We start from the raw sequence: 144179 nt of genomic DNA, 5'->3' as shown, positions 1-144179 counted from the left end.
ACCTCCTACCTTCCAAGGAAATTCCTCAAAGTCCTGCTATAAGTGTCCTTTTTCTTTAAAATTGCAACCGCGACTTTTCCTATTGAATTGCACATAGTCCGCGGCTGTGTAATCACAGTGCACCTGTTCTCTGTGGGGTCCCTAACTACTTACCTTGGGTGGTTCTTTGGGGTCCTAGCAATTCTACATCTCTCAGACTAGGTCTGAGTCGGAGTTGGGGTTCTTTTACCATTTTCTTACTATATGGTTTGGTCTCCCCCTGAAGCCCACTGTGTATTGTGCTAGTTACGTTTGATTCTTTGCATCTGTATTATTTGAATTGTGTTCAATTGTGTTCTATCTCGTGTTGAGGGTACTAGAGAGTGTTATTAATAAATACATATTTTTATAACGACTGTGTGTTTCCCTTTTCAGTCCAGCAACACTATAAGATTGTCTCTGGTAAAACAAGCTGCTTTACATTCCTTCAAGACTTAGCCTGAAGGCTGTTCTCCACAGCTACGACTAGGATAGCTTTCAATAAAGGTTGTCTTTAACCTATCATCAATAAGGGTTGTTTGGACTGATGCAAGGGGCCTACTTTAATTAGTGGACAGCATATACCAGGCCAACTTCTCACAATGCTCCACTCTCCCCACCTTCACTACACCATACCTTAGTTACCTCAAGCCTTACATTGGTCATCTACACTACTGCTCGTCCTCTACAAGGGAGATTAAATTCCTCTATTTATTGTTATTATGGACTCTTGTCTACTCCTCATGTAACCTTTGTTTTCGCTCCTGGTTTAATTCTGTCTAGCGATTTACATATATATACCTTACTTATCTCCAAGGAGTGTCATCATGTCTACTGTGCACGCCCTTTATGTATTGTCACTATGCATCTTTATCTACACCTAATACTGCTCACGTCATGGATTCTATGCCAATTCTATGAAGCCCTCTAATGCCTTCTGCTCAAGTCAGGATGTGACCTTACAGCTAGAGCAGTCGACCTCGAAGCTGGTGAACCAGCTTCGAGTCTCTGCAACAACGCTCAACATCCTATGATTCTGGGCAAATCACTTAATCTCCCTGTGCCTAAAACAAATAAATGAGTCCATCTCAACTGGTGCTCATGTAAAGCGCGATGACACCTGATATCTCCCTGTCGAGTTCGAGCTATATTAAAAAAAAAGCATTAAAAAAAACTCTACCATTTTTTTTTAAAGTTGACGCAAACACTCCACGGAACTAAGGTGAGAAAAAGTATTTTTCGATCGACAATTATTTTTTCCAGGACTCCATTGGTTTTTGCATTGCCATCTCGTGGCAAACACTCTTCACACGACCCACCTGGTCATTTCTACTGATGTACGAGGAGAATTCTATTGGCACGACAAAAATCCATTTTGCAGGCCTGCATTCCCGCCCAGGAACCGTCACCCGCCCAACCCCCTGTTCTCTGCAGTTCATCAGAAAGCCACATGGCCCTCACCCCAAGTGGATGATTAATTTCTCCTCTCCTGCTCCCAGCCTGATAAAACACCCTTGACACCATGATTAGGTTATCAGGACAATGGTCTGACTGCTGAACTTCCATCCAGACAATCGGAGAATGGCTCGTAAAGCCGAGGCTTTGATCAGGGCAACTGGACAAAGAAACCTGAGGAAACTAAGCCCCGATCAAAGCTGAACTAACATTTGACTTTGTACCCTGCCTTGACCAAGTCGCTAACTATAAACACCACCTGGATCCAGCTAATCAACAACAACCACTGCCCTGATTGAACAATGGACTCACAGCCAAATGAATGTAGGATGAAAATGTATAAAAGGCTTGTAAGCTACAGAGTGAAGTAGCAGCCTCCTATGCATTGTCCTTTGACTCGCTTGGGACTCTGTTCCATATCATCACACCAATTTGTGAATTTTCATCTCACAAGTTTGCCCTGCCCAATGCATTTTGGGCCGCATGGCCCTTCGTCAGGGGCGGTACTTGGGCAATGGTGAAAATGATGGTGCAAAATGTGGGAGGAAGGCCAAAAATGAAATGTTCCGGTGTAAGGAGCGTGACGAGTCAATATGATGTCAGTATAAACAATAACGAGGTAGAATGGTCCGTACGGTCCTAATATGATGGAAGGGAACCTGGAGTGCTGAAACCAATGCGTGTGAAGTTGCCTGAAAACTGCTTGATCTTTAAACAACGCGGTGGATTTCACCCGACTTTTCTCGCACCGAGTATAACCATATGCTACCCGACACCCTTAGCTCATGGGTAACGGAAATAAAGTAATCCAGGTCCCACTTTCGGTAAGAATCGCCCGATAGCTCTGCCGGTTCGAACCAAATCACAGATCAGACCAAGCAGATCGGACAATACAAAGCTACAGAAAATGGTTGAAGGAGGGAAAAACCCAAATGACCAGAAAAAGCAAAAAAAAGATACTATGGAGTCCCCGGCAAAGCCCAAAACAGAGACTGCAACACTAGAAACAGTGCTGAAAAGAATAAACGAGGTTAAAGATGTTGCAAAGGAAACCAAAAAGACAATAGATACCATGCAACTAGAACTGGCTGCAATCCGGGCTGACCAACACAGCACAAACACCAGACTGGAGACGGTGGAAGGTAGGATGAGGGAAGTTGAAGACGCAACAAGTAAGAACATCAAGACCACAGAAGAGCACGCAAAGATTGCCAAGACAATACAGAAACAGCTGGCGGAGCAGGACGACAGAGCAAGAAGGGGCAACATCAGAATCCAGGGGGTCCCGGAAGGCCTGGAGGAAAAGGAGAAATCATGCGCAGCAATGCTGGAAGACATGCTGCCCAAACTCACTGGCCTGAACTTCGAGAGGCAGTTTGAAGTTAACAAAGCATACAGAGTACCAGCGAAGAAACCAGCCACAGGGAAGCCCCCAAGAGCAATAATCTGCTCCCCACTAACAGCAGATCACACCGAGGCAATCTTTGCCTTTGTCAGGAAAAACCAAAGCCTTACATGGGCGAGCAGCAAGATCGTGCTCACACAAGACTACTCGAAAACCACGGTAGAGGCCAGGAAGGGCTTCCTAGCCATGAGAGAAGCTCTGCAGAAGAGGAACCTGAACTACTCATTCACTGGACCTGCCCGTTTTAAGATCACGGACAACTGGAGGTCAATGGTCTTTGAGGACCCAGAGGAACTGAGACGATATTTGAGAGGACCACCGACCGAGGATATGGAAGCGAAGGGCCAAAGCGCCCCAAAAAGAAGCGCCTCACCAAGCGATGAAAGGAAGCTGGAATGAAACACTATAATTGAAAATAGTCACTAAAAGAATCTACCTCTAAACAAGGAACTCGGATACACGACAAGAGTCCCGGCATAAACCCCGGGAGACCAAGAGAAACAACACTATACGGACATCTACCTCATAACCCGAACAAGCAACCGGGAAAGACAAGGCGAGAAAAACAAATTTTAGCTACTGTGAGAGAAAGGACGCTAACCCAAAGAGCGCGCACAAGACTCAGAGACTTGGGAACAGACAATTCGAGGATCGATGAGAGATTACGGAATCAGCAACCAACCTACCTCAGGGGATGCGGTGCAAAGGAACTTTGTTGTCGCACACCCACTATGCAAGTAAGGGGGGGTAGGGGGAGGGAAGGGAGGGGGGAAGGGGGTGCGGGGGACATACACATGGGTCGATACTATTTTCTTCTCTTTTCCTATCTTTCTACACCACTTTTCTATCCCTAGTGAGAGCAGACAAGGAACCAACACACAGAACTAAGACAAGTAGGCAAGGGAGCCAAACAGGAAGCCAGCTCAGTAAGAATGGAAAATGACACACAACACGCATCACAGTCTCACAACGGACATCAAGGTAGTGTCAATGAACGTTAAGGGTCTCAACCACCCAGTTAAAAGGAGAAAAATTCTAGAACACCTGGCCAAGCTAAAAGTTGATATCTATGTCCTGCAGGAAACAAGGCTAGGGGTTGATGACATAGACCGCTTAAAGGCCAGCTGGATAGGGCACGTCATAGGATCACCAGCAAAGAGCAAAAAGAACGGGGTCATCACAATACTTAGTAAAAAGTCAAAACTCACACCAGCCAAGTCAAATACAGACAAAGAAGGCAGATTTCTAATCACCAGCCTACTAAGAGGGGAGGAACCCATACATGTGGCAAACATCTACGGCCCCAACACCGAAGACAAGGCATTTTGGGAACAGATAGGCAAGGATCTGAAGGCACTACCTCTGGGGGAGCTCCAAATAGTAGCTGGAGACATGAACCAAGTACTGGACCCAGCCATAGACAGGCACCCACAAAGACAGAGCCAGAATACACAGAGGGGCAACCCGCTACGGAACCTCTGCACAAAACTAAGACTAGTTGACCCATGGAGACTACAAAACCCAGACGGAAGAGAGTATACCTTCTACTCAAACCCACATAACTCCTACAGCAGGATTGACTATACACTAATATCAGACACACACACACACCTCATAGAACACACAGAGATTGGACCAAGAACGATCTCAGACCACTCACACATCTGCCTAACACTAACGGGCAAACACAACGAACGCCCGACACGTAGATGGAGGTTTGATGATGATTTACTCAAAAACACAAACAGCGATGCTGAAATTGAGCTAGCCATAAAAGACTATCTCAACAATAACGACAGCCCAGACATTGGAAGAGAGACACTATGGGATGCACTGAAAGCCACGGTACGAGGAACCATAATCAGTATCAAGGGAAGACAGAACAGAGAGAGAAGCAAAAAGATAACTGTCGTAGAGAGCGAAATCAAAATACTGGAATCAGGACACATAGTCAACCTAGAAGACAGAAACACCCTCACGACCCTTACAAAGAAAAAATACGAATTGAACAAGATCTTTAGCGAAAGGGCGGGGACCTGGATTAACAAATACAAAGCAATTAACCTATGCACAGCCAACAGGGCAGGTTAAGCACTCGCATCGTACCTTAAAGGCAAACAGAGACAGCACACAATAGCAGCCGTCAGGGATAGCACAAACAAATCACATACGACAAACAAGGGAATACTCGACACCTTCAGAGACTTTTACGCGCAACTCTACAGAAAAGACGAGACACTAAGTGCAGACGGGGGAAAAGAACTCCTGAAAAACATCACTACACCAGAGCTGACGAACGATCAGCGGGAAAGGCTAGACTCAGACATTACCTGCGAAGAAATAGAAAGAGCCTTCAAAAGCCTGAAAGATAAACAAGCATTGGAAATGCAATAGGTCTCGCATTAGGAAAGTTTGAGCAATTGGTATTGTAAATGACACTTTTTTTTATTTATGTGTTGGTTTTGAAAATAGCAAAAGTAATAGCTTTGTCAGTTACAATGTCAATAGTTTGAACTTTCGCAAATGTGACACCTATAGCATTTGTAATGCAATGTGTGTTGTCTTTACGTGACTTAGATGTATTGATATTGCAAATAACAATGGCTTTTAATTTTGTAAATAATTAATACTTAAATAAAATTTATTGTAATTTATAATGGCAATAGCTTAAACGTTTGTAAATTAATTTTGTGAAGATTATGTTCAGTGTATTTTATTGTGACGAAAATCCAAGAACATTGCATTTGCACCTGGTGGTGGATGTGGTGGTGGTGGGTGTGGTGGATGTGGTGGTGGATGTGGTGGTGGATGCGGTGGTGGTGCATGTGGTGGATGTGGTGGTGGTGGATGTGGTGGTGGATGTGGCGGTGGATGTCATGGTGGATGTGGAGGTGATGGTGGATGTGGTGGTGATGGTGGATGTGGTGGTGTTTACGGTGGTGGTGGATGCGGTGGTGGTGGTGGATGGGGTGGTGGTGGTGGTGGATGTGGTGGTGGATGTAGTGGTGGTGGTGGATGTAGTGGTGGTGGATGTGGTGGTGGTGGATGCAGTGGTGGTCGTGGTGGTGGTGGAAGTGGTGGTGGTGGATGCGGTGGTGGTGGAAGCGGTGGTGGATGTGGTGGTGGATGTGGCGGTGGTCAATGTGATGGTGCAGCGGACTCCGCGCAGGCTAAGTACAGCGGACTCCCAGCAGGCTGCGAGCACGGACCGCTCTAGGGGCAGGAGGAAGGAGCGCAGAGGGCAGTACGAGGCACACCCCGCCAAGAGGTAGGACTCGGAGAGGGGGCGCGCAGTCTGTTCTTCCTGACACATTGCTGTTTACAAAGTGCCCCGTGGGTTTGAGGTTGCTGCACCCTCCCAATCAGTCGAAAACACATTGACTTTAGCTGTCAGCGTTCCAACTTAGCGAAAGTGCCTGTTTATTTGTATTCACGAGGATAGGGGGGCACGTAGTCACTTCCACCCTGACATCCCAGGAGGAGGGGTGACAATCTCGCATCTGGCACGGCGCAGTTACTCAAGAGGACATACGGAATCTCTGTACCCGCATGGTGGGTACAGCGAGATGCCATGTGCTTGCCACTACAGAGTTTGAGAGGAGCAGTGTCGCTGTTCTCGCAGCTGTCGTCTTCGGCTGTGTTTGAACCCGCAGCAGCCAGCGGCCCGTGTTTACATGCCATGTGTCCAGGGGGCGGGACGTGGCTGCAGACCGTGGGCTGGGAGTCGCAGTGTGTAGCGCTGTCATGGTTGCCGCAGAGAGTTTGTGTGTCTGTGGTGTGTAGCTCCTCCGAGACACGACGCAGCTCTTTGTTGATGGCGAGCAAGGGCAGAAGTTAGTTGCTTGGTAATATCGTGCAATTTCTTACTTGGTCTACTTCCTGTATTCGCATATTTCTCCTCTATATAAGAAACAGCGATTACTTGTTTTTATTCAATTTGGCACCTTAAAATATTATTTATTTGAAAGTTTATATGCTGTGACGCTGCAACAGGGATGGTGTTCCGTTATTTGAGCTAATTTAAAGCGATTCACTGCGTGAAGGTGTGCGGAAGTAACTGTTGTCAAGTTTAACATTTGCCTTGAAATGGATCATCCAGGTTGGATGGTGGGGGCGGGAGGGTTTAAGTTGTTTGCATTACGGTCAACTTCCACCGTCCATGCCACAAGTGAAGTTTAGCCAGTCGTGTGTTTTTTCCATTAATCCTAGCGTCAAGCATGCTGGGACTTGAAGTTTTATGTCCCAAACGCAGCTTAATTGCCTATTTAACCCATCGGGCCTGTCAGGGATGTAGAACTGGCAGGCAATTACATGAGTAAGGTAACTTGACCGTGCTGCAGGTCGAAGAAATCGATAATGATTCTGTGGCTCAGGAACTCGTGACTGCCACTTGAAGAAATATGCTCCAGCTGCGAGGAGAAATAGATAAGATTATGTGGCCTAAGAACTCGTGACTGCCTTTGAAGAAATCTGAAAAACAGAGCTCCCGCTGTGTGCAGAACACCGCTCTGCACGGGTAAAAACTCAGTCCCCGAAGGAAGACAGCGGGTAGAACGTTCGCTGAGGCACAACAGCTGAGCGCACACTAGGCGGGAGGCTGCCGAACGCTCTGGCAAGAGAGTTCCCGCTGAGAGGAATCACTGTGTGGAGATGTGAGCTGCCGAACGTTCGTTGAGAGAATAAGCTGAGCTCTAGCCGTCGGGAGGCCACCCTAGCTCAGGCACTTAGGTTCCTGCTGTGAGGTAATCACTGTGTGGAATTCACGCCATAAACTGACAGATGAGCATAAAACGGGGATAGCAGGCAGAGGGCTACCGGGGAAAAAGTACCTACACTAGATTAACTCCTAACAAGGAGCTGGAGGATTTTCCCCCTTAACTGAGGAAATTCCAATTATAGCAGTAGACAAAAAACAATTAGGCAGCCATCTGTTCAAAACCACTGGCTACAACTGACGGAAGCGGCACAAGGCCAAGAGAGTTCAGATAACACCGCAACTCCAGGGGGAGAATGTCGCTTCAATTGCAATCACTAGGCAAGGTGAGTTCAGATAACATCACAACTCCAGGGTGAGAGCGTCGCTACAAATAGTAATCGCTGGGCAGACGAGGCAATTCAATACCAGGGCGCTCACGAAACACTCCGACAGAACAGTTGAGGGAAACGCGCTGTAGATACAGCACTGCGTGAAAGGTAGCGATAAACAATGCCTTGTACAAACGTGGATTCACTTCCTCAACAGAACAAGTAAAAAAACAAGGGAGGAGAGAAGGAAAGGTGACAGAACTGCTGGAGGAGCAAAGAGGAGAAAAGAAATGCGACACGGCGGGCAGGGGATGGGGCGGAGCGGGTAAAAAAAAAAAAAAAGACGGAGGGAAGGCAGATAAGGGGAGGGGGAGGAGAAATGCTACACGGCGGGCAGGGGAGGGGGCGGAGCGGGGAGAGGGTGTGAAAGCAGCAGGGGCCTGGAGTGCGGCTGAGGGAACTGATGTGCACGCGCTTTTAATGCGCATTGAGCTTAAAAGTCACGGGCACTGCAAGGAATCGCCACGATTCCTTGCAAGTTAGTTAAAGAGTGGTTAAGCCCCCATAGTCTCGCAAGCTCGATGCGCATGCGCATCGACAGGCGAGACCTAAAAAGCACCAGGACCAGACGGCTTCACAGCCAAGGTCTACAAACATTACATCACCACACTTCAGTCAACGATGACGTCAGTGTTCACAAGCTGTGTACACAACGGTCGTATGACACATTCGATGGCTGAAGCCAACATTATAGTGATCCCAAAGGAAGGCAAAGATACACAACACCCGAAAAACTACAGACCAATCTCACTCATTAATGTAGATTGCAAAATCTATGCCAAGATCCTAGCCACCAGGCTCAACACGTACTTACCCTCCCTCATACACTGCGTACAAGTGGGATACCTGAAGAACAGGATGTCCCACGAAAACACAAGAACCATGCCACGTAATCAACCACGCAACCAAAAGCAACAATGCGGCGGTCATGATCGCCCTTGATGCAGAAAAAGCATTTGATAGAGTGTCATGGCCATACCTAGACCAATGTATGCAAAAATTCGGATTAGGTGCCAAATACAGGAAAATGGTTATGGCCCTATACAATGAACCTAAAGCACGGGTGGTAGTGAACGGTGGCACGTCAGATCTGCTAGACCTAAAACGAGGAACGAGACAGGGCTGCCCGCTATCTCCGGCCCTCTTCCTACTGGCAATAGAACCCTTACTCAACATGATACGAGCAAATCCCAACATTAGGGGTATACCAGTAGAGGGAGAATCTTTCAAATTAGCAGCATACGCGGACGATGTCCTCGTTGTAACAGAAGACCCAGAAAGGTCGATAAACGCCCTGATGGACACTATAGATCAATATGCCCATGTGTCAGGGTGCAAACTCAACAGCGAGAAATCGGAGTGTAAGCCACTGAATATCCACACCAACAAGACGGCACTGGGGTCCTCGGGGCTGACCTGGCAGAGGAAAGCCATTAAATACCTAGGCCTCCTTTTCGAAAGAGACCTGCGTACCACACTAGACCAGAACGAACAAGCAATCTTAAACAAAATCAAGGAGAAACTCGAGGGATGGTCTCCCAAATTCACTACGTGGTGGGGGAGGATAGAAACTATAAAGATGATGGTCACCCCCATGGTTAACTACATGCTCAACATGCTACCACTAACTAACACATCTGACTTCCGCAAAAAATTGGATAAATTACCGAACACATTCCTAAGGGAGAGGGAAGAAACCCAGAATCAGCCTTCAAAAACGTAGACTCCCCAAAGCACTAGGAGGTCTTAACATTACAAATTTCAAAACCTTTCAAACAGCCTGCATTGCAAAACAAGGCCTGTACTGGCTAAGCCCACAGAGTGACTACACCCCGGCATGGCTCTCTTTAGAGCGGAGCCTGCTAGGGGGGATGGAGCCCGTTGCACTACTCATGGCGACGAAACACCCCGCAATAAAACAAAACGCAATACTAAGGAACACAAGAATGGCCCTACTAAGAATAGATAAACTTCTAGACACAAGCGTCGGACTAACCCAGCTAGAGTCCCTCTGGTTCAATCCTAGAATAAAGTATAGGAACAACACGTTAAACATGCAGACATGGTACCGACACGGCATAACAACGGTGGGCCAATTACAGAACAAAGGAAATCAAACAACCTTCGACACACTCAAAGAGCAATACAAGTTTGACAGCGTAGAGCTCTATAACTTCCTCAAAATAAGGGTGGCAATCGCCAAAGCAGACATAAACAATCACACCCCATCAATAATACAATACGCCACCTGCCTGAACACAATAGGACACCAAGTTGCGCACATATACAGAGCCCTGTGCCCCCAAACCACTAAACTAAATAACAAAATGATAACCCACTGGGAAGAGGCGGCGGGGAGAGAACTCAACGAGAAGGAAAGGGCTGACCTCTGGTCTTTCACATCGAGAAGGAAGGTGACAACAACACTAGATCAGACAAAATTCTGGCTACTACACAGGGCCTACTGGACCCCGGCACGCCTAGCCACCATGGGTATCAGAGAGGATGACTCCTGCTGGAACTGCAATAAGCAGAAGGGGGACCTGGCACACCTCCTCTTCCACTGCACAAAGATCAGGAGATTCTGGGACTCAATAAATAATCTAATTAATGACGTTACAGGAGCCACACTAACACTGGACTTTCACCATCTAGCACTTGGGTACACCGACACCTCCATAACAACAGATAATGACAGGGACCTGATTGACCTCCTGCTCACAGCGGCGGTCAAGACGGTGTTGAACAATTGGAAAGACACAGCAAAGGCCACCTTTACAGCATGGTTCAACTGGGTCATATTCCTAAGAGGAGCTGACACCATAACAACCAACAGCCTACCGAACTCAGGGAAAAAAAGCGAGATGTGGCTGTCGCTAGACAACTACCTGTCCTCCCATAAGCCACCCTGAACGGTCAAACAAGGTAACACGGCATAAACCACACGCATCACCTACTATGCGACACAACTCGCCTCCTCTCTCTCTTTACTCTTCATATGTCTACACCTCTCTTTTCTTTTCACGCCACCAGGGGTGCAAAAGACAATCAGACAGTTTGTAAGGGGTCAGGGGGGAAGCCTGGAACACTGGTGAGAAGAAGAGGAAGCATGAGGACATGGACAACAGAACAGGCACAGCAACAGGACAATGCTTGCCCCCCGCGCCTTTTTTCTTCCCTGTCTTTTCCTATCCCCCCCATGTGTTTTCACTCTGCACCATGTATATATGCTTTTTTTTTCAATAAAAATTACTGAAATATTAAAAAAAAAAAAAAAAAAAAAAAAGAAATTACATGTTATTTATTTTGTTAGTGCTTCTTCTGGGTAAAGGTCGCGCTATAGATAATTGCATAAAAAAATAAAAAAATAAAGTTCCAGTGTTGACAGAGTTGTCATTCTGGGCAGCATTGCTGATGTAAAATTGTAATCCTTCTTCTATTATTGCAAAAGGTCCCGGTCTTTGGTTCTCAAGATCTGGTCACCCACCCACATGCCTTTCCTGGTGGGGGGCACCAGTCCTCGAGTTGGCACAGTCCAAGTGCTGATGCATCGCTGCCCACGCGGGGGGAGGGGGGCATGGAATCTCCTTTCATACCTCCCGATCCCAGCACCTTCTCCATCCATTGCCCTCCATCTCCCCCCTCCCTCCCATCTGTAGAAGAGGTACACCCCTTCCATCCCTCCCCCCTACCCCCTCTTCCCCTCGTTACTCACCCCGTCCTCTCCTCAATCCCACCGCATCTCTCTCCTCCCTCCTACTCCGCCAGTAATGCTGCACTACTCCCCTTCCCCGCCCGGTAACCCCTTCCACTTCCCTCCCTCGGGCCCAGCAGAACCACTTCCTCTCTTCAACTCCCCTTTCTCCCAACACCCCTCACTCTGCCTGATGCCCGTTCCCTCACAGCCACCTCTCCTAGCTGACAGGTCCTCCACAACCACCGCACCTCTTTTCCTCCCAAACCTCCTACATTCTCATGACGCCACACAGGCCTCCCCTCTCATTCTACCCAACCGCTGTGTTCCGCACACCTCTCCCCCTAAATTTGTCCTTAATTCCTCTCCCTCTTGCAACACCAACATAGACAACTAACCCTTAACCTCCGTTTCACTAACTCCCGCTCTCACCCACCACCCTTCCCCAATTATGAACCCCACACCCAAAATTACCTCCTTTCCTGCTACCTCTCCCTGCCTGCCACCACCCACTCCACCCCGCTTGTTTCAATAGAGCCACCCAACCTTCCGTGCTCTGCCCCATTCTCACTGGAAAACACACTAGGCTCTCTTATCACCTCCATCTCCCAGCTTACAGCTGCCATTTCACTTTTATGCTCTAAGATTGTCACCCCTTCTTGCACCGCTACTCCTTCCCAACTTCCCACGAGATGCACCTCGCCCCCTCACCCCAGTACAGCCAAGCTTAACCTATCGTCGGGAAACTCTGTTAACTCACTCAAGCCCTTGAACGCCACCCTTCTTCAACCGACATACCCTAGCAACCCCACTATCTACGCCATTCCGATCATCACCTCTGTCAGAACAAAGCATCCACCTAAACCCCCCCGAGCACCCCCTCATAAGTACACTATCCCGATCACCCTTCAGAGCCCTAGTGCCCCCGTCACCAAAACAGTCTTGACAGAGCTGCGCTGCATGCTTCACAACTGCAGATCTGCAGTAAAACACAAACTTGAAATCTCCGATACCATCACCCTTCATAATATTGACATGCTCTTCCTCACAGAGACCTGGTTCAAAGATACATCTCACTCTATATTTGATCTCCTATTACCCACAGGCTACTCTTTACTTAGGAATGACAGAACTGTCAACACGGGGGGAGGTGTTGCAGTCATCTTTAGAAACACCCTCCAACTCAAGGCCTCTCCTAACAGCTCCTCCAAAACCTTTGAATGCCTTTCTCTTGAGCTTCAATTGCAACACCGTTCACCCCTCAGATTGCATGTCATTTACCGCCCGCCTCGTAGTGGCCCTTCGTTTATGGATGAACTCACCGACTTCATCAGCGACCAATACTCGCGAAGTGACAATCAGACCTTCGTGGGTGACTTCAATCTCCACTGGGGAGTACCGCAAGACTCCTCTGCGAACTCACTGGCCACCTTCCTCTCTACTAACGATCTTATCCAACACTGCACTGAATCAACTCATTCTAAGGGCGCAATCCTGGACCTTGTTATTTCTAAAGCAGGCATGCTTTCTACCACTACCCCAATTCATGTAGATTGGTCTGACCACCTCCTCATCCCATTCTCCCTTCAACTTTCACACTCTATAACTCTTGGCCAACCCAAGAGGGCCATCTCATGGTTCCGGGATGCTAAAAATATTGATGTCGGTCCCCTCTGTGAATCAGCTTTGTTATCTCTTCCAAAGCTCGACCCGAACCTAGATGTTGACGAACTCACCTCTCAAAGCCTCATAGTTCTTGCAGCTGAAATTAATAAAGTCGCTCCACTCAAAAGCAAAAGGTTAAGGCCCACTCCCTCAGCACCTTGGTTCAACAAATCCCTTTATGAGGAAAGGAAGCAGCTAAGATCCCTGGAGAAACAATGGAGGCAAGTGCCCTCCTCCGACAATTTGGCCAAGCTTCGCTCAGCAAGATCCAAGTACCACAAGCACATCTTCCTTGGGAAAGCGACACACTTCAAAACCCTCCTTGACTCCGCCAAAAATAGACCCAAAAAACTATTCGATCTCATCAAAATGCCTAACTGCTCTCCCCCAACCTCCAAGGTGGATGATTCTACAAAGAGAGCAGCGGATTTTGCTATTTTCTTCAATGAAAAAGTGAAATCACTTGTGGATCAGGTCGCTCATCCTACCCCTCCAGAGGAGCGCAAATCCTTAGCCATTTGGCAGAGCTTTGACCCCATATCTGAAGATGCCCTTCTCAAGTGCATACAAGAAACGAAGCCATCCAACCATTCTCTTGACCCTATCCCCAGTGCCATTGCCATTGACTTCTATACCCATTCACTTTCCTATTGGACCACTCTGATCAACCTCTCCCTCTGGCAAGGCTCCCTTCCTGCCTCCTTCAAAACTGGGCAGGTCACCCCTCTTCTGAAAAAACCCACTGCTGATGCGAATGACCTCAACAATGTAAATGTAAATGTAAATGTAAATGTAAACTTCCGCCCCATCACTAACCTTCCCTTTCTGGCGAAGATCACAGAAAGATGTGTAGCAAAACAACTCTCTCGCCATATCAAGGACAATGATCTTCTTGAAAACTGTCAGTCCGGCTTCATCCAAAACTGCAGCACTGAAACAGCCCTACTGCAAGTGGTTGATGACGCGTTGAGGATACTCGATTCAGGGGGGTGAGGAAATATAATTTATGATCAAGTAGTGTTCCCCAACGCGTACCCCACCTTCTCCATGTACTAGCTTGAAGTGCATGTAATTTCCCTCCTGTGCCAGCTATGAAGACGCAAATACATTTGCGTCCATCTTTAACATGTCCTCTTTCAGATCCGCCATGAACGGATTGAATATTCAGTTCCTAAATATGCCATGCCACCGTCTTTTTGTGGTATACTTTACACGTTTTTCAGCTCTGGCGAAGTAGGCCCTGATTCTGCCATCGAGCCTCTTTTTCCTGCCTTCTGACTCTGAGGGCCTCAGCCCAGGCTGCCTCTGTACCAGTGACCCCTACCTTACTCCTTGCGCTCACGGCGCATAGCCCAGCCTTCTGCCTGCCAAGACTGTATTCAACCTTCAAATTATCTGCTCCACTCCTCGAAAATACATTCCTGTCTCGTAGCGCAAGTAAACATCCTCCCAGCTGCAGGAGCAATGGGCCCGGTCTTTCTGTCTCCGTGCAAGTAATTCATAGACTTCGTTGCCATGGTAGGCCCATGCCCCCTCACCTCACATGCAGACACGTAGACACGTAGACACTTATACACGTACCCACAACCAGTATAGAGTAGCCTCCGTCCGAGAGACCTTTTCCCTTCCAGATACTTCAGTTCCTTAAACATAAGATATCAGATACGATTTGGGATTAGGTTGACCTGACATCCCAGACTTATGTCTACACTTGTAGGGCTAAATGTCGAGTCCCCTTCACCCTCCAGTTACACGTCAGTTATACGTCATGCTGCTGCGCGCGCATCCTTGCCATATATTTCTGCTGACATTGCAGGATTCTCTTATGGATCCACCTACTTGTGACCTCATGATAAATGACGTTTCTAGTACACGCCTTTATGCACGCCTATTGCAACGCCTTTTCTGTTACGTAGGAATATGTTATCTCTCTTTTCAGCTGTTACGCCTACTGCATATTCCTTTACTGTAATGCATTGACTATATATATGAATAACTGTCAATAAAATGTTGTCTGTCAGTCCCTTCCCGAACCTATGTGGTGACGGAATGGTATGCCACCTTGGCTCGAGCCAAATACCCAATTCCTTTTTAAGGAATAAAACCCTTTTGAGTAAACCTCAATATCACGGATTTTGCCTCTTATTTATCTGAGTTATTCTTATTGATTTACCGTATAAATTAAGCATGGGTAATTAATTTTACCACAGAACTGGCGCCCGAACAGGGACCCCTCCCCCATCTCACGCGCCGGCGGTGCGTTGCAGGCCTGGCCCCCTGCCACAGCCGGACGGACAACTACGCGTACCCGCAGGATTTCCTGTATCTCCCTCAGGCCAACGGAGGTGACTGAGGCTGCGATCGACACCCAGACGAGGCGGTGAGGAGTGCGGAGGATCCCGACCAGAGCCTAGCTGAGAGAGCAAGATCCGAGGTATACGGAGGCCCACCAGGTTCCGAAGTTCCGAAGTATCTGCGTCACGAGTCGAGTCCGAATCCAGTCCGAGTCCAGCCCAGTCCAGGGTTTCCGAGGCCTTCTGTTTCCGTGCTTCCTGGTGAGTACCGTTGCTAGGGACGCATCTAGACGCGCACATTAGTTTGTGCCGGTCAAGACGGGTTTGGGTACACAAGCCTGGTCTGCACTGTTTAGCAGTGTATCTGTACTGTTTAGCAGTATATCTAGTTTGCACTGTTTACAATGTATCTGTACTGTTTAGCGGTACATCCAGTTTCACGCAGTTAGTAGATTTTCATTATAATTAATGTGGTTCGTTTTTGAAATGTTTTAATGTGTCATTCAGATGTCGTGGTATGAGTGAATGTTCGATCTTCTTTATTGTGATTATTGTGTTCATGTTCAGTGTGTTCATATCTGAGTAAGAACCAAGAACCAGATTTCAGAATGCCGTTATTCTCCAAATTAAGACAAATAAAAACCAGAAAAGGGGTACTAGAAGAAGCCGTTCCCATTCCACCTAGGGACACTCCAGGGTACTTTATCTACCATAAACATGGCCTAGATGCCGTTTTATTTCTCGACTTATGGGTGGACTACACTAAAGAACTATCAGAGAATCAGAGATGGCCCGCTGCTGGGACATGGGATGCAGATTGCATCATGAGAGTAGAAGAAGCACTATGGAAAAAGAAAGCTAGACAGTCACAGAAAGATGCCATTGAGCTATGGCGTAAAGAATCGCATAGGCGTACAGAAAAAGCACACAGACTAGAAGAGAAGAGTAAGGAGGAGTCTGAAAAGACCCGAGAAAACGTATTAGTTGAGGAAGGTGTCCGAGTAAAATTAGAACAAGTAGACAGACAGCGAAACACACTCATGAATGGCATGTACCCCCTCTTGACTGAGGGTTTGCCTAAGGCCACTCCGGAAGTACCGAATAATCTACCACCCCCACTGCTCCCGACCAAAAAGCACCAGAAAACAGCAAAGGACATTTTCCTTTCTACCTATCTAGACGATGTAGCTCCCGCATATGTTAATACTGCACCGCCACGCACACCTTCGCCTGACGGCCAAGATGATCAGCCCCTACCTCCCCGACAAGCTACTCCTCCTCAGGTTCCCCCTGGTCTTCCAGTCCTCCTTCCACCTCTTCCCCCTGATATGCTCCTAACAAACCCCTTCGGAGCCGGCGCCTCAGGTGGCGCGTCCGGAGGAGCGGTAGGTTTCCAGACCCCGCCACCCACCCATCGGATGACCTTTAGAGAACAAGCACAACAGCGTACACCTAGAGTAGATATTACAATCTATGGAGATCGTCTTGCAGACTGTAGGTATGACCCAGTACCCGGAAAAAAGAATGACGAAAGAATGTTACTCGCATCAGTACGATTGCGGCGAGTCACGAACTTCTTATTAACACTACCTGGAATGATAGATCACCTTGATCGAATATATAGGTTTGTCCAGACAGGAGTAGGGCCTGAAAGTATCAAGGAGGCCATGGCCTATCAGAAAGTGGATACTAAAGCTAAGATATTACGGTTTCTTATAAACTGTTTAATAAGAGAAGTAGATAGGCCGGGTATGAACCCGGACGACGTGAAAGCACTCCACAGGTGGGGTCAGAATATAGCAGATGGGCACCACGATAAAGAGGCCTGTGTAGATAATATGTACCGAAGAATCAGAACTGCAATAAATAAGATGCATGAGAAAAGGCAGCCCCCACCGGATGTTGATTCAGACAAACATGAGTCCTCGGAGGAGGAGGAGAACGAACAAGCAGAAACATCGGAGCACACACAGTCACAAGCTAGAGAAATGATAGCTTATGTAGGTAAAGGAAGACCATATAATAATTCGATGCGCCCAGTACGCCCAGAAAGTAAAAGGCTTTTTCAAGAAGCCATGTGTAATCCGAGAACGCCCGAACACCTATTCCAGGCCACTGATAGAATACTACAAGAACGAATGGGGTACCATGTGCTCGATTCTATGGACGAACAAGAATTAGCCAGGTCAGCCGTGCAATGGGCTGACAATTCTGAGAAATATAGTGATGATGCGTTAGCACATACGTTTTTGAATCTGACACCGAGTGAACAGCGTTTAGCTGGTACTTACATGATACAACACCTGCTCTTATTGTATAAAAGCCAACATTCCGATCCAGGTCCTCTTCCTGATATATTAATAGAACTGCTCATGAACAGATGGAGAGGTCTAGGTACCGATCTAATTAAAGTCATTCTAGAACATCGCCACAAGTATAGTTCTTTCTTATGTCCACAGATCGATTCAGCACCTGTTATGGAAAGAAAAATGTATTACATGGATAGACAGAATCCGTTGCGAGAAGTGCACCCAGTACAGAACGCAGACAATACGCTTAGACGCGTGTTTGTGTATACACCCATAACCAAAATAGAATTATTGGAAATGAAAAAATTGGTACCTAGTCATGACAAAGATCCCGCAGGTTTTCATCGTGAAATAAAGGATATGTTATTGATGGGCGATTACACTTTTCCCGACCTTATGAAAATATTGAAAGTATTACTGCCTCCAGGTATATACGAGAAACTCAAAGAAAAGGAGTGGGAGGTGGGAGATGCAAAGATTGATTGGGCTGGATTACAAAATGAAGAAGATACTCGAGTCCCAGGCCTAGGGCTTGGAGACAAAGTTAAGGCGTTACCAGGATTGCTAGTACAAGTATTGCCACGTTTATTAAGTACGAAAAAGGAAGATTGGGGTGCAATCTCAGCATGCAAACAGAAACCCGATGAAGACACTAGTGATTTCTATACACGATTTGAGAAATGTTTTGGTATTAATAGCGGTCTGAAAGCTAGTAGCGAGTCATATCCACATCTTTTTGTAACGAAATTAGTAGAGAATTCCCTGCCCCAGGTTAAAAATAGAGTGCTGAAAGTAGAAAGCACTTGGCAAGCTAATACTCCTTCACAAATGTTACAAATGTTACAGTACCACCAGAATAGACTTAGAGAAGAACAAGAACACGAACAAAGGCGTATGAAAGATACAAAAATGAAAATGTTAGTTGCTCAGTCGGTTCCTGCCGACGGTCAGAAAAAGGGTGCGACCCAACCCAGTAATTCGACAGTTCCTGTTAAGGGAATATGTAATTATTGTAAACAGCCAGGTCATTATATAAACGATTGTGCAGTTCTGAAACATAATATCGCCACGGGTAAGACCAAGGAGAGACCGCGTCCTCCCAGACAAGATCAGAGTCAACAACAAGTACCCCAGAATATACAACATATTCCGCCTATGCCAGCCTCATCGCAGACCGTAGCGATACCCCAACAACAGCCCATCACTGCAACACAAAACACAACACAGCAGATGTACCAGTATGCACAAAATGATTATCCCGATTATCAACGATACACATGAAACAGCCTAGAGAGGGAGTTTCGCTTGCCTCTTATTGAGGTTCCTGTAGATCAAGAGGGTCCTTATGTACACAGTCAAGTATTAGGAAAAGACAGAAAGTTTCTCATTGATACAGGGGCAAGCAGAACCACGATAAGCCACAACGAAGTACCAGGGGCACCCCTCTCAGGCTCACAGAACGTGTCCCTTGGATTTTCAGGAAAACCCATTATTAATGAAGTGTCACAACCCCTCCCTCTTGCAGTTGGTCCTTTGACACGGACTACAGATTTGTTACTCACGAAATCATGCCCAGAAAACCTGTTAGGCATAAAGACATTGAAAGCTCTAGGAGCTATTATATGCTGTTCTCCGGAAGGAGTACGATTGTTTTTGCGAGATTTCAAAGGCCATTACGTATTGAGAGACATGGATCACCGGTTACAGAATGTCCCTGCACACTTGTGGGCGCAAGGCCCCACTGATGTAGGTTGTATGCACATTACACCATATCGAGTCACACTCAAGGCAGGAGTGGTATTACCACGGATTCGACAATACAAGTTACCCCCAGATGCTGTAGTGGCTTTACTGAGAATCATTGACGAGCTCATTGCACAAGGAGTGGTTGTGGAAACTGACTCCAATGTATGTAATTCTCCTATTATTCCAGTTCTTAAACGTACTGACCCAAATGCACCACCTGTTTATCGACTAGTTATTGATCTGCGCGAATTGAATAAATGCATCGTGCCACAGTATCCTGTGGTTCCAGATATCTCCTCATTACTGACAGCTATTGATTCAGAAGCGTCGTTCTTCACTGTAATTGACCTCAAGAACGCCTTTTTTAGTGTCCCAATCGATCCGGAAAGCCAATATTTGTTCGGATTCAGTTTAAATGGACGATCTTTCAAATTTGCACGCGCACCTCAAGGATTCACAGAAAGCCCCAGCATTTATAGTCAAGCATTGAAGAAACAACTCGACAGTATCCACATGCCAGTTAACACTGCCCTGCTTCAGTATGTCGATGATCTGCTGATCACCGCTCGAAGCGAACCCGAATGTGAAAATGCCTCACTGACTGTTTTAAACTTCCTGGCTGACAAGGGGCACAAGGTGTCCCCTTCGAAGCTACAATTCTGTGTTCAGCAAGTTGTGTACCTGGGTCACTTGCTGTCCAAAGTGGGGAGACAGCTCACTCCTGATCGCATTCAGTTAATTGTAAACATGGCACCACCCAGAACACAAAAGGAGATGCGGGCTTTCATAGGCCTCACTTCATACTGCAGACAATGGATTCCTCAATATGCATTTCTAGCGAAACCACTCATACAGTTGACAACACAGGAGGCAGCGACTTCGACTGTCCTCCCTTGGACTCAGGAACATACACAAGCTTTTGAAGACTTGAAGAAAGCCTTATGTCAAGCACCTGTCTTAGCAACACCATGTTACAGTAAACCTTTTACACTTTTTGTCACAGAACGTGAAGGTACTGCCTTGTCAGTCCTCACTCAGGAACAAGCAGGTTCACACAAATCATGTGCTTACTTTTCTAGCACATTAGATCCAGTAGCCCAGGCCCTTCCGGCGTGTTTGAAATCAGTTGCAGCAACAGCTTTAGCAATCAGACAGAGTGATTCCATTGTGTTAGGACATCCCTTGACAGTACAGGTTCCACATTCCGTGGAAGTCCTTTTAAATCGAACTCAGACCCAACACCTGACCATAGCAAGATTGACAGGTTACGAACTGACATTGTTTCAACCACACATAGAAATCAGACACTGCAGCACATTAAATCCTGCCACGTTATTACCACTAAATGGAGTAGATCCATTGGCACATGATTGTATTGAAGTCATTACTATTACAACAAAACCCAGACAAGACTTGACAGATGTTCCGTTACCAGACCCAGACCTGACACTTTATGTGGACAGTTCATGTGTTGTATGAGAACAAAGACAGGTGAATTAGTGGCAGCCTACGCTGTCACGACAGACACCGATGTTATTGAAACCAATTGTATTGACACCTTGTCAGCCCAAGCAGCTGAGCTTATCGCTCTGACACAAGCATGTATTCAAGCCAAAAATAAGAGAGTCAACATATACACTGATTCACGATATGCATTCGGAGTCGTTCACGACTTTGGAGTCCTTTGGCGAGAGAGAGGTTACTTAACTTCTCACGGTGCCAACATCCAACACGGTCCCCTCATTCAAGCTCTGTTAGATGCAATACATCTACCTACTGCAATCTCTATCATGAAATGTAAGGCACATACAAAGGTTACCGATACCATCTCCCAGGGTAACGACCTGGCAGACCGAACAGCAAAGCAGACTGCTCAAAACCGAACTCATGTAACTGACCAGACACAAATAGTTGTACCGATACACTGCATGACAGTCAGGGATCCCGCTCATGATGTAATTGATATACAGACACATGCTACACCAGACGAAATTAAGGAATGGACTAAACTAGGAGGGATCCAAACAGACCAGGGATGGATGACGAAGGGAAAATCTACATGGTTTCTCCCTGACTCTATGGTTCAAGTTATCATTAACACGATACATAGTCCCGCACACCTAGGAGAGAAAGCAATGCTAGACAGTATTCAGCACATATGGTCCAATAAAAACTTACGAGCAGCAGCCAAACAGAAAGTGCGTACTTGCATGATTTGTGGTCAGTTTAATCCAGGTAAAAGCATCCCCGTAGAACAAGGTGGATTTCAGCCTCCCGAACATCCTTTTGAAATCCTCCAGATGGATTATATCCAGATGGAACGTTGTCGAGGATTCAAGTATGTCCTCGTAGTCGTATGTGCTCTTTCCCGATGGACAGAAGCATACCCAGTTCCCGATTACACTGCTCCGACCACTGCCAAGCAGCTGGTTCGTGAATTCTTCCCACGGTATGGTTTGCCCCGTATCGTGTACTCAGATAATGGCCAGCCATTCTCATCCGAGCTTGTGAAACACATTACACTCCTGTTAGGCTATCAGTGGAAATTCCACTGTGTCCGGCATCCCGAGGCAGCAGGTCTTGTGGAGCGCCATAATCAGACTCTAAAAATCCGACTTTCCAAGATCTGTAGAGAGAAGGGTGTTGACTGGATAGTTGCTTTGCCGGTCGCCCTCTTCTATATGAGGATGGTGGCCCATTCTCGAACTGGGCTATCCCCGTATGAAGTGGTCTTTGGGAGACCACCGAATATGTGGGGGACGCCTATTCCACGTAAAATAACAGATGTTGATTGTCTTATGCTGACAGATTACCTTGCCTCCTTGATGTCTGCACTACAATCTTGTCGTTCACAGGTAGCTGCAGCCTTTCCCGACAACACCGAGGTGAAACCCCACGAGGTGGTCCCGGGGGACTTTGTCTTCGTGCGCAACTTTGATCGGAGAAGTCCATTGGAGCCCCGCTGGCAAGCCCCGAAATTGGTTCTTCTAACGACGAGGACAGCGGTGAAAATAGAGGGCAGGAAGGGGTGGCTGCATTCCAGCCACGTAAAAAAATACCACGGACTTCCTTCGGACTTGGACTCTAAGCCCTGCCCTCCTACACAAACTGATTCAAAACTCCCTTTGGTTGAGAAAACCGCTTCTGAAAATTATAGACTGAAATTACGATCTAGCAAGTCAGACAGTTTAATTGTTTAAGTTCTCCCCTAGGTGAATCGGTTAAATTAGTTTCTGACATGTATCCCCTAGATCGAGATAGAGAGAGAGACAGACAAAGACAACTTAAGAAAAGTGCATATTGTAAATCACTTCGTAGTCACTGTATAGTGACGCTACTGATTATGTTTTTATTAAGTCTTCTGATTATCACTGCTAGTATTGTATTGCACATATATTACCCTATATTCAAGCGTGCACAATCTGCTTATAACGTCACTGCTGAACATTCCTTTAGTGAATTACCCCCTCACGAGTTGTCCTACAGACTTGCGCTGCGCAATAACACTTTCATTAGTATGTTACATCACTCCCATCAGACAACCAATGCTACAAATTGTTGGATATGTGGCCGACTCCCTCCCTACCAAGAAAACAAGGGAGTTCTGCCCCTTTTTCCGTACCCGTTCACTCACAATGGTACCTGTGGTGCATGGTTTAAATTGCTTAATTCCCTAGTTTCTGATACTGCTGTATATGAAGGTAACTGGGTTTGGGGAAACCTGAACTTAGTGTTGCTTAAAGTCTGCTACCCTGACCAGGAGGGACTTCCCGTAGAGACAGGAACTGATCTAGAAAACGAAGTATATGGATTAGGTAATTACACAGTTACTTTCATGATTCTAACTGTCGAATCCGAAGCTGCACCTGTTTTACCCGCTATGGCAGTATTGCCAGTTACAGGTGAATTATGTGTTCGAAAAAATGGTTCCGTACACTTAGGTCATAGTAAATGTACTACTGTGGTCGATTTCAGTGATCATGGTAAATCCACATTTAGGGCTTTACGTCATTCCTATTTTGTTTGCGGCCATACTGCATATGTCCGCTTACCCCTAGATTGGGATGGTACCTGTTACATTGCATTCCTCCTGCCACCTGTTTTCCTAGCCCCTCCTGACTACCATAGGAATACTAATCTAGTAAACCATGGACTCCGAAGAGATCTCCCGCTTGTCGATTATACTGAAACGGCATGGGAGCAATATACCGATTTTAATAAAGGTTTCTTCCCCTACCTAGGTACTGTTTCTAATAGTAAACTGATCCGCAGATTAACCAGAACTCTCGAAGCAGTAGTGCTTGAGACTACTTCAGCTCTAGGTAACTTAACGGAGGAGCAGTCCGCCATGCGGGTTGTTGTTCTTCAAAATCGTCTCGTTATTGACGTCATCTTGGCAGATAGGGGTGGAGCTTGTAAGGTCATCGGGTCAAGTTGCTGTGTTTTCATTCCAAATAACGCGCCAACTGTGTACAAAGCTATCACACGTCTTCATAAAATTGCAAGTTTAATACACCAGACTCCAGGCACCTGGACTTGGTCCGGTTGGTTCTGGACAACGTTAACTGCTTGGGGGTGGAAGATCCTGTCCCTCCTAGGTATTGGCCTTCTCATAGTATTCAGTTGTTGCCTGTGTCTACAATGTGGACCGGCGATTTGCGGCCTGTGTGCCACATCATGCATTCCGCATTCAAATTCCCATTCAAAACGCGAAAAGAAGAAGGAAGAGCAAATGATGTTACGTGAACAGATTGATCAATTAATGAGAATCGATGTATCATGAAGGGTCCGTGAGGAACAAGGAGGGAATGAGGAAATATAATTTATGATCAAGTAGTGTTCCCCAACGCGTACCCCACCGTCTCCATGTACTAGCTTGAAGTGCATGTAATTTCCCTCCTGTGCCAGCTATGAAGACGCAAATACATTTGCGTCCATCTTTAACATGTCCTCTTTCAGATCCGCCATGAACGGATTGAATATTCAGTTCCTAAATATGCCATGCCACCGTCTTTTTGTGGTATACTTTACACGTTTTTCAGCTCTGGCGAAGTAGGCCCTGATTCTGCCATCGAGCCTCTTTTTCCTGCCTTCTGACTCTGAGGGCCTCAGCCCAGGCTGCCTCTGTACCAGTGACCCCTACCTTACTCCTTGCGCTCACGGCGCATAGCCCAGCCTTCTGCCTGCCAAGACTGTATTCAACCTTCGAATTATCTGCTCCACTCCTCGAAAATACATTCCTGTCTCGTAGCGCAAGTAAACATCCTCCCAGCTGCAGGAGCAATGGGCCCGGTCTTTCTGTCTCCGTGCAAGTAATTCATAGACTTCGTTGCCATGGTAGGCCCATGCCCCCTCACCTCACATGCAGACACGTAGACACGTAGACACTTATACACGTACCCACAACCAGTATAGAGTAGCCTCCGTCCGAGAGACCTTTTCCCTTCCAGATACTTCAGTTCCTTAAACATAAGATATCAGATACGATTTGGGATTAGGTTGACCTGACATCCCAGACTTATGTCTACACTTGTAGGGCTAAATGTCGAGTCCCCTTCACCCTCCAGTTACACGTCAGTTATACGTCATGCTGCTGCGCGCGCATCCTTGCCATATATTTCTGCTGACATTGCAGGATTCTCTTATGGATCCACCTACTTGTGACCTCATGATAAATGACGTTTCTAGTACACGCCTTTATGCACGCCTATTGCAACGCCTTTTCTGTTACGTAGGAATATGTTATCTCTCTTTTCAGCTGTTACGCCTACTGCATATTCCTTTACTGTAATGCATTGACTATATATATGAATAACTGTCAATAAAATGTTGTCTGTCAGTCCCTTCCCGAACCTATGTGGTGACGGAATGGTATGCCACCTTGGCTCGAGCCAAATACCCAATTCCTTTTTAAGGAATAAAACCCTTTTGAGTAAACCTCAATATCACGGATTTTGCCTCTTATTTATCTGAGTTATTCTTATTGATTTTACCGTATAAATTAAGCATGGGTAATTAATTTTACCACAGGGGTCCTGTCTTCTAATTCTCCTTGACCTTTCCGCAGCCTTTGACAGTGTCAATCACAACACCCTCCTCAATATTCTTCAGCAGAGAATGGGCATGGAGGGCACTGTGCTTAAATGGTTTGCATCCTTCCTTTCTGGCAGATTCCAAATGATCAAAATAGCGAACAGTCTTTCACCTCCTGTGGCGGTAGGTCAAGGTGTTCCCCAAGGCTCGATACTTGCTCCCACACTGTTCAATCTCTATTTAGAACCACTGGGAAATCTCCTAAGTAAATCCGGGATTCACTATCATCTTTATGCTGACGACACTCAACTCTACCTGAAGATTGCCTCTACTCACGATCTCTCCATCCTAAGCTCCACTCTCGACTCCATTCAAAACTGGATGTCAACTCATCAACTGATTCTGAATCCCTCCAAAACTGAATTCCTCCTCTTCTCCTCCTCACTCTCTCCTCCCCCGGTTCAATCATGGATGGATCAGATGAATCTACTAAACAATAAACCCATCATTGTTGACAGCGCCAAATCCCTTGGTGTCATACTAGACAAAAAACTCAATCTAATTCCCCACATCAATTCCATTGCGAAATCAGCTCGATACCAACTGCGCCTTCTTTGGGGAATCCGTCGCTTCTTCGCGGAGCGGGACCTTATAACCCTGGTGCAAGCACTGGTCCTCTCCAGACTCGACTACTGCAATTCTCTTCTTACTGGCCTCCCCAAATCCCACTTGTCCCCACTTAAGTCTGTTTTCCACTCAGCAACTCGTTTCATTTATGGGGCCAAAAGAAGCGATCACATCACACCGATGTTATCTACACTCCGCTAGCTTCCCTTTGAGGCTAGAGCTATCTACAAGACCGCTTGTATCACCCACAAAGCCCTGCACTCCTCTTCTCCTCGCTACCTGGCGAATAAACTGAAACTCTCTGGAGGTTCTAGACGTTCACGTAATGCGGAGAATCTACTGCTTGAACCTCCCACTTTCAAGAAGGAAAGAACGATGGCCCAATCCTTTTCAGGCAACGCAGTGAGAATCTGGAACTCATTCCCGCCTCAGCTCCGGACCACCGCCTCCTCCCAGGCCTTCAAAAGGGACCTCAAAGCTCTCCTCCTCCAGAGACACCTCCAAAAGTAACTCACGTCCTCTCTCTTATCTGAAGGAAGACCTCCCACTACTGAAAATTTCTACTTCTCATGTCCATGGAAGTGCCTTCCCAGTGTGTTCTTGCGGTTAGAGTGTTTGCCTTTTATTGCAGTATTATTCATGTACTTGTGTTTGGTACCCTCTTGCAACTTGCACTCACCACTTTGCCCCTGTAACACACGGTTTGCTTCCTCTCACATGTTTTTTACCTTTGATACTTGCACAGGTGCCACTTTTGCCTTCGTAATCGTTTGTTCTTGTGCTTGAGTGTCTAACATATATTGCAATATTATACCGCAAATTATAATCTATTTTCTCTTGTAGCCTGCACACTTGTCACTTTTTCCTCCTGTGCACTTTTTACTACCTCATGTATTTTTGGTAGCCCACATTTTTACTACCTCATGTATTTTGTTTGCTCACAAGTGTCACAATTACCTTGTCTACCTCATGTATTCTTGTTTGCTCACAATTATCACTTTACCGTATGTAACGTAACGTATGCCTCTGCAATCTGTTGCTCGTGTAATGTTCTCAGTTTGTATCATTTCTGTTCCTATTGTGAAGCGCTCTGACGCCTCCGGGTAAAGTCCGCGCTATATAAAAATGCAGAAATAAATAAAATACATCCGCCTCCCTTATGGGAGGGTCGCCGAACCAAGGGGCATAACAGACAGTCATCAACATACGTCGGGTGGGGGTGACTGGAGGGTGTTTTGGGACTGCCCCCCTCCCCCCCCCCTCTGATCCCTCCCCCCTGGATGACGCACTTCTGACGTCACTGGCAATGGCGGAGCGACCACAAAAGTCCTGAATGCCAGACTCCGGCAGGCGAGTTATTTTCACCCCCCAGAGGCGCCGTGTGATCCGCTGCAGGTGAGTTGTGTGAAGTGAGCGCCGTGTGAGGTGAGCGCGCCGCCGTGTGATCTGCGGCAGGTGAGTTGTGGGGGGGGGCAGACACTGACACTCGAGCTATTTTCACCCGGAGGGGCTGTGCTTGTACTTCCTGCAGTTTTCAGATGCGTGTTCCAGCCGAAGTGTGATGCTTTAAGTGATAGCTGTGGGCCCGGGGTTACCACGGCTCCCCCCCCCCCCTCCTGTTCCTCTCTCAGGCGCGCCAGGGTCGTGGGCTCAGTCCACTCTTCGGACTCTCTCTTGCATTCACTCTGCCCGCGTGACCTCTGCTCACAGCTGATGCCCCTGCGCCACATCTGTGGATTCTGCCCTCCATACGTCCTGGTGTCAGAGGGCTCCCTGTCCTTCCAGTGAGCGGCATCACGTCCTATTCACGCCCCCCCCCCCTCTCATTGGTCTGGCATGAGAGCACAAGGGACGTGTGCATCCATGGGCACTGAGTGGATAAAGTATTCCAGCTGTGTGCCCCGAGCCTGGCAGTGCCACCCCTTCTGTCACTCTTCCACCCCCCTCATGCAGTACTGGCATTTCAACGTAGGAGGGGCTCTTTCACAATTAGAGAGTGCCCCCACTAACACACAGGGAGTGTGAGGGGCGCTCACAGAGTGCCCCCACTAACACACCAGGAGTGTGAGGGGCGCTCACAGAGTGCCCCCACTAACACACAAGGAGTGTGAGGGGCGCTGGGGCGCTCACAGAGTGCCCCCACTAACACACAAGGAGTGTGAGGGGCGCTCACAGAGTGCCCCCACTAACACACAAGGAGTGTGAGGGGTGCTCAGAGTGCCCCCACTAACACACCAGGATTGTGAGGGGCGCTCACAGAGTGCCCCCACAAACACACAGGGAGTGTGAGGGGCGCTCACAGAGTGCCCCCACTAACACACAAGGAGTGTGAGGGGCGCTCACACTTAGAGTGCCCCCACTAACACACCAGGAGTGTGAGGGGCGCTCACACTTAGTGCCCCCACTAACACACAAGGAGTGTGAGGGCGCTCACACTTAGAGTGCCCCCACTAGCACACAAGGAGTGTGAGGGGCGCTCCCAGCAGGCTTTACAAACCAGGGTCAATGCAGATTTCGTGCTTCGAGTCTGATCGCTGTGCTGAGTACGGGACGGCTTTAGTTGATTGTTAATCACTGTGGGAACTTGTTCCAAGTCTTGCATGCTCGCACACACACATTATTTGTTGCTCTTGTGTCTTTGGCATAATTGTGTTCCATTTGTTAATGTTGTGTCTTATTTCCAAGTCAAGTTTCAATACTTTATTCGACAGCATTGTCATAAAAGCATTTTATCCCTATTCTAAACATATATAAATACTATGCAAAATTTAAGATCAGGTTAAGATACACATTAAATACAATTAGATACAGAAATGCTGGCGAAATCTTTCAACTTAAAAGAATTTAAAATTTTTTTCAAAAATCAGAGTCACAGTGCCTAGTTCATAAGAAAGGAGGTTAGTCTTAAAACTAAATATTTTTCGTCATGCATGATCAATCGCAGTTAAAGTGCGGATAATCCAGGCCCAGCCCAGATATTTGGCTAGGGCGATTGCAAGATTGGGGGCACAATTTGATCTTAGGATTCTTAGTGCTTCTAGATATTTTCTTACACCCAAATTCTTGCAAGCTGGTTTTAGCCATCTACTTCTTGGGGCAGCATACAAGGGGCAAGCGAACAAAAAATGTGGGATGTCCTCAACGTGTATCTTACAGTAACAACATGTATTAACATTGCTTGGAGACCATTTGAAAGTAAAAGCATTTAGAGGTAAGGACCAACTCTGAACTGGAAATACAGCTTTCTGTCCAAGGGTTTTGTGATCAGATCCCAGTACTGTTCACATTTTGGGGTTAATTTAGACTCCAAGTACTGGGATGTCAACATAGAGGGTTGATTGGAAATTAAAACAGATTGATATACCATGTCCCAATACAATTTTATCAGCAACGCCTTAGATGGAAAGGCGGAGGGGTCAGTAGTAGTCCATAAGTGGTCTAAATGCAGTTTTTGAAGCAAGTTCCTAATTTCCTTGAGCCAGGTTATTTTATGGAACCGGTCAGAGCTAATGATGTCCATGACAGCAGATGCATAATGACCCAGTTCAGGAGTAGTCTTTATGCGCCTCCAATATAAGAGTGGGCGCAATTGAGCCATATCCTCGATCTTTTTTTTCTCCCAAGGTCATATAGGAGCGGGATTGATGGAGTACTCTGCGGGACTCCAACCAACCGGCGAAGGAATTTGTTCTCTGCAATAGCCAAGACACTCAGATTGGTGAAGCCCCATAGCTCTGATCCATAAAGACAGGCGCCCAGCACTTTCATACTATAAATCTCCATTATAGGCTGAATGGGTTTTGTTCATGAGGATTTATATTTTTGTGCTATGGCCCCAGCCAACTGATGGAACTTTAAAACCACAGAATCAATATGAGATTTCCAATTCATACTACCCTGCAAGGAGATGCCAAGGTAAGTGAAAGCGTTCACTTCTTCCAAAAGAGACCCATTTAAATGTATTTTTCCCTTGAATTGCTTGGCGGGATTCAAATTCATGAACTTGGTCTTTGTAGTATTTAACTCCAGGCCCCGAATCCGACAGAAATCTCCAAATGCATCAATTGTCTTTTGTAATCCGCTAGGGGTCCGCGAGACCAGTAAAGTGTCATCAGCAAACATTAATACTGGGACCTGCTCCCCATCTAGCGTAGGGGCATCAGTTGGCGATTTCTTTAGAAAGTCTACTGCGCCATTAATGTAAAGGGAGAATAAGGCGGGGGCCAGGACGCATCCCTGTCTTACCCCGCGCTCCACAGGGAAAGAATCTGTGACATCCACCTGTGCACCCCACCTAATCCTTGCGTAGTTGTTTTCGTGCATACGCACAAGCAAAGTCAATCCGGGGCTAATTCCAAGGTCGCTAAGAACAATCCAAAGTTTTTGACGTGGTACTAGGTCAAATGCTGACTTTAAGTCAACAAAAACAGCTTATAATGGGCCATTTATCAAGGTCACGTTTTTCCAATAAAGAGTTAAAAAATGGAATACCTGGTCGACGGAGCTAGTTAGGGGTCGGAAACCAGCTTGGTACGGGGAGAGGATATCCTTATCATCTATCCAGGCTTGTATTTTGTTTTGTATCATTCTACCCATCAGTTTTTGTGCAGAGTCGATAAGGCTGATGGGCCTATAATTACTTGGTAAAGCCTTGTCCCCTTTTTTGAAAACTGGAATGATCTCCGCACCCTTCCATGAGGGTGGTATCATGGCTCCTTGTGCGATGGAATTTGCAAGCCATACGAAATATTGGCACCAGTTAGCCTGGTCAGATAGAAATACATCTGCCGGTATTCCATCAATTCCTGGAGCCCTACCTCTGGTCACCCCATCCAATGCTACATTTACATCTCTCAGTGTGAATATTTCATGACTATAAAATACCATTTTGGGGCACGGGTGGAATGTCGGAGTCAAATTATCAGCATATTGCGGTTTAAAAAAATCCACCCATGCTTCCTTTGCCACATGATTTTTTGGACACTCTGCAATACCCCCCCCCCCCTGCCCCATTTTAAGATAGCCCAAAACTCTTTCTGCTGTTTAGCTGCACAGGCTTTTTTGAGATCTAGCCATTGATTTTCACCCCACAGCCTTTTTGCCCTAGCTTGAGCTTTTCTATAATCGTCCCTGGCCTTCAGCACTCCTTCTTTAGTCCTCAACGCTATGCTGAGGTTCTGCCGTGCCTTTCTACAAGAATGATCATACTATCCTCGATTTCTCTGGGGGCAAGCACCCTTTCCCTGGTGAGCTTTTTTTTAGGAAAAACCCCTGTAAATTAACAAAAAACTTAGGATGTGACTCTTCCATTAATTTATTAAAATTGGATTCATTACAATGAACCTGCAATCTCCTAACCTCTTTTGCGACAACCTCCAGTAAGTCCTGCATATCCCCTTTCTTGTCCATCAGAGTTGCCCATTTGATGTGGCGAAGGTTGTTCGTTGAAATGATATCTAGTGGCATAACGCCCCTTTCCTGGTTAGGCGAAATAACTCCATGGTCCAGCTTGAGGATCAAGCACAACGGATTGTGGTCGCTCTCCAATCTAGATGACACTTTCATGTCTATTATCTTGTGCCAGTCTCTGACATCTACAAGGATGTAGTCTATCCGACTACTTGACCTTGTATTGTCAAAGGTGTGAGCACCCTGAAGGTCTGAGGGGGTGCGGCCATTTGCTGCCCTCAACCCCCTAGCCAAGCACAAACTCTTCACTTGTATTGCCACCTCAGTCCATTTCTTTACGGCTGGTAAATCCAATTGAGGGGCTCCCCATTTAGCATCTTCCTCTAGGGACATTTCATTATCCTCTTGGCCTAGTGGTTCGAATGTGGTGTTCATATCTCCCCCCACTAGGATGGTAATATGTGATGGAAGATTCTCTAGATCATTATCTAATACTACTACCACCTCAGCGGCTTTACCCCCTTGTGTTCCCCTGGCATAGATGTTGTAGAGGGCCATCTCTTGACCGTCGGCCCATGTTATCACAATTGGGAGTAAGTCACAGTTGTTAACGGGCCTCGCTCTAATAGTACGTTGTAGTGATTGGCGTACCCATGTGATTAATCCCCCTGAGGGCCGCCCTTTTGGGTTCTTTTTCGCAGGGACAAAAAAATTTAAGAAACCCTGGCGATGAACAGGAATTACTGCCCAGGTTTCCTGGAACATAATTACATCGTGGCTATCAACAAATTCGCACCATTCAGGGGACTCTAGTTTGTGGAGAATTCCCACCAGATTCCAAGAAAGGAGTTTAAGACCTATCTTCGGCTGACTGGCCCTCCCATACTATGGTGTTACTAGCAGGGGTTGGATCGGAGTAGGTGGGGGGCTGGTTGCCCTGCTGAATGCAATGATGTGGGGAGTGGGAGCCAAGTGCCCCGCAGTACAAGAAAGAACCCCACTAGAGCAGGGTATCCTACCATTACTAAGGTTAGTGTCAGTAAGCTTCGTAGCAATGCCTGTTCGCCTCTCTTGAGTCCCTACTGTGTTACCCATGACTATATTCGTCCGCCCATTCAGTCAGTCGCACTCGCTAAGGCCAGAAAGGGCAGAGAATCTATTCTCCATCGGTATGCCCCAATTACTTCTTGTACCAAGGGGTTTGCCTTTTCTTAACACAGGGTTCCACTTTGTTCTAAGTACTGTGGGATTTAGAATATTCCCTTTCTTTGCATAGAAGAAATCTAGCGTTAGCGGGACTATCTCTGTGGATCTGCGCTGGGGTGGATATATATTTGCTAAGATGTTTGGCAGCACTTCAGGGTCAGAGAAGTGTAACACCACACAATCCCCTCTAAATTTTTTGTTACCATCCCCAATCCATTCTACTCTTCTAGCTTTCACAACTTCTTGTGCCAGCTGGTCCATACCTCCCGGGAAAAAGGCCATGTTCCTTGATAACCAATGGAGTGATTTATTTATTAGGGAAGATGTGTTCTCTGCATGCCCAGATTCTAGGAGGGGAACATTTGCCAGGACCAGTACCAGGGGGGATGCCTCAACAATTAATTCTACAGGTCCCTACTCTATGTTAGAATCTACCAGTCTGTCCCTTTGACTTGGCCCTTCAGAATCACCGATGTTGATACCTAATCCCTGGGAACCCCCCCCCTGTATCGTTAGACAGCATCGGAATAAGGGGAGTATTTTCCAAGTATTCTGGCCTAGGGGCTGTCTGTGTATTTTTTGATTCGACTCCAAGTGTCTCCTGCTTAGCAATGTTTGCTGCTCCCTCTAATGATTTTTGCAGAAGACCCCCCAGCCTATTCACCTCTTCAGTGAGGTGGTCTATTTTTTTTGTTAAATTTATACTTTATTACACCTTCGATGTAAGCACACAGCACTCATCGCCTACAACCCGGAGGTCGGCGGCAACAATAGATAGCACCTGGGTCAATGGACAGTAGTCGCATACACAGCCGTAATGCCAGCATCCTGGGGGCCTGGCGGCGTACACATACGAAAGAATGAAAAAGAAGACCGTTCTGTGGAAATAGCTTATGACTGACATCAAAAATAAAGTAGTTAATACTGGTGCCGACACCCATGACCATAGTTCGGTGTGCAAAAAATAATGCAGTTAATTCGTGTGTGCTAAACAAAGTCTCGGAATCATAGTAACAAAATATCCTGAGAGAGGGAGGAAAAAGGGTGCAATAAACCCACATCTAAACAAACCCCCACCCTTCAAACAAGCCAGCCTACCCGTACCCGTGTCCACCCACCCACCTGCACTAACTACTGATGCTATAGATGAACTTAGCACCCATGACGAAGGACCCGAGGGCCCAATGGTGTGAAGCAGAATTCAAAAGGGACCACTAAGGCCACCCTCCCAGCATAACCGTCCCGGGGGCTCACGCTCTCAACTTCTCAACTGATACCCGGATGGAACCAGACAACCGCCTCCGAGAAGGGGACAGTCAACCATGCATCATGCCAGCCTCCGCCGCCTCCACCCCGCCCTCCTGCAGCTCATCCAACTCCTCCCCTTCGGCATCTGATTCACCACCCCCCTTAGCGCACTGATATTCCCCATATAACCCCCAGAAATTCCTAGGGCGGCTCTTTGGGGGAAGCAGTTCATTATACACCTCAGATTGCGTACAGCAATACAGCAAATCCGTCTCCCAGCTCCTTTTAGTAGGAACTGGCCCCCTCATCCAGCACAACGCAACCAGGCGCTTGGCCGTCAGCAAGGCCATATCAGCCAAGCGCCGCACCGCCACTGGCAACGGTTTGGAAAAACCCAGCAGCGCCAGAGCCGGGCATGGCAGAACCTCCGTACCCAGCATAGAACTAAGTTCCGAGAATACCTCCCGCCAAAACTTATGGATACTAGGGCAAGTCCAGGACATATGCAAGAAATCAGCTGTGGGAAAATGGCATCGCTCACACTCCGCCGACTCCCGCAAACCGTATCTATGTAATCTGTCCGGTGTGTAGTAGACCCGCTGTAAATATTTAAAATGTATCGGACGATGTCTACTATTAAGTGAAATCTTCCTAGTGTTCGTACAGCAGTATTGCCACATCTCATCCGAGATCGTCAACTGAAGATCACACTGCCAGGCCAATCTGGCCTTGGAAAGAGGGTACTGCCGGTGCCGGTCCCCCCAGTTTCTTAAGATTAGTTACCAATTTACGGGACGAGGGGTTTTGAATAACGTACGTGAGCTCCGGCACTTCCTGCGGCTCTGCCAATTCCGGCCCCAGCAACCCCTGCAGCGCCCTACGGACCCGGTGGTATTGGAAGCTGTGTAACAGCGTCGTTCCAGAGTGGGATTGGAGGACTTGTTGCGACGTCTTCACTGTGCCGTTCAAAAAGATGTCCCCCATCTTTTCTATGCCCAAGTCCCGTAACGCCTTCAGGACACCCTTCTCTGTCAGCGGGGCCAACCACTCCGCCCATTCCACTCTCAGAAGGGGAGAGTACAACCGCTCGCTCTCACGGGAGCGGACTAGCTCATGCCAAGCGTGGTTTGTGGCGGCAATTGAGTCCAAATTACCAACCCTGCGATCGACAGGACAGCATATTGTGGCCGGAAGCGGGGTGGGGTCCGCAAAGAGGCGCTCCAGTTTCACATGCGGGATGCCAGGGTCCCCATGGATCCAGGTGTGGAGGTGAGCCCCTTGTGCTATCCTGTAGTACCTTTCTAGGTCAGGAGCTCCTAAACCCCCGCGTTCATAGGGAAGCATTAGAGTTTGCCATCGAACCCTCGGCTGTCTGCCCCCCCACGCAAGTCTGATAAGCGTCTGCGTAAGCTGACGAAAAAAGGCCTTTGAGAGAACGACCGGTATGTTAGCAAAGAGGAACCTGGGGAGAACCACCATCTTCATAATTGCTATCCTGCCCATTAGGGACAGCGGGAGCCTGCACCACACCTCTACGTCATCCACTAGCTTAGAGTACGCAACCCCATAGTTCTCGCGTATCAGGATCTCGGGATCAGTGTGAATACGGATCCCTAAATAACGTATAGAGTCCGTGGTCCATTGCAACGGGTATTCAGAGTCAAATGGGAGGGTCACTGGAGTCAGAGGCAACGCCACAGACTTGTTCCAATTGACCCGAAGGCCCGAAAGGGCTCCGAACCTCACCACTTCCCGCAAGACAGCCGACAGATTCACCTCCGGCTCTCGGACATACAACAGAGTGTCGTCAGCATATGTCGAAATGCCAATCTGATAAGAAGGGAAGTTGATCCCCTCGAACCCGTGGTATTCCCTAATAGCGCAGGCCAGGGGTTCCGCCACCAGATCATACAGAAGTGGGGAGAGGGGGCAGCCCTGCCGAGTGCCCCTACTGATCTCAATCGGGCCATGACCGAGTTCCCTATCTTTAGCCACGCAGTCGGCTTGTAGTACAGGGCCCCTAGCATCTGAAGGAAGGGTTCGCCGAGCCCATACTTACGCAGAACCCTGAGCATAAACGGCCACTCCACTGAGTCAAAGGCCTTTTCCATATCCAGGAAAATAGCCACAGCCTTGTTCTCTTGCCGGACATGCTGAATGGTGCCTAGCACCGTACGAATATTATAAGTCAAGTTCCGGGCGGGGACAAACCCTGCCTGTTCCGGGGCAACCAATTCTGGGACAAGTAGAGCCAACGTGCCGCCAGAACCTTTGCATATAATTTGGCGTCTACGTTAATCAGTGAGAGCGGCCTATATGAGCCACACTCGTTGGGGGGCTTTCCCGGCTTCGAGATGGTGATGAGAAGCGCCTCCCTCATAGACTTCGACATGCTACCCTGTTGACAAATGTCGTCAAAAAGGAGCATCAAGTAGGGTACCAATTTGTCTTGAAAAGCCTTATAGAAGGCCACCGTAAGCCCGTCCGACCCTGGAGCGCTGCCTGACCTCATCCCCTCCAGCGCCCCCGTGATCTCCTCTTTCTGGAATGGCGCCATCAGAAATTCTCGTTGCCAATCAGCTAAAAAGGGCATCTGGATGTAACTCAGATAGTCGTCTATTTCCTCCTCTAGGTGGCCTGATCTCGACGTATACAATGCGGTATAATAAGCATGGAATTCCGCCAGTATATCCTGTTCCCCAGTCACCACATCACCACTAGCTGTTAATAACTCCTCGATCACCAGGGGCGGCCTGCTATTTCGCATCAGTTTAGCAAGCAGGGAGCCAGGGCGGTCCCGTTCCCCATACATGCGTGCTGTGGCGTACTTTCCCATATGTCGTATCTCCCTATCCGCCTCCTCATGGAATACCGATAGCAGGGGCTTAAGCCTTTCAGTTATGTTCGCATCTCCTGCACCCCCCGCTTGACGTTCCAGATCAGACAACTGAGTTTCCAGATATTTCAACCGCTGCCTGATAGCCTTAAGCACCCCTGAGTGTTTGGCCATCGGCATCCCCCGTATGTACACTTTGAATGCATCCCAGAGCACCTGGACACTATCCACCGACCCTACATTAGTCGAAAAGTACGTATCTATATCCTCCGCCAATTCCCCTCTGAAGGCCTCATCCAGAAGTGAATACGGGGGGAACCTCCAGGTGAACAGGGGTATCCTTCTAGCCGGGGCCTCCAGTAGCAAAAGCAGTGGCGAGTGGTCAGACAACGTGCGGGGCAACACAGCACACCCCTTCACGGAGTTAAGGAGGGAGCGGGAGACAAACCAATAATCAAACCTCGTGTGTACATTATGATAGGCTGAGTAGTGAGTGAATCCACCCTTCCCCGGGTGCCTATGACGCCACACATCCAGCAGATCGAGTTTCACTAGCTCCGCTTGCATAAGCAATGCCCAGGCCGCCGGGGTCCTGGGAGCGCCAGCCGACCTATCCAACTCCGGGTTCAACACAAAATTGAAGTCTCCCCCCCATAGCAACCTGGAGCCCTCAGACTGTCTACAGAGGTCCGCCAGCGAGGTGTAAAAAGCGGGTGTGTCGTAATTGGGGCCATACACATTCACAACCAACAAATCGTGGCCTTTCCCCACACAGCGGGCAACAGCATACCGACCCTTCGGGTCCACAACAAACTTCTGCAGTGTCAACTGAGATTTGGGATTAGCCCACGTGAGCACACCTCTTGCATGTGTAGTGAACCCTGCAGCAACACAAGCACTCCCAAGACCCCTGGTCTGTAACATAGGACTAGTCAGAGGCAGGTGGGTTTCTTGGAGCAAGGCGAGATCAACCCGGTGCCGCTGCAAATAAGCTATTACCTTCCTAAGTTTACGGAAATCATTCAGCCCCCTCACATTCCAAGACAGCAGTCTGAGAGAGTTGGGGCCACTCTCCGGCCCTAGAGACTCAACGTCCACCATTGTAGGACAGGGAACAAATCAGGGTAGCACAGGTGGCACAGTAGACACAATCCAGTAGCAGGCCTCACTAAACCCTCCCCCCAACAGACCCCGAAAGACCTACATAACATGGTCAACAAGAGAAGAATAGAGCAACCACCCACCCACCCACAGCCGACCAACCCCAACCCGGTCAGACAGGTCCCACCACCACCCACCATCCTCCCACCCCAATGAAAAACACTACATACCCAAGGGCCCTCAGGAGAGCCAAAGGCCGAAAGCGCAGGGGCAGAAGTTCCCAGCTGGACAACAGTACAATTAGGTCAAGGACCTCAGACCTTGGTGGCTCCACCACCCCGCCCCCCAGTACCATTCAGCACCCTCACCAGCCAAAAAACACACAGTCAAAGAACAAGTCTCCCACGCGCGGGAGAGCTTTCCCCAAAGCTAACAGTAAAACGTGTTGACGCTACAACCCTATTGCAGTCCACTAATAGCAAGAGTACACCCCACATTGTCTATTAAATAGGTTCACAGCACCTGTAGCAGAGATAAACACTCGGAAGGGGCCCAGTCGACCCAGAGAAGAATCCACAAATTAGATTACCCCTGACCGTCCATGGAAGCGGCCTCCTCCGCGTCCTCACGTTGGCCCCTCGGGCTGTTGCGTTGTTCCTTGGCCCACTCCTTCAGATATTTTTTCAGGTCCGCCGGGTCAGTGAAAAAGTGCGAGTGTCCCTGTTTGTTGATTCGGAGTCTCGCCGGGTACAACATGGCGTAGTCCAGCCCTAGGTCTCTCATCTGTTTCTTATACGGGGCGAAGCGCTTCCTCTCCTCCTGCACTCTCGCCGTGAAGTCCGGATAGAGGGAGATGTTCATGCCCTCGAATTGCAGATTTCCTTTCTCCCTCGCCAGTCGGAGCGCCAAGTCTCGGTCCCTATAGTTCAAAAGTTTCGCAATGATCGGCCGCGGCGGGAGTCCAAGCTGCGGTTTCGGCCCCAGAGTACGATGAGCCCTCTCGACAATGAACATAGGGGAGAAGACCTCCTCCCCCAGCAGTGTCTGGAGCAGTTTCTCCACGAACAACTCCATTTTGCCAGTGTTGGTAGATTCCGCCACCCCAGTAATGCGGACGTTGGAGCACCGTGAGCGTGCCTCCAAGTCCTCCGTCTTGTCCTGAATGACTTGGAGTAGGCGTCCGAACTGCTTGCGGTCTTTATCCCATTCCGTTTGGGCTTCCTCTGCTTCCGTTAGCCGCCGTTCCGCCATATCCAGCCGCTCAGCATGTTTATCCACCCTCTCAGACATTCGGTCCATCCTGAAGGACAGAGCGTCAATTTTCGTGCCAATCGCCGCCATGCTGTCCCGTAAGCCCTTTTCCATGGCGCCCAGCATTTCACGAATGTCCGCACACAGTGAACTGTCGGTTGCTGTAGGCCGCGGTGAGGCATCTGGGGCTGGCCCCTCAGCACCTTTTGCTTTCCGCTGATCAAACAACAGTTTGGGTTGATTCTTATCGCCTTTCCCCATAGCGTTCCTAGTAGACATTCAGCAAGGCGCTCAACCGCCAGCAAAATATCGCCAGCGAATGTTAGTGGGGTGAAGAGGGGACACTGAGGGAGCAAGCTCCGAAGGGCGAGGTGTTGCGCAGCAAGAAATGCAGCCAAGATGGCGGCCACACGCCCCGCAGCACGAGTAGGCCTAGCAGCCAGAGAGGCACGCCACCAAGCACTCTCTCAAAACCAGGCCACACCAATGTCAAGCAGTTGGGCCCCCACACTCCAGCACACTTCCAATGAGCAGCTCCGCAGTGGTCCTCAAGACGCGCAAGGCGCAGGCAACGGCCGATGAAACTCTCCCCAAGGACACGGCAGCCCGCCGGTGGCTTCCTGCAGCGTCCAATTGTACCTCAAAGCATCAGCACTCTTTCACCCAGCAAGTGCACAAACGAGGGCCAGTCCACCACTGCCGCTCCCGGGAACACGGCGTGATAACACACAGCAGGAACAGTTGTGCAGACACCAAATAGGCAGACCGACACCACTCTAGCTCCACTGGCCGCACGTAGCGTGACGCAGCTCGGGCGGCTCCTCAGGATAGACCGCGGACTACGGCCTGGTCCGCCACTGCGCCCTCCTCCAAACAGCGAAGCGAAACCACATCGGATTTCGACCGGGGAAAGGCCCCCCACCAGGCCAGGGCGTAGATGGAGAGTCCACCGCAGTGTTCAAGGCTGGCAAGGTGCCGAAAGGATAGTTTTGTCGAATATTAAAGGGGCTCAGGCGAGGAGCTCAGCGCTCACACGTCTTTCATGGACGCCGGCAAGCTCTGCCCCCCCTGAGGTGGGCTATTTTACATAGGAGAGGTTTGGTTATGGTCTTAATTTTACTATCTAGGGCATTTAACAATTTCTTAAATTGGTCTTCGTCCAAGAGTAGCTTCCCTCCAGAGATTCCCTTTGTATCTACTCCATTGCTTTTTGATGGGGATACATCTGGGCGTTTTTTACTTGAGCGGAGTCCCCCCCGTTTTGACAGACTCTTCTCCCCCCCCCTTAACAGCTCTTGGAGCTGGTATCGGTGCTGGAGGCTCCTCTTCTAGCAGGACTATTTCTTCATCAGGTATACTCTCAGAGGCTGAGTCTACTATAGCTACTAATAACTGAGTTAATGGGTTATTCTCAGGTGTCTGAAATACCTCATTGCTAATGTCAAAAGCAGCTGTACCCAGAGGCGTGTTATCAGGTGGCAATACAGGGGAAAGGCTCAACCCCAGTGAGGATCTCCTGTCATTGTTTATTTTTGCGACCACCTGGACCATATAATTGTCAATGGTATTGATAGCTAGAGTCGATTTTTGCCTTCGACATATTAAAAAGACTGCGTAGATGACCCCCAAGTAATGGACTACAATACTAGTGCACAGGATGGCTTTCTTGCAAATGCAGCGTCAATGATGGTATAAGTAACTTACAAAAGGTATTCTGGGCAGAGTTCCGGGCCCTGTCCCTGTCTCTTCCTGCCGATGAGGTCCGTAGAGGGCCCGCCCTTTGCCCGGGCTTCGCCCGGCGTCCCGCGAGACGGCTCCTCACCTGATTTTATAGGTGGGAGGGCGGCTGTGGGTGGGGCTCGCAGGGGGCGCTGACCGGATGTTGGTTGGTCACGCAGGGACTCCTGGAAGAGTGAGTCCCTGCCGCGCAACTCGCCTGCAGCCTCTCAGCGCCTCGGTTGACCTGGTACACTGGAAAACAGCGTCGCTGGGCAGACCTCACACGCAGCGGCAGCGGCAAGAGGTAACGTCTCAACAGGTGCAGTTGGAGGAGAGGCGTCCACAAAGTCCTCGCAGGGTCACAGCGTCCCAGGGAGATTAGGAGGGTCACGCAGGTGGGCTTGTCCGGGATCCTTTTCACCTGTTTTGCCGGCTGGGGCGGGGACCGGATGTTGGTTGGTCATGCAGGGACTCCTGGAAGAGTGAGTCCCTGCCGCGCAACTCCCCTGCAGCCTCTCAGCGCCTCGGTGGACCTGGTGTACGGGAAAACAGCGTCGCTGGGCAGACCTCACACGCAGCGGCTCCCGCAAAGCGGGAGCGGCAAGAGGTAACGTCTCAACAGGTGCAGTTGGAGGAGAGGCGTCCACAATGTCCTCGCGGGGTCACTGCGTCCCAGGCAGATTAGGAGGGTCACGCAGGTGGGCTTGTCCGGGATCCTTTTCACCTGTTTTGCCGGCTGGGGCGGGGCTCGCAGGGGGCGCTGACCGGATGTTGGTTGGTCACGCAGGGACTCCTGGAAGAGTGAGTCCCTGCCGCGCAACTCCCCTGCAGCCTCTCAGCGCCTCGGTGGACCTGGTGCATGGGAAAACAGCGTCGCTGGGCAGACTTCACACGCAGCGGCTCCCGCAAAGCGGGAGCGGCAAGAGGTAACGTCTCAACAGGTGCAGTTGGAGGAGAGGCGTCCACAATGTCCTCGCAGGGTCACAGCGTCCCAGGGAGATTAGGAGGGTCACCCTTTTTCTTATTTCCATGCTCTCTTGCCTCCATTCTCTTTCCACCTCTGGGGCTCCCCTTGGCACTTTGTCCCTCACCTTTGTTCCTGTGTGTGGGCATTCGTTCAATCCTTGTGTTTCTCACTTAGTAACACGTTTCTAGAGTGAACCGCCACATTTGGGGGTATATCTGCGGCTGCCCACTTCCTGCATTGCAATCCTTCCTGGCACTGCCAGTGCCACACACTTTGTCTTTTTGTTTCAGTCTCATTCTCAGGGCTCAATTCTTAACCTTGTGACCTCTGTGGACCCCCACTGAAAACCGGGGGCCCCAACCGAAGCAATTTCTATGCTTTGAACCTCAAAACGATGCGCAAAATACAGAAAGAAATATACAAAAAAAAACAATGCAAAATTATGAAATGTTTGACTTGATAAACACACCAAAAATATATAGAAAACACATTTTATTGGGAAGGTTGGAACTTTTCAAAATCTGTTTTTATTTCTAAAAGGCAAAGCTGTATGCTAGACTATCATACCACTTTGTTTTCTTGCTCATAATGCATGTTGTCCTTAAGTTGACACTACCAATGCTTCAGTTGAGACCACCCATAGGAGCAAGATTTTGCTTGCTGTCCTTGTGCTGCTCCCACTCATCAGGCTAAGGAGACCAACTTCCATTTTACTCTCCCATTTCATGTTCCCTCCCATTTGTACAGAGTTGTATGTTTTTCAGTTTTACAATGTTTCTAATATTATTTCATTTCTCAACTGTCAAGGATCCCATGCATTGGTGTTTAAGGCCCCAGATTAAGAACCATAGCTCTATGCCTTTGTGTTAAAGGAAAAGGCTTTGCGTCTGTGTTTATATCACATCGCATGGGTTGATTTGCTGTCTTGTTTTTCAGCCTGCATCGTCAGCACTGTGTCTTTGTTTGCGGATCCTTGCACTGTTGTTGCGGTCTATTCCATGTCTATGGTGCTGATACAGAGTGTCTGTCTTAATGTTGCTAGTTTAGCTGTATCGCTGCCCTTGTAGTTGTATGTCTATGTTGCACCGACCCATTTCTGTGCCTCTGTTGCCTTTGGTGTTGTCCGTGTCCCTGACCCTCTGGTGTAGGCTTTGGCATTCTGAACATGTTTTCAAAAGTCGACCGTGGTATGCTTCCCACTTCTCAATGCAGTTATTATGCTATGAGTAACCCCTAAGCTCTTCACTTTATCAGGTGTCGTTTGACAGCGCAGCTGTCACTAAATCTTGTGTGATCAACAGAAAACAAGCTTCAGAGTACTCTTGAGAGATAGACTTCGGCTCCAACTGCTTTTCGATAACGAATTACTGCATCGAGTAGGGCAACTGTGTGGTTTCACTGAAAAAGAGCACTTGTGTTGCACTTTCTTGGACATGTAGTGAGTCTCAGTCACAATTGTGTACTGCTAACTCCTCGTCTCTGTTGTGGCCATATGGGAATTTTGTAATGAGTTCAATAATGTAATGGAATTCAAGGAGTTGCAGTTGTTTCTCATGATTCCCCTCCTCTCAATCAATTCTAATCTTTATTTTGGTGCATAAAGTGCCATAAAAGATACATAAAATACATTATAATTACTTTACAATTGTACAATATACATTGAATAAATTACAAGGTCACAAACGTGAAATATTATGGTTTGTAAGCAGTTCAATTTGATCCTGGACAATACTTCCGGATAGCAGAAAACAACACTTTAAAATATTTAAATAATTAAAAAAGCTAAAAAGGCATGAATATAAAATCATGATTAAAATCTGTATTCCTGGGGGCGTGGCTTACGCGCCGCTGAGTGCAGACAGCTCTCCCGTGAGCTCCGTTGAGCTGCGGGCTTCTTATTACAATTTCCAACTCCATACCTCCGACGGATTCCTGATTTTACAAGGTTTCTACAGCGGAATATGCCTGGCCTCACCTGAACTCGGCGATTTCTATGCCGTTTTTCTTCCACAACGCACTTCGATGTTCCTTTCCTTCGTCGGGATGCGGGCGGCCGCCATTTTGAGCCGCTGAGCCCGCGTCCTTAATCCTGCTCCTCAGCTTTCTCCTGCTGTCATCGAAGCCTCCCTCAAAGTGCCTGGAATGTGTTTTTTTGCTTTCTACTTTCCGATACAAGGTATGACTCACAGCATATTCTCCAAGCAGCGTTTTCAGTGTTTTTTTTCTCCTCAGAACTTTTACCTTCCAAGCAATGGCGGCCATTTTAAGTGCTGGATTTGCAAATCATTATTTTCTGCGCAATTCATGGTTATGACTGTTCTTACTTTCCTATCTGCTGCCCACCTGTTTTCAATTCTTTAATTTTTTTACCATACAAAGTGATGCTTTTGCTGATTTTGAGCATTTTGCCATTCATGAGTTATTTATAAACCTTAATTTGGACTCTGGGCTTTTATTTCGACGTGAGTTACGCCTGCCATCCCGATACTACTTTTATGAGGAGGTGACCTTCTACTCTATGATTTTGTGATTTTCTATCTGAGTTTTTGAGGCTTTTTACCTTATTTGTTTTTTCTGCGTCACATTATTCTTACGGCGCCAATCAGTCGTCGTGATGTCTCATGATTTAAGCAATATTAAAGCAAACCACACCGGCACAAAACCTAAGAGGCTCAAAAATGACCCCCACCCTCCCCTATTCATACGTCTCCTAACCCAATTTTGGATTCCATTCTGGAGGAATTAAGGGGTCTACAACCTTTTATGTCTGCTACAAATGAAAAGCTTAAGCAAATAGAGGAGAGATGGGTCGTTATGGAGGGTAAAGTCCTGAACCTAGAACAGCGCGTCAGTGATGTGCAGGATGCTTCTTCTAAAATTCCCCAACTGGAAAAAGAGATCCAGATGCTCAAACTCCACACCGAGGACCTTGAAAATCGCAATCGAAGGAATAACCTGCGCTTATATGGTGTCCCGGAAAATGTTGAGGGATCTGACATGGTGTCGTTTGTTCGAAAGTTCTTGCATGATCTTCTGGACCTCCATCCAGCGTCCCTTCCTCTTAATATACAGCGAGCTCACCGCCTGGGTCGCCTCAATTCCAATGCGTCCAAGCCTCGTAGTATTATTGTTCTGTTTCTCGAGTTTACTGAACTAATGACTATACTCAAATCTGCCAGACTTAAACGTCGTCTTATATGGTCGGGTCACAATATTTTTATTTCACAAGACCTTTCCAATGCAACCAATGCCCGTCGAAAACAATTTTTGAATCTTCGTCCTCAAATGCGTCAGCTGAATATCCAGTATGGTATTCTGCATCCTTGTCTATGCAAGATCGTGCATAATGGACGTACTCACTCCTTCGTTGATCCTCAGAAGCTCCATGCTTATCTGCAGACTGTTTCCTCCTCTACCATGGACACTAATGTTTAATAATAACTAATGTTTGATTTATCTTTGTAGGCCTATCTTTGTTGTGGCTACCTGGTTGCGCTGTTGCCGCCTTAACTCCTTGCATATCTCATCCTCTTTCTTGAGGTTTTGTGGTTTCTACCTTTTTTATGCCCGTTCTTGCTCTTCTGCTGCTCCTCGGGATCCGTGTCCTCAGTGGCGTTTTCCTTGTCCCCGATGTCTTGGTTATTTCTTTCTTCTCAGATCTGGCTTTTCTGCCTTGATCTGTCTTCTTGTCTTTTTCTTGTTCTTTTCTTTCTTCTTTCCTTTCTTTCTTACTGTCTCCTTTCCTACGCTTTCCCTTCGACCTGGGCATTCCCCCTCTTCTCTTTCCGTGGAGAGTCTCTGTTTTTTGCGTTATGGCTTCTTTGGTTCTTGTTGTCACACACAGTGCTCTTGGTCTTCCTGTATCTTCATTCTATACATATATTGGGTATTTTATTCCGATGTAACGTGTTTTTTATTATGTTCTCTCCTGTAGATGTTTTTCCTGCAGTGTATCCACCCCTCGTGTACTGCCCCATCCTTACCTTACATCCTGTGTAATTTTGTGACGTGGAATGTTCGAGGTCTTGGTCACCCTGTCAAGCGTCAGAAGGTATTGTCTCATTTGTCTAAAATTAATTCTCAAGTAGTTTTCCTGCAAGAGACTCATTGTACAGATGTTGAATCTTCTAAGTTAAAACGTCATTGGGTGGGTCAAGTGGTATTTTCTCCTGCGGTTAACAAGAAAGGGGGGGTTGCGATTTTGCTCCATAAAGGGTTGTCGGCCCAAATTTTATCTTCTCAAAATGATGACGAAGGACGCTGCAAATTCTGCAAATTCAATCTCACGGCACACTAATGGTTCTGCCCTAGATATAAAGTCATCCAGTGAGCCAGTTACCCCCGACCTCATAGCCATCTCAGCCTTAGTTAGGGCTCTATAGATTAATCCAAATGAGGAATGTTTGTAATATCCCCCTTTGTCTTGTGGGTGCTATATTGCCTACACACTGTGTTAAGTTAGCATTAGCTTTTACAAAGTTTAAACGCTATTTTTAGGTTTCGCCTGGCGATCCGCTGCGCAGCAGCGTTCGCGCAGGCAAAATCTTATGTTACAACAGTACTGGCTTTGTCCCTCCTCTCTCTTCCATTGGCTAGCTCCATAAATGGAGGCTAGCCATTGGAAGAGAGATCTGTCCGTCATTTCACGGAGCAGATTCGTGGGCGTTCCGGCGATTTTTTTCGCTCTCCGCCCCTTTGCGATCGCCATTGCGGCGGTGGGCGGTGTTTTTTTTTTTTCTTTTTAAAGGTTTGTTTTGGGCATTTCTTTGAAGATGGCGCCCAGTGGAGAGTGATTTCAGCCCCTGCTCTGTATCCCGCAGGAGAGTGAGCTCTGCCCTTAATGCTTGTTTTTATGGCTTCTGTTAGCCCGTTTCCTGCCGCAGCCAAACCCAGTCAAGGACAAATCCCAGAGGCAGATGCCTTCCACTGGTAGGCATGCTCCTAAAAGAGCCTGATTTCTAATTTAGAGTTCCACATTGCTGATTAATCCGTTGTATAAGTCTCCTCAGTGGTGCGTTGTTTTAAATATGAAGTTTTTTTTTTTTTTAAAGGCAAGAACTATTCTCTTCCTCTAATGAGAAAAAGAAGGTTCCAGTAAAATCTGGTGGCCAGATTAATGAAGAATATAAGAGACGCTTGTGTATTAAGCATGAGAATGTGCCATGTTATAGCAACGTGTGCATAGTATTGCCTGAATGGAAACGTCCATGCCGTCCTGCGCAAGCTCACACAGACATTGCAAGCTGCTGCACAGTTTTGCCTATCCTTTGCCTATCTCATTCGTGTGTGAGCCAAACTAAAGGTCACACGAAAGGCTGAAAACAATGATAATGTCGCATTTGAAAAATGCACAAAGGAATGCACACAACTGTACTGGCTACAAGCTTCAGTCATTAACATTGTGAAATCAACGTTTAATTTTCCACGATTCTAAGCTATGATGGATGACTTATAAATCATCATAATCTACCGACGGAACCCGAGATCGAACCATGGACTCTTAGATCTTCAATTGAGCGCCCTCCTAACTGAGCTATTATGGCCACTTTGCGCTGCCAAATCGCAGTGAACACAAACCTCACTGAAGACCTTACAGACGTTCAATACTTGCAAAAGGAGAGACAGAAATCATTTAAGGGCAAGGGCATATTTCAGGTGCGGCATGAGTAAGAACTTTCAAAAGCCCAGCATAATAACCCTCTGCGTGCGCTCTTAAGGCAGCGGCTGCTGGCAAAGAAACCACCCATGTTTTCCCTGACCGTGGGAACACCGTGCCTGCCATGCAAGCGACCGACACCGCAGCGGCTGTTCGCGACCTGTAACGGGGGGTGGCGGGGATTGGTGGCAGCAGCCCAACCAATGCTGGAAACCCGAAGTACCAGCCACAATGCCACGCTACGCTTCTCTTTCCCCCTAGCGTGTTAGCGACCCGGGTGGGGGCCCGAGCACAGATAAGGATGTGGGGTGCTCACCCTTGGTTTACTGTCGAGTAACTTGAATTGTTGCTCGGGGTGCAGGAGCGTCCTTATTGGCTCACTCGACCGCCCTCGTGGCTCGGCATGAGCTGACACCTTGGGACCCTAATATATGCCACCTACTCGGCAACAGGCACACGTTCCCTACCCCGCAATTAAAATGTGCCCCGGGTGTTCGTATTGCTCCCCGGTCCAGAGGGCGGCATGGTAGCTGTAAGGGGTGACCGGGGCCTAATACTTGGCTCCCCGTGACTCACGGGCGGTGAGATCACATCCAGGCGGTGCTGGCGAAGAGGGTGGGAGGCGGCACTGTTCCTCTGCCTGCAGTTCGTCTTGCAAGCCTTCAACGCCACCCTCAATGCAGGGAACCCCATCCGCACCATATGCTGGCCCCAGGCGACCGGAGCCGACCCTCTGAGAGATAGCCATTGTGCCGGCCCCAAGCGTGCAAGCCCGTGACACAGAGGGGCATGGGGGCAGCGGCAACTCTCACGGCCTGCCCGCGGGCAGGGGCCCCATGAGGCTGGAACAGTAAAGGGTGGGGGGGGGTGCTGACTCATCCATAGCGCGCTAGCCACCTCCCTCACTGGCTACCCTGGGGGCAGCCCCGGGCCGTCTCCTATGGGGGGGATAAACAGGAGGCATGAGCCCCCGGTCCTAGTGCCAAATTAACTTCCTCGGCAACAGAGATGCGATGGTCACCACTCCCCCATGCACGTAAAACAGGCCAAAAGTCCACACCGTACAAACGGGGGCCCCGCAGCAAACCACAAGCTAAGGTCATCTGCGGGGGGAGGGTGACTGCTTCAAATGGAGATGAAGCTTCCCGGAGCCATGCCTATAGAACCCCCCCCCCCCCCCCCCCCCGAGCTACGATCATCCGGGCCAGGTCTCCCCCACCCGCTAAAAACATGGGGAGCGTGCAGAAGGAATCCGACTGGAACCCCCCGCCCAGCCCATGGCCCCCGCGCTCCCAGTGCCCATTACCGCTAAGTCCTGAATTGTCCCCGAGGGGAAAGCCCGAACTTTAGTAATAGTGCCCCAAAAAGTGCTTCGCATGAGCTCGCACCCCCCCATGGCAGCCCTTGCCATGGTCCCTGTGCAACCTGGAACTGCACCAGGGACTGGGGGGTGGCTACCATGCACTCACCATGACTAATGTTTCCTGGGCACGCATGAGGTCCGGCGGGACGAGGGGATGGGACGACGATCTCTCAAGATGGCATGTAGGGCAGCAAAGAGGCCCAACAACAATGGCGGGGTAGGGCTAAATACGCCTCCCCATCTCGGGCGCGCCGGACATGATGTGTCCAGCGCGCCCTGTAAGGGGACTCCTCTCGTAGTCCCGGGACTTGGATGGGGAGGCGCCTAAAAGGAACTAATGGTGGCCGCCCTCTGAGGTGGGCCCCTGCGGGAGCCGTGGGCAGCCTCTTATTGCTCTCTCTTACCCCCTGCCACTTCGTATTCCTCCTCCTTTTTAGGTCTCGACCTAGCGTACACTTAGCAGCAGTGTTGGCACAGGCCGAGATTTTATGTTAGCACAGTATTGGGGACTTGAACCCGCCCCTTCTTCCATTGGCTAGCTCCATAAATGGAGGCTAGCCATTGGAAGAGATGGTTGTCAATCACTCTTTCCCCCGTCATGACGCAATTCGTGGGTGTTTCTGGGTCTTTTTTTAAGCCCCGCCCCTTTTCTCTCCATCATTCGGAGGTAGGCGTTTACTCATTTCCCCCGACCGCCGCCCGCCGCAAGAAATCGTCCAGAAATCATCCTCGGGTGAGTGCTTGTTGATATTTTAAATGGCTCGCAGTCCGCCTGAATAAAATGCGGAGCAGCGAGTAATTCCTGCAGTGGCACAGAAGAGGCACGCCAAACTGGCAGCGTATTCTTTGATAGCGGCCTGTTTCTTTGAGTCTTCAGGCGGTGTTTATTGTTTTCACACTGGACGTCCGTGGTAAGTGTTGAACGAGACGAGAGGGGCAGAGAGCCGGCGGCCAGGTGTATGGAAGGGGCGGAGGAGGGGGAGTGGCTATAGGATAGACTAGCTCTTTAACATGCTACATTCCTAGTACACAGATACACACCTATCCCTGGGTAGCTGGAGCCCGTTACGACATTGAGTGGCGACTGCAGGAGAAGGAGCGCCATGCCGCAATACACAGGTATCCTTTGCAACAGCTCCACAGCTGAGACTGCCACTACCCCCTTCTCCTGGTACTACACCCCATCCAGTGCACCGTTACTGTTCTGCGTTTGCTGCCCAGCTACTGCACAGTCACTGTGCTACTCGCTGCTTCCAACCGCTATATCGGAGAAACAACGCATACACTTGCTCGACAGTCACTTCTTGAGCCACTCGCTGCCAGAGCGGAGACTGTCACATATTCCCGCAAGTCCACAGAACTCTTCCCCTGTAACTTCTGCAGTCGCTGTATCCCAAGCCAGTGCATTCATTGACCCCGCCCCCCAACACACCAGTCTGTGGTGCCACTCCTCCCCTCCAACAGGCTGTATACAAGCCCATATGGCTGTGCATTGACATGTCCCTACTACATTACGGCCCGTTATGCCCAAGGCTGCGATGTAACTTGCCCCACATACTGCGCTACAACAATTTAGATATTTATCCTTGCAGTTGTTGGCAGCCACTTGCCCTCCTTCCTCAGTAACGAAGCAGCATATAGTATTCTCTGTGCTCATTCCCTTAATGTCGGAGCTAATGTCTGGAATGCAGTGTGAAATACTTATTAGAATGTTTGTATGTGGTCTGAAATGAGTGAAGGGTCGGCTTTTGGTATGGGGGAGCAGTGCTTATATGCACAGGGCTCCAGTCATCAATGTGGCGCATAGCGCGATCTACAATAAGATCATGAAAACAGCTGCTTCTTGCCTACAGTGATACAGTTCAAAATGCTTTCAAACATTATTTAACATGGTGCAGGCGTTGTTTTTAGTAAGCCCCCTTCCATGCCTACACATCTCCCTTACCCCCCCAAGCCATCACATAACAGCCTCCATCCCCCCCAAAAACGAATTGGCACCAGCATAATGGAACTCAGCAGTGAGTGATTTGGGCAAGTTGGAGAGCTATTTGTTTTTAGAAGCCATAGACCACAAACAGGGTTTCTTGCTGCCTCATTTCCATTTACCAGCAGCAAGTTAGACGGAAATTATTTTCCTGCCCAGGGCACTGTCTGAGCAAAGGTCTGGCATTGAGTGGGAGCTAAGAGACTGTTGCATTTGGAGGGATAATGGAGCCCTGATAGAACCTACCTGGTGTGGCTTGCACCTAAGGGCCTGCCTTCTTCAAGTGACATGTACATTCTCTCACCGCTAATACAGTATTCCAACAGAGAATCTTCAATTGCTAAGCAATACATTCAAGTAAGAACACAACAGGGCTTTACGTGAAATAAAGAACGTACACCTACCTAAGTAATTCCAGACTCTTGTATGAAAACCTTTCCATTTGACTTCAACACTGCCTCTGCTGAGACTAAGCAGTCACTTGACCCACCCCCTACTACTTAACCCACCCCTGCGATAGAGCAGCTGATTAACTCGTCGCTCAGCAGCTGAGTAGCCTCTTCCTTTTATGATTCCCCCATTGCTGGCTCCAACATTTGTATAGATACAGTACCAAACCGATTTAGTCAATACACCGAACCCCAATGCACGGCCTCAGTTATTAATTCAAATGCTGCAAGGAGTGCATACAAATTAATATCCTATTGTGGTTGGTTTGCGCAGTCACCCTTTTGCTGCCGCCTGCCGTCCCACTGTTGCTGTTACTCTTGTAATTCTGGTGTTGCACGCCCCCCACCTACCTGATATACATCATCCTCTTATCCCCCAATGCATATTCTTGCTCTGATTCTGCATATTCTTGCAGCTCATTGAAAACATTTGTATTAAGTATAATTTAATCTTTCTTTATGTTGCTATGCTTCTGTGCTGCACCCTCCTCTTGGTTGATTGTGTTTAGCATTTGTATAGCGCTTCATATCACTGGCGTCTTTGCAGTACAGTTAGAGTATGCAGCGTGTTGTGCATGGATAGTAAGGGATATGTTTTTAGTGTGAGCTATATGGGAAATGTTAGGCATCGTACCTCTGGCCTGCTCCATTTGAGTTTCTGTGGATTTGTCACTGTGCTTGCACAGAGTGATGCAAATCTGTTTAAGCTAGAAAGAGCAGTACAGAACTGCGTCATACCTATGTTCTATTAACCTTTGGTTTCCTTAGTTAAATTGTTCTGAATTTCTTTATGGGGGAGGGGCTGTGTTGTTGGGTGATTCTTATTGAGTAATAAAGTTTGGAAACCTTTAAGTTTCCACTTCCTTTTGGAAGTTTAATAGTGTGGGCAGGTTTTATTATTTTATATGGGTGTGAGTTCTACAGTTTGCCTGCACAGCAATGGAGGTTACAGCAATAGGAGATTTTCTGAACCTGGAATTGGTTAAAACTAGGCTCATTCTAGTCCTTTTGTCCCTTATTGGGTGGCATTTGCAAAGTTTGTATTGTTTAAAGATTGGCCGCTGCCGTGCAAGGCGTTGTGCAATGCATAGTGGTACATCATGCACCTGGATTGCAATAAGACAGGTGTTCTTAGGTTAGGTCGGTTGGTGTAATCAAGGGGGGGCTCTGTGTGTGTGTGGGGCTCTGTGTGTGTGTGGGGCTCTGTGTGTGTGTGGGGCTCTGTGTGTGTGTGGGGCTCTGTGTGTGTGTGGGGCTCTGTGTGTGGGGCTCTGTGTGTGGGGCTCTGTGTGTGGGGCTCTGTGTGTGGGGCTCTGTGTGTGGGGCTCTGTGTGTGGGGCTCTGTGTGTGTGTGTGGGGCTCTGTGTGTGTGTGTGGGGCTCTGTGTGTGTGTGTGGGGCTGTGTGTGTGTGGGGCTGTGTGTGTGGGGCTCTGTGTGTGTGTGTATGTGTGTGTGTGGGGCTCTGTGTGTGTGTGTGTGTGCGGGGCTCTGTGTGTGTGTGTGTTGGGCTCTGTGTGTGTGTGTGGGAGGGCTCTGTGTGTGTGTGGGGGGCTCTGTGTGTGTGGCTCTGTGTGTGTGTGGGGGGCTCTGTGTGTTTGGGCTCTGTGTGTATGTGTGTGTGGGGCTCTGTGTGTGTGAGTGTGTGGCATTTGCGAGAGATTAAGCTATTGGCATTGTAAATGACAATTCCATTTATTTATCTGTTTTCAAAACCAACACATAAATAAAAATGCTCTAACTTTTGCAAAGGCGAGACCGTTGCATTGTAAATGCTTCTTCCTTTTCTGCTGCCTCTGCACACGGCACATTTTGTTATTTGAACTTTACGCCTAGAAGAATATTTTGTTTTGCTTGATAATCTTGATAATCTAGGTCTGTAGAGTGGGTGCTGAGGCCTTCAAGGTTTTTTAACACAGGGGGACAATGCTGCTGCAATTTACCTGCTGGAGGGCTGAATCTGCCGCTTACAGGGAACATCAGTCTGGGGCCCTGACGCTGTTGGTCTTCCCTGCCGCCACCGTAAGCACCATCGCGGGGCCGCTGTGGGGGAAGACTACAGCTCCCAGACTCCTCGGCAGACACACCCACTTCCTGCAATCGACCGCGCACAGAGCCGCATAAAGACGGACAGCTCCCACGGAGGAGCGGGGGACACCGCTGCTGCAATTTACCTGCTGGAGGGCTGAATCTGCCGCTTACAGGGAACATCGGTCTGGGGCCCTGACGCTGTTGGTCTTCCCTGCCGCCACCGCAAGCACCATCGCGGGGCCGCTGTGGGGGAAGACTACAGCTCCCAGACTCCTCGGCAGACACTCCCACTTCCTGCAATCGACTGCGCACGGAGGCGCATAAAGACGGACAGCTCCCACGGAGGAGCGGGGGACAACGCTGCTGCAATTTACCTGCTGGAGGGCTGAATCTGCCGCTTACAGGGAACATCAGTCTGGGGCCCTGACGCTGTTGGTCTTCCCTGCCGCCACCGTAAGCACCATCGCGGGGCCGCTGTGGGGGGAGACTACAGCTCCCAGACTCCTCGGCAGACACACCCACTTCCTGCAATCGACCGCGCACAGAGCCGCATAAAGACGGACAGCTCCCACGGAGGAGCGGGGGACACCGCTGCTGCAATTTACCTGCTGGAGGGCTGAATCTGCCGCTTACAGGGAACATCGGTCTGGGGCCCTGACGCTGTTGGTCTTCCCTGCCGCCACCGCAAGCACCATCGCGGGGCCGCTGTGGGGGAAGACTACAGCTCCCAGACTCCTCGGCAGACACTCCCACTTCCTGCAATCGACTGCGCACGGAGGCGCATAAAGACGGACAGCTCCCACGGAGGAGCGGGGGACAACGCTGCTGCAATTTACCTGCTGGAGGGCTGAATCTGCCGCTTACTGGGAACATCGGTCTGGGGCCCTGACGCTGTTGGTCTTCCCTGCCGCCACGCAAGCACCATCGCGGGGCCGCTGTGGGGGAAGACTACAGCTCCCAGACTCCTCGGCGGACACACCCACTTTCTGCAATCGACCGCGCACGGAGGCGCATAAAGACGGACAGCTCCCTCCGCGTCGCGGACGTCGCCGAGCGAAGCCCGGGCAAAGGGCGGGCAGTGTAAGGCAGTCATTGGCAGAAGGAGGCAGGGCTGGGCCAGGCCCTTAACACCTTGGCTGCTCTTGAGGATCCTCTTCTGTGCTGGGCCATAATGTTAATGGGTGTGGTCATGACGAGCTGAGCTCGTCATGAGCATCGAAGGGGTTAACAACGTGACATGGGTAAGTGAAAGAACATAAGTAATGGTGATGAGAATAGTACGAAAGCTAAGATGCCAAGACACTCAGTCTATTATAACTTTTCTCTCCACGGCTGTGGGGGCTATTAATAAGGAAATTACTAACGCTAAACTCGAACTGGGTCTGGGACAAGCTGCACCCCCACTCAATACACTTCGCTCCCCAACACCAGTGGATCTTGCTGATCCAGCAGCCTGTGGTGATGTTCTTACTACCCCCGCTATCCCGCTGGAACCTTTGGTAATAGTCACACAGCCAGCAGCCGCACCTACCACCATAGCGGGTAGTCCATCGGGCCCCCTGCAGTCATCACAACTTACTGCCACTCCACAGCCTGGTGACCCTTCAAAGAGGAAAAAAAGGGGGAAAGCTAAACACTTGCCAGGGCCCACAAGAACTTCTACTAATACTCTGGAGGATCAGATGGAGGCGCTCTTTGTTGCCCGGATTGAACCGCTCCTTGTGGCCATCGCTAAGGACATTGTGGATACTCTAAATACTTGTCTGGGGGGACTTCTTAAGAAATGTGTTATTATTGATAAAATGGTTACTGGTCACAATTTGCTCCTGGATAGACACAATGAGGCCCTTGCTGGGTCAGGGCCGGGAAGCTTAATAAGGGAGCCCAAGGTGACGAACCACCTGCCGATCCCATTGTAGCCACACTACCCCCCATCCATTTGAAAAACCCTAAGGAGCCACAAAGGCTGCCCACTGAAAGAAGTATCACGGGCAGTAACATTCATCGTGAACTTCTACCAGAAGCAGCTCCACTAGTGGCAATTTTTGTGGGTACTCCACCTTTGAACATAGGAGTGCGCTAGTGACCTCATAGCTAAAGCACGTACCTGGTGTACTGCCTCATGTAGTGGGAGCAGTATCTCCAACAGGATCTTCTCTGCCAATAGGGTGGGGTGGATTGGGAGGGTACCAAAAATGGTTCAGGGGGATTGTGTGATAGTTAATATCGACAGGGCCGATGTGGCTGAAAGGTTATTTTGGGACGGATTTAGAGTCTCGAGCAACGACCATCTAAGACCGCTGCCTTTAGGCTTCTTTTACCCGCCCATAGTAAACCCATACGGCCCGCATTGTGCTCCTAGAGGGGGTAGGAGTGGGCCGTATCCAGTAAGGGTGGTGAGGCCAGGATTGCTAAACCCCCGCTATCAAGCACCAATAGGAGCGGGCCGAATGATCCACACTGGTTTAAACCCCCTGAGCCATGGCAGCACGCACCCCCTGGCCACTATATACCTGGTACCACAGATGGGGGTGGGTTGGCTCTCAGCAACCGCTTTTCATCACTCTCAGGGCTAGAGGACACAGACTGACTACCTGCACCACCATTAGCACTTCCAGTAGAAGAACCCAGTCGCATTTCTGACGCAATGAAAACATGCAGACTACTGAGTTGGAATGTGGCGGGTGTTAGAACAAAAAGGGCAGATGAGGCTTGGCTTGCTTTTATCTCTTTGTATGATATTGTAGCCCTCCAGGAATCTTGGGACACATCACCTAGTTTCAGTCTAGATGGGTTCACGAGTTTTGCGGTGCCTGCTGCCCCTAGTGCCGCCGGCAGAGCCAAAGGGGGTCTCATTTTGCTTTTCTCATTAAAAGTCAAGGGGGCACTTAAAGTAATTAACCAACCTTTGCCACACCTTCTGCTAGTGGAAAGGGTGATCTCCTCAAGCCAGAAAACTATTTTTATACATTTTTACAACGCAGGAACCCAGGATAATAGTAACGATAACCTTGCTATCCTGGATCAATTGTTGGTAGAGGTCAGTCAAGACACATATTAATATCGAATTCGTTCTTATGGGCAATTTTAACATTCATCCATGCACTTTGTCATGTGGTACATTTGATTATTTGGGACTAAATGGCCCAGACATTACGCATTTCGAGCATTCTAAAGGGGGAGAGGTATTAGAGGAGTTACTGGCTAATTCCAATTTGATGGAACATGCCTGTAGCTCAGGCGTACCGAGGCTCAACACTTTTAAAGGGTCGGATCCAGGTTCCATTATTGATTATATATTTGTGTCACCGGCTATTTTACATAGTGTCGCTTCATATAGAACCCTAATATCCCCTTTTTGTGATCATAATCCTGTCCTATTGGAAGTTTACTGGGGTGATTTCATGGGCTCTATGCCGCCCCCAGTCAATCCAAGGGCAGGAACCCTAAAAGTGGTGGACCAGGGTAGACGGCTCAAGTGGGCCAATGTGGTGCCCGTTGACATCTACGAAACATTGTTTCCTAAAATAGAAAGTGCTGTGGCAATTTGCCAAAATTTGAGTGCAGAAAAATGCAAATCCTGGGGGCCTATGAGGAAATCTGCTTACAAATCTCAAACCAGCTGACAGTAAGATTGGGGAAGAGTGGTAATAAATAATATCGCTGGTTTGATTCCAAATGTTCTAAAACACACGGAGCTCTCCTAGCAGCCTTAAACCGTAACCCTAGAAACAGGGAGGTTGTATCTACCTTAAGGAGGGAATATAAGCAGGCCATCAGAGAGCGCAAGGAAGCCATAAAGCAAGAGGCCTGGGAGAAGCTACTCTCAGCCGATGTTATGCAGGATAGTAGCCAATTCTGGAAAGTGATAAACCAGCCCCTGTTTTCTGGCCATGATAACATGCCTATGGATTGTGTTCTCCCCAACGACAGGTGGCTTGCCCATTTTAAAACAGTGTATGGAGACTCATTGCCTGGGATACAGGGCCCCCAAGTTATAACCTTAGAGTATGCCCCGCTAGTTTTTACTCCAGACGAGGTCGAGATAGCTATTTTGGAAACCTCGAAAAACAAAGCCCCAGGCCCTGATGGGGTCCCCGCAGATTTTTACCGGCACTCCCCGAAGTTTTGGGCAGGAGTGCTATCTAAAGTTTTCACAGCCGCCAATGGTAATGTCATCCCTATGTCCTGGGCCACCTCAGTTATAGTACCAATTTTTAAAAAAGGACAGAGGGAGGACCCAGGGTGTTACAGACCCATATCCCTCCTGGATTCTGGTGTGTTAGCTGCGTACGAGCTAACACACCCTTCGTGAAGCGGCTCACGGGCACGCTAATTAACTTCACTGGTAAGCGGCTTAAACTATTCTTCCCCACGTTCTATATTCCTTTACCTTGCAATTTACGGGCACTTTAAGAATCTTAACGCTACGTTTTCTTGCACATCGGTTTTGCTGTAATTTCGAGCATGTTTGGTGGAGGTTAATTGATTACTCTCTTCTACGTTTGACAATCTTCCCGGATGGACACTTTGGAGCGTTATTTTACTTATGCACGACTCACTCATTTCTCGTTTTCACAGGAGTATTTCTGGTGGAAGCTTTTCCATTTCTTTCTTCCTTCATATCCTACCAGCTTATATACGCTACCTGTTTGACTCTGATTTTGACTACACCTGGCTTGCACTATGTTAAGTTGGGAAGTACTGTTGTATTATGACCTAGGTCCCTGATATGTCCCCATATCTGTTTGTTTATAGATCCCAGTCCCTGATGAAGGCTAGTCCCTAGCCGAAATGCATTGGACATGGACATTATAATTTAGAAATTCACAAGGCTGGATTGTTGAATATGAATGTGATGATACAACTTTCATGAAAGAGAAAAAATAAATACTCAGATTTCTTCAAAGAATACGAACATTTTTTTGATTAATGACTTAACCTGTATAGCCCAAGGAATGGGTTTCATGCTGTGACCAGGGGACGTTGCTCATGCTAAGGGCCACGCTATCAGTTTGTTTAAAGAGTATCCTGAAGGAGGATACACCCTGGGGCACGCTACAACATTCGAAATCATAATAAGATATGGTGTGCGAGCGAGAATAAATTTTTCTTGTAAATTTTTCTTGTCAAATTTTTCTTGTTATATAAAAGACGACACCATCCAGAAGGTGGAAAATAGGTTTTTACGATCGCTGCTGTCGGTCCCTCAGTCTACCCCAACCTTTTCGACACATGTGGTGCTGGGGTTGGACTTTGTCTCCGATAGGTTAAGGCTAGCCCCAATAATCTTCTGGCTAAGGACCTGGTTGAACAGCGAATTATCCCTGAACCACTCTATTATGGCTGACGTCATGTCCTTAGATCATTCCAATAGGGTGCCCTGGCTGGAATATATAAAAAGATCCCTAGTGGAGATGGGTCGCCCAGAACTTTTTTATTCACCCTCTTGTATTAGGAGGGAGGACATTGGCATGATTAAAAAACATTACATGGAGGGGGCCAGATTGGCACAGGAGGAAAGGGAATTGAAGAAGCCAACTGTTAGATCTCATTATTTGCATTTACATTCCCCCTCAATAGAACCATATCTAGCCATTGTCACCAAACCATTTCATAGGTTCCTATTGACCAAGTTCCGTTTTAATTTAATTCACTACCAGTTGGGTAGTTACCTTAAATGGGCGAAACCGGAGGCAGCCCCATTTTGTAAATGTGATAATAGATCTGTACAAAACACAATGCACTTTACTATGTTCTGCAGGTTTTTCACTGTGGAAAGGGCTACATTTTTGCTACCTATTTTAAGAAAGGAAGGCTTTACTGAGGTAAGGCCAGCTGTAATTTATCTTCAGCTCCTAGGCAGTACTTATGTTATATTTAGCGTTGCTAATTTCTTGGTAGCCGCAATAAGAACGAAATCTCGCATATCAAGAATATGAATATATTAATATTTGAATTGTTTACATTTCCTGAATAGAAATTTTTATAATCAATTGTATATTTTATAATCTTTGCTGCTAAATTGTTTTATTATGTGTCATCCTGTATTTGGAATGTATGTACATTTTAACTTTTATACCTTTTTATGATTTTAACAATCGAATAAAGTGTACTTGACTGACAGTGCTTGCTATTCGAGTTGATCAGCGCACGATCTAGACGTAACACATAGGCAGCTGGGAACCGATTTGACTTTGAATGGGTTTAATAATGCACCGCAGAGGGCGGGAAGTACACTTGATGGAGATTCGTATGCTGAGTGTTGGTGCAGGAGCTGATGTGATCTCTTCCCGCTAAAGCCAAGAGGTATGGGTCTGCCCTTCTAAAGCAATGGCCTGCTCTTGAACAGCTCAACGGCTAGACAGAATGAAAAAAGTTTTTGTTCATGGGGAAGAGAGAATATCTAACTTCTACCCCCAGTGTTACACTGTGTTGTAATTGTTAATCTGGCAGTGATGCCCAGGTATGTGTGTGTGTATCAGTGTCCGAGGGGTGAGCCGAGACCACACCAGCACACCTACGCGATACCGACCGATTGGCGGTTCAAAGCGTCCCAGTACACAGACAGGGACCGATACTCGTGACGCAATCTTCCACGGGGGCCGGGTAGGCTCATCACAACAGGCCACCTGGTACAATAAGGGAAGATTCTGAAAGGTGCATGCTAAACGCTGACCCACCATCAAAACCCTGAAGAAATCACTGAAAATATAGTGATGAAACATGTCGGTTGACTTTTAATCAGAGCGAGCTAACAGCACAGAATAAAGACATGAGTTGCCAGTTAGTTACGCTCTTTTTATGGTGATATTTTGTTTTTTCACTGATTTGGGCACAGAAATATCACATTGGGTTCTCAGCACTCACAGACTCATGGTTGTTGGTCTTGTATGCACTGTCTTTATGTTTGTTTTCTCCCTTTTATTTTTAAGGTTGACAGTAGCCGATGATGAGAAGTGAGGAATCAGGCGAGTACCAGTCTGATATAGTCCTCCCCTTGGTGTTGCTTCCGTGAGGCACTGTCAACCTCCCCTCCCCTTTTTTTCACGTATGGAAGGGAGGATGCATATGTAGTGGCGGTGGACACTGATACACACACACATACCTGGGCATCACTGCCAGATTAACAATTACAACGCAGTGTAACACTGGGGGTAGAAGTTAGATATTCTCTCTTCCCCATGAACAAAAACTTTTTTCATTCTGTCTAGCCGTTGAGCTGTTCAAGAGCAGGCCATTGCTGTAAGAGAGATTTTTGAGTGGGGGGCGGCCTGTCTCTGTTTCCCCCTAGGCTCCTGTTTTTGTGAGAGTCTGCCCTTCTAAACCCAAAAGAGACCTTCTTTAGATATAATAAAATATACTGGCATGGAAGGGTTACTTAGATTCTAGATAGAATTGTAACGTTTACATTATAACATGCTTTCTCCATTTGTATTTTATGGAATAGTAACTATGCTGATAACCTTGTTTCTGATAATATGTTTGCTTGTATTATCTAAGATACTGCTTTTGAGAACACGGCGTTAGAAATAAACATTTCAAAACTGCACGTGTCCTCATTTACTCCGAGTTCTGGATTGCGCAGTTTGGTATGACGAAAGAGTGTTCATGTATTCCACTTTACCTGAGGTGTTCGGAGTTCATGTTTTGGGTTGTCTAATCATTGGGGATGAGAAAGATCCAACGAGACACTGATTGCTAGCCTGGTAGGGGATTTTGGATACTGAGGTGAGTTTTTGGGACACCCTAATTCACTGAGGTTCTGAGTCTCTATCCACAGTTCTGTGTAGGTACAGAATCCCTGCTACATGGCGTCCAGCGTGGGGCCTTAATTTCATGACATCGAGTAGTACTTCTGTCGATCCAGGGCACCTTCGCTGTTGTTTCCGGAAAACGGCAGCGTTGGATTAACCTACCTATAGTTGAATAGGTCTATTCAAGCTTGAATCTTTCTGAAACGGTTTCCTTGTATTACTACCCAGTTGTGCTACAAAGTATATTGTTGTACCTTATTCTTTCTTTGTCGATATGGCGGCAGTGGACATTGCGCAACATAGTCGCATTGCAGCACGCAATCATGTGCAACAATATAATGTCCCTATTGATGGCATGTCTGTAATTATGGTGGTCAGTGCAGAGGTGGCTTACCCGTATGAAATCTTTTATTCATGGGCGACCTTCCCGGCTGTGAACGCAAACACTAATGTGTACGACACTTACACTCCCACCGCCGTGCCTGCGGATTATGCTCCATATCGGACTCAGGAGGTTCCGATCAATGCTTGGCACCATCGAGTTTGGTTTAATGGCGCCCTCCCCCACACTCTGACAAATGCGAGGTTAGGTCCTTTGTCAATCCCGGGTGCAACTTGGCCTGTTTTGGCGGGAATTACGCCTCATCCTAATCATGGGGCATGTGCCCATGCTGATATAAGACGACTTCATGTAGTCTCAATTTCTGTACTTGGGTCGTTAGTGCAATACATCACTCGCAATTTCCTGAGTGGGGCCCCAGGTGTTGCGGCGGCTCCAGGTGGAGAGGGCAGTTTTAAGCTCAGTCCGGTTATGGTTAATGCGATCATGGTCCAGGGACGAGTTTCCTTTCTGGCTTGCCGATAAATTTGACCAACTGGAGGCAGTATTTCCTAACACGACTCTTGGTGAGAAACACAGGATTCTGACCATTAGCTTACCTAAGGACTTGACCCCTGATATCGGTGACTGTGGGTCTTGGGGGAAGATTTTTGCTGCAGTGTATTCGCGGTGCTACGGCACCGCGTCTATGACTGTTCTTCCCGTGGTCATTAAGCGTGTTCAGGATGAACACGGACCGGAGGCTGCGGTTGAGTTGGGTATGCGCCTCTTTTGACATAGTTTCCGATCTCATACTTGCAAATGTCAAGGGAGATGCGGTAAGCTTTCAAGTCGCTAATGCGTTGCAGGCGGTGCCCGATGCAGACAAACCGCGAGAGTTACCTAAGATTATTGTGGCGGCATATAAGACCGTGGGTCGCAATAGTTTGGGGAATAAGCCTTACTCCGTTAAGGACAAAAAGCAACCACAAGGGCAGAAGTCGGAGACTGACGATCAGCCCAAGGCTAAAAAGCAGAATTGGCCTAAGAAACAAAAACAGGGACAACAAAAGCAAAAGAAACAGGAGTCTCGTCCTGCATCTCCAGTGCTTGTTACCACAGAACGTGTTTATGACTTGCGCGACGATAAAATCACCTGAAAGTTTTCAGGCTTCTGAACAACGCTCTCCTCGTTCTTTTCAGGAATCATCGGCCTCATCGTCCGGTGGTGGAGGAGGAGGCAAAGGTCGGGGTGGCCAGCAAGGACGCGACCATCCCCGCCCGAAAGACGGTAAAGGCAAGCAGGAAGAATCGACACCAAAAAGACCCCAGTTTCAGAAGCAAAAAGTTGCGGCCTTAATGGCGCACAGATATGCCACAGATAGTGAGAACGCTGCTCCTGAATCGGACCTGGGCTCTGACCATGCTGGACAGCGCGGCGGAGATTATCATATTACGAGAGAGCCTGCGTCCACTACTGAAGGCGACAGCGACTGACAGATGTATAGTTGTGGAGACAGCTGATACTAGAGTAGCTTCCCCTGATAATCTTTTTGAACTAGTCCTTTTTATTGAAGGTGACATACAACGCAAAATTTATGGGGTGTTTTGGGCGAATCTTACGACTGATTATGACATTCTGTTAGCGGAGGCTGACTGGCCCCCACCTTTTGTGCTCGCGGCACCGAGAGGGGAGGAGGTGATCCTCCCTAGTTTCGCGCACACTGTCTCTACTGAGCATGCGCAGCATTTTGCAGAAGAGTGGGCTAACGCGTTAGCACTGGCTTTGTATCGTACACAGCGTGGATGGGATGAGTTCTCACCGAAACACGAAATTCCTTTGCGGTCAATGCCTCAGCCTCAACCTCAATATCCCATCCGACGTGAGGCTAAGGCCTCCGTCGGAGAAATCCTTGAACAATTGGAATATCAAGGTGTGATTGAAACATGTGTGTCACCGATGAATAACCCTCTTTTTACGGCTCGTACCGTTTGGTTTTGGATTACCGGCATTTGAACTCGCATTGCTGAACCTGTGCAGTACAGAATACGCATGGCTCTGCGCTTGTGGATAGTCTGGTGCGTAAAAGTTTTAAAACTATGCTTGATATATCCAACATTTTTTTTGCCCATAATTTGGATCCACTGAGTTCCCAGTGGACAAGTTTTACCCGCGGCGGCAAACAGCGGCAATTTAGGCGTTTAGCTATGCGCTATAAGAATAGTTCTGGTGTGTTTGCTGCCCGCATTGTCTCTTTATTGGAGACATTAGACACGGATGCGTGTTCGTATGTGGATGACATTTATCTCACGGACGACGAGCTTTGGACGCATCTGTGTCGAGTTCATCACATCATTTTTGGCTTTGCTGAAGTTGGTTACAAGTTCAATTTTGCGAAGTCACACATTGCTGAGTACACAGTGTTGTTCTTGGGCTATTAGCTCAATAATGAGGGGAGTAGTTTAGCTCCTCACTTCCTGGAGAAATGTGCTCGGCTGAGCGCTCCAACGACACTGAAGAAATTGCAATCTCTTCTGGGTTTTCTGAATTTCGGGCGTACTTATATTCCCGAATATGCCCAGCGTATCAAGCCTCAGTATGCATTGATACAATCTACTTTTAACAAATCTTGCTGGCTGCCGGAACATACAGCAGTCTTGCTTTCTTTGCAAGCTGATCTCTTAGAATCAAATTTCTTACTGAATCGTGACAACAAAACCAACCTGGTGATAAGAATTATCCCTGGGGCGGTTGGTTTCACATACCTTACTTTTAATGAAGGAGATACAGTTCCTATTGCTTACAAGTAACACTTGTACACTTCGGCTGAAATGCGGTTTTCAACTGTGGAGAAAGTCTTGACAGCAGTGCAAATGGCGATTCTGAAAGAACGCACACTGTCACAGGGAAAACGCATGTTGGTGGTCACCCCGTATCCTGCTTTGGAAGCAGTTACGAAAGCCAGTGTACCTAATTCTAAAGCCTTGCACCCACGGTGGATACAATGGGCAGCATTATTGACAGCTTCGGATGTCACTTTTATCTTTGATGCCTCCTTACAGTCGCAAGAGATCTTGCAGTATGAATTTGTACACCCTGCTACTCTGGAGGATTTCCATTGCATCATATACACTGATGGGTCTGCGCAGGTTGCGCATGGGTCGAAAAACGCGTATGTTTCCGCTTGCGCTATTGTGGTTGGTGACATGGTGAACGATGAGTTCAAGTCCCGGGTCGTACACATGCAGACTCTAGGGGACTGTACTGCCCAATTGGCTGAGCTTCGAGCTCTGGTGCTTGCGTTGGAGTACACTGACCCTAGTGTGTCTACTCTAATTGTGAGTGATTCTTTTTACTGTGTAGAAAGAAAAGGTTTTTAGCTCAGTTCTGGATGGGTGCACTGCCTGTTTATACGCATGCAATTTTATTTATTGTAAATATCTTAGGTGCTACTCGGCGAGTGGACCAACCTAAACCACTCCCTAGAGTAGAAACAACTACTGCTAAATACGTTACAGTTTGCCGGAGCACTCTCATGTGAGTATACAGATTGTTCGGTAACAATTTACATAGATATCAACACCAAATATGACAGAAGTACAAGAAATCCAAAAGATGAGTGAATCTTGGAGTCTTTAATGGAGATTACAGCCAGCCGACACGTGTTTCGTCGCCTTCGCGATTCATCAGGGCTGAAACATATAAATAAGTAGCGTCTAGCATGTTCTTAGAACAGATGGAATTACATACAGGACCACAGTGTATGGTCACAATAAACATGCAGTACAGCTTCCTCCTGCAATGGACAACTGGTGATTGTTTCTTTTCATTGAATTCATCTCACACGTGCAACCACAACACTTCCGTGTCGGAGTTATGGTGGATATTATCAATTCTTATAAAGGCGTGAAGTTGTGTGAAAGTGATTGTGTAGAATACGTGTAGGAATGAGATAACCGTAGTGTATCTCTGAGGCAGGCAATGACACATGCTCTATATCTTGACGAGAGTGTTCTAAAGGTGCGCGGCTCTTTCATCATACATGCTAGTCATTCCGTGCAAAATCGTGAGAAACAAGTGTCATTGTGTGAGCATACCTAGAAGGCCGTATCGACGTCACAAAAGGTCTGTATATTTTAGAAAAAAGAGGAGACAAAACGGAAAGAACTCATCACTAACTATTATTTAGTGATGTCCGGGCAAGATGTTACCACATGAGACTGTTCGCCCCTGGTAGTACATTCGCTTACCGCTCAGCTGGTGATAATTCCGACCCAGCCGGGCCCGTGACCTATGAGAGCTGGTTCGAGTGCGTCCAGCAACAGTCTATATCTTGTTTCTGTGTAAAGAGTATAAAGAGTTTTACTATGTGCTATTCTGAGTAAAACACGAAAAATAAAAAAGTGCTGTTCGCTGTATCCTAATGTCACAGGAATATTGTCCTAGATACTCTATATTCCAGAGCACCAAAAATTAATTGCATGTCTGTGGGGATTCCATACCTAATTTCCACATCAATACACATTAACATTGTGATTCTACTTATCTCCACTCTTTGTCCTATTATTCAGTCCCACAAAGGTTCTGTTTGTCCAACTTACATGAGTATTAAATCTGCGCGTATTGTAATGTACTCGGATGTGACCCCATACAGTTGTTTATGTATGTAAATGCTTCATCAGACAAATACTGTTTAGGGAAAGAGACAGCTACGTTATCAAAACGTCCTTGATATACGATATATAATACAATAGTAGAATAATGTAAAGGTACTACCTCTCTTCCTTGGCGGTAATAGTTTCAATGGTTAATGTCCTGGTTTTACCTCTCTTTCTAGTGTTATGGCGGTATAAGGGACGATTTCCGATTCTATATTGCACGAGGCTGGAGGAAAACGAGTAACACTATTGTTACACTCTGTTGGTTATACAGTTATGAAGCATTTACATACATAAACAACTGTATGGGGTCACCTCCGAGTACATTACAATACGCGCAGATTTAATACTCATGTAAGTTGGACAAACAGAACCTTTGTGGGACTGAATAATAGGACAAAGAGTGGAGATAAGTAGAATCACAATGTTAATGTGTATTGATGTGGAAATTAGGTATGGAATCCCCACAGACATGCAATTAATTTTTGGTGCTCTGGAATATAGAGTATCTAGGACAATATTCCTGTGACATTAGGATACAGCGAACAGCACTTTTTTATTTTTCGTGTTTTACTCAGAATAGCACATAGTAAAACTCTTTATACTCTTTACACAGAAACAAGATATAGACTGTTGCTGGACGCACTCGAACCAGCTCTCATAGGTCACGGGCCCGGCTGGGTCGGAATTATCACCAGCTGAGCGGTAAGCGAATGTACTACCAGGGGCGAACAGTCTCATGTGGTAACATCTTGCCCGGACATCACTAAATAATAGTTAGTGATGAGTTCTTTCCGTTTTGTCTCCTCTTTTTTCTAAAATATACAGACCTTTTGTGACGTCGATACGGCCTTCTAGGTATGCTCACACAATGACACTTGTTTCTCACGATTTTGCACGGAATGACTAGCATGTATGATGAAAGAGCCGCGCACCTTTAGAACACTCTCGTCAAGATATAGAGCATGTGTCATTGCCTGCCTCAGAGATACACTACGGTTATCTCATTCCTACACGTATTCTACACAATCACTTTCACACAACTTCACGCCTTTATAAGAATTGATAATATCCACCATAACTCCGACACGGATGTGTTGTGGTTGCACGTGTGAGATGAATTCAATGAAAAGAAACAATCACCAGTTGTCCACTGCAGGAGGAAGCTGTACTGCATGTTTATTGTGACCATACACTGTGGTCCTGTATGTAATTCCATCTGTTCTAAGAACATGCTAGACGCTACTTATTTATATGTTTCAGCCCTGATGAATCGCGAAGGCGACGAAACACGTGTCGGCTGGCTGTAATCTCCATTAAAGACTCCAAGATTCACTCATCTTTTGGATTTCTTGTACTTCTGTCATATTTGGTGTTGATATCTATGTAAATTGTTACCGAACAATCTGTATACTCACATGAGAGTGCTCCGGCAAACTGTAAAATCTTTTTACTGTGACCAGTCTTACTTGTTCTTTTGGATTCAGAATGATTTTCGTGATTCCAAAGGTAGCACAATAAAACCTAAAACGATCTGGGTGCGAGTGACTGAACTTAAAGAACAGTTGCCGCTCGTGTTTGTAATTCATACTCTTGGTCATCAGCGCGTAGGGGTTCACGCTGTTGGTAATTCGCAGGCTGATGAGGCCGCGAGATCTGCGGTATCGTCTTACTTGGTTGCAGCAATTACACGTTCCAGAACTAAGATTGATGATGAGATCTTGGCAGCTATTGCTGCTACTGAGAAGGGAGGTGATTATCCAAAGGGATTCCCTTCGAAGTATACTTACCACTTAAGTCCTGATAAAGTTCCTTTTGTGAAAATACCTGACGTTGGTGAGAGGTTAATTCCCAACGCGGACCGCAGGCCCACACTGATTACTGCAGCCCATGAAGGGGTTGCGTCCGCGCATGTGGGCGTTACTGCTACGGTAGCTCAGTTGCAACAACGTTTCTGGTGGCGGGGACAGTACACACAGGCGCGTGACTATGTCCTTCAATATGACATTTGTCAGCAGATTAAACCTTCTACTGCTAAGCGTCCGCCACAGACACAGTTGCACGTTTCTAATAAACCATTTGGTTGGGTTTATTTAGATCACTGCGGTCCTTTTTCTTCTGCTACTGCATATAAGTACATCTTAGTAGCAGTTGATTCATGCACACGCTTTGTGTGGGTGTGGACACACCGCAGCGCTGATTCACGGACTGTCATAAGAGACTTGCGTGTCTTTGTAGGGATTTTTGCCTGTGGTACCTTCCATTCGGACCAGGGTCTGGCTTTCGCCTCTAAGGCGTATATGGATGCCATGGTTTCGATGGGGGTCCAAGTCAAGTTTTCGTCTCCATACAGACCTGAGGGTAATAGTGTAGTGGAGCGGATGAACCAAGATTTAAAGCAGTCTTTGACGGCCCGAGTTATAGGCACTGGTAGGAACTGGCTAGCCCACTTGCATGGCATGCAGCGTGCACTTAATATTCTCCCTAGAAGGTCTCTGGGTGGGCGGACCCCATACGAAATGCACTTTGGTATCAAGATGTATGTCCCGGACCTTGACGGTCTAGACTGCGTGGCCCAAGCCACAGCCTTTGACGTAGATGAACATTGCAATGTTTTACAGGATCTACAAAAGACCAGAAACAGACTTGGAAAGGAACATTTGCCCTCCACTTCGGCTGATGCGTTGCAGATCCCAGTAGTTGGCTGGCTACCCCAAGTTGGAGAACTGGTGCGAGAGAAGATCGATAACAAGAAAGAATTTGGTCCCTCTTACAGAGCTCCGGTTCCAGTCTCACCACCTTTACCTGGTCATAAGGAAAACCGGTATATCTCCATTGACAATGTCAAGATACACAGAGTGGCCAATTCTTCTTAGTATGACACCGGTGGTGTCTTGTCCTTCAATTTTGAGACATTCTGTTTTGAACACTGTTTTGAATCCTGATCTTGAGGTTGCCCTGGAGTTGTCTGCAGTTTCGAGTCCTTTATTGAGTACTCTTCCACTTACGGAACAAGATGAAAATAAATATACTTATCCATCGGATTTATCAATGCCTGATTTGCAAATTCGCTTGGTCACTGAATCCAGATTTTCTTTTGACACTGTCTCACAAACATCAAAGAAACCCTCCAGAATTAAACTTTTGGCGAAACCTTTTAGAAACATTTTTTAATTCCCCCTTGGACATACATTTGGATTGTACTTTTTCTGGTTTACCTTTTTATGTCTTTAGGTTCTGTGTTATATTTTTGCCGTTTGGTAAATGGACACTATGTTGAAGAAAGAACAGACATTTGTCATATCAATGGAACATTGGCTCCCCATTCATCTTCGCACAGCAGGCTGAGAAGAGACTTGTCCTTTGTTAACATCACTGCATGGCCCGTGCTCGATGGAATAGTATGGGATGCGGTTAAGTTTCAGATACATGGACCCAAGGAGGTCATAAAGGGCCCTAATGTACTTAAAGTTTCTATGGGGGATGTGGTTCAACAAAACATACGTTCTGATGATTGGGATCTTCAGGCCGTAGAATCATTATTTACTGATTTAAAATATTATGCTGCTTTTGATGATGAAGATTTGTATTTTCAGACAGCTAATTATGGTGACTTATATTGTTTTCAGGATTATGGCAATCATTTTCTCCACAAAGTTAGCTATAGGTGGCTACGAGTCTTGGAAGGATACTATTGAGGTTAAATCAGTCTGGGGTTCTAAAAGTTGGCAAGTGAAAGGCACTGAGGCTTTGCATTGTGCATGCTTCATACCCAACCACATGTTGTTCCTGAATTCTACTATAATGCAGACAACATGTTTTGGATTGGCTACATCTAAAAGATTAAATGCCCCCTCTTTTCCTGATCAAGAGGAATACCCCGGGTGAGGTAATTTTACTTTGTTTTCCTTAAAAGAGTTACAATCATCTTTATTGAATTCCTCCTTTAACATATCCAGTTTGGATACCAAAGGCTGGTTGCTCTGGCACAGGAGTGCAGATGCATGTCAACGTCGTTTTCTGGGTTTAGCGGATGACTTTACACAGGTCAGGGTGGATCAATGGTTTGATAGCGACCATACTGTGACAACCTATTCAGTAGGTAAATTATGTCAGAGTTGGCTTAAACATTCTACCTTGCCGTCAGTTAAATTGCATTTATCTAAACTGCCTGATGAGGTTGATCTGAATGATTTTGTAAAGGGACCGGCACAAGGTTGATCTAAAAGATGGATATATGCTATGTACAGCGAGTTCTGGAAAACTTCACAGATTGAGGCGGCTACCCGTCTTAGGGCTATAGATCAAGCTAATTTAGAGAAAGTGCTGGCAGTTGTAGACAATAGCATTAATACACTTTCTTCCCGCATTTACACTTTAGATAATATTGTATCATCTGTTGTAGATATTGTGCAAGATGAAGTTTCTGTTTTATATCATGGCCAGAATCAATAACGCTCCATTATGCAATTTGCATGGACACTTCAAACCCTGAAGGCAAACAAGGTCCCATGGCATTACATGAATATTTCTTCTTTGTTTGCCCTGTTTAATTTAACTGAAAGACAGCGTTTGCTGTCAATGAAAGATTTCTCTTTTTCTATGTTGCACATTGAAAAATTAGAACCTTTGCCATTTTCGGTGGCTGAAACAAATTCTGCAACGTGGTTTATCCATGGAATAATCACATTACCGTTCCCATTGTTTGCTTTTAAAAATTGTATGAAATACTTTGACATAGGTAGATACGAGCCTCTAGGAAGTTCCTATCTCCATGAAGCATGGTCACTTCCGTTTACGTATAGATGTTTGCGGGAGGATAAAGAAGTTTATTTAAATTATGAAGACTGTACTGAAACACCGAATCATTCCTTACTGTGTAGACATATCCAATTGCATGGCTCTTGTAACCAGAATGAGCCAAATTTAGCCTGTATTTTGAAAGGTACCCCCGTTCCTGCGATAGTTCCCACATTTACATTACTGGCGAATGGGAGTTATTTGCTTTTAAATAATGAGGATTGTTTTGGGCTGGTGAAAGGCATAGCTTATATTGTAACGGTTAGTGAGCGTGTAGTTTGTGGCAAAAATGTGATGTATCCACCCCCGCATGGGAAGCTGGATGTTTCCATCTGGCCTAAGATTCCGACCTTGAAAGCAGAGTTCAATAAGATGAGTCTCATAAGAGCGCTATTGTCCCAGAAATGGGTTGCCTTCACGTGGCTAACACTCGCACAGAGGTACATGCCTTATTAAATACTGACTTGCCCCTGCATTTCGGTGAATTAATTCACACTATCTTCAATGCATCCTCCACATCGGGGCTGGCCCATTTTTTTAAAGTTGTCAGCAGTGGTCTGGTCTCCTCCTTTCAAACGATATTCGGAGTTATTCCGGCTTTCTTTCATTCTATTTTTTCCAGCCTCTTTGGTGGATTTCCTTGGGTACTGGCTATAGGAGCTGGTATACTTTTGTTATTTTGCCTGTTTCAAAATGGATGCACTTTGTGTGTTACAAGAAGAGCAGTCCCGGCTGTGGTTTATTCGCGCCCGAATGTTTGAATACTACGGGGCATTACCGCTTGCCACCTTGAATACAGCTTATGGATTATCATTCAGATTTTCCTTCTTCACATGCGTCCAGCCTGTTTTTCATTGCCTGAGTTGTAACTTCGAATGGGCCCTGGATTTGTGTCTCTGCTCTACGGTGTCTCCTGACGCAGATTATGATCGACTGATGAGCCCCTTAGTTGCTCATGAGTTCTTTTGTTCTGACGGAAGGATTATGGCCTTGGCAGCGATGCATGCAATTCTGGGTCGTTGGGATGTGTTCACAGCGGTGCAGACTTTCTTGGCTGGCAGTTTTCTTGAAAACCCACTGAGTTGTCCTCTGATGTTGCTAGAGGCTCTGGTGCCGAATGAACATGAATGTTCCTTCACATTGCTAGATTGGATGGCTGAACAGTTTTTGGACGAGAACAATGACTTCCTGCTGGAGGCTGTTGCTGCATATTTCTCGTATTCACTAGTTGGATGAGTATTCATCGATGCTTTTGAGAATTATTTTTTCTGACCTAGACCTACTGACTTTGTCCGTTATGCTATTTTTTTTTAACAGTTCCATTTTTTAATATTCTGTTTCTACATTGAATTATTAGTTATATCTCTTATATTGAGGTACCAAATTAAGGACTTGTGTTTGAACTCTCATTCTTGAACTCTGCAATCTGAAAATGTGTCCCTTTCACCTGTTCTATCCGTGCTCGGATCAATGGGAGAGTGTCTTGTGGGTGCTATATTGCCTACACACTGTGTTAAGTTAGCATTAGCTTTCACAAAGTTTAAAAACCATTTTCCCTTTTCTGCTGCCTCTGCAGCCTCTGCACACGGCACATTTTGATATTGGAACTTTACGCCTAGAAGAATATTTTGTTTCACATGAACATAACAGCTTTTGCTTATGATATTCCTCTTGCTTGATAATCTAGGTCTGTACAGTGAGTGCTGAGGTCTTCAAGGTTTTTCAACACAGTGCTTGGTATTAGAGTTGATCAGCGCACGGTCTAGACGTAACACATAGGCAACTGGGAACCGATTTGAGTTTGAACGGGTTTAATAATGCACCGCAGAGGGCGGGAAGTACACTTGATGGAGATTCGTATGCTGAGTGTTGGTGCAGGAGCTGATGTGATCTCTTCCCGCTAAAGCCAAGAGGTATGGGTCTGCCCTTCTAAACCCAAAAGAGACCTTCTTTAGATATAATATAATATACTGGCATGGGAGGGTTACTTACATTCTAGATAGAATTGTAACGTTTAGCATTATATCATGCTTTCTCCATTTGTATTTTATGGAATAGTAACTATGCTGATAACCTTGTTTCTGATAATATGTTTGCTTGTATTATCGAAGATACCTTTTTTTAGAACACGGCGTTAGAAATAAACATTTCAAAACTGCACGTGTCCTCATTTACTCGAGTTCTGGATTGCGCAGTTTGGTATGACGAAAGAGTGTTCATGTATTCCACTTTACCTGAGGTGTTCTGAGTTCATGTTCTGAGTTGTCTAATCATTGGGGATGAGAGAGATCCAATGAGACACTGATTGCTAGCCTGGTAGGGGTTTTTGGATACTGGGGTGAGTTTTTTTGACACCCTAATTCACTGAGGTTCTGAGTTTCTATGCCCAGTTCTGTGTAGGTACAGAATCCCTGCTACACCTTATGCACACTAGAACTGTCAATCAAAATGTCAACTTACAATGTGAACAGCAAGTTAAAGAACTGCCACCTTAACCTGGCGTAGATGGCTGCCAAGAGGGATTGCCCAGCCTGGCCTCTATCGGCCTCGGACGGCCGCAGATGGCCCCGCCCTTGTCCCGGGCTTCCCCCGGCACGTCCCGCGCGATCCCGCAACGCAGGTAGTGAGCGCGATTTAAAGCGCCTCCGGGTGCGGGAATGACGTGGGGGGCTTCCGCCGCTAGGGAACCTGTGGAGAGTAGTCTTCCTCTACGCGGCCGTGGGAGTTTGGAGCGCGGCGGCGGGAGGACAGAAGGACAGGCAGGACGACCAGCGTCTGAAGTGAGGAGCCAACAGGTAAAGACCAAAATGCCCCCAACAGTTTGCAGCAACACCCACTCCACCGGGGGTGAGAGCGATTTAAAGCGCCTCTGGGCGCGGGAATGACGTGGGTGGCTTCCGCCGCTAGGGAGCCTGAGGAACGTAGTCCTCCTCTCAGCGGCCGCAGGAGTTTGGAGCGCGGCGGCTGGAGGACACGAGGGCAGGCAGGACGACCAGCGTCTGAAGTGAGGAACCAACAGGTAAAGTCCAAAATGCCCCCAACAGTTTGCAGCAACTCCCTCCTCTCAACTTTTTTACAACTTGGTCGATGTCAGTGTATTTCAAAAGGGTATTTTCCCACACACTCACACACATTCTTTCACACACACACACTCTCTCTCTCTCTCTCACACTCCCTCGCTCTCTCACACTCTCTCGCTCTCTCACACTCTCTCTCACACTCTCTCTCTCTCATACTCTCTCTGTCATACTCTGTCATTCTCTCTGTCTTTCTCTCTCTCTCACACACACTCTCTCTCTCACTCTCTCTCTCTCACACACACACACACATACACACACACACTCTCTCTCTCTCACTCTCTCTCACACTCTCTGTAGGAGATTGGCATCGACTGCATAGTAGCCCCCAACTTTTTGCTGATGTTCTGACTGTTTTTTGACTCCAGCCAGGTTGTGGCCCTGCTATCCACAATCCCAGCCTATCTGCTTCCTCTCTAACCTGATGTGAGTACCTTAGGTACATGCAAATTGGATACTGAGGTCACCCTGTGAGCCCCTTGTAGATGGTACCCTAGGTACCCAGGGCATGGGTCCCTCAGCGGCCTACCAAGGGATGCAGCACTTATTGTGCCACCCCTGGGACAGCCATACAAACTGACACCACCAGACCACTACTGTAGTCTGGGTAAGGTGGTGCTTCCACCCCTTACAGGGATATAGGTGGCCTGTATCCCCCCTAATACAACACATATACTCTCATAAGTCACCCCTAAGGCAGGCCTTGCTAATCGTACAAGGCAAGGTGCTGAGTCATATGTGAGAGCTTCCCTGCAGCCTTTGTTACACTAAGTATAGGGTTGTTTGTAGTGCAGCCATACCATATACTCTTAAGTGCATTTAAGTCAATCGCAGTATAACGATAACTTGGGAATGGCTGCACATAACCATGTCGTGTTACGTGTCAAACAACTTGGAATACTACCCTCCCGCCCGTCCTGGAAGCGGGGGTAGCATTCCACCCTTCTAGAGGGTCGACATGGCAAAAGCGGTTGATTTTGGAAACCATTTTAAAAGACCACACACAGTACACAATGGAGTCCACTAGCCACAGAGAAAAGTCTGGCCTCCTGGTGCTGGACGAAACTCCAGCCAAGGCAGCTGGACAATAGGTATCCTGTCACAGGGAGGTGTAACCACCTCCCCAGACAGGCTGTGTATTGGGGCTGGGTGGGTGCACTCCAGAAAGTCACGTAGGCACATTTGGTGCCTACTTCTGCATACACTGCTTCAAACCGGTTCAGGGGCATCCTGTCCCCTATTCTGGCACGAAGCTCACACAAAGGGGAGAGGGTGTAGCCACCCTTTCCCACCTGAACTCCCATTGGTGGCCCCTGGTTTAGACACTCCCCTAATTCTTGGATAAAGGTGGGTGCAGGGTCCCCAGAGCTTCAGATTACTCTTGGACAAGAATTTTGATTCGGAAACTTGAAACTTCGACTTGCTGCTGCCCAGCTGAAAGAAGAAACCTCCCTTGGGGTAAAGGAGTTACCTACCTGCTTGGCAGGCACCTGAAACACTACAACTGACCCGGTTGGCACTCCGCTGCTCCTACTGACATCGAAGACTGCTGTTTAACCTGAGGTGGGTTTCCAAGCATCTCAGAGGCCAGTGAGTGTGCACAGCAAGGCTGAGCACCGTGGACCCCGTGGGTGCCGAGAGCCCCCGTACCCGAGGACACCGGCCATCTCTTGCACAGCACACAAATCCAACGAGTGGGGAAGTTGTGCTTTGGCCTATTGTTGGGCCAACCCATCAGCATCATCTGTGCCAGAGATCGACGCTCCAGCCCACTCCGGCGACCCATGGGCGCATCTTTACGCAAGCCATTTTGCTGCCTCCTGCGGTCCCTGGTCCCTCGACTGGTGGGCCCTGGCGGAGGTCAATCTTCATTTCAATGAGCTTCCCTGGCCTGCACTTCAGTCTCCTCACTGGAGACCTCGCTCAGACCTTGAGGGTCTGCACAGTAGCAGTTTCTTCATCCTGTCGTGGGTTGCAGTTGCCAAGGCTTAGTGGATCCAATCCGGACACTAACACCGCAGTGGCCTTCATCCTTCGTGGGACAGTCGCCCTCCAGCAGCTGGCCTTCCTTGATGCCTCCTGGACTCAGTGGCTGCTAATCCAAGCTGCTCTTCATTGACCAAGAAGCACCAACATTGAAGGGCTCTCTCTCCTGAGGCCCCTGTTCACTGGCTAGTGACCCAGACTCTGTCCCCTCTGCATTCAGGTCATCTTCTTCATGATCCTCATCTGTAATGTGGACGACATCGACAACTCTTCTCTACAGCAGCAGTTCTTCTCGTTTTCCCATTGAAAACGAGATCTCGACCCGACACCGAAAACGACCTATGCACCTGGCTTCCCTTGGGCAGGTAACAGTGGTACTCCGGTACTATCATGGGTGTGGGTCCTCCAAGAGCTTAACTTAAAACTCCTGAACTTGAACTCTTGCTAGAAGTGTCTAGATTCCTGCAATTTCCAACCACGACATTCTCATAGGGTTTAACAGGGATTCCGGTCCTAGTTAAGATACTACACCCGTCTCCCGTGGGTCCCCTTCCTCACTACCTTGGGTGGTTTCATAAGGGGCCATCAATCCTAAGTGCCCTAGGCACTGTCTGTAGAACTCTCGTGGTTCTTATACCACTTTTTTAGTATATGGTTTGGTCCCCCTCTAGGGCCCTGTGATTCCAGTGCTATTTATTGTGTCTATTAATGCTTTATTGAACTGTATCTTAACCTCTAGCCTCATAAAGAGACTAGTCGGATTATTCTTAGAATAAATACATATATTTTATATATATACTTGTGTGGACTACTGTTATTCAAGGATTTATCTATGGTAAAACAATAAGCTTAACACTCCTTCAAGACTTAGCCTGAAGGCTTCTCTCCACAGCTACCACTAGGATAGCTTTCTATAAAGGTTGTCTTTTAACCTATCACCATAAGAGTCAAATTGGACTGGTGCAAGTTGTTCACTACACTAGTGAACAGCATATGCCAGGCCTACTTCTCAAACTCTCTCTCTCTCACACACACACACACACTCTCTCTCTCTCTCTCTCTCTCTCTCTCTCTCTCTCTCTCTCTCTCTCTCTCTCACACACACTCTCTCTTTCTCACACACTCTCTCGCTCTCACACACTCTCGCTCTCACACACTTTCTCTCTCACACACACTATCTCTCACACACACACACTCTCTCTCTCTCGCACACACACTCTCTCTCTCTCGCACACTCTCTCTCTCTCACACTCTCACACACACACACACACTCGCTCGCCATTTTATTGTTGGGTCAGAGTAAGTTTCCACATGAAAAGTATTTTTTTTTTTTTTTTTTTTTTTTAAATTTGTTAATAGTGCAGTTTGATTCTGCACAAAACAAAAAAAACTATCACCCACTTCACCTGTCAGGGCCACAAAACATCAATTTGCCATGTTAATTCAAATGATAACTTCTGCATATATGGTTTGTTTTAATGTTAGCAAGGTATTGATGGACAATTCAAATTACCTGAAGATAATTCCTGAATATCCACCAGATTGTTCCAGCTGTGATGCTGGTGGCGCGGGCATTGGGCCCATATTATATTCCACTATCCTAGATTAAAACTCCTCTGGAATACAGTTTTTGAATACTGTGTAAACAAATTAAATATTAAATTACTACAAGATCCCAGCATGGTTTTACTTATGTATTTATCCTCATTGGGATTATCAGGTATTACAAAAAAGAACTAAATTAATTTAAACATTTTTGGAATGTCTGGTCAAAATGTATACCGTAAAACAGTGAACACTGTATTTGGCCCAAGTGGGAGCCATGCAAATCATTTTCAAGCTGTAAAAAAATGTTGCTTAGACTATTGTATTAAAATCCAGAAGATACATTGAAAAATAGATTATCTTTAATTGATGATTAAAACACATCATTACAATGAACAGATTAATTAAATCATCAAAAAGAACCCCACAACCAATAACACCCAAATAGTCCATTCATCAAAACCAGGCCTAGTAGCAGCATGAGGGTCTTCAACAAACCGGAGAAAGTGTCTTTAGCATTCCTTCTGCCAAGCCACTGTGGACAATAAACATGTTTCGGTGGACATCCTCCAATTATCCGCCAATCTTCATCAGGACCAAAAGTAAATCAACATCTTAGATAATGCTTCTCATAATTAGGAATCACTAGGGTCATGTGAAGTTCGAGACATCTAACGCGACAAAAGACCCAATGAAGGAAGGCTCTACGAGCTCTATGAGCAGCAAGGAAGCAATTCTAGAGGCAGGAGTTTGAGCAACCTAAGGAAGAAAATGCATGATGCTTAGATGCAGCTACAAATAGAATCAGGGCTTGTAAATCTTATCTAACAAACAACTGCCCAGTCTGAACTGTAGTTCAGTAAATAGCAGCCTATGGGAATGCGGTGGAAGAAGTGTGGCCGAGCAATGTCCTTCGGACTCAGCAGGCAGGACATTGAGACTCCAAGCCTTGGTTATATAGGCACCATCTGGTGTCTGCGTCCAGCCTGCCTCTATTTCGTTTTCTTGATAGAAAACGACCAGCAGAGGTCAGTAAAATACCAGAATCACTTTAGCATTCTCTAGATTCTAGTCCATAGAACTTGTCTTCCACGAGCACCCGTAGACAATAATATTTTTTTTTCAAATCTTGTATTATCAGTGATATGACCACCGAAGGCCCTGATTTTATATAAAAACAGAGCTTTTGGACTATGCCATTTCCCGCTGAAAGGCAATATTTCTCTCCATGTGTTCCCATACCTGTTGTGCCACGCAGTTTGGTGCTTACTTTCCCTTCATGTTAAAGAACAGTAAATGTTTCAGCACCCAGGCTAAAGTGCTACATAGTTAAATACATGTAAGGTCCCAAAGGCGAGACCGATTGCATTGCAAATGCTTGTTTTTAACCCTGCTATCCAGGACCTTGTTTCTAATCCGGTGCTAGTAGCATGCCTAGCTCTGAGTACAGTCCAAGAGTATTAATAAACATAACATTACCAATCTTACATAGATGTCTAGGAACAATTTAATTGAAAAATATCACCACTCAGACTGCCACTCCTGTTGGGTATTTGGGCTGAAATGTAAAAGTGTCCGCCAGAGCCCCCAAAAATTGTGGTCCCTGGTATACCGTGTGATGAAGTTAGGGGCAGTGTCGCTGGATTATAACTCAATGGTGTGTTTACATAGTCCTTAGCTTAGAAATGCACAGCACCTATAGAAATACAATGCAGTGAAAGTACAGTAAAAATAAAGGTACATTGGATTGTTCGAGGTTAAATGTTTCACAACATGGCTGTAATGTTGGGGTTGGTTTTGTCATTAAGCAGCAGAGCAGCGTTCATTTGATAATCAAGCAACTCGCGTGACTGTCAGTGCTTAACACTGTAGGTTGTGAGAGACCTGAAGGTGATGGGCGACCCTGTTCCCGCTCGGAGCACATATTGGATGTACCCTACTCCCACTCGGAGCACATATTGGATGTACCCTACTCCCATTCGAAGAACACATTGGGTGTACCCTACTCCCACTCGGAGCACATATCGGGTGTACCCTACTCCCACTCGGAGCACATATTGGTGTACCCTACTCCCACTCGGAGCACATATTGGATGTACCCTACTCCCACTCGGAGCACATATTGGTGTACCCTACTCCCACATATTGGATGTACCCTACTCCCACTCGGAGCACACATCGGTGTACCCTACTCCCACTCGGAGCACACATCAGTGTACCCTACTCCCACTCGGATCACACATCAGTGTACCCTACTCCCACTTGGAGCACACATCGGTGTACCCTACTCCCATGCGGATTACATATTGGTGTATGCTACTCCCACTCGGAGTCCATATTGGATATACCCTACTCTCGCTTGGAGTAAAACATTTTTTTTGTGAGTTTTATATAGTGCGAACTAGACCCGAGACATCGGGTATCAGAGGACTTTACATCAGCATCAGTTTTGTTACAGAAGGACACATTCATTTTTTGGTAGGCACAGGGAGATTAAGTGATTTGCTCAGGATCACAGGATGTTGAGCGTCGTTGCTGAGACTCGAACACCGTTCCCCAGCTTCGAGGTCGACCGCTGTAGTCATAAGGCTACATCCTCACCCATATTGGGTGTACCCTACTCCTACTCGGAGCACATATTGGGTGCAACCTCCTCCTATTCCTAGCACATATTAGTACAACCCACTCCCACTTGGAAAACATATTGGGTGTACCCTACTGCCACTTGGACTACATATTGGGTGTACCCTACTGCCACTTGGAGTACATATTGGGTGTACCCTACTGCCACTTGGAGTACATTTGGGTGTACCCTTCTGCCACTTGGAGTACATATTGGGTGTACCCTACTCTCACTCGGACGACATATTTTTATGTCAGCCTTTTTTAATGGAGTTCCCTCCACCGAAGCTATTTATTGCTTGAGTAGTGTACATTAATCATGGCAGTAGGTTGTCTGTGAGGACCAGGGGCGTGTTCTTGTAGGTGCTTGCATGCATTCTCTGCTGTTTGTGTCATTGGACGGTTGTCTATCGTCTGACTGGTTGTGTCAACTGTCCATGGCACGGTGATGAGGCCCCTGTTTTAATAATGGAGGTATCACTTTGCGACCTTTTTAGTTAAGGCAAGTTTATTTTGAGTTTCTTTACTTTAACCCCTTGCATGCTCATGAAGACTCCCGGCCGGCATGCGTCACGGTTGGCGTATTGCCACGACGGCCAGGAGCCGTCCGAATCCTGCCCGCCGTCTATTTCTCGCGCCCAGTGCGGAAAATCAACCCGCGTCCAAGGAGTTAAGTACCCCCCCCCCCCTCCCCACCCCCCCAGTGAAAACTTGTTCACTGAAAATTGTAAGTGAAATCATAGACTGTCCTGTTTATCTATAATGAAGAATAAATGCTAAATGTTATTGCTAGAACGAAAAATTTAGACCAAATTTCCTTTGTTAAATACCCACCCCTTATTTAGAAGGGAGAAATTCTTCAATCTGTTTCCGACTAGACTTTTAAGGTTTTGATTAACGGAATGTTGATTAAACAGTACATCTCACCAGAAATATGAAGAATGGTCATGGCGATGAAAGCTATATTTCATGAGTCCCATTGAAATGTTGAATGTTTTTAGGTTGAGCATGTGCTGCTCTACGAGGCAATCTATATTGGAGTATGTAATTGAAGCCCCGCCCATATTTGTCATTGGCTTGTGTCATTGTCCGTCTTAAATATGGCTTCTGATTGGTTAATAGGCTTGTTAGTCCCTCCTATGTCAGGTCTCGTCTTCATTTGCAACCTTCCATGGCGACTGGCCCTTTTACTTCACTTGTTACACGTATGCTTTAATTAGAGCCTGGGAGCACTATTTTCTTATTTGGTTTTCTTCTGCCTGATGTTGCAGGCAGGACACGCTCTCTCTCAATGTCTTTTTAGGTCGAGCTAGAAAGCGCATCTGTCTCTACGAGACCTGCTGTAATCGGTCTGTGGACATAAAGTCCATCCCCTTTCTTGACATTGCTTTTCATTTGCCTATGTCAGCGTCCTTCAAAAATCCCTGCTTGCTAGTGGTCAGTCCTGCCTCTTTGTCCCTCCTTTCTCTCTTCTGCTCCTCCCACAGAGCAGGGACTTACTACTGTCTCATTCCACTATAGGTCTTTTTCTGTTCTTGAGGGACTATTTTTTAGCTTGGATTCCTGCTCTGTTATTGTTTGCCTGTGTTCAACTTCAGCGCCCTACCTGCTTATATTTAAATATGTGTTAGTCCTATCCCCTCTCAATGCCACAGTTACATTACTGCTGCCTCCCCGGCCGTGCTTCCCGCTCTGTTGCTTGAATTTTATTTAAGTTTATTTAACTTGTGGCTCTTTTAGAAGTTCATCGTCAGTTGGGCTTTGTTTTGGTAGGATAGCTTGGTTTGGGCTTCCTTCTAAGGTGTAACTTGGCTTGTTTTTTTAATCTTTTTTTCCTGCCTTCCTCTGCTCACTTCTCATTTGTCTGTGCACTTAATATTCCTGTGCTCTCTACCCCCAACCCCTCCCACGATAGTGCTTGTGTGGGCCTCCACCACCCCCTCCGATATCGATCAATGCTTTTTAGTTGTTTTTTTAGTGCTCTTTAGGGCGAAGAACATTTCCAGGATCATTCACAGGATGTTGAACTGACTGCGGAGGTTCAAACACGAATCCCCAGCTCCGAAGTCTGCAGCTCTGACTGCTGAGCCATGTCCTCTCGCTCTGAGGATCCCTGCTGGAGTCGCTCTTTGTTCGCCTCAAGCCACGCATTCGCAGCAGCTCGCTCTTGGCTTTTTGTTTCATTCCGTAGTGCTTTGCAAAAGCACCAGCTACATTACACATTCCAGTTTCATATTTTTGGTACACACAGGAGATTACTTGGCAGCTCAGGACATTCCTTGTCTTTAACACAGCTGCCGATTAATCTCCTCATGTCTACAAAAAATATGAATATGTCATTGGGTGATGCTACTGCTGCTCGCTGCTTAGAGGAATGGGCCCCCAGGGGCACTTGGCAAAGCCAATGTCCCCCTGGGGGATTTCGCGCGAGGGACGACCTCACGCGACCTGATTGGGTGGTGGGAGGGGTTAGGTTCAGGGGAAGGGAGGGGAGGGAGGGCTGACGTCACTCTGAGCGAGTGAGAGGAACGGTGGTGTCGCTTTTGACCCACCCACCCACCCTGGTTGCAAAACCAAAGGTTAGGTGTTTTTTGTCATCTGTCGCGTCTGTATGTTGTTCAGATTTTCAAAAGAAAACAATTTGGATTGGAGTATTTCACAGCATGATCATAATTACATGCGTGCATGCATACTTCTTGATACAGGTCCAAATGTCAGGATGTCACCTCAGGACAACTCAGGCAGATTCTTTTGTTGTTTTGTTGGCGTGTGTGATGGGGATTGGATAATCTAGAGCGGATTCATCCTTTCTCTAAGGGGGAGGGCTTGGGAGGGTAGGTGGGGAAGAGATGGAAAGAAGAAGGAAAACACAAGGATGGTATCAAAACAGGTTATGGTTATTGGGAAAGAAAGAATTGGAAAAGGAAATGGTTTATATGAAAAAGGTTTGGAGAAAAAATAAAGACAAAGTTTTGTTGAAAAAGTTATGTTGCGGGTCTGTCTTTGGCTGTCCTGGTAATAAAGGTGACCTTTGATACTATATTCAGAGTTGTGTGAGAGTCCTTATTTGCGCGAATGCTCTGATTACTTGCCAGGCTCTGTTTTTATCAGATGCTGATGTCAGCAGCACAATCAACGACAGAGATCAGATGGCTGATTAAATGTGTTAAATATCAAACTGGAGCCATGGTTTAAATATCTTCAAAGGGACTGGGGTGCTTGTTTCAACATGTGGGGCTTGATGGAGGAGGGGGCAAAGGAACGTAGAGAAGACTATTGGTAATAACCCATCAGGGTTTTTGGTGGCACTTATAGGTATTCTATTTTTTGTTACATTTACTATCGCAAATCTGTTGAGGAGCGCCTATCACCAAGACCCAGCACTATATAAATTAGAATACAAATACAGTGATTGTGTTTTATTTAAATTATATCTTAAGAAGATTGACTGTCCCCCTTTCACATAAAATAGATGTTGTCTGCTCCAGCTTCATTTTCTTTTTCTTTTGTGCGTTTGCTTGAAGGGAGGGTGGGTGTAGTTTCTCTTGCCTGTCAGTTGCGTGAAGTCAGAGGGGGCCGCATGCTGTCACTGCTGCCTGGGCCTGGCGTGTAAAGATGGACTTGTCTCCGTGGTGCTTTCTTTTTGGTTCATAGCTATAATGGAGTCTAAGTAACTACGTATCTCTGGAATCACCAGGGTTTATCTCTGTAGTTATTTTTCTGCTTTTCTTCTCTGCGCTATTTCTTGGCCAGAGGCAACAATTGTCTCGTTTTTTATTAACCTAATTGTAGCAGGGAGACGTATAGTGTGCACTCTGTCAACATGTGGACAGGCTACTCTCTGTGTTGCTTCGCGTCTAAATGCTGTTATGCTTGGCTTGGTGTACGTTGTGGGAAACCTGGCACGCATCTGATGCCTTGGGCAATATTTTATTAAAAATCAAGTATTAAAAGAGCTGGGGTGAGGATGTCTTGTTGGAGATTGAGCGTCACTCAGATCTATGTTTACACAGAGCTTCCAGTAATGGGTTCCCTTTCTGTCTCATGCTGCTCTGCTGGTTATGGGTTCCCTGTCTGTCTCGTGTTGCTCTGCTGGTGATGGGCTCCCTGTCTGTCTCATGTTGCTCTGCTGGTAATGGGTTCCCTGTCTCATGTTGCTCTGCAGGTAATGGGTTTCCTGTCTGTCTCATGTTGCTCTACTGATAATGGGCTCCCTGTCTGTATCATGCTGCTCTGCTGGTTATGGGTTCCCTGTCTGTCTCGTGTTGCTCTGCTGATAATGGGTTCCCTGTCTGTCTCATGTTGCTCTGCTGGTAATGGGTTCCCTGTCTGTCTCATGTTGCTCTGCTGGTAATGGGCTCCCTGTCTGTCTCATGTTGCGCTGCTGGTAATGGGCTCCCTGTCTGTCTCATGTTGCGCTGCTGGTAATGGGTTCCCTGTCTGTCTCATGTTGTTCTGCTGGTGATGGGTTCCCTGTCTGTCTCATGTTGCTCTGCTGGTAATGGGTTCCCTGTCTGTCTCATGTTGCTCTGCTGGTTATGGGTTCCCTGTCTGTCTCGTGTTGCTCTGCTGGTAATGGGTTCCCTGTCTGTCTCATGTTGCTCTGCTGGTAATGGGTTCCCTGTCTGTCTCGTGTTGCTCTGCTGGTAATGGGTTCCCTGTCTGTCTCTTGTTGCTCTGCTGGTAATGGGCTCCCTGTCTGTCTCGTGTTGCTCTGCTGGTAATGGGTTCCCTGTCTGTCTCGTGTTGCTCTGCTGGTGATGGGTTCCCTGTCTGTCTCGTGTTGCTCTGCTGGTAATGGGTTCCCTGTCTGTCTCATGTTGCTCTGCTGGTAATGGGTTCCCTGTCTGTCTCGTGTTGCTCTGCTGGTAATGGGTTCCCTGTCTGTCTCATGTTGCTCTGCTGGTAATGGGCTCCCTGTCTGTCTCGTGTTGCTCTGCTGGTAATGGGTTCCCTGTCTGTCTCATATTGCTCTGCTGGTAATGGGCTCCCTCTCTGTCTCATGTTGTGCTGCTGGTAATGAGTTCCCTGTCTGTCTCATGTTGCTCTGCTGGTAATGGGTTCCCTGTCTGTCTCATGTTGCTCTGCTGGTAATGGGCTCCCTCTCTGTCTCATGTTGTGCTGCTGGTGATGGGTTCCATGTCTGTCTCATGTTGCTCTGCTGGTAATGGGTTCCCTGTCTGTCTCATGTTGCTCTGCTGGTAATGGGCTCCCTCTCTGTCTCATGTTGCGCTGCTGGTAGCCTCCCCTCACATTCATATGTGGGTCAGAGGGGCATCTGTTCGTTGTCATGAGACTCAGGCGTCCGTGGCAGGAATTCCAAGGCACGTCACTCATTCTGCCAGACTGCGATGCTGCTTGTTGACATGCTTCTCCAGCGTTTATCTCCCTTGAGGGCCTTCACTCACCTTCCACGTGACACATTCCAAGGCACGTCACTCATTCTACCAGACTGCGATGCCGCTTGTTGACGTCATTCTCCAGCGTGTCACTCCCTCGAGGGCCTTCACTCACCTTCCACGTGACACATTCCAAACATGCGCAGAAACACAAACCTGCACCCGGGTCATTTTTGATTCCTCCTCTTTGCAAAAACCAGTACGTTTCAAAATCTAAGTATTTTTAGTGTGTGTGTGTGTTTTATTTCTTCACATACACTGGTAGCTCCTCCCAGTGTTGGTAAACACTGACAAAACAAGACACACACCACTGTGAGGACTAGCGTGCTATGAGGACCGATCCTCATAGCTTTTGCATGTGTGCGTGTGCTAATTACAGCACCTTCTTAACATGTTTGTGCAATCAGCCTCTCACTAGCAGGAAAAATAGTCTTGGAAATAAATAGGAGCAACTCTGAAAACAAGCCTTATTCTTCAAGACCTGCAGATTTATTCATTTATTTATATACTTATGTGTGTAGACCACCTGTCACATCTTCAATCGCCCCTGCTTACCTTAATAACTGACAAGGTTAACGTCCACTTGCTTTACCTCAAGATCTGAAGCTTCCTCTCTGAGACCATCAGCTGTCATTATAAGGAATTCCTATCTGTGTTTTTATCAACATGTGATTCAAGCATTCTGTGGTATGGTTTTGTTAATATGAGGCATTCATCTCTTTGGGTGCCGTACACGACTGTACCATGTAGAAGGCAGAACTACTTATTGGGGTAAAGGAATTTGCAACAGATTATAATAGAACACATTTGCTGATATATTTCGAAATGTGTGAATACTTTGTGAATAATTTAAGGTATGAACTGCCCCCTGGTTTACGTTAAAAGGATATTGCGAGATAAAGTCATGGAGCTCCCAGTGACTTGCAATATACTCTTTACATATGGGAGGGATATTTTATTTATGTTACAGTTCTCGGTCATGCCCTCCATCTTCTTTCCCTCAGTGCTTTTTGTAAACTTTTGTGGCACCTCTTTAATGTAAAATTTGAGATCTTTAGTAATAACAATCAGTTGTTTTTCACTTGTAGCCAAAATGTTATGTAGCTTACGTATCAAAACCGTGTATATGATGTCTGGTAACACCTTGATATATTCATGTTGTCGTATAGCAACTCAAGCAGTGCAATAAGGAAAGGTGTTTCAATAAGTGCATCCTTATCAGCTACTGAAGAATTTCCAGGGGACAAAGATCTGAAGAAAGAGAGAGGGATATGTCAAGTCTTACTTTATTTAGGCAGCAGCGACATTTCTGTCCAGCGACCTCCCTTTCATATTCTCTACTCATTTTTATTGAGAACATTTTCAACATAAACCACATGTGACAGTGCGTCTCTGGTTGCATTTCCGTACAGATTGCAGGTATATATGATTAATGAACAGTGCTGCTTGAGTGTTCCAGTGCGAAAGGTGAACATGTTATACAGTTTGTCTCATAGCTCTCGCTAATTACAACGGGCGCCCTCACAATCTCCCATCTCTTCGTCCACCTCCACCCCCCGGGCAATCTATACATCCCCATTACTATATTCCATCACATCTCAGGTTTTACACAATGGACCCCACCCCTCGTCTTCAGGCCTTCATCTCTAGACATCAATATTAGCAGTTGACAACCAGTGCACAAAGGGTTCCCATATATCCTTAGGCCGAAGTCTGACTGGCTGCAATTCCCAGTATAGTGCCAGCTGTGTCTGACAGTACGTTACGCTGGTCACCCATTCCCGGATGGTGGGTGCGCGCAGTGAACCCCATTGTATGGCGATTGGGCGTTTAGCCATTAGTAGTATAATACTCGCCAGTTTCCGTTTCTTGGGAGGAATACGCTCCAGGATCCCCAACAGTGTGGCCAACGGCGTGTGAGGAATAGTCAGCCCAGTTATGTCTTTTACAAACTTCAGTATGCTAGTCCAAAAGTGTGCTATGGGTGGCCAGAACCATGCTATATGAGAAAAAGAGGACCCTGTGTCACCACATTTCCAACAGGGGACTCGCGTAATCCCATTCTGTGCAGCTGTATCGGTGTACGGTACATTCTATGGAAGTACCTAAAGTGGATCAAACAGAGCCTATAGTTATTTGTGCATTTTTACATTTGTTGACCTCCCAAGAACCATTGGTCATCTGTAATTGTAATGTCGAAGTCTAGATCCCAAGCTGCCCTTGCTGCAGGTACGACTATAGGATAGTTGCGTTGTGTTATCCGATATAATCTGGTGATCAACTTACGTCCCAAGTCCACCTTGCACAGGAGCTCCAACGTCAGCAACACCTGAGGCTCAGCCGGGAAATCTGGAAAACCTTCCCCAGTGGCAGCCCGTATCTGGTAATACAGCAGTGTGTCTGCAGTGGTCGGTGGGTCTTGCTCACACATGTGTTGTAGGGACAGTAAAGTGTCATCTGGGTATAGATCCCCCCCAGTTTTCAGCCCATGAACCGCCAGTCTGGCACATGCTCCCCGGTCAGATAAAGGAGGAAGCGATGGATTCTGCTGTAAAGGCATGGATGACGCATACAATGTTTTCAATCCTGCACGGGTGCGCAGCCCATCCCACGCCCATCTTAGTGTCTGTACCGTGTCTACCTCAGCCCTGGGTCTCTTGTAGGGGTGAAACAGCACAGTCGATAAAGGGGTAGGGGCCACTCTGTCCAATTTGATCGCCACAAGCGGCTGAAATGGCGTTGGGTATAACCAGAACTGTAGAAACTGATCCTGCGTGCTATACGCATATAGCCGAAAGTCAGGGGCCGCTATGCTTCCCTGCTCCTGGGGCAGCGTGAGTACCTCCCAGGGAATGCGCGCCTGTTTACCCGCCCATGTCAGTTCAATCATTAGTGAGCTTAGTCGCCTAAAAAAAAAATTGAGGCAGTGGAATGGGTAGGTTAACAAAGAGATAAATGAGCTTTGGCAGGATCAACATTTTTATAACTGCAAGGCGCCCCACCAGAGATAGCGGAAGGTGTCTCCAGCTTTTGATTTTGTCCTCTATCCAAGATATTGCCCTACCATAGTTTTCGCTCCATAGTGAGTGGAGGTCGGGGCTGAGCCAGATACCCAGGTACCGTACTGAGCCGGAGGCCCATATAAGCGGATCTTCAGTGGGAGATTGCCGGGTAGATGTTGAGTGGGAACAGCACCGATTTGCCCCAATTTGTGTGCAGCCCAGAGTGCACCATAATGCGCCATCTCCCTCCGCATGGGTGCCAAATTCTCTTCGGGGCATACCATGTACAAGGCCACATCATCAGCTTATAGAGACACTGTAAGCGCCCGGGAAGTAAAGACAATTGCCCTGTGTGTGTGATGCGGGCGCAATCACGCCGCAAGAGATTCAGTCGCAATCCCGAAAAGCAGGGGAGATAAAGGACACCCCTGCTTGGTGCCTCTAGTGATATGTATTGGCTCAGAGACCTGTCCAATTACTCGGATCCGAGCTGATGGACCAGAGTAAAGTAGCTGAACCTGCTTAATGAAGTGCATGCTAAATCCCATGCGTCCAAGTAATCGAAAGAGGAAGCCCCACTCCAAGGAATCAAATGCCTTGGAGGCATCAAGTAGAGCCACCAGTGCCGGAAGATCTGGATCAAGATAATTGAGTAGTCCTAATGTGGTCCTGAGATTATGGGTGGTAGATCAATCTGGGACAAAAACCGATTGATCCTGGAGTACCGCTTTGGGAAGCAGAGGCTGTATTCTAGTGGCCAGCAATTTGGCGTAAATTTTAACATCGGTATTAATTAGAGATAGCGGACGATAAGACTCGCAAAGTGCAGGATCCTTGTCCGGCTTAAGTAATGGTATTATGACAGCCTTTCTCATTGAGCTTGGCAGAACCCAGTCTCCAAAGCCTCCTGATAGACTGTTAACAGCATAGGAGCAAGTTCATCCGCAAATTCCTTATAGAATTGAGCGCCTAGACCATCCGGTCCTAGTGCTTTATCTGCCTTATGGCTTCCTATCACCCGTTTGATGTCTGCAATCGTGTACGGCTCATCCAGGTATTCTCTGTGTCCTCGTTCCAATCCAACCTGGCTGTTCGAGCAGTAGCGGCACCCCCCCACCCCCAGCTCCTTGAGACCCTACAGGTATGTAGCGCGCTCTATAAATGTCATTGATTGATTGATTGACACAAAGGCTATCTAATCAAAATAAGTCTCCAGGTCAGAGGCTGAAGGGGCTACCTGCGATGTATAGAGCTGAGAGTAATAATCTCGCTTATGATCTAGGATAGCTGGTGGCGAGTGGACAGTGGAACCATCTGAGGCCCGAAGCGCTGTGATATATGCAGAGCCTCTGGGTGGGCGCAATAGATATGCCAAAGTCTTACTTGGCCTGTCACCTTCGCCATACCGGCACGCTATTGTGTGCTTATGGAGAAATTTCACTTCCCTGTGTGCTTCGTCCTAATATTCAGTGAGTTTGTGCCTCCCCTCACCCAGTGTGTCCGGGGAGGCAGTTTCATAGTACGACTGGTCTAGCACCTGTAATTCCTTTTCCGGTTTTTCTAATCTATTTTTGATGTCTCGTAGTACACGTGTCTGGCCCGCTATGCAGTGTCCCCGTATGACAGCTTTAAACGCATCCCATAGGGTCACAATTGATGCCAGTGTCCCTGTATTCGTGGTGAAATGTTCCTCAATGTGACCGTGGATTTCTTCTCGAAATACAGGGTCGAGGAGAGCATTTTGAGGTAGTCGCCATGAAAACGGTTGTCAGTAGGGGAGTGGCACCTGCAGCGCCAGTGTCACTGGGGAGTGGTCTGAGAGGGTTCTCGCCTGATGGGAGATCGATTGCGCCCAAGAGTGAGCGATGGGGGACAGGAGCCAGAAGTCCAGTCTGGCCCATGCATTATGGTGCTGTGTGATACAGGTTCCTTCTTTCTTATCTGGGTACAGTATTCACCATGTATCTATCAGGCCTCAATCCTCTATTGTGCTTCGTAGCACCTCTGCCACCTGTGGGTGATGCGTGCATGATGTGCCCATTTTATCAGCTCAAGCGAGAGTACAGTGTTAACCCCCCCCCCCCCCCCCCCCCCCAAATGAGCTCCACCTCCCCCAGGGAATGGATTTGGTGCCACACATCCCGCAAGAAGGAAAGGTCATCAGTTATATGCCCGTAAATGTTTACAATGGCGTATTGTGTATGATATATGGTTCCTAGCGTGATGACATATCTCCCCTCTGTATCTTGTATCAGTTTATGGAGAGCCCAGGGAATCCCCTTTCTGATGAGCATGGCTACCCCCCGGTAGTAGTTAGAGTAATGGGAAGCATATGTCTGATCTGTCTATTGCCTTGCGGGTGAGATAAGCGTACACCAGTCGGGATTTACGAAAATCATTTAGCCCCCTAATATTCCACGTCATACACACAAGCTTAGTCATTTCAGAAAGGCCCTCCCATATGCACCATATCTACAAACTAGGGCAACACATATTTCTCCGATTATAGCACCACTGCTCACATGCCACCTCTGCAGCAGCCATGATTTGATTTATAATTTTGTAGAGCGTAACGAATGCCCGGAGGCGTCTTGGAGCTGTGGACTCAGGGAGTGCAGCACTACTAAACGGTAAAACTATATGTCAACTTAAAAGAGCCAGGTTTTTACTCTTTTTCTGAATACTAGAAGGTCTGGGCATTCTTTGATAGTTTGGGGGAGGAGGTTCCATAACCTGGCAGCTCAGAACAGAAAGCTCCTTCCTCCCCATCGCTTCTGTTTATACCTAGGCACCTGCAGAAGTCTGCATTGTGCGGATCTAAGACTCCTAGAGGGGATGTAGAGTTTTAGACGTGAGGTAAGGTAGGCAGGACCCTTTCCCTGCTATGCCTTAAATGTAATGCAAAGAGTCTTGAATGCGATCCTCTTTCTAAGTGGAAGCCAATGCAATGCTCCTAGATGTTGTGCCACTGGCTCATGCTTAGGAATATTCAAAAGCATACTGGCCGCAATATTCTGCAGATGTTGCATCTTTTTCAGAAATTGGATTTGAATGCCAACATATAGTCCATTTCCGTAATCCAGTCTTGAGAATGCGAGTGTCGTCACCAACGTTTTTACTGCCTCTGGCAGCACGAACGGTCGCACCTTCCATATCAGTTTGAGAGTCGACCAGAAGCTAGATGTAAGATAGTTGGTTTTGCTCTCGAAGGTAAGTCTACCATCGAACATGATCCCAAGATTTTTAGTCTTAGTGACCGGTGTAGGGCATTCCCCTAGAGCAGAAGGCCACCATCTCCGAGACCAGGACAACGGATTGGTGCCCAAAAGGAGCACCTCGGTCTTGCTTCCGTTAAGTTTAAGGCAGTTTGATTACATCCATGTATGGACCTGGGTCATGCTGCTGTTAAACCGATCAGCTACCTCCTCTTCGTTATTGTGAATAGACACTGCAATCTGCGTGTCGTCCGCGTAAGAGAAAACCGAGAATCCAAACTGCCTGATCAGAGTGGCCAGCGGAGCGACGTACAAATTAAACAAGGTGGGGCTCATCGACGAGCCCTGTGGCATGCCGCACTGAAGATTAAAGGTTTGTGAGCTTGCTTCACCCAGTTCCACTCGAAAGGACCTCTCTGTGAGATAGGATGTAAGTAGGGTCAGGGCGGGCGCCTGGATGCCCAGTGCCGCTAATCTGTTGACAAGGATTTGATGATTAACGGTGTCAAAGGCCGCCAATAGATCTAATAATATCAAGGCGGCCTTTCCATCCATGTCCAAGGTCTTCCTTAACTCTTCACTAGAAGCTATGAGGGCCGTTTCTGTTCCATGACCCTCTCTGAACCCAAATTGGGAATGGTCCAACAAATCGTGGGCAGAGACAAAGCTGGTAAGCTGGATGTTTAGTAGCTTCTCCAAAACCTTAGCACAGAATGGGATTCTAGAAATGGGCCGATAGTTATTGGGCTCAGCAGGGTCCAGGTGTTTTTTTTTTCAGTAAGGGCAGAACCGATGCCAACTTCCAGAGGTCAGGGAATTTTCCCTGCTGTATTATCCCTGCGAAGAGGTCCCCCAGTTGTTTGCCCAGGGTCTCTGAGAAGAGATGGAAGACCCTAGGCGGGCAGGGATCAGAAGGGGCCCCTGCTGTAGTTCCCATTTTGGTTTTGGTGATTTGTTCCAGCAATGGGGGGCGGGGGGGGGAAAGGCTGGAGCTTGCGTCATAGGAATATTCCTCCGAGGAATGGGTTCAACGGTAAACTGGGTAAATGTTTTATATACTGAATCCACCTTGTTAACAAAGGCCTGGCCCAGGGCGTTACAGGGTTCTATATTATTATCTGCTCTCTCTTTAATGGGGAGTTTAGTGAGTGTTTTTAAGGTATCAAAAAGTGTTTTAATGCGTTATAATTTTTTGTCTATTTTTGTGGTGTACGTCTGTCTCCTAAATAACTTTTAGGTGTTTTCACATATTTATAAATACATTTTGTACTCTGTGTTTTTTCGAAATTTTCTAAAAAGAAATAAATATTGACAGATTAAATCCAACACATGGTTAATAATTTATTGGTTGTTAGCCTGGTGAACATAGTATTGTTCGGAGTAGAACTCAGTATTGGCATCTTTGTTGTTTATTACTTAAATTAGACTCTGCTTTACTGAAGGTGAGTCAAAGCCTTTGTTTGGTTGTTAGGAGATAGGGCTCTGATTGTAAATATGACGGCCTTATAATCAGACCATTGCACCGGCAGAATCTCCTGTACATTTATCATATGGTTGGATGTGAATATACCATCCAGAGTATGACCTGCCTTATGTGTGCTTTCTTTCACTAGTTATACCAGCCCTAAGCAGGACAGGGTATCTATGAGATCAATGTTTTTAGGATCCACAGTGAGTTCTAGATTGTGGTCGAAGTCGCCCAAGATGGTGTAATTAGCATAGTTAAGGCTGGTTTCCAGAAAAGGATTAAGTTTGTCTACCAGCGGGGCTTGGGCGTTAGGTGGACGATAGATCAGAAGACCGTTCCAAGCTTGAATGGGGCTGAGTTGTAACTGAAACGATAAAAGTTCACAGTCCAGTGAGGTGCCCAACCTCGTAGTTAGGGAATTTCCTCCTTAGAGATGATGGCCAGCCCGCCCCCTCTTTTATCAATTCTATCTGCCCTATTGATCTGAAAGCCAGCAGGAAGAGCCAGAAGCCGATCCGGATCAGACGAATGATTAGCCCAGGTTTCTGTAATAAATACTAAGTCTAGATTATGACCATTGCATTGCATAAATTTTCCACATCGTCCCAAGAGATTGCAGAGTCTGAACCCATAACCTCCAAACATCAATCAAATCCACCCCACCACCTACACCAACCCCCCAATTAGGTTGAGTAAATGCCCCGCCCACCCCCAAATGCACCCCACAAAAACAGACCAAATAAAACTTATGGGACTCATCCCGATAGGGGGCGCGGGGATTCGGCTAACACCCCTGCAACGTACAAGTGCAGGGTGGCCAAGTGGATAATGTAGCCCCCTGAAACCTTACATAGCTGGCAGGGTGTGATTACTAAAGTTACACATAACACATTCAGTAAATGTTCAGTCAGCGTAACTTAGCTGGCTACTGGCGGTGTCTTCCTTGTCTCTCAGCTGCCGAGCATGAGATTTAGCAAATTTCATGGCTGCGCCCGCCTCAGTGAAAAAAAGTTGCTTTCCCATTGCATGAACACGAAGTTTCGCTGGATATAACATAGCGTATTTAGTTCATGTTTGTTGAAGGATCTTTTTGGCGGAGAGGAACTCACGCCTTGCAGCTTGTACCGCTTGTGTAATGTCAGGATAGAGTTGTATGACATTATTTTGGTAGCGGAGTTCCCCACGATCTCGAGCCAGTCGAAATATGGTGTCCCTGTCGCGATAATTGAGCATGCGTGCTAATATGGTGCACGGTGGGGCCTCAGCTTCGGGGCTAGAGAACACTGTGCCCTTTCCACCAGGAACATCCCCGAAAGCCCTTAGCTGAATAGATCCTTAAATAGGCCTTCCATGTAGAGCTCCATATTCAGGATCACTGTTTCAGGCACGCCCGTCACGCGCACATTGTTTCGGCGTGAGCGTCCTTCTAGGTCCTCCTGTTTGGCTTTCATGGACTCCAACAGGCTCTGCATTTGCAACTGCGTTTCTTGATAGACTATTTGCCGGTCCTCTACATCAGAGACCCTGGCCTCCACCTCCTTGATGCGTGCCTCGTGCTTGTCAACCTTCCGCGATACTCTGTCTAGTCTGTTCGCCAGGGAGTCTATTTTTGTGTCAATGTCCCTGAGACATGTTTTAACCTCCTTCAGGATTGTTTTGATATCATCTTCTGGCTCTGCATCCATCTGAGTTTCAGGCACCAATGTTTGCGTTGCGGGTTCCATCTCTTTTTGCCTGCTGGAGCGTTTTGTGAAAGTGAGGGTGGCCTGCGATGTATCCGACTTTCCCATCCTCTTCTTTCACGTAGGCAGAACCATGTGGGAGTCCCGTAGCAGTAGTGCGCATTCACTAGGGAGACCGCGGGACAGGACACGACCCAGTAGTCGTCAGAATTATAAGTGCAGCTTGCGACGATCAGGGAACCCACGCTCCCGGTCCCATATGGGGATTTCTGTGTGTGTGTGTGTGTGGGGGGGTCAACTCGGGCTTACACTCTCTCTCCCCGCATCTATTCCAGCATCTCCCCTGTATGTGTGTCTAGTTCAAGTTGGGGACCCGGCAGCCAACATCTGCCTTTCTCCAGGCACCAACCACCACCAACTTCCTCACCGGGTCCGAATGTGGCCGGTGCAGTGGTTACGCGATGCGTATACTATTAGTGTTATGCCTCATGAGCACTATCGGTGCCCTGGCCCGCCCAGTCTCTAGGCGCCCCTAGCCCAAGGCTATCTCAGATGAGCGGTTGGGATGTGCCTGATGACCACAGAACGCCCAAATGCCGATTCTAACTCCTCAACACGCCTCTCTGCGCTTGCTGCCAGCCGCTGACATTGTCAGGAACGCTCAGTTTTCGTATAGTGCCCGGGGTCTGCCTTCATAATTCCAGGAAACAAAGGTCCTAAGCAATTTCAAAGATATAAACAAATGAAATACAGAACACAATAAGTTACTATATATTTTTCCATGTCCAGCCGGACCAGGAATTTATTTTTAAATTGAATCAAACGATAAGATTGAATACAAAGACAGCAATTCTTAAAGTAGGGCACAGTCCTGTGCCGTGCTAGTGAAGGAAACACAGTGGAAGGAAAGGAAGTAATACAGAGGGAGAATTTTCACAGGCAAAGAAAGTGAGCAAACTGGACACTTTTTAAATCAGTGTTGGGAGTGTTCTCCAGAGTAGAACATACACAATGATACACAGTGGTTGAATGTATGTCTTCTTAAGAGTCGACGTTTCGTTCCATTGCTCTGATTAGAAAGGATCATCATCAGGACTAAACAAAGTTATATTGCCTGGTATTAATAATACGCCTGTTTAGGGAGAGAACAGGGAAGGAAAAAGGACAATAAGGTTTTTAAAAAACAGGATTTGAGAAGTCAGCATTTCAAATGGTTTGTACACATTTACATTAATCGGAACCGCAGTGAACCAATTGGTGTTTTTCCTCGTAGAAGACGTGTGCACGGGTGAGTCAGATCGTGCATCCTACATGGATCAAAATCGCAAGAAGCAGCACATTGTGAGATGAATAGCAATCGGTGTTTAACCCCGTGAACGGCGTAAAAACGAGTCACGGCACTTAACATTGGCAGATGGGCAGCTAGTCCTGCGTGAGGGTGCGGTTCTTATTACTCCGTCAAAAGTGGTCCGTGATGAGCCGGTGGGTTGTGTGGCTAGCGGAGGAGGCTGTACGCATGCAGTGACGAGAGCTATGAAAAGTATCCTTTGTACCCACAATCCGCCCCAACTTCGTGGAATTACAGATGGAACTTTTGAGATTCTTTAGGCTAATCAGTCTTAAAGCCTTTTTCCACTTACACCCCTCACCTACTATCAACTCGAATACACCCTTTCGCCCACCCTCCACATTTCTGCCTTCTGCAAGCATGATTCCTTCAGAAATCGTGACTTTTGAAAAACTAGTGCAAAAGGATCTTCAAGATCTAGAGAAGAAAAAGCTCTTTATCCCCTACAATATTTCTCACCAAGAGAAAGATGCCATAAGCACACTTAAGAACAATCCATCTCTAATAATAAAAAGTGTGGACAAGGGAGGAGGATTTGTCTTTCAGGACATTGACTCCTACAAAGATGAAATTTTGCGCCAACTAGCGAATATAGACCATTATCAAAGACTACCAGGGAACCCCACTAAAGACATCCAGGAGACTGTATTCAGACTCACTTCCGATGCCTGTGCCGAAGGTTACTTGAGCAAGAAGGAGTTTAACTTCCTTAATGTAAAAACTCCCCGTCTACCGGTCATATACACTCTCCCTAAAGTGCATAAGAACATGGACTATCCCCCAGTCAGACCAATCGTCTCCGCCTGTGGGTCAGTACTTGAACGATTGGGTGCCTTTGTCAACTTCTTTATCAAAGAATTCGTGCCGGGGACCATCTGCTATGTAAGGGACAGTATGTCGATGATAAACCTAGTTGAACACTGTCCCTTTGACCCAACAGAGAATACACTGTGTAAAATGGATGTAGAGTCGTTATATACAAACATCCCTGAGACAGTGGCTCTACTAGTCATCCAGAAAAGACTTGACTCCCGCCCACGCCCACACAAAGTACCAACTCTCTTCATTCTTCAACTCCTTGAGTTATACCTAACTAGGAACTTCTTCATCTTTGATAATGTCTATTATCAACAGATCAAGGGCACTTCCATGGGGGCTATTTTTGCCCCCAACCTGGCAATTCTCTTTATGGACTAACTTGAAACTGGATCAATTTTGACAGACAGTAACCCCTTCCGATCAGGGATTGGGCTGTGGCGCCGTTACATCGATGGTATTTTCCTTATATGGAATCTTGACATCAGTGCGCTACACCAGTTCCTGCATTGGCTTAATAATAATTGCTCCGATCTAAAATTCACACTAGCGCATGATAAAGCACAAATTGCTTTCCTGGGCCTAACAATTTACCACAATGAAGGTGAACTACTTACATGCCTTTTTAGAAAGCCGACGGAGCGGAACACGCTCCTCAGCTATGATAGTAACCACCCTAGGGCACTAAAAGATTCTCTTCCTTATTCCCAATTTTTAAGGATAAGATGCAACTGTTCTTGCAAAACAGACTACTTCAGGGAGGCCAATATCCTAACCAACAAGCTGAGAGACCGTGGTTACCCGAGAAGGCTAGTTAAGACTGCATCCAAAAGGGCATGGTATTGCCCGAGAGAGGCCTTATTGACACCTAAAGCACGTGACAAATCAGAAAGGATATCCTGTGTCACTACTTTCTCGCCTGTGTCGCACAAAATCAGAAAATATATCCTCAAAAACTGGCCCACAATTAATGCAGGCCCCATTAGTCTAGAGAGACCCCTCTTTGCCTTTCGAAAGAGTAAGAACCTTAAAGACCATCTAGTCAGAGCGGCCCTACCTGCCCCTACACCTAGATCAACCATTGAATCGAACTGGGGCCTTCCACCACTGCTGGGACATGTAAAGTGTGGTGGCTGTAATGTTTGTGGTTACACAATTGAGGCACGCAATTTCAGTCACAATGGTGTCTCTGTTGAAATGAAATCTCTTTCCAACAGTAATACTAATAATGTTATTTACACGATACTCTGCCCTTGCCCTAAAATGTATGTGGGACAGACAACTCAGAAAGCCAAGACCCGTATTTGTCAACATAGGTGCAGGACTCTCAATGCACCACTGGTCGAGCACTTCTCTGAAAAGAATCATACAGAGGACAACATTCGCTGGACAATCCTAAAGGTTGTCAAATTGACACAAAGGGGTGGCAACCTAGCTCAACTCCTGAACCGCAAGGAACTTAAGAGCATAATCCAATTTGACACCATACGGACCGGGCTGAACAGAAGCGAGGACTGGACTACCTTACTTTAGTCTGCAACCCACAGTGAACTTTACAACATAGACTTAACTCTACACCTCTGAGGTGACACTATGATAAGTGACCAGGATCTTATCTCCATTTGGACAATTTAAATTGTAAAATCATCAACTGCCGCACTGTTTAAAATGTAATGTGCAAAATTGGTCCTAATTTGTGTATACTTCAAAAGTTTTTAATTAAATGTCACTAGGGCATGTTGGTCACCTGCGCCGTTTTTTAATCCACACTGGTGTTTACTCACTTTCAAATTCCCGGTCCGCTCTCACCATTCTAAGATGACCGCCATACTCGTGCGCTCACTTAGTAATGCCTCACACACCCCTCCTAGGCCCGTGATCCGGGCCCGCGATCACCTGATTCCAGAACCAAGGCTTAAACAGTATGGCTGCACTTGGATCACTAGGCTAACCTGGCAGCAAGAGAAGAACAGCGTATCTGCGCTCCCTCTGTGCCCGTAAATCCTGACATCATTCAGATCCCCGGTAAGTGCCTTCTCCGTCACGACCGTGGCTTCCCGCTATTTATCCACTCACGGCCATCCTTTCTGGTAACCATAACCCCGGAATTCTCTCTTTTTACAGCGTATCTCCCATAACTCAAGACCGCATGCAGCATCGAGTACTCTCACACCGAGCTGCCACACGACCTCAACACGCTGATGACCGCCTATCGTCCTGGTAGGTCTTCCCTTACCACTATTGTCGGCGACCACCGCAGGAATTGTCCTCACTGGTCTAACAAACCCCTTTTTTGCCCCAACAGCGCAAGCCTCCGCATAGTGTACTGAGCCTTGTTACCCAAGCTCTCCTATTTGATTGTAGCTCCGCATGCTATCCCTAGCACTGCGAACCCTCTGATTCGAGGTAAGCTACACAGTCCCCAAGGAACTCACATCGCCTGATACCATCATCACCGTCCGCACATAAATTCACGCCCATGATCCCTTGGTTTTCTCATAGTTCTGCGGGCACAATATCTTTTCATAGCTCTCGTCACTGCATGCGTACAGCCTCCTCCGCTAGCTACACAACCCACCGGCTCATCACGAACCACTTTTGATGGAGTAATAAGAACCGCACCCTCACGCAGGACTAGCTGCCCATCTGCCAATGTTAAGTGCCGTGACTCGTTTTTACGCCGTTCAGGGGGTTAAACACCGATTGCTATTCATCTCACAATGTGCTACTCCTTGCGATTTTGATCCATGTAGGATGCACGATCTGACTCACCCGTGCACGTATTCTACGAGGTAAAACACCAATTGGTTCACTGCGGTTCCGATTAATGTAAATGTGTACAAACCATTTGAAATGCTGACTTCTCAAATCCTGTTTTTTAAAAACCTTATTGTCCTTTTTTAGGTTTTGACTGGCGATGCGCATGCGCCAAAAAACCTTATGATTTGTGTGTGTGGGTCGGGCATACGCCCCCTCCCATTGGCTACCTCCATAAATGGAGGCTAGCCATTGGGAGAGGGCTCCGTCCGTCAATCTCGGACCAGATTCGGGGGCGTTCCCGAGAATTTTTGGCTTTTGGCGACGTCACGCTACGTCAGCCAAAAGCCGAGAACGCCCCCGAATCTGGTCCGCTATTGAAGGCACCCGGAAGAAGTCCAGGTGAGTGCTTGCTTTTTTTTTTTGCTTTTTACCGCTGCCTCGGCTCCCGTTCCCGCCCCCCTACCGCTCTCTGTGTCTCCCCGGCCCCGTTCCCGCCCCCTACCGCTGCCTCGGCTCCCGTTCCCGCCCCCCTACCGCTGCCTCGCTCTCTGTGTCTCCCCGGCCCCGTTCCTGCCCCCCTACCGCTGCCTCGGCTCCCGTTCCTGCCCCCCTACCGCTGCCTCGCTCTCTGTGTCTCCCCGGCCCCGTTCCCGCCCCCCTACCGCTGCCTCGGCTCCCATTCCCACCCCCCTACCGCTGCACCATGGGGAAAGAGCAAGTTCCGCCTCTGCCCCCCCCCCCCTCTCCGTGTGTAATGCAGCAAAATCTTTTCTGTATGTGTTGCTTGGTTATGGAGTTCATATATTGACGCAAATGTGGGTTGTGGTTGACTTGAAGGAAAACATTTTTGAGGGCATGATTTGGACTGTCATGTATGTTAGTGGCTTGTGGGATCATAGACTCTGTTGCCTTCGCTGCTGGAGTGAGTTGATCTGCAATTAGATTCGATTGCAGGCTGTCCGCTTCTTATTGCTCGCATTTTGATCTCTTCGACCTGGTCCTGTATCCATCTGTCCTCCCTGCTTCTTTCCATGATCTCTAGTCTGGGTCTTGGATAATTTTCAGGGTTCCCCAGAGCTGTTCATTCAGCTTCTGACTCAGACTGTGCTTCGCATCGGAAGTCAAAAGCATCGGACATTAATAAAAAAAACTCCTTGTGATTCCAAAGTCTCAACTGTCTGTTGCAGTTGGATTTTGCAGGATATGGACCTACTGTACAGGGGGCCGTAAGAGAATGATGCAAAGCTTTGGTCTTTGTGGGGAAAGTGGCAGAGCATTCTGTGTGAGATAGCTGCTGTGACCATAATATCCTTTTCAGAACTTTGTAACTGATATTTACTGTGTTTGTGTAGTTCTTTGGGTGTTCTCCCATGAGAAAAAGAATGTATTGTATAAAAATAATTTGTACGAATGTGTGCATCAAAGTCCTTAAGTCATTAGTGTCTGTGCCGATGAGCTGCACTGTTACGAACATAATTGAGGCATTCTTAGTGCAGGGTGTTTTTTCCATAGCTGGCAGAGACTGCATGAGCTGTGGTGGGGAGTGTGTTAGCACGTATAGATTGCTTCTGATACTGAGCAGACTAAAGGTGATACTATTAGTTGATCTTTCAGGGCGTCTGTGCCTTTTGATGCTTGTCGATCCCTTTGTATGCTCATCATAAGCTCGTTATTTGGCAACTTCCACGTTTTAACCTGTTTTGCCCTGGAAAAAATCAGTTAAGACCCACCCCTTAAGGCAGAGGATGTCTGGGGCTGTGCTGTCTCTGCCAGCTTCATCATGGAAGCAAAAGCCAGGGGGTGGGGCAGAGGTGAGGTCTAGGGGCCGAGTGTCTGTGAAGCGATGAAGTGTGAGGTTTCGGCTGCGGTGTCTTATGCCTGACATGACTGACACCTTTCGACACAACTTTAACAGTGTGTTGGGACTGGAGCATTAGATAATCCAGTCGGGCTGGCATGCACTCTGCAGGAGAATAAGTAATGCTGACGTGCCTGGGGCACTGAGACACTAACGTTTTCCCTTAAATTATTACTTTGATTCTTCTTTATCATGACCCCTGATAGGGGGGGACACAAGGTTCGTGCTTCAGAAGGCATAGCGATTCTTCTCTACCCTGCAATATGTTTTAACACAGCAATATCTTGCCTATGGCTCTGAATTAGTTTTAAACACAGAGTAATTAAATAACAAGAAGCAAATAAATCCGCTGATCTTTTGTAGTGTCTTCGAAAAGCATAATTGGTGGTCCTTTTTGTAGTTATTTTAAGCTATATTTGTCTGCATCTTTGCATATGAGTGGTCCTCTGTTACGCAGCAATGTCTGAGATGTACCACTGTACATTGGGAACCTCTTTTTAGTGTATTGGTTCTTTACTATGGGAGGACCAAACATGTAGTCATGAGGTCCCATATATCAATTGTGGGCATGCCCGCAAAGGGATGCTGAATGTTTAGGTTTGTCTTTTTAACTTATGTTGGGCCATAGATTTCATTTAGTGGTATGTCGTGCAGTGTCATCTGTATGCTGGCTGACCTATATCTCTTCCTCATTAAAGCCTAGCTCTACTGGCCTTTCTTGTGTTTGTGGGAGGCAGTTGGTTCATACCTGCCCACTGCATTAGATGAGGGTCATGCATGTGTACTCACCACCCTGATTGCTTAGTGGTTTTCAACACTGAAAAGCTCATAATACTGTTGGGCTGACTGCAACTGACTGTTGTGTCAGAGGAACAGTACTTTAGGGTTTAATTAATTTCTGCCTAACAAGTATCGCCAGATAAATCTGTCCAGTTGCCTCCCAACTCGCTACAAAATCACCTGTGCAGTCTTTCAAGGGTCAGCACTGCCAGTAACCCTCTTGATCGCTGCATAGTGCTCCTAGCTAAGATCTTCACAGGTTCTGGTCTGTATGTTTACAGATTTTTTTTTAAAACATATTTTATTGGCGTTTCAAAAATCACATTTAATATACATTTAGTTGCGATGTTGCATACATTCTTAAATATTTCAAAGCTACTTCATATTTATTCGATTTTCATAAATAATCTTACATATCCCCATCCCTCCCACCCCCCTAGCAGATTCCAACAGCCATTCCATATGCGTGGCTATCCCAAATAGTAACTAATAGGATCGTCATGACATAATTCCCTGCTTCCCCCCTCTCCCTCCTCATGTTCCTCTTTGATACCACTATTTTAGTGCTTGGTTATATATTACTGACATGGCGTGTTTTTGCTAGGCAGTGAATTTGTTGCCCTATCACGTGTTTTGGAATTGCTACCCTTTGTACTGTGCTGTAAGGGAAGGCCTTCATGAGCAACAGGAGGGAGCTGCAAAAATCACTTGTTCAGCCGTGCAACTCTTGTGAATATCTTGGTTGTGTACTTCTAGAATGGTCTAGTCTGGGTGAGGAAGACTGTCACTAAATACTAGTTTGTGTAGTTTTTTTAATATGTGCCTTCTGTAAGTGTTTTATGCGTTCCAATTGCTAGCCTGAGTAACAAGTTGAATGGAAGGCTTTTTTTATGCTGAAGGAAAAGGCTTATGGAGAAGAGTATATTTATGTGTTTATTTTATTCAAATGTGTTGCCTAGACACTTTATCCAGTTCCTTGATGTCTCGAAATTCTCAATTCCTACATTCTTTTTTTTTTTCAAAACCAGATTTTATTGACATTTCAAATATGGATTGCAGAAACATTCACAGCCCTCCAGACACTGGATAGGCTGAAAGCAAATAATCAAGAATCACAGTTGCAGCAGTCAGCATAAAAAGCTGGATAAGACAAATGACATTAACCTCCCGGATCCCCCCCTTCAACCCCACAACATCCCCCCACCCGGTCACCACCCCCACCCCGTTCACGATGGTCACCAGAATCTAAAACAACATAAGCTGTACAGAGATGTTGATGCACTCTCACTCTTGCCCCGGTACTCATGGCAATTGATCCACTAGTGTATCCTGCTGCGGCGGCGGCTCCAGCCACAGCCCCCTATATTCTGCCCACCTCTTCCAGATTTTATAATGTTTTCTGGGGCAGCCACGGGCCTCAAACACGGGGCGTTCCAGTCCCATGCAATAGTCCATGCCCCGTTTCCAGACCCCATTCGGGGGCGCCCCTGGAGCTTTCCATGCACGGGCGACGTCCCGCTTTGCAAGAGTAAGGCCTAGGAGCAAGAGATGCCTCTTATAGATGTTGCCGCCCACCTGCTCCAAGACATGCAGTAGAACCCAGCTGCGACGTGCGCGGGAGCTGCCAGCCCAGGACCTCATCCAAGCAGTCCCAAACACGCTTCCAATATCGGGCTATAGCCCCACATGTCCACACCGTATGCAAAAATGTGCCCATCTCCCTACCACACCTCAGACAGTCAGGGGATGCAATCAGTCCAGCCCGCCACAGCCTCTCTCTCGTGTAATATGCCCTGTGTAGGTACTTAAATTGGATAAAGCGTAGCCGCACGGCGACAGCCGCCTCCCTCGGGGCCGCAAGAGCCTCCCTCCACCCTTCCTCATCAATCTCACCCACATCTCTCTCCCATTTAGACCGTAGGCCATCCAAGGAGGACGCACAGTGTGTGACTAGGGATTGGTATATGCATGATATCTTCTTCTCCGTCAACTCACCCATGAACAGTTTTGCCTCTATGGGACTGAACTCCGGTAGGAAGTCCAACCCCTCCAAAGCAGGGGAGACAGCATGGCGAAACTGCAGGTATTTGAAGAACTGGGTACTCGGCCTTTCGAACTCGTCCCTCAACTCCTGGAAGGACTTAAGGGTCGTGCCCTTCATAACGTGTCCCAACGCGGAGATTCCTATCGAGTCCCAGCCTCGAAACCCCGATAGGGTTGACAAGGCCGGCAGGCGGCCATTCTGCCACAGCGGGGTCTCCCTAGTCAGCCTATTCCACCACCCCATGCGACCAAGCGCCCGACGCCAGACCTGGAAGACAGTTTGCGTAACCACCGGGAGCTTTTTCCTTTTCCCGGCTGAGTAGAGAAGTGTGTGCAGGGTGTCGGGTTCCATTAAGTACCTCTCCAGAGCATACGCCGGGTCGCCCCGATCCCCATACCACCATTCATTAAGTATCATGAGATGGGACGCCTGGTAGTAGGATAGAATGTCCGAAGAAGCCAGGCCACTGCAGTAGGTAGACAGGAAGCAGGTGCGACGGGCCACACGCACCGCCCCCCCAGCCCAGAGGAAGCGGCCCAGGGCCGAATTGACCTGGCGGAACCATTGTGGCAAGATAGGATATGGGTGGTTCTGTAGTTGGTAGAGCAGGCGCGGGAGGGCGACCATCTTAAAGATGGCAGATCGGCCATATAGATTCAAGGGCATACGGGACCACGTCTTCATGTCCGATCGAACTCTGTCCCAAACCGGAACAATATTACGCTCCCACGATACCCCAGGGATGTCAGTCAAGAACACCCCTAGGTACTTAAGGCCTCCCGTCGCTATTTGTAGAGCCGATGCCCAGGCACCGGGAGCTACCCCGCTGCCCAGGGTCCTACATTCTTTTTGATTTTATTGTACTACTGTTATTATTGGAAGGATGAGCAGATTGATGAGTGGGCGGATGGATGTGTGAGTGGATGGATGAGTAGGTGGAAGGATGAGCGGATGGATGAGGTGGTGGAAGGATGAGCGGATGGATGAATAGGTGGAAGGATGAGTGGGCGAATGGATGAGTGGGCGGAAGGATGAGTGGGCGGATGGATGAGTGGGCGGATGGATGAGTGGGCGGGTGGATGAGTGGGCGGGTGGATGAGTGGGCGGGTGGATGAGTGGGCGGGTGGATGAGTGGGCGGGTGGATGAGTGGGCGGATGGATGAGTGGGCGGATGGATGAGTGGGCGGATGGATGAGTGGGCGGATGGATGAGTGGGCGGATGGATGAGTGGGCGGATGGATGAGTGGGCGGATGGATGAGTGGGCGGATGGATGAGTGGGCGGATGGATGAGTGGGCGGATGGATGAGTGGGCGGATGGATGAGTGGGCGGATGGATGAGTGGGCGGATGGATGGATGAGTGGGCGGATGGATGGATGAGTGGGCGGATGGATGGATGAGTGGGCGGATGGATGGATGAGTGGGCGGATGGATGGATGAGTGGGCGGATGGATGGATGAGTGGGCGGATGGATGGATGAGTGGGCGGATGGATGGATGAGTGGGCGGATGGATGGATGAGTGGGCGGATGGATGGATGAGTGGGCGGATGGATGGATGAGTGGGCGGATGGATGGATGAGTGGGCGGATGGATGGATGAGTGGGCGGATGGATGGATGAGTGGGCGGATGGATGGATGAGTGGGCGGATGGATGAGTGGGCGGATGGATGAGTGGGCGGAAGGATGAGTGGATGGATGAGTAGGTGGAAGGATGAGTGGATGGATGAGTAGGTGGAAGGATGAGTGGATGGATGAGTAGGTGGAAGGATGAGTGGATGGATGAGTAGGTGGAAGGATGAGCGGGCGGATGGGTGGGTGGAAGGATGAGCAGATTGATGAGTGGGCGGATGGATGTGTGAGCGGATGGATGAATAGGTGGAAGGATGAGTGGATGGATGAGTAGGTGGGCAGCTGGAGGGAGGGACGAGGGAGCGGATGTATGATGAGGTCGGCGGGCGCCTGCTTTGATAGATAAGTGGGTACCGGAATGGACAAGTGGGCAGCTGGGTGGGTGAATGAAGAGATTGGTAAGCGCATGCGTAGATAGATGAGCGGGTGGATCAGTGGCTGGGTGTTCAGATGGGTTAGATGAGTGGTTGAATTATTGTAAATGACAATGCCATTTATGTTAAAAAAAACATAAATAAAAATAATGTCAAGAGCAATGCCAACAGCTCTAACTTTAACAAAGGCAAAACCATTGCATTGTAAATGCTTGTCCTTCCCTGTTCTCTCCCTAAACAGGAGTATTATTTACACCAGGCAATATAACTTTGTTTAGTCCTGATGATGATCCTTTCTAATCAGAGCAATGGATCAAAACGTCGACTCTTTTAAGTAGACATACATTTAACCACTGTGTATCATTGCGTATGTTCTACTCTGGAGAACACTCCCAACACTGATTTAAAAAGTGTCCAGTTTGCTCACTTTCTTTGACTGTGAAAATTCTCCCTCTGTATTACTTCCTTTCCTTCCACTGTGTTTCCTTCACTAGTACGGCACAGGACTGTGCCCTACTTTAAGAATTGCTGTCTTTGTATTCTCTTATCGTTTGATTCAATTTAAAAATAAATTCCTGGTCCGGCTGGACATGGAAAAATATATAGTAACTTATTGTGTTCTATATTTAATTTGTTTATATCTTTGAAATTGCTTAGGACCTTTGTTTCCTTCAATTGACTTATACCCTTGGTCCTTAGCTACCTTTTGGGTCCCCCTTGTTTCTATAAAAAAAAATCATAATCCCAAGGTCACATCACTCATGCGGTTATACTTCAGGCAGGGGGGATCGTTCTCGCTTTACGCCGCCCACCACTGTCCCCCACAAGCGCAAATTCCCCTTATCAGCGGAGTATTCTAGTCCACAGATCCGGCGCAGTCACGCCGCTTGTATGGCAGCGCCAAACTCAACCTCCCGGCTCAGCCAATTCTCATTGCAGCAGGCCCTGTACAATGTGAAGTTCACTGTTCCGCTCTCCCGCTTGTTCTCAGGCAACCATGCATCTCAGTGTGCTTCGCTTTTCACAGTGTCCGATTTGGTCGGGGCAGTGGTGGCGCGATGTAGTGTCTGACAATGCTATGGCTCAGGAACACTGCCAGCGCTATGTCCCGTCCGGTCTCTGGGCACCCCAGTCCCGAGATCGTCTCCGATGAGCTGGTGTATTATGCCTGTTTTAAGCCCGGTGCGCCCAGAGGCCGACTCTTGTCTCACTGTATGCCTCTCACCACTTTCTGCCATCCGCCGCCATTTCAGGTTCGCTCAGTTTCACTCGCAAGGCCAGGGGTCCGCCATCACATTCCCCGGACCACAGCACACACATGTCCACACTTCAGGACGGAATGAAGGGCTCAGGTATGTCACCTCCTACCACAGTCGTCCACCGTCGAGGATTTCACTTTCCGGCGTATTTCTACGAGTCTCCGAGTCAGCGCAGCCCCTGCTTCATGTCCGGAGGCACCAAACGTTATCTCCCGGCTCAGACTTGCCGCGGCGTGGAAGGCCCCAATCAGCCCGCGGTGCGCTGCTCCGCTCTCTAATGCGCCTGATCTTGCTGCTTCTTACATCGCTGTACTCCTCTTCCTTAGCGGTTTCTGTGCCTGCGTAATTTACCCCGTTTTGAGGCAGTAGGCAAAGGATATTGAGAGGGTATTGCACTTGGCCGGCAGAGCCCTCAATTAAGAGGCCATCTTGCTGCCTGGCTTGGCCACGCCCCCTTCTCTACTGTATGTTGCTGGGGGCACTGTGACGTCTCAGCTGGAATCTAATACATTATTACAGTAGAGTAGATCTGTTGTTTTCTTATTGCGGTTGGCCACAATTAGACATTAATAACTTATTACAGTTGAGTTGTGACATGGTGTCTGCTGCCAGAGCCAACAGCCAGGTGAAAAGGCAGGTCAAAGAGCACCATAGCAGGTACAGTTTAAACAAAGAAAAGAAGAACTGCCTTTTTAGGTCGAACTTGGGGAGTGCATGTGCTGCTCTGCCAGACATGCTGTATTCGAGAATAGACGTGAAGCCCTGCCCACTGTCTGCCCATATTTGTCATTGGATTGTGTCAATGTTCTTCGTACATGCTGACTTCTGATTCGTTAACAGGCTTGTTTGGGCCTCTTTAGTACCGCCTTGTCTTTGTTTGTAACCTCCCATGAGGACTTACACTTTTACTTCCGTTATTACACGGTATGTCTTATTTAGTCTGTAAACACTACTTTAATGAGTTTCTCATACTACAGCCACGACATGCTTTCCTGCAACATTCAGTGCACCATGCGCTCTTTCACTTTCCAAGCAGCCCGGGATAATGGCTGCCGCTGCTTTGAAATGAAATAGGTCTCGCATTTACAAGAGTTTGAGCTATTGGCATTTTAAATGACAATGCCTTTTATTTATGTGTTAAATATCAAAACAGATAAATAAAAGGCACTGTCATTTACAATGCTAATAGCTTAAACTCTTGCAAATGTGTTACCTATTGCATTGGGTTGTACAATGGTACAACGCTGGTATATATATTGCATGCATTTTTTTACCGCGATTATGCATTATCATCTCATTCCAATACCATGCATTGTTTTTATATTTAAACCACCCACTCCCCCAACTTACCTTAAATTTGTGGTATTGGAATTCGATGTAAATGTATAATCGCTGTAAAAAATGCATTCTAAAAAAAATTTGAGGGAAAATGCATGCAATTTATTTACCTCGTTGTAAAAGCGGCTTCCCATTGCATTGCAAATGCTTATTTAATTTGAGCCGCACCGCTGCTTCAGCTGAGATAACAGCAGAGTTGTGCAAACCAAGTGAGTGCTACGCATGCAGGTTCAAGGAGGAGTGTGAGTAAACATTGAATGAGTCTCGGCTAGAGAGCTACGGCAGGGAAGGAACCTTGTGAGTAAACATTGAATGAGTCTCGGCCAGAGAGCTACAACAGGGAAGGAACCTTGTGAGTAAACATTGAATGAGCCTCGGCCATAGAGCTACGGCAGGGATGAACCATGCTCCAACTCCCCAGTGAGGCAGCAGCAGGTCGAAGAGACGTCTAGACATCAGCTGCTCCTGCAGGACCGATGGACAGCAGATGAGTATACTGTGTGGGCTCTGTCTGCCTGCACTGACTTACCACTGGGCTCGTCTGGCTGCAGTTTGGGGGCCAGGGCTTCAGGCACATGGTCCCCTCTCCAGTGCCAGCCCATCAAAGGCTGGGATGTGCTCGCATCCCCTCCCCTGAGTCGTGCAGTTATCTGGAGGCCGTGAACAGCTGTTAAAAGCCTGACTGGCTGGGGCAGTCAAGTGTGAAAATACCACGCGCTGTTCCAAAAAAATGTCATTTCCCTTGGCATAAAAAGCACGGGAGAAATGGCGAGATTGAACCGCAAATAAATGCAGGGTGGCATCGGAACACAATCCATGTGTTTTTTTGTACTTAATTTGAAAAACCTTGGGGACTTTCTAAAAATTGTCCACTTTTGAATGCACGCGCAGATATGGCTTTTTCTATTGCAGAAAAAAAACCTCAGCACAACAAATGTTTGAATTTACAGACCATTTTCCGCATGTTCTTACGCTTTAAAAAATGTTCCATTAGCTCTCATTGTGTGATTACGCCCTTACTCATTCCTTAATCTGTCCATCTGAGAATAAAAAACAAACATGACGTCTTTAATTCTCAGTCATATGATGAACGTACAGTCTCCCACAAGCATAAAAATTATCATGAAATCTTTATTTTACGGCAAGGACTTCTGTGGATTTGGCTAATGTAAATTATGTAAATTATGGTTAGCTAAAAGATAACAGATGCCGAGTTTACTCGCATATCTATTTTGTATAATGTGCATAGAATGTAATTATCTTTTGTAAATTAAGTGTTTTTCTCAAACAGTTGAATTCCTATTTCAGACTTTGAATTGACAAGTTGCCCGTGCTCCGAGACTGAGGAATTCTCTTGACTGGGGGGAATGTTTTGATTTGTTCTGCATTCCGTCCATCAATTGTGTGTCTTTTGCCATTCTCCGAAGTGGGCTCTCATGCCTCACTGGTTTGTTAAAAACTCAACTTTGTAAAATGAACCCTCTGTAGAGTTGTCATATGCTAAATCCCTTCCAGTTCCTGGAGTCGGGTACTTTTCTATTAGTGGCAAGCCATGTGTGACACTTGAGGAAGAAGGAATAACCAGCACTCTTGGCCGGCAGCTTGCCTTCTCAAAATGCTTGTATTTTTAATAAGGCAATAATCTAGTCATTCAATACATATCAATAACACATGCCTTCCTAGCTAGAGCATTTTTTTTTTATAAGAGTGAGTTTAAGTTTGGATATGATTATTATTATCAAAAAGATGCCTGCTCTTCTTGTGGAAGCATAGTGATAATGCTTTCTAATTGTTTATAAATTAGGGTCACCCAACGCAGGTTGATGAGGGCCAGATTACACACCCATTCTGGTTCCCATTTTCATTATCGCATGTAAATAAGATTCAGGTGGATATTGTGAAATCCTGACATGGCTCCACCCAGGCTTTACTGACCAGTTAGGTTTACATGATGACTCCATGTCATTGAGAAGGCGATTCACCAGCGCTGGGTTTTTCTTTTACAATGTCCTACCTTTGAAGCAATCCTCACTGCCCCTTCTCCCGGAGCACTTTCTTTGTCTCCTTCACCTAAAGCACTCCGCTTGCCTTGCCTTTACCTCCTCTCAGGCACTAGCCTTTGCCCCCTCTCCTAGGCTCACCACGGTGCTCTATGCATTTCTATCACCTAGGGTGACCAACTGGCATTGGTGTAAATTTAGGACAATGAGTAAAAATTTGGGGCACTTCTTTGCTACCTCCTAATGGGTTCACACAGAGATACATCACTTCGGTTTTTCCACAGTTGAATGTGCTCACTGTATCCCTGCCTCCCTGCAATATGCTAGCTCTCACCAGTCCTCGTCGCTCCCACTGTGTACCATTGCTTGCACCCCAAGTCTCTGTGCCTTGACGGGTTTACCTCATCCTCTTATTATACCTTGTGATACCCCGTGCTCCAATGTTTATCCACCCCCCAAATGCACCCCTTTTGGTTTATGCATCTCTACCTTCATAACCTGTAATTCCTGTGTCTGCTTCAGCTCACATTGTCTCACTGTAGCCCTGCTCATCGTGTCTCGGCTCCCCATGCCTATGCATCCTGTGCGTCCCCAGTCTGTCTCCATGTTCATCCTATCATTACAACCTCCGGCTATGTTCCATTAGTCTGTGCACAAACCTACTAGTTACAACCTGGAATTTTCTCTTTATTCTGCTTGTTGTGGACCCCTAGGGATAATTTCACCAGATTCATAGCAGCCACCCAACAGGGTGTTAAAAATCAGGTAAAATTAGCACCATAATACTGCTTAACGTTATTAAATATCCACAAATAAAATAATCAGGTGACTCTTATTCTCTTGGGTTCAATATGTCCATACCCAGCATTTCCCTTTATGTAATAATGTATTCTTGTTGTGTCCTTAATAACTGCATAGTATTCATTTGCTAAAACAAATCCAGGATTGCTTTAAAATGTATCCCAGTAAGCCTCATACGCCAGAAACACAATCAATACGCTTGCTTGTAAATTAATTGTAAATCACACAATTGCCATCACATCCATCCACTACTAAACGCATAAGTAAAACATATTTATATTTACACTTATAGCTCCAACAAATGCTATACCCATTGTATTGCAAATGCTTGTTCTTTCTTGATGTTGTGTAGCATTGGGAAAGCCTCTATGTCTAAAAGGTGAGACTTCTTGACTTTGCTAATGTGTGTTTATTGTGGTTGTAAACCTCCTTTTTCTTGTGTAGCTCTGGTCAGAGCCTCTGATCTCTGGAGTTACACTATGTGAAAGATGCTCAGAATATTGTCTGGGTCCGATCACGGGCTCTTATAGTATAAAGGACTCCCTTGCAGCAATTGATTATATTTCCCGCTGTTATTGTGATGCTCTTTGTTGTGTGGTCCATTCACTGGAAAAGGCTCTGTTAAACCTGACAGCCTTAGGGTGGTCTTTCCCCAACTTTTTTCCTGCCTCCCATTTTCTGTGCTAGTTTTAGCTGGCCTTAGGACGCTGCACCTGATACCACTGCTAATCAGTGCTAACATGTTTGTGCTCTCTCCCCTAAACATGGTAGCATGGGCTCATACTCAGTTGGCATATTTAATTTGCTTATGCCCCTAATAAAGTGCATTACATGTGCCCAGGGCCTGCTAATTATTGCTACTAGTGGGCTGCAGCACTGACCGTGCCACCCACATATGCAGCCTGAAATCATGTCTGATGCCTTCCACTGCAGTGCCTGTGTGTGAAGTTTACTGCCACACCAACTTGACATTTAAAGCTACTTGCCAAGCCAAAAACCTCCCCTTTTTACATATGTCTCCCCTAAGGAAGGCCTTGGTAACCCAAAGGGCAGGACGCTATACTATGTTTTACATGTTCTGGTTGTGACAAAAAGCTAAATTACTTTTTCACTGCTGTAAGTCCTACTCCTCTCATTGGCTAGAACTGGGAATTCCTCAGAATACCTTTAAGCTGTAATTCCTGATTGGAAAGGAGTAGCCTTTTCATGTTTTATATTATTGCAATGGTAATGAGAAATCCTCTTTACTGGTAAAGTCGGATTTAACATTACTATTTTAGAAAAGCTACTTTTCTCTGCTTGTACTGGTCTTTGTGCCTTACAGCCTGACTCTAGTACACGTCTGGGCTAGGAGACCAACCCTTTTGTGTATTCCGTCTAGAGAGCCACAGACACTGCAAGGGTTGGGTGTGATTTAGCACTTATCTGCATCCCGATGGGTCTTTCTGGGCAGAGGGGAGGAAGGGGCCCACTCTTACCCTTCAGAGTGTAGTAGACTGACCGCATACAAACGAATGATAACTCACTTTGGTAGTCTGGAGTGAGTGCTGGGAGTGAAAGAGATACTGGTGCACGTCAAAACCACTCTATTGCATCTTTTACATTGAAAGTGTAATCTAGAATTTCTTCAGTGCACTTGTCTATGTGGTCCATTAAATGTCTCATTAAATGCCAATAGATTTTCGTGATGGACCTACCATTTAAGCTTATCCAGTGTTTTTTTAATATATTTTTCCAACAGGTGAAATAAAGTAATGAACAAAAAAGGTGAAAGCATTAAACATCACTTGTGTAGGAAGTGATGTAAAAACTGTATACCTCGAAATTTCTTCCCTTGAAGGCTAATGCCTCGCCAAAGTCTTTTTCTACAGCAGAAAACCCAAACTGCCCAATGTGGTCTGTACTTGGCTCCTAGGGATCAGCTGATATACATTGACGAAATAACACACTGACATACTGAAGCAAGTCTGATAAGGTTCTCACTACGAAAGAAGAGCTAACCTGGATCAGAAAGAACACACAGAAGAGACACCGTATGAATATCTAGAAAGTGACAACGCATTTATTAGGGAGAGAAAGAGCAAGTGCAACATCAGAAAATAATACTGGAGAAGAAACATATTGATGGACTGACTGTGGAAAAGTTTTCTTTGCAATGAAAGACCCAATGCAGCATCAGAGTGTCCACGTAGAGGAGAAACCATATAAATGTACAGAGTGTGACAAATCATTTAAAAGAAATGAAGACCTAAAGCTCCATCAGAAAATCCACACTGGGGAGAGATCATATCAATGTACAGTGTGTGACAAATCATTTAAAAGAAATGGAGAGCTAAAGCTACATCAGAAAATCCACACTGTGAAACCATATCAATGTACAGAATGTGACAAAGCATTCATTTATAAGTCACGTCTAATGGAACATCAGAAAGTCCACACTGGGGAGAAAGCATATCAATGTACAGAGTGTGACAAATCATTTAAAAGAAATGGAGAGCTAAAGCTACATCAGAAAATCCACACTGGGGAGAAACCATATCAATGTACAGAGTGTGACAAAGCATTTATTAGAAAGTCATATCTAATGAGACATCAGAAAATCCACACTGGGGAGAAAGCATATCAATGTACAGAATGTGAAAAAGCATTTATAACAATTGTAGAGCTAAAGCGACATCATAAAATCCACACTGGGGAGAAACCATATCAATGTACAGCATGTGACAAAGCATTTATAACAAATGGAGAGCTAAACCGACATCAGAAAATCCACACTGGAGAGAGATCATGTCAATGTACAGAATGTGACAAATCATTTATAACAAATGGACAGCTAAAGGTACATCAGAAAAACCATACTGGGGAGAAACCATATCAATGTACAGAGTGTGACAAATCATTTAAAAGAAATGGAGAGCTAAAGCTACATCAGAAAATCCACACTGGAGAGAAACCATATAAATGTACAGAATGTGACAAATCATTTAAAGTAAATGGAGAGCTAAAGTGCCATCAGAAAATCCACACTGGAGAGAGATCGTATCAATGTACAGAATGTGACAAAGCATTCATTAGAAAGTCACAACTAATGGAACATCAGAAAGTCCACACTGGGGAGAAAGCATATCGATGTACCGAATGTGAAAAAGCATTTATAACACTTGTATTGCTAAAGCGACATCATAAAATCCACACTGGGGAGAAACCATATCAATGTACAGAATGTGACAAAGCATTTGTAACAAATGGAGCCCTAAAACGACATCAGAAAATCCACACTGGAGAGAGATCATATCAATGTACAGAATGTGACAAATCATTTATAACAAATGGAGAGCTAAAGGTACATCAGAAAAACCACACTGGGGAGAAACCATATCAATGTACACAGTGTGACAAATCATTTAAAAGAAATGGAGTGCTAAAGCTACATCAGAAAATCCACACTGGAGAGAAACCATATAAATGTACAGAATGTGACAAAGCATTCATTAGAAAGTCACAACTAATGGAACATCAGAAAGTCCACACTGGGGAGAAAGCATATCGATGTACAGAATGTGAAAAAGCATTTAGAACAATTGTACAGCTAAAGCGACATCATAAAATCCACACTGGAGAGAGATCATATCAATGTACAGAATGTGACAAATCATTTATAACAAATGGAGAGCTAAAGGTACATCAGAAAAACCACACTGGGGAGAAACCATATCAATGTACACAGTGTGACAAATCATTTAAAAGAAATGGAGTGCTAAAGCTACATCAGAAAATCCACACTGGAGAGAAACCATATAAATGTACAGAATGTGACAAAGCATTCATTAGAAAGTCACAACTAATGGAACATCAGAAAGTCCACACTGGGGAGAAAGCATATCGATGTACAGAATGTGAAAAAGCATTTAGAACAATTGTACAGCTAAAGCGACATCATAAAATCCACACTGGAGAGAGATCATATCAATGTACAGAATGTGACAAATCATTTATAACAAATGGAGAGCTAAAGGTACATCAGAAAAACCACACTGGGGAGAAACCATATCAATGTACACAGTGTGACAAATCATTTAAAAGAAATGGAGTGCTAAAGCTACATCAGAAAATCCACACTGGAGAGAAACCATATAAATGTACAGAATGTGACAAAGCATTCATTAGAAAGTCACAACTAATGGAACATCAGAAAGTCCACACTGGGGAGAAAGCATATCGATGTACAGAATGTGAAAAAGCATTTAGAACAATTGTACAGCTAAAGCGACATCATAAAATCCACACTGGGGAGAAACCATATCAATGTACAGAATGTGACAAGGCATTTATAATCAATGGAGAGGTGAAGTAACATTAGAAAATCCCCAACATCAGATAATCCACGTAAGAGAGAAACCCTATGAACGTGCATATTGCAACAAGACATTTATTACTAGGCAAAGATAAATACTTCATCAGAAATTCCACTCTGGTGAGAAACAATATGGTTGTACTGAATGTTACTTAGCAATTATTACAAAGCGTAGTTTAAAAATACATCAGTATGTTCACACATGAAAGAACCCATATAATTGTACAAAATGTGACAGCATTTATTTCAAATGGAGCGTGACCATTCAACTGCACTGCATGTGACATGGTATTTATTATAAAGGGAGAGTCAAAGCAATATCAGCATCCACACTGGGCAAAAACCACATGAATTTATAGAATGTAACAAGGGATTTATTACAAAGCAAAATGTAATACAAGATCAGGAAGTTAACACAGGGGAGAAAACATATCTATGTACTGAATACCACAATGCATTCATTTTAATGGAAAACTTAAGCGACAGAAAGCCAATGTATGTACAGAGTTTAATAAAGTCTTCCACAGGAAGAATAAGCTAATGTAGCATATACAAATACACACTAGAGAGAAACCCTATTAATGAATAGAATGTGACACGGGATCGATTACAAAACAAAATGTAATATAGCAGAATGTTCACGCAGGAGAGAAACTCAATAAATGTATTGAATGTGACCATGCATTCATAAATGGAGAGCTAACTCGGCATCAAAAGTCAACCCTGAAGACCGCACTGAATTTCGCCAGGCATTTATTGACAAGGGAGAGTTAAAACCGCATCAGAAAGTCCCCACTGAGAAAAATCTATATGAATCTACAGACTCAATCAATCAATGGGTATTGAGCGTGGAAAATCATCAGTGAAGTTCTCAAGGTGCTGGGTGAGGAGTTGTTGTCCTGAGTGGCCGATCAATTGAACAGCCAGGTCTTGACCTTTCCAGATTCAGTGGTGAGGCAAATCTCAGGCGCAGGGTGGGTTCATTCCAGGTCTTTGCAGCCAGGTGGGAGTAAGAGCAACCTCTGTTCCTTGTGCCTTAGACTCTGGGAGTTTAAGCTAGGAAGAGGGAGGCGGAATGCATTGGTCTTGCAGGGAGCCATCAAAAGATCTTGCAGAGCATGCGCATTGGGAGGAAACAGATGGCAGAGATCATGTTGATTTGCTTCTTCATAGAGAGCTTGTTGTCCAGGACAGTGCTGGAGTCACAGGCATGGTCAGTAGGGGAGGGGAAGAAGCCAGGTTCTGCTCACTACCATGCGTTGCTTCAAGGAGATGCATGGTTACTGAAGATGAGGACTTCTGTCTTGTCCGTGTTCAGTTTTAGACAGTTGTGCGTCATCATGAGAATCCAGTCAGGATCCCCTACGGACTTGGCTCCTCCTAAAATTCTTAGGAACCATGTTCACCTCCTATGGAACTACATAGGCAATCTGGCTTCCCTTTCCTTCCAAGAAAGACAGGTGCCTGAGGAATGGAAACTCGCCCAGGTAGTCCCGATTAAAAAGAAGGCTAACCTGAGTATCTCCCACCTGGATAACCTTAGGCCCATTTCCCTTCTACCGTTCTGTGCCAAAGTGGTGGAAAAATTGGTCAATAACCAGTTGGTTAAATTTGTGGAGGATAACTATGTTCTACACCCCTCCCAATCTGGTTTTAGGGCGGAGCATTCTACAGAAACTGCCCTCCTTTTCTCCACAGAATTGCTCCGCCAGAAAGTGGATGAAGGACAGACCGCTGACCTGATATTGCTGGACTTGAGTGCGGCATTTGATACTGTATCGCACTCTAGACTTCTTGACCGTCTGAGCGAGATGGGAGTTACCGGGCTGGCGCACGAATGGTTGGTCTCCTTCCTGGCGGATAGAAAATTCCAAATGCACTATCCCCCCTTCAGATCCACACCTCGAACTTTAAAACATGGGGTCCCGCAGGGTTCCATTCTCAGCCCTGTGCTGTATAAGGAACCCTTAGCCAGGATGGTGGAATCTTATAGGGTGGACATCGTATCATATGCGGATGATACGCAACTGGTGGTTACTCTATCTCACAACCCAGTTGAGACGGCAGATAATTTTTCTGCCTGTCTTGTGGTACTGGCAGCTTGGATGAAGTGCAATTGCCTCCGCCTGAACGGGAATAAGACCGAACTTCTTGTGATTGGTTCCTCCCCTTCAATCTGGACATCAGCCTGGTGGCCCATTGACTTGGGTCCTACACCCACCCCTTCTGATACTGTGACGAACTTGGGTGTTCTCTTGGATCCCAATCTCTCATACTCCCAACACATAGGCAAGATGGCGGGGAAATGCTATGGCATACTGAAGGTCCTGCACAAAATCTTGGATCTCTTACCTATTACAGAAAGGAAAACCTTAGTCCATGCCCTGGTCACGTCCCATCTTGATTATGGGAATGCCCTGTTCTGTGGCCTCAGTAAAAAGGGACTGAACCAGCTGCAATGTGTCCAAAATGCGGCGGCCAGGCTTGTCCTAAAGTTGACGAGGACGTCCTCGGGAAAACGCGCGTTACAGATCTTGCACTGGCTCCCCATGCGGGAACGCATCCGGTTCAAGGCCATGTGCATTAGTCATCGTATTGCACACGGCAAGTGCCCGGCCTATCTCCATAGGATGTTAACTATTTATCGTCCAAAGCGCCTTTTGAGATCTATGGGCAGTATGCAGTTTTCGATACCCCGCATTTATAAAGCACGGATGGGTGGGCGTTCCTTCAGGTTTTTGGCCAGCAAACATTGGAACGAACTCCCTATTGAGTTGCGGATGGAACCGTCGCTAACCAGGTTCCGGCAGAAACTGAAGACCTACCTGTTTCCTGAAGTTTAGTATTAATTCAGGGTTTCTCCTCCCCTTCCCTTCTCCTTTTCATGGTTTGATTTTTGTTTGGAGTCGTGTTGGAATGCATCCTAGCGCAGAGACGCACTGTCCTTAGTGTATTCAAGTGCTTAATAAATGTTTTTATTATTATTATTATTATTATTATCCAGTCGGTGATGTTGGCCGTGCACCTATGTAAGTTGTCTCTGGAGGTAGTGAGGTGGATCTAGTCAGTATAGATCACCTTCAGCCCATGCGAACTGACAATGTTGGCTAGGGGTGTCATGTAAGTGTAGGAGAAGGGGGGCTAGGCTAACGGAGGATCCTAGTGAGGTACTGCAAATGATGTCCTTGGGTTCAGGAGTTGGGCGGGAGTCTGAGTTTTTCTAGTGAGGTAGGAGGTGATCCATTTGAGGGCATTTCCTTGGATTCCGATGTGGTGGAGCTTGTCGATCAGGATTTGGTGCGAGACCATGTTTAAGGCAGCTGAGAGGCCAAGGAAGATGAGGGCTGCAGTCTCACTGAGGTCCAGGAGGGCACTGATGTCATCTATGGCTGCTATCAGGGCGGTCTCTGTGCTTTGATTGGCTCGGAAGCCAAACTGGGAGGAGTTCAGGAGGTTGTTGTGCTCCAGGTGTCTGGTCAGCTGCCTCTTGATCAACCCCTCTTAGACTTTGGCTGGGAATGAGAGCAGGGGTATCAGTCAGGAAATCTTCAGCTGCTCTGGGTCTGCTGAAGGTTTTTTCAGGAGGGGTTTCACTTCTGCGTGTTACCAATCACCCGGGAAGGAGGCCATTGTGATGGATCTGTTCAGTGGATTTGTGAGCTCTAAGCTTATCGCCTTGCTCCGGAGGTTAAAGATAACGTGGGGGCATGAATCAGTGGGTACACCAGAGTGTATTGACTTCATTGTGGAGGTGGTGTCTTGTGCGATGAGGAGGTCCCAGGAAGTGGCCGGAGGTCGGAGTTAGTGTCAGTGGGTGTGAGGAGGTCGAGGCTGTCACTTGCGGAGAGCTGAGATTCAAAGTCCCTGTAGATGACGGCGATCTTCTAATGGAAGTAATCAGCAAGCATGTCGCACAGATCCCAGAAGGGAGTTATGGTATTCAGTGGACGCATGGTTGTTGAATTCCCCAACGATGGTGAAGAGCTCATTGCTGTGGTTTGAGCTGAGCTCTATGCAGCATGTGACAGCACTCTTCTTTGCTTCTTTAAGGAGAAGGTGGTAGAGGTTGATCGATGTCCTGAAGGTGGTGTAGTGCACTGGATCCTTACTGGTAATCTATCTTCTTTCTAGCCAACAACAGTCTCATTGAGAGGTCTGATGTTCCGGGGTAAACAAGTTGACACACTTTGCAGATTCTCTGATCTTGTTCGGCTCGGTGGGGGTGACATAGTCGGTGATCCAGTCTGTGAAGTTCTTGATGGCCTGTTTAAGGTCTGGAGCTGTGTCCGGTCAGTTGGCATGGAGAGTGTTGTTCCAGTTCTCGTCTGAGACAGTTTTCAAGTTGCGCTGAGGTGTGCTGGGGGTTTGGCTTTGGTTTCTGTAGCGTTGTGCCCTGTGATGATGAATTGGACAATGGAGTGGTCGGTCCAGGTGAGTTTTGTGACATGGTGGTACTTGATTGTTTCGCTGGAGATGAAGATGGAGTCAAGTGTGTGCCCTACGATGTGTGCTGGGTTGATGATGAGTTGGATGAGCCAGATGTTGTTCATGCTTTCTATTAGGTTGTCCGTGCTGGCATCGCTGAGGTCTTCCATGTGGAAGTTGAGATCTGCTAAGAATATATAATATTCGGGGGCAATGGCGAGTTGGGTGATGAAGCAAGGGATGGCTTTGCAAAGCTCGGGGCGAGTTCCTGGAGAATGTGTCAAAGTGTTCTTAATGAAGTAACCGTATGAATGTTCAGAAAGTGACAAGGCATTTATTAGAAGGGCACTGCACAGCCAATGTACCATAGGAAAGCCCAACCGGGGGAGAAACCATATAAAGGGCCAATGGTATGCCCAGACGTGGGTACCGAGCTCACTGTGCACTGGATTCAAGCTGACTGATGAGGGGTGATACCCCAAAACCGGTCCCAGGATGCTTGTTTCAGGTCCAGGGAGGACCTGGCTTTGCAGTTCGAGCTGGACTGTTCCCATGAGGAGCAGGGCCAATGGTTTGCATATGGCAAGGTCTAAACTGGGATGGCATGGGGAGCAAAAGAACAGTGGATTTAAACAAGATCTCTTGACTGGGGGTGAATGTTTGATTTATTCCGAATTCCGTCTATCATTTGTGCTTCTTTTGGTTACGTATATAAGCACCATACAAATTTTAAACCAGCAACAAAATGCAAGAGACATTGTATCAATGTTAACAACTCTATGCCCGCATACTTAGATTGAGGTGGTCTGCGATGTCACTGCTGGTTGTGGTGACGGGATAACACATCCAGTGTTGTGTAATGTTTAGAAAGCTGACTCATGGTCACTAAGCAGCTTGGCAAAGCCCGTTTCCTGATCCGTAGTTTACTATAATATTGTCATGACAAAGGCAATCGCTCTATACCACGCTCCTCTCTGGCTGGGCTACCACCAAGTAACAATGATAAAAACCATAATACTCCTGAACTGTATGGGCCCATGTGGTAACCGAAGAGCCACATTGGGAAGTATACAAAAATAAATCCTCAGTCCTTGAATGGACAGAAGGGGCAATTGATAGGTCAGTGTTTCACCATTCTGAAGACATGGATACTTGGATAGAGGCTATAAAAAACTGGTTGCTTCGCTTTACTTGTTTATGAAAGGCTAACTGTTAATTCCACAGTGATCAAGGCTTCAATCAAGCAGGATTTATAAAGCACGGCTAATCGCCCAATAGGTTATCCTGGTGATTACAGGTCCTGTAGGCTTATTTGAACACCCAGGTCTTGAGGGCTGTTTGACCTGGCCCTTTTCGCAGGGTTATCCTCAAACTTTTTGCTTCTTCCTCCTATTTTTTCCTGTCCTGTTGTTGTTGGTTTTAGGACTGTGGGCACTTTACCACTGCTAATCAGTGCAAACGTTCTTATGCTCGCTGTGTAAATTGTTATTATGAATGGTTCTCCCTTATTGGCATATTTTTATTTACTGGTCAGTCCCTAGTAAAGTGCACTGGGTGTGCCGGGGCTGGTAAATCAAATACTACTAGAGGGCATGCAGCACTGATTGTGCCACCCACATGAGTGGCCCTAAAAAGATGTCTCGGCCTGCCACTGCGTAGCCTGTGTGCAGTTTGCTAACTGCCATGTCGATTTGGCAAGTGCACCCACTTTCCAGGTCCTAACCTTCCTTTTTCTTACATACAGGACACTCTTATGGTATGCCCAAAGTACCCCCCTGGTCAGGGTGCAGTGTATGCGAAAGGTAGGACATGTTCTGATGTGTGCAACATATCCTGATAGTGAAATACTGCCAATTTAGTTTTTCTCTATTGAAAGGCAATCTTGCTCCTTAGGACAGAATGGGTCATGCTCTGTAACATTTTACAAGCATGTCTTCCCATAGGATAAGATGGAAAAATAACGTTTAGGCTCTCTGAACTTAGAATTTAATAACACATCTTTTTACTAAAGATGGTTTTTAAATTGTGTATTGACTGTCTGGTTTTGGCGTGGCAGGGACTGGGGAAGTGCCTTCTCTCAGACGGCCACTGGGGGGGAGGGGCCTGATGTGTGTCCTGCCTTTCCTGAATGAGTCAGGGTTGGGCTGAATAGACCTGGGCTGCATTCAGAGTAGGGGGGAGTAGTTCTCACTAGCACCCGAGTAGGCCCGGTCTACATTTAGAGTGGTGGGAGAAGATTCCCCTTACACCTGAAAAGGACCTGTCTGCCTTACACAATGCTGTCTCCACCTCCTGCCGGGTAGCTGCACCAGAGAGGACAGAACTGGTTTGGGCTGGGCTCAGAGACCCTTGCGCAAAGAGGACAAAGACATTTCGGAGTATAAGTATTAGACCTAAAACCCCTGAACTTTAGACTACTTCTAGAATAAAGAGGAACCTTTGCCAAGGAGAAGAGCTGGAGAAACTGAGGGCGAAGTACTGCCCTTACTGTGGGTTGGCCTGCAGCTACTGTTTTCTGCCAAGGAAAGGAAAAATAATTTGCTGTGTGCTGTATCCCCTGCTTGAGGAAATTCTCCAAGGGCTTGAGTAGAGCTTGCCTCCTGTTTTGTAGTCTCAGGAACACAAAGACTTCACCCCCAGCTCCCCTGAACTTCCTTGCTGGGAGTTCTGACCAGCCAAGAGGGGCCTGAGGGTCTTGGGCTTCTGGAGGTTGTTTCTGCTGTTGGGAGCTGGAAAAGCAGCGCTACAACAAGGAAATCTATGCATTGCTCTTTTTGTGATAGTTTTTCTAACGCAACGCCGTGGTGCGCGAAGAATCTTCCCACATGGCCATGCCACTGCCGAAACCAAGGCAGCACTTGTCACGCGGCAAGAACCGACGCATTGAGGGATTGCAGCTGAAAAGGTCAATGCAGCGCCTCGCTGCCGCTGCATTGTTCGCCAATGCATCCCGAATTTCCACGCATCGCCCCTGTGTGGCAAGCTTCCCCCACGCATCACCCGCAGATCGGAGTCACCTCAGAATCGCTGCATCGCTTCGCCCTACAGACCGGACCCGACGCATTGCTCCCCTGTGTACAGCGGAACTGTCGCATCGCATCCACGAAGGATGTATGACGTTACAACGCATAATTTTACAACGCATACCTTTACAACGCATTTTTTTACAACGCAACATCCATTACAACGCATTCCATTACAACGCATGCCATTACAACAAATTTTTAAAAACTACCTTTACAACGCATTCCATTACATCGCATACTACCTTTACAACGCACACCATTACAACGCATAACATTACATTGCATGTAAGGTAAGTATTGGATAGTGTAGGGGTGAAAATTACTATTCTAACTCCAGGGGGGTGCAACAGTAGGGTAAGTGTTGGATAGTGTAGGGGTAAAAATTACTATTCTAACTCTAGGGGCTGCAACAGTAGGGTTAGTGTTGGATAGTGTAGGGGTAAAAATGACTATTCTAACTCCAGGGGGTGCAACAGTAGGGTAAGTGTTGGATAGTGTAAGGGTACTATGTGCTGTAATGCTATGCGTTGTAATGGTATGCATTGTAATGACTGATTTGTAATGACATGCGTTGTAGTGGTATGCGTTGTAGTGTCATGCGTTGTAATGGTTGCATTGTAATGGCATGCGTTGTAATGGATGTTGCATTGTAAAAGTTTTGTTGTAATGGTAGTGCGTTGTAAAAGTTGCGTTGTAAAGGTTGTTTCCCATCCACAAAGGTCTCATGAACTACGTATCTCTTTGCTTTATGACGCTTCTCATCGCTGAGGTTGTTTGGCTTGTTGAATTTTGTCGCAACAACAGGTACTTTGCAAGAAATCACAAATCCATAGTTTTCTATGGACTCAGTTGCTAAAACCTTTTGAAAGTCATTTTTCTTAATACTTGTATGTTGGATTTTTGTCATTTTGGTCTTGTAAAGTTTAGATAAAGATGCTTTATTTTTCTAAACTAAACCGGTGTGATGTCCATTTGTGGTGTTCTCACTGTGTTACTGTGAGTGTTGGTACAAATACTTTACACATTGCCTTTGGGATAGGCCTGTCTGCTCGTGCCAAGCTACCATGGGGGTGAGCAAGGGTTACCTGAAGTGTATATCCCCTTACCCTGACTAGAAGTAAGGGTCCCTATTTGGACAAAGGTACCTACCTTTGCCAACTAGAGACCCCCATTTCTAACAAGGACGATTCTGAATTCCAGAGTAGTAATAATACATTTTGTTTGTAGAACGCACGGCTACTTCAACAGAGGTGCCCTGGCGCTAGATTTCAGATTTGCGGTGATGGTAACAAGTGGGGCAATCTAAGTCAGGTTAAAGAGCCAAGTTTTTAGTGCCTTCCTAAAGGCCTGTTCTGACTCCATCTTGCGGAGGTGAAGGGGCATAGCTTTCCAGAGTTTCTCAGTTTTCACTGTGAATGCTCTGCCAACTATCCTGGCCTTAAGGAAGCGAGGAACCCTGAGCAGTCGCAGGTGGTTTGATCTCAGGGCCTGGTCTTGCTGGTATAATTGCAATCTCTGCCTCAGATAACCAGGGCCCTTATATCTGGTGGCTCTGTAGGCCAAAGTGAGCGCCTTGAACTCTATCCTCCTTATAAGAGGAAGACAAAGGAGGTGCCACTAATGTGGGGAAATGTGATGGCAAAGCGGCACGTTCCTAATTAGTCTTGCCACGGCGTTTTGAATTATCTGCAGCCTGAGGACCAGATAAGCTGGCAGCCCTAGATAAAGGGAGAAGTGTGGCTCACTGGTTAGAGCGGCATACTCTGAAGCAGAGATCAGGCCCGGGACCAGGGTTCAAGTCCCGACGCGGCAGGGTCTTGGGCTCAATGTCCGCGGACTCGATAATTCTCGCCTCAGTACCTATTCTAATCATGGGTCCCACGCTTCAACTCTGGGCAATAGCTTGCTTAATCTCCACAACTGCCCCAACAACACTGGGATGCCTGGCTTCACCTTGGGGGTGCCCAGGAGGGGCATCTCACAGGGAGAGCTAGGAAGGGTTCCACAGCGTTATACAGTGCCGGGACGCCCCGTTGCTGGGGCAGCTGTGCGCTTTACAAGTATACTACATTTACATTTAAAGACTTCGATAATCCAGCTGGGAGGTCACCAGTGCATGGTCTGTAGTCTTCCTGCAATCATCTGCAGGAAGTGTAAGAATGTTCTCAAAGCAATTAACTTCCAGAAGCATATAGAGGAGACATGGCACACCTGGGTCTTGAAAGAGAGGTCGTTGTCAAATTTAAACCCCAGATTTCTGGACAAATCCACCGGGCTAGGTGGTGGGTTCAGCTCCAAGGGCCACTACAAATTAAAAGGTGGTGGTGGTGCTGCCTGACTGAAGAAAAAGACCTCTGTTTTCTCAGCATTAAGCTTTAAGCAATTCTAAATCATCCAGGCCAAGATGTTTTCAGGCATTGCTTAAAGTTGAGAAAGGCAGTCTCCAAGTGTTTTTTGAAAGATAACACCAGCTGAGTGTCATCAGCATAGGAGACTACTCTCACACCCCATGGCTCAACCAGGGTCGCTAAGGGGCCTAGTATACATTGAAAAGTATCGGACTCAGTGCTGAACACTGGGGTATCCCGCAATTATTGGGGTTTCTGGGAGGAGACTTAAGGGCGTTGGAATACTTGTTGTTAGAGATACTCATGAACGACTGGAGCCAGGACAGAGCAGTATCCCTCACTCCCACCTGTCTCAGTCTCTCCAATAGTATAGGCTGGGCCACAGTGTCGTAAGCTGTGGACAGGTCCAGCAACAGCAGCATAGCTGAGGTGCCTTGATTCACGCAAAGTTTCAGGGACTTCAAGAAGTGCGGACTCTGGTTTGTACCCCGTTCTAAAACCCCGATTGCAAATCATGAAAGGAAAGCAGGTGTCTAATTCAAGTAATTCATCCAGTTGCTTCTGGACTTCCTTCTCCAGAATTTTCGCTGGAGCTGGCATTAGGGAGATGGTCCTAAAATTCGCGTGTTCTTGTGTTCTGCTGGATCCACATCTGGTTTCTTAAGTAGAGGCAGCGAGGATGCTTTTTTCCAGATTGCTGGGTAAATGCCAGTTGTCATGGAGGCATTCCAGATCTGGTTCCGAAGCAGACTGAGCCAAGGGGCCAGTAGTTTGAAGAACTGAGCCGGGCAAGGATCTCCTGGAGAGCCAGACTTACACTTGTACAACTCCCTGAGTGACACCTCGGGCGGAATTCAAACTAGGTGCCCGGAGAGTCTTGGGTTAGACTTGGCACATGGGAGGATGTTGACAGAGGAAAGGCAAGAATCTTTTCTTCAAAGTAGTCTGACAGGTCAGCACAGAGAGTAGAAGATAGCTGTACTGTACTGTACTGTCCAGAGCAGTGGGAGTAATAAAGCTTTGGCTAATTTTAAACAATTCTTTGACCGAGTTGTCAGATTGTTTGATTTGGTTAGAGAAATATCCTCTCATAGTACTGCGCTTAAGCCTATGGAATTTTTTCAATGCCTTTGTGTAGATGCATTTAGCCACTGGATCATAGGATTTTCTGCAGGAACGTTCTAATTTTTTGCAGAAACTTTTCTTTGGAATTCCGTGGAGAACTAGGTGGCTGAGGGTTTCCTTCTTGAAGACGTCACCGACTTAAGTGGGGCGACACTGTCTAAGGCGGAGGTGACCCAGTGATTGAGGCTGGATACGTTACTGTCGGATCACCCGTTCGCTGGGGGAGAGCATCTTGGAGTGTCGATTCCATAGTTCTGGAGTGACCCACCTCCAGTTTCTCCTCCTGCCAGGAATCGACCAGGAGTTAGTCCGACTGGATTCAAGCCAGAAACGGATTGATACCAGAAAATGATCCGTCCAGGTCAGGCGTACTGGTGCCTCCACTTAAAGGCTAGGATCGTTGGAAAAAATTAGGTCAAGCATGTGGCCCGCCCGTAGGGGCGGTCACCCATTGCATGCGATTTTAAACCCTCTGGAGTTTTTTCCATAATGCCTAGGAAAAATTTTCAGCAACCACATGGATGTTGAAGTAGCCAACACAGTTAGATTAGTATACTTCAGAGAGAGCTAAGCGACAATGTCGCTGAGCTGTAACAGGTGTCAGGATGGGCTGTCAGGAGGTCTATAATACCAACATCCCAGCCAGCGAGGAGGAGGAGGGTGACATTCTGACACAGGTCAGAGCCTCATGTGCTCCATTCTCCTACAGGTGATCTCCCAAACACCCCTCAGGATAACAGCCATACCCCCTCCTATCTTGTTGCCACCACGTTTGGCCCAAGTAATCCGAAAGCCGCCTGGTATCGCCAGCATCAGGTCAGGGTCAGTGCCCTCCCTCAGCCAGATTTCTGATAGAAACATAAGATCCCAGGAGTTTGACTCCAGGGAGAGCCAAATGTCCTCTGGTGTTTGGGTGAAGATCTACAGGTGATCAAACAGGCCTTGATATTAATGCTATTGGCCAAGGGGGGCACCAGAGGGGGCTTCAACATGGTCATACTGCCAGTTGCCCTACCTCCGCTAACCACCGGCTTAAGGCATGTGCTGCAGCAATACTCAGAGGTGCCGGTCCCCAGGTCTATCTTGACCTTACCCTGACAGTCCGCTTTAGCCATGCTTAGAAGCTGATCTCCAGACCAGGAAATACGGGTCAAGGTTGAAATTTGGGCAGCATGGCTGGCACTTGCCATGGACGGACGCAGACAGGCTTGCCTTTGGCGCGGCTGCATCGCGGCTCCCATTATATAGGGGGTTGGGTCAGGTCAGCTGTTCAAGAACTATACCGCGCCCATTCAAAATGCTGCCCAACAATGTTCGCAAAGGGACAAGGGAAGTGAGGTGATGGTCCGGAGGAGTGTGGGTGGCTGGTTCAGGTCTTTTCTGCAATGTGGGAGGAGGGTCCTTCACTTCTGCTTGGGTGGATGCAGGGAGTATGGGTAAGTGAAAGGGAGGCTGAGCATAGTCTTCTCGACTGAAGGCGGAAGTTCAGGCCGTAGTTAATGTATATGGGTCCTTGGTTTTGTAGAGCCTTGTGTGCGTGAGTCAGCAGCTTGAATTGTCATCTCTTCCGTACAGGGAACCAGTGGAGTTTCCTGAGGTGGTTTGTGATGTGGGTTTGTCGGGAAAGGCAGAGGATGAGTCTGGCTATGGCATTCGGTTTGGTTTGAAGTCTCTGTAGGAGGTGTGCAACAATTCCTACGTAGTGGGTGTTGCCGTAGTCCACTTGGCTGCAGATGAGGGCCGGTATGATGGTGCATCTTGCGTGGAGGGGTAGCCACTTGAACATCTTCTGTATATGCGTAGAGTGTGGAAGCAGGCAGAGGAGGTGGCGTTGATCTGTGATTTCATGGTGAGATTGTTGATGATGATTCCAAAGTTTCTGGCGTGGTCGGAAGCAGTGGATGCGGGTCCTATGTCTGATGGCCACCAGGAGTCATTCAGGTGTTGCTGCTGTTTCCAAAGATCAGTACTTCCATCTCGTCTGTGTTTAGCTGCAGGCAGTTTTTCTTCATCCAGTCAGCAATGTTGGTCATACATCTGTGGAAGTTGGTTCTGGTGGTGGTAGGTACATTGGCGAGTGTGAGGATGAGTTGGGTGTCATCTGCATAGTAAATTATGTTGCGACCTTGGGATCTGACGATGTTGACCAGCGGGGTCATATATGCGTTGAAGAGCATAGAGCTGAAGGATGAGCCCAGGGGGACACTGTAGGTGAAAGGTGGGAGGTGGGTCCTCTGGATTCCTCCGGTGAGGAAGGAGGTGTTCCAACTGAATGCGTCTCCTTGGATGCTGATGTGGTGGCATCTTTCAATCAGTGTGTGGTGGGATATGGTGTCAAAGGATGCTGAGTGGTTAAGGAGGATCCAGGCTGCTGTTTCTCCTTGGTTGAGGAGGGTTTGGATGTCGTCAGTGGCTGCTATCATGGCTTCGTAGCTGTGAAAGCCGGATTGGGAGGCGTTGAGTAGCTGGTTCTGCTCCAGGTGAACCATGAGTTGATTGTTGATGATCTTTCCCAGTACCTTCATTGGGAATGGGATCAGGGAGATTGGCCAGTCATTTGTGAGTTCTCTGGGGTCGGCAGAGGGATGTTTGAGGCTTGCGATCGTGCTTTACATTTTTTTAAAGAGGAAGGCACTCAACCAGTGTGAGAGTTAGAAAAGGTCTCCTCTGCCCACAATTCATCAGCTACTAATCCTCAAATAACCACTCATTATTATTATTAATTGTGTTTTGTTAAGCGCAATCAACCCGGAGGCCTCGTAGCGCTGTTTATAGTCAGACTAGTGTGAGCTGGAAGAACAAGGTTAGATAAAAAGAACAGTTTTCAGTTCCTTCCGGAATTTCAGAAGGTTGGATTCACTGCGAGGGGTAGTAGGCAAGGAGTTCCAAGCCTTGGCGGCGTTCCAGGAGAAGGAGCGCCCGCCCCATCTGGTACGTTTGATTTTGTTAACGGTGGCCAGGAATGCTGTGCTAGATCGCAGTGATCTGTGGGGAAGGTAGGGGGTCGCTAAAGAACAGATCATTGCTGGTGCGGTCTTCCACATGGCCTCGTGCATAATACACATAGATTTAAACAATACTCTGGCCTTGATGGGAAGCCAGTGAAGTTTCTTCAGGGCCGCTGTGCCTGGTTCCCGCAGGTTAAGGCCCAGCAAAAGGCGGGCTGCAGTATTTTGAGTAACCTGAAGCTTCCTTGTTGTAGAGGCAGGAGCCCCGAGGTATAAGGAGTTCCCGTAGTCCAGACGGGATAAGATAATGGCTTGCACCATTATTCTACAGGCTTGAGAAGGAAGGAGTGGCAACACTTTCCTAAGCATGCGCATAAGGCCAAAGCAGGTGGCGGACAAAATGGTTGCTTGCTGTGTGAAGCTTAAATTTGCGACCAGCCAAATGCCCAAGCTTTTTATTTGGGTTTTTAGTTGGGGCGGGATGCCCATGCATGGGGGCCAGTCCGACAGAGGGCTAGAAATAATTGGATTGCCCAAAATCATGAGCTCCGTTTTCTCGCCGTTTAGCTTCAGGTGCGAGGCGGCCATCCACTGGGTGACCGCTACCAGGCAATTGCTGAGATTAGAGGGGGAGGTGTTGGACTGGTTCATGGATGCAACCAATTGTGTATCGTCGGCATAGGTCACTATGTCTAGACCGAACGAATGCACTATGTCAGCAAGTGGTTGCATATAAATATTAAGAAGGGTGGGGCTCAGGGCAGAGCCCTGAGGCACACCTTGGTCAAGGGGCCAGATTTTTGAGTGGGTGGTGCCCTCTACTACCTCAAAGGAACGATTCTTCAGAAAGGACTGAAGCCAGTCAAGTCAAGTCAAGTCAAAGAATTTATATAGCGCGCTACATACCCGGAGGGTCTCAAGGCGCTTGAAGAAGGGTGGGGAGTTACTTGTCGAATATCCACGTTTTAAGTTGCTTTCTGAATGCTAGGTGGTTCTGAGTGAGACGAAGGCGAGTGGGGAGTGAGTTCCAGGTTTTAGCTGCGAGGTAGGAGAAGGATCTACCTCCCATGGTGGTTTTATTGATGCGAGGTACGGTAGCAAAGGCTTGGTTGGAGGATCGTAGCTGGCGGGAGGGGGTGTAGAAGGAAATTCGTGTGTTGAGGCATTCGGGTCCAAGTTCGTAGAGTGCTTTGTGTGCGTGGGTTAGGAGGCGGAAAGTAATCCTCTTATTGACGGGGAGCCAGTGGAGGTTTTTCAGGTGACTAGAGATGTGGTCTTTATGCGGGATGTCTAGTATGAGTCTAGCTGATGCGTTCTGGATGTGTTGGAGTTTTTTCTGGAGTTTTGCGGTGATACCGGCGTATAGGGTGTTTCCGTAGTCCAGGCGGCTGGTAACCAGAGCATGGGTGACCGTTTTTCTGGTGTCGGTGGGGATCCAGCGAAATGTTTTTTTGAGCATGCGAAGAATGTTGAAGCAAGATGATGAAACGGCGTTGACTTGTCTGTTCATAGAGAGTGAGGATTCCAGGATGACGCCCAGGTTCCGTGCGTGGTCTGTCGGGATGGGTGCTTTTCCAAGGGCCTCTGGCCACCAAGAGTCGTCCCATGCGGAGGGGGAGGTACCTAAGATAAGGACTTCTGTTTTGTCTGAGTTCAGTTTCAGACGACTGTGCTTCATCCACTCGGCTACTTCTTTCATTCCCTCATGTAGGTTGGTTTTGGCGGTGTTAGGGTCTTTGGTGAGTGATAGGATCAGTTGAGTGTCATCCGCGTAGGAGATGATGTTGAGGTTGTGTTGGCGAGCGATGGCCGCGAGGGGGCTCATGTATACGTTGAAGAGGGTGGGACTGAGTGAGTACCCTTGGGGTACGCCGCAGATGACTTCAGTGGCCTCTGAGTTGAATGGTGGGAGGCGGACTCTCTGGGTTCTTCCGGTGAGGAACGAGGTGATCCATTCCAGTGCTTTTCCTTGGATTCCGATGTTACTGAGGCGCTGTAGAAGGGTGCTATGGCAGACTGTGTCGAAGGCCGCGGAGAGGTCGAGGAGGATGAGGGCGACTGTGTCTCCATTGTCCAGTAGAGTTCGAATGTCGTCTGTTGCTGCGATGAGGGCGGTCTCCGTGCTATGTTTGGCTCGGAAGCAGGACTGTGAGGAGTCGAGGGATTTGTTGGTTTCGAGGAAGGCGGCGAGCTGGTTGTTGACGGCTTTCTCGATGACTTTGGCCGGGAATGGAAGGAGTGAGATGGGGCGGTAGTTTTTGAGTTCAGTGGGGTCAGCTGTGGGTTTTTTCAGAAGGGCGCTGAGTTCGGCGTGTTTCCAGCTATCCGGGAAGGTGGCGGAGTTGAGGGAGCAGTTGATGACGTCTCGGAGGTGTGGTGCTATGATGGAGTCTGCTTTGTTGAAGATGTGGTGAGGGCATGGGTCTGTGGGGGATCCTGAGTGGATAGAGTTCATCAGGTGGATGGTGTCCTCAGTGGAGATTGGGTTCCAGTCATTAAGGATGTTCAAGGGGGGTGAAGGTCCTGCAGAAGGTTGGGTGGGTTGGTCTCCGGGTCGGTTGTCGAAGCTGTTGTGGATGTCTGCGATTTTGTTGTGGAAGAACGAAGCTAGGGAGTCGCAGAGCACTTGAGAGGGGGTGATGTCGTTGGAGTTGGCTGAAGGGTTGGAAGTGCATGGCCTTCCCTGAAATTCCTATTTGGCGTAGGCGGTGGAGGAGGATGCTGTTGTCAACAGTGTCGAAGGCGGCACTGAGGTCAAGCAACATAATTGCTGTGGTGCCGCCTTGATCCATCTGTTTCCTAGCCAACTCAGTCACCGTCAGAGCTCAGTTCCCAACTTGGGACGGAAACCTGCTTGGGAGCCGTGGAGCAAATGATTATCTTCCAGAAATTGTGTAATGGAGGCATTGATATGTTTTTCTAATAGTTTGCTGACCCAAGGAAGTAGTGAAATTGGTCGATAGTTGGCCATGTTATCTGGGTCCAAGGTGGGTTTTTTCAATAGTGCTCTAACTTGGGCACATTTCCACGCAGAGGGAACTGATCCTGTGGTAATGGAGGTGTTTAAAATATTAAGGATGACAGGTCTAATAGTGTCTGTAATCTTTACTAGGTGGCAAGGGGGGGCGGGATCAGTGGGAGACCCAGATTTAACTTTCCGCATGAGGATATCAAGAGAGTCATCTTTTAGCAGGGGGAACTCATCCAATTTGTGGAGCATAATGTGCTGTGAGATGATTCCTTCATCATGGGTCAAATTGGGTGAGTCAAATGCAGAAGTAATATTCTGTATTTTCTCATGAAAATATTCAGCCTGATTATCACAACGAGTCTGAGCTTTGCTGGGGTCAAGGGGAATAGGGGGAGTGTCGGTAAGAAATTTTGCTATTTTAAACATTTCTCTAGGTGAATTAGAGGCAGTAGTAATTTTTTCTTCAAAGTAAGAAGATTTTGTACATCTAATTTCTGCTTTATATTTTTTGATTGCTTCATGATGGTTAGTTTTATCTAAATTGCTGCGAGATTCCCTCCAAGTTCTTTCAAGCTTCCTACAAACTCTTTTTAATTCTTTAAGTTGGGGGGTGTACCAGGGTGAATCCCTTGATTTGGTCTTCTCTTTAAGGGCTTTCTGGGGTGCAATAGAATCCTGGGCTGTACGCATCCAGTTGGCATAATTATCATAAAGAGACGTAGGGTCTACCTCGGTTTGGGAGGGGGCGGGAGACAGAGACTTAATCCACCGGTCCATGGAGAGTTTTGTCCATTCTCTCCCTTGTAGAATGGTACGAGGGAGGGCCAGGGCCGATGTAACTGGCAGCCACTGTATAAGAATCAGGTGGTGGTCTGTCCATGTGAGGGGCAGAGGAGTCCCTACCTCAAGTCTGTGGTCGTTACTGAATACCCCGTCTAGGAGGTGACCTTTTTCATGTGTGGGTTCAAAGCCCTTCTGTGTGATCTGGAGAGCCGCCAGATTGTTCAGCAGCGATTTGGCTGCTGGGTTGTTTGGGTCATCCAGATGGATGTCAATGTCTCCTAATAAGGAGAAGTGAGGTCTGATGACCACTAACTCTGCAATTTTAGATTGAAGCGAGTCAAGAAACTCTCCCATTTGATTAGGGGGACGATAAATAAGGATACCTGAGAATGAGGCTGTGGGTGAGAAGTCCAGAGCAAAGTGCATGCTCTCACAATTAGATATTGTAGCCGGGCTGGTCCTGCAATGATAGTGGTTTTTAAAAAGAATGCCCAGGCCTCCTCCTCTACCTTCCGGTCTGTCCACCCTCTGAAGTATGTATCCCAGTTGCATAAGGGAAGTAATGTCCGGGTCCGACGCGTCTTTAAGCCACGTCTCTGTCAGAAATATAGCGTCAGGGCTGGTGTCTTCTATTAGAAGTGACATTTGAACCGCGTGTTTTGGAAGTGAGCGGCAGTTTAGAAGGAACATTTTATAAGATTTGGCAGTATGCGATTTGCCCCTATAACTAGTAAGTAGGAACTTGCAATGAGAACAGGTACCGGTGGTTGTACTAGGATGAACTGAGTGCCAAAAGAGATCTTTCGTAGGTGGCATTAGATTTTTTTAAGGAGAGGGAATCCTACCATATAGGCGTACCGCATTCTGCTCTGCGTTGATCAGGGGGGTGGCCCCTGGTCCCGTCCGGTCGCGGACGGGCGCAGACGGGCTTGCCTTTGGCGCGCCTTCTGCGCCCACCCGCTGCACGTACGGGCGGGTCTAATGTTTTTATCCACTATGAGGGGTGGGAGGAGGGTGGGAGAAGCGATCATCTAGACCGCCAGCCTTCCCCTGCCCAAGATGGCGACTAAAGTGTCTGAAGTCAGTGACTAGCGCCTGATAGCAGTGGCGCTATGTCAGCTAGGCAGGTGGGGAAGCAGCCTTGGGCGACGCGAATCTCGCGCCAAGGTAGGGGCTCAATTTAAGATCTGGCAATTAAAATATTTACAAGATTAAAAAACTTCGTTATTATTTATTCAATAACAGTCGCACTAATCAATCAATCTCCAAAGTGCAAAGAGCGCAAAGAAACCCCCGGCTTCCGCCTCAGGGGTGAAGTTTGACAAATACCTCGAAGAGAAAGGGATGCACCCTTTTGTATCCTGGGAGGGCGGGAGAAGCGATCATCTAGACCGCCAGCCTTCCCCTGCCCAAGATGGCGACTAAAGTGTCTGAAGTCAGTGACTAGTGCCTGATAGCAGCGGCGCTATGTCAGCTAGGCAGGTGGGGAAGCAGCCTTGGGCGACGCGAATCTCGCGCCAAGGTAGGGGCTCAATTTAAGATCTGGCAATTAAAATATTTACAAGATTAAAAAACTTCGTTATTATTTAATCAATAACAGTCGCACTAATCAATCAATCTCCAAGGTGCAAAGAGCGCAAAGAAACCCCCGGCTTCCGACTCAGGGGTGAAGCTCACAGTGTCAAGACAAGTTATATATCTCATTGATATGCCAAAAGGACAGTATTCTAACACTGCTATTATATCTAACACTACGGAGCATCCCTTGAGTCTGGGCATCAATGTGATTGATGCCAGTTTAGCCACCTTGAGTTTAGACTCTATAGCTCTGCTAAGGTTACTCATACAATGTGGGTAGGTGACACACCGAAGCGCAGGAAGATCTATGCCATGGGATATTCAAACTGCTAGACTTGTACCATGTTGAATGCCCTAATTCCAGAGTGTATACATTCCATAGTACATGGAATATATTCCAGGCTAGATTTCTGGTTAGGATCCAGAGATGAGATGGGGTGGGTTGAAATTATAACACATTTACCTAGGACTCTGTCCGATCATTGTCCGGTTCTGATGGCTTTGAGCATTGCCAGCTATCTGGGCATATATGGAATGTAGCAGCTGCGACCATCTGAGCTGTCAGACCCAGTCTTGGATCAGAAAGCCACCTAGTGATTTTAGTTTGAAATCTTTTTTTTATTGAAGTATTAACAAACAAGGGGCCATATGTAGGTAAATTGCAAATACCGAATCCTTAATACCGAATCATACCGAATCGGTATTAAGAAAGAGGTAAACGCGATGTAGGTAAAAATTCGTTAAACATTACCGATTCGTTGCAAATCGGTATTAAATACTGATTGTGAACAGATCGGTAATAAAAATACATACCGAAAGGCTATTACCGAATCGGTGTTACCGAATCCACACCCTAAATCGGAAATACCGATTCGGTAATTTAAAAAATAGCGTTTTGGTGAATCAGCCAATCCTGATACACCCAATGACTTCCCAAACAGGAAGTTGCCACACCCAGCCAGGTGCACAGGGCCTGGAGCTCACTCTGAGGCAGGCAGGCAGGCAGGAGAGCTGAGGAGCCAGCAGCAACACAGCCACAAGAAAGGAAGAAAAACCACTGAACAAGCATTGAAATGGCAAGCCAGGACAAGGAGAAGGAGGGAGGTGAAAGAAAAAGAAAACTTAAGTTCAGCGACCAGGAGCTTGAGATCCTGATCGAGGATGTCACACAAGAGTACCAGAAGCTGTTTGGAGCCCAGTCCCAGAGGCACAGAAGAGGCAAATATGGAGTGGCATCCGGGACAAGATCAATGCCATAGGTGTGACCCTGCGCACCATAGAGGACATCAAAAAGAGGTGGTACGACCTCAGAAAAACAGCAAAACAGAGGATGGCGAGGGACATAGGCTGGCAGGGAAAACTGGAGGAGGAAAAAATCGAGCCCCAGTACCAACACCACTGGAACAGATGGTGGAGTCCAGCGGGAGAGTGTGAGTGGCTAGGAGATGCAGACAGCTCCGCCAGAGCAGCTAGAAAACAAGGTAAGAAGCATGCCCAGCATGCTGCCCTACCCCCTCCCCAACCCCCATAGTGGTAAAAGTGCTCCCACTCCACACCATGTCTTACTGGTTACCTGCAATGCATTCTGGGTGATGTAGTCAGTGTGAAATCATGATCAGGACTGTCAGGGCAGCTAACACTATAGCATGGTAATAGAATTGGATAGGTCAGGACAACCACTGTGCACTGTTGGCATGTACTTTAATGCAACGGCATTGCAGACAGATCATTGAGTATATTTACATTTGTGTCATTACAGGCGAGTCATCTCGCAGTGCAGCTGAGGGCAGCAGAGGCAGGTCAGCCAGGCCAGAGGGGAGTGAACAGGATGAAGACAGCATGCCTGCAGGGAGCACCAGCTCTGCGCCATCGCAGCCAGCCAATCCTCCACCACAGCCATCACCACAGCGCCAGGGAGGGCCGCAATCCCCTCTCACTCAGTCACCACTGCGACGTTCACCAACACCACCACCACCACCACCACCACCACCACAGTCAGGCAGGAGGCATGCCGTGATCACCCTCCAGCAGATGGAGGAGTCGGAGGAGGAGGGCATACAGCGCGAACAAAGTCCTATCGTAGAGAGATCCAACAGGGAGCGAGCTGGTTCTGCATCCGAGGGCGCCAACATCTCATCACGACGCCGCAGGGCAAGGCCGGATAGTCCAGTGGCATCTGAGCAGGGTGACAGTGTGTTTGCTGGACTGGAAGGCAACATGCTGAAGGTCCAGCGCCTGCAATGGAGGGAGATGAAGTCATTACACAGGGAGGTGGCAAACATTAACAGACATATGCACAAGATGGAGAAGGGTATCAGTGCCATGGGGGAGAATTTGTCTGCAGGGATGGAGAGGGTAGCAACCTCTGTGGACAACCTCTGCAGCCAGCTGGAGCAGGACCGTGTTGGCATGCGCCGGTAGAGGCTGAGACTCCTGGACTATACCAAGTCGGTGAACCGACTGGCCACTACGACATCACTGATGTGTCGCCGGTCCATCGCCATGCAGGAGGAGATGGCGCATTGCAGCAGGGATGTGGCCAGGGGGATGGTGTCCATGACCTCAGTGCTAGAGCTCATGCAGAATGCCAAATATGGAAGGGGGGGGACAGTGAGGAGGCTACCAGCCGTGGTAGCATTACACCCTCACCCACCGAGTGCAGGAGGCGTAGTGGACGAAACGTCCCAGCACAGGAACGGTCCAACTCACAAGACAGTGTCGATGGCGAACGTGCACGTGCAGCACGGGGACGCAAGAAGTGAAGGACACTGGCTGTCCACATGCATGTGATGGGTGATGTAACCCATGTCCAATTGGACAATGCTCACAATGCTGGAGGTGTGCCAAATAAACACCTCTACATGTAATTTGAAATGCCTCAGTGTCGTTACTCACTCAGAAATAGTTTGATGTAATCTCTGCCCGTCTCTGTCTCCCGTCATGTTCAATAGCAGCACCAGCCGCGCTGGGCTCTAGTTGAGGGTTGTCCTCGTCCTCTGACTCAGTTAGTTCCACTGCTGTTCCTTTTTTAGTGGCCAGATTGTGTAGCATTGCACACGTAGCAAAATATCTTGCAACATTTGATGGGGCTGTACAGACGGGCACCTCCTGTTTTGTGGAGGCAACGGAATCTGCTTTTGAGCAAACCAAAAGTGCGCTCCACCACGTTGTGTGTGCTCCTATGTGCCACATTGTATCTCCTCTCCCTTTGGGTGGTTGGGTTAAGATATGGTGTGAGTAGATACGGCCGGAGGGCATATGCGCTGTCACCTATGAACAGAAGTAAGTGGCATTGATTGGTGTGACCAACAGCTTGTGCCAGGGTGTACATCAGGGTGTGTGACATTTACTTACCTAGTATGTATCCGTCGGCAAATTCACCAGCAAGCAGACGTGTATGTATGCCACTGTTCCTGAAGATGTAAGCATTGTGGCTACTCCCGGGGTATTTTGCCACGATGTCTGTAATAATGTGTTTGGCATTGCAGATCACCTGCACATTGATTGAGTGGGTGGATTTGCGGTTTCTGTAAATGTATTCACTTGCTGCAGGTGGGCAGATGGGAATATGGGTCCCATCGATGCAGCCAATCACGTGGGGGAAATGGGCAATTTGATAGAACTCCAGCTTGGTTCTCTGCAGCTCCGCCTGTGTACTGGGGAAGGAAATGTAATGTTCCATTCTGTCCATCATGGCGTCCAGGAAGGTGTTAAAGAAACGGGATAGACAGCTCTGTGACACTCCACCCTCTGCTGCTATCACACCCTGGAAACTTCCTGATGCAAGGAGGTGCAGGCAGCAGAGTACCTGGACATGGATGGGGATTGCATGGGCCCTTGGCGTCTGATGCTCCAGATAGGGTCTTAGGTCCTGTATTAGCTCCAGGATGGTGTCTGGGTGCAATCTGTATCTCTCATGTATTTCTGCGTCTGTCAATTGGAACAAAGTGATGCGTACTCTGTACACCCGCTCCTCACGTCTCCAGATCCTCATTCCTGCTGCTCTCAGGCGTAGCCGCCTTGCAATGAGATAGAGGCCTGCCATTGTGTTCACACTGATGCATTTTGGGTCTGTTTATATAGACTCCTCCTGATTACCACATGCTCCTGAAACGTGTTAAATACCGATTCGTTATTACCGATTTTGGCCAAATTCGGTATTACCGGGGTTTGCTACATAGCATATTTGGGGTTTTTACCGAATCGTTTATACCGATTCGGTATTCATTGTTTCGGTAATTTCAAGTCGGTGACTTATGGTTTTTACCGATTCATTATTATCGAATGTATTCGGTATTACGTACATCTCACATGGCTAAATATTTGTCGGTAACACCGAAAACAACCCATTTTCTGTGTTACTGATCATCTTGGGCCATATGTAGGTGGCCAAATACCGAAGTGAGACTAAGGTATAGGTCAACAATTGTCGTTTTGCTTCGCAGAGTATCAAAATAACATAAAATAAGAACTTCCCCGCCTCCCTCCCTATCTTCATTCCCCCTCCTCCTGTCTCCTCCCCCGTTCCCTATGCCTGATCAATAAGGTGAAAACAGGCCCAGCACACCATAGCGCATTCGAGTAGTGTTCAGTTTGCGCCTTGACTCAGTTCAGTATATCTAGGGCAGGACAGCTTGAGAAATTTGGTGCACCACAGGGAGACAAAGGGGCGTCACACATCAGCAAAGTAGACCACATCCCCTTGAAGCGAAGAGGTAATGCGTTCCATGGCAATAACATAGCAGAATCGGTGTAGCCATAGCTGTATATTAGGTATGTTATCTGTGCCCCAGTGTGGTAATATATTTTGCAATGCCGCTCCTTGGGCTGTGCCCATTTGCCTACCTTTGCGAGACTTGAGGGGATAGGTAAGTCTGTCAGACACCCCCAGGACCACATACTCAGGGAAGCGTAGGAGCGTGGTGTCAAAGTGGCTGTCAATCTCGTCCAGCATCTGTGTCCAATAGGTAGAAAGTGCCGGGCATTCTCATAGCAGGTGCAAGACCGTGCCATCAGAATCCTATCCCTTTCCGGCAAGTGGGCGAGCGGTCAGGGTCACTCTTGTGAAGTCGGGAGCACGTAAAGTACCAGTATGTCATGATCTTGGTGGCCGTTTCAATGCTATTCATGTTACCGTGCTGAGTTTCTGGCTCAGTAGTAAATATCTGCCCACTCTTTGGGGGTCAGGGTCCAACCTAGCTCCACCTCCCACCGTCTTTGGCCTGCATACTTGACCAACTTTTCGGGGGCGCAAGATATGATAGAGTTCTGTGATAAGTCGCTTTGTGGAGTGTTTCAAAAGCAGCCAGCCAGAGGGACCTCTCCGCTCCCAGTGCGGATTTGGGGTTGAGGACCCAGTGTCGTATTTGCAAGTAATAGTAGCGCTCTGGTTCTGGCACATGGAAGTCAGACTTAAAATCCTCAAAGGATCGAGGGCCTTCGAAATCAAGAAAATGCCTTAGACCTGCGTCCTGCTGATTCAGATTGTAGCTGTTTGAAGATACCGGGGTGGGGGTGGGAGGGGGACTATGGGGAGGGTTTGAAAGAGATATAGGATTTGGGAAGTATGCTCATTTTGAGGGCCACTATTCTACCTAGCCGTGAGAGAGATTAAGCGGTTGCCACTTTTGGAGCTCCTGTCTCGTCTGCTGCAGTAGCCAAGAGTAATTTAGGGATGTTGTCTCCGCAATGGATAGGGACAGCGTAATGCCCAGATAGGGCATAACCTTTTGGTCCCATTGGATAGGGCATGCCTGAGCTAGGACCATGATGGTGGTCTGCTTCAGTGAGAAGTTCAACACTTGGGACTTAGCTACGTTGACTTTAAAGCCTGAAGCCGCTGCAAATTCTTCCAGTTTGGCCAGAAATGCCGGGACTGAGGTGTGAGGGGACTCAAGCGTGGCACCAACATCGTCAGCATAAAGGCTAACCTTGTGACGCTCTCCTCCAAAAAGGATTCCCTGGATCAGCCGGTTCTCATGTATCCTCTGAGCTAGAGGCTCCATGTAAAGAGCGACAGCAGGGGGAGAGCGGGCAGCCCTGCTGTGTACCCCATGTGATATTAAAAGGTTCAGAGGTGAAACTGTTCACTCTAACAGTAGCAGATAGGTAGCTATAGCCACTAAAGACCCACCGGCGAAAGCGGCGTCCAAACCCAAACTTTTCAAGGACAGTCTCCATGAAGGGCCAGTGGACCCTATCAAACGCCTTCTCAGCATCTATTTATAGGAAGACGCGTTCCTCGGGATGTCTGTGGGACTTATCTAAGAAGTGTAGTAGCTGTTTACTGTTGTCACTGCAGTGCCTGGTCGCAACAAATCTGGCTTGATCCGAATCTATGAACCCCGGCATCATGGGCCCCCAGTCGACCCGCGAGGATCCCTGTAAAGATCTTGAAGTCGATGTTCAAGAGAGATATCAACCTGTAAAATGCAGAATATCTATTATCTTTCCCGGGTTTGGGCAGCACTGCCACTGACGTCAGAAGCATTGTAAGTGGTAATTCCCTAGTATTGTCTATAGAATTAAAAAGTTGTGTCAATATTGGGCCACAAGGGAGCAAAATGTTTTATAAAAAAGGGCGGTGAACCTGTCGGGCCGTGGGATTTAACAAGTTTAAGTCAAGCTATAGCTGAGATAACTTCTTCAAGTGTGATAGGACTAACCAGGGCTGCTTCCTGGTTTGCTGTCAGCTTGGAGAGTGTCACGTCTTGACAATACCTACAGGGGTTCTGATCAGGCAGAGTACAGAGTGGCGTAAAAGTCTAGGAATGTGTTTGCTATGTCCTTGCCCCGTGTATGTTTGACGCCTTCATCAGTTAGGATGAGTGGGACTGTCACTGCCTGTCTCTGTGTGCAGTTTATGGGCCAATTGGCGGCCGCATTTGTCTCCCCGTATAAAATGTATGCTTCAGCCAAAGCGCAGCATATTCCGCCCTATAGAGGTCAAGGCTGGGCAGCTGCAACGAGCCGCTTTCAATTTCCTCCCAAATTCGAGGGGCTCCTGTCCTTTTATGGATCCCTTCTAATTCAAGCACTTGCTCAGAGAGTTTGTCTCTTTTCTCTTTACGGGCCTTATTGTCTGCAGCAGAAGTGGCTATGAGATCGCCCCGGGCTACTAATGTGAGGGCTTCCCAAAGGGAGACAATAAAAGTGTCATGCGTGTCGTTGATAGCTAAGAAGTCTTTCAGCATTTTTGTGAGGCGTGTGACTAATTCAGGGCGGTGGAGGAGTGTATCCCTAAGTTTTCAGGAGTTTGGTGGTCTGGTGATGGGGAAAACAATAGGGTCGTAGTGAGAGCTGCATGGTCTGAGAGCGCTTGAGGTTCAATGACTGAGGACTGCGTTCTTTGGAGGAGAGAGCAGGACGTTAGGAAGTGGTTGAGCCGTGCGTAAGTCCCCCCGGGCATGAGAGTAAAATGTGTAGTCAAGTGTATGAGGGTGGAGGTGGCGCCACAGATCTATTAATCCTATGTCATGCAGCCATCGACGGTGAGCTTTGGAGAGAGCCCCCGTCAGTCCAGGCCGCTGTGCGGAGCAGTCAAGCTGACCGTCGAACATGATATTGAAATCCCCACCAATGAGCATTTGTCCATCGGGCGTGGAGGTTAAGTCACTTATTGCTTTGTGGAGAAATATCTCTTGTCCCTCGTTAGGAGCTTATATGGTGGTCAGTGTCAATGTATACCCTCCTATGGTCACCTTGGCCCCCACCCTCTCAGGAAACGTACGTGCAACCAGGATGGCTACCCCAGCCCTTTTGGTGGGTAAGGAAGAGTAATACTGGTGTGGGAAAGCCTTGGAGCGTATTCTGTGGGTGTCGCTGGGCATCAAGTGGATTCCCAGCAGTAGACAGACATGGGCCCCAGAAGATTCCAGAGAAGACAGGATTGCTTTACGCTTAATTGGGTTGTTAAGTCCCTTCACATTCAGAGTAAGAATTTTAACACTCATCTATACTATGTGGGGGGAGAACCATGCTCTGCAGGAGTCTAAAGGCCAGATTAACGGTAGGTCTCTGTGACGCAAGGTAGTCCAGATGATGCGCATATATAGTATGCATAGGTAACTAACCTGCATGCACACAGAAGAGATTCAGCAAGGGGGATGAGATCCCAACTTAGAAAAAACAAAACCCAGAAAAAGCAAAAACAGAAGAATCGTAAAATCAAGGTCAATGTCCGGGGCTTACTGCTCCTAGAGAAAAGGGTGCTTTTGGCCCAGAGCTCCCCGCTCCCACCAGAAGGCTGAGGTAATATGAATTTTTATGGTCAATTGTGTCCCCTACCGTAGACCCCAACGGCTCCATGTATGCGTTTCAAGTACATGTATGTTCCCTCCACAACCAGCTATGAAGACGCAAATACATTTGCGTCCAACGTTAACAAGTTCTCTTTCAGATCCACCATGAATGGGTCGATTATTCAGTTCCTAAGTATGCCGTGCCACCGTCTTTACATGGTGCACTTTCACGTTTTCCTGGCTCTGGCGAGCTAGGCCCTGATTTCTGCCATCGAGCCCTTTCTGCCTTCTGCC

The 144179-nt window shown here is 47.2% G+C and overlaps 2 protein-coding genes across 3 annotated transcripts; both read left to right on the top strand.

Annotated features, from left to right (window-relative positions):
- The first annotated feature begins 27636 nt into the window (after positions 1-27636).
- LOC147709828 (uncharacterized) lies at positions 27637-119426 on the top strand. Of its 2 annotated transcripts, XM_086928279.1 has the most exons (3): positions 27668-27726; positions 46003-46119; positions 113829-119426. In XM_086928279.1, exon 3 carries the CDS (start codon positions 114243-114245, stop codon positions 116439-116441), a length of 2199 nt encoding a protein of 732 aa, XP_086784405.1. In that variant the 5' UTR covers positions 27668-27726; positions 46003-46119; positions 113829-114242; the 3' UTR covers positions 116442-119426. The 2 variants fall into 2 exon arrangements, with proteins under 2 accessions (XP_086784406.1, XP_086784405.1); XM_086928280.1 differs by lacking the exon at positions 46003-46119 and having other exon boundaries at positions 27637-27726.
- A 16653-nt stretch (positions 119427-136079) lies between these two features.
- LOC147709827 (uncharacterized) lies at positions 136080-138509 on the top strand. The gene is made up of 2 exons (XM_086928278.1): positions 136080-137126; positions 137405-138509. The coding sequence occupies exons 1-2, from the start codon at positions 136976-136978 to the stop codon at positions 138064-138066; spliced, it is 813 nt and encodes a 270-aa protein (XP_086784404.1). The 5' UTR covers positions 136080-136975; the 3' UTR covers positions 138067-138509.
- Positions 138510-144179: the final 5670 nt, after the last annotated feature.

The sequence above is a fragment of the Lissotriton vulgaris genome, chromosome 6 (assembly GCF_964263255.1).
Source record: "Lissotriton vulgaris chromosome 6, aLisVul1.2, whole genome shotgun sequence".
In the NCBI taxonomy this organism is placed as follows: Eukaryota; Metazoa; Chordata; class Amphibia; order Caudata; family Salamandridae; genus Lissotriton; species Lissotriton vulgaris.
This window is presented reverse-complemented; position numbering and strand designations above follow the sequence as displayed.

Excerpts from the sequence above, each read along its gene's own strand:
- LOC147709828 (XM_086928280.1), top strand. The coding sequence starts at position 114,243 with ATGAAAGACCCAATGCAGCATCAGAGTGTCCACGTAGAGGAGAAACCA.
- LOC147709827 (XM_086928278.1), top strand. The coding sequence starts at position 136,976 with ATGGCGAGGGACATAGGCTGGCAGGGAAAACTGGAGGAGGAAAAAATC. Across the intron at positions 137,127-137,404 it reads CAGAGCAGCTAGAAAACAAG|GCGAGTCATCTCGCAGTGCA; the intron begins GTAAGAAGCATG and ends GTGTCATTACAG.